Source organism: Bubalus bubalis, chromosome 21, assembly GCF_019923935.1.
Source record: "Bubalus bubalis isolate 160015118507 breed Murrah chromosome 21, NDDB_SH_1, whole genome shotgun sequence".
Taxonomy (NCBI): Eukaryota; Metazoa; Chordata; class Mammalia; order Artiodactyla; family Bovidae; genus Bubalus; species Bubalus bubalis.
Window position 1 is genome coordinate 7,504,999 of NC_059177.1, and position 120,884 is coordinate 7,625,882.

Below are 120,884 nucleotides of genomic sequence, written 5' to 3' on the forward strand. Positions count from 1 at the left end.
ATATGCACTGTCTCTCTCTCTCTCACTGAAATGTAAGGTCGTTCGTGGACCCGCAGCATTAACCTCACTAGGGTGCTGGTTAGAACTGCAAACCCTCAGATCCCCATCTCTGCCAGATTTGGTGAAAGAGAAACTCTGGAGTCACTTGTGAATCTGCGTTTTTCAAAAGTCCTCTAAATGATTCCAAAGTCTAAGCAGCGCTGATCCATCAGGGCCGCGTCTGGCTTCCAGACCGCCTTCTCTAAAGGAGCGATCAGTGGAGCCGGGGATCAAATGTTAGACACGCAGAAACTAGAGGGCAGCGCGCCTCCCTAGGACACCCTCACCGTACGGGCAGCTTCGCCCGGACCCCCAGGCTGGTGGGGAGGGGCGGCCGGACGGGGCGGGCCTGAGGCTGGCGTCTCCGCCTCTTCAGCGTTCGGCTCCCTTTTCTTTTCCTTCTTTCTCCTCTCTTTCCTTCCTTCCGCCTGGAGCTATGGAGCCGGGGCGCCGGGCGGCCGCGGCGCTGCTGGCGCTGCTATGCGCGCTGCACTCCGGGCGCGCCCAGTACGAGCGCTACAGCTTCCGCAGCTTCCCGCGGGACGAGCTGATGCCGCTCGAGTCGGCCTACCGGCACGCGCTGGACCAGTACAGCAGCGAGCACTGGGCGGAGAGCGTGGGCTACTTGGAGATCAGCCTGCGGCTGCACCGCCTGCTACGGGACAGCGAGGCCTTCTGCCACCGCAACTGCAGCGCGGCGCCGCAGCCCGAGCCCACCGCCGGCCTCGCGCGCTACCCGGAGTTGCGCCTCTTCGGGGGCCTGCTGCGCCGAGCGCACTGCCTCAAACGCTGCAAGCAGGGCCTGCCGGCCTTCCGCCAGTCGCAACCCAGCCGCGAAGTACTGGCGGACTTCCAGCGCCGAGAGCCCTACAAGTTCCTGCAGTTCGCCTACTTCAAGGCAAGTCCGGTCGCCCCGCCCTACGCTTAGGCCCCGCCCCGCGCCGCGGTTAGGCCCGCCCCTAGACCCCTGCCTGGTGCCTGCGTCCTGGGCCCGGTCGCACTGCCCTTTCTAGACTTACTTCTTTCGCACTCAGCGTCGCTAAGGGAGACCTTCAAATCCTCTGCCTTGTATTCTATTTCATAGATAAAGATGAAAAATACTTTTCTTGAAGGGTGGTTCTGAGGCAGAGGATGTATATCTAAGGACTAGCACAGTGTTACTTGAAGACAGACTTCTGTTTTTAGCCGATACCATCAAAATCCCTTTTCTCAAGTGAGTAGGGCGGGAGAGGACCTGCGGGGCCGGTCAGTCTCTTTTAAAGAGGAATTTAAAAGGGCAGGGCTCCTTGGAAGGACACTTGCCTGCCTGGAGGAGGAGAACCTGAGCGCTGTGATTCCTCAGGGCGGGCGCTCTCCGCTGGCTTTCATCTACAGTGTAACGCGGTTGTCTTCCTCCTTTTTATGACTGTTTGCATTCCGTCTGTGATTGCTGGCTAAAAATAGCCACAAATTGCAGTTGTCTACGGCCCTTACACGGGGGACCCTGAAGTTTTAAGAACGGGCTGAATTCCCTTTAACTGGATAAAGAGGCTTTAGCTTGGCGGGTCTTCAATGGGTTTTGCCAAGAGAGCCCTCTTAAAGCTGTTTCCACTTTATTGGAAAACGATTTGGTAAACTCTGTCTTTGGGCTGCAAGATCTGCTTTTCATATTTCTCTGAAACGGGTCCACGTGTATGTTGCATTCGTATGGGCCATAAAATAGCACAAAACCCTAAATAGGAGAAAAACTGGGTTATTTCTATGCCTGCTACAGCTTTATATAAAGTAGATTTGTGAATGCTTGTCCTAGCAAAAAAAAAAAAAAAAAAAAAAAAAAACAGTTTTAAAATAGACCAGGGATGAGATTAATACATTTCCGGAACTCAGAAATGATGGCTGACTCATACAAGCACTATATTTTTACGCTGAAAAAGACTCATTTAATCCTCTTTTTTGTAGCGCTTTTGGCACATACAGTATGAGCCAAATTTGAGTCACATAATCAAGGGGGAAACGTTTTATTTTTAAACCTGGAGAATAATGGAAACTCTGATTTCTTTAAAATACGGATGAATGTGAAACGAGGCAAAAGGGGAGAAACAGTTAATTCAGGGTGACCGGAAGGCAGGGGTTTCGTCCATCGTGGCATCCGCAAAGGCTAGGAAATTCATAACTTCTCTTCAAAACCCTTTACAGGTCTTGTGACAATCACTTACTTAAAGTCAGGAAAGGGAATTCCCCGGTGGTCCGGTGGTTAGGGCTGTGGGCTTCCACAGGGGTCTAGGGGGGTTTGGGAGAGGGAGGGGCGGAAGAGGAGGCGAGGGGGCCGGGGGCGGAGGCGGGGTTGGCGGGGGAGGGGAGGGGGGTGCAGGGAGACAGTCCCACTCCAGGCCGCTAGATGGCATTCCTCAGACATCAGCACGGATATCTGGAAGGGCAGGCTCTGCCATTATCTCCAAATGACTAGGCTCGCGTATCTGGGGCAGTTTCTGCCCAGGCTGTTTGCTGCCCTTTGATTCTCAGAAATCCAGACCGTGCCAAATATTCCTTTATTTTCTCTCTCCAAACAGAATTCCCTAATTCCTGTCCCCGAGGCTCCCTCTGGATTGGCTGAAGGAGTCTCCCTCCACATGTATGGGTCCCCCCCACCTCCCTCCCCCAGACTGTGCTGTGATTTCAGGGCATGGAGGGGCCATGACATCCATGGTGGGGGAGGGGCCCTCTGCCACTCGTGTGTCCACACAGGGAGGTGTCCCCATCCCTTTCTGCGAGCTTTTTCACTCACCTCATGGCACCTCCTTCTTCCCTGAAGACTTCTGGGCTCTGCCTGCAGGTACCAAACCTGAGGATCAAGGGCCACAGACCTTGCTGCCCCTGCAGACCCCAAGGAGGGAGTTTTTTCTAGCCTAGAGGATTCCTCTTCTTCCTCCTTTTTTTTTTTTTTTTTTTTGGCCATGTGGCATGGCATGCATCTTAGTTCCCCAACCAGGGATTGAACCCATATCTCCTGCAGTGGAACCTCGGGTCTGGAACCGACAGGGAAATCCTTCCTCTGTCTTCTTCTTCCAGGCCAGTCAGCTTCTTCCTGCAGTTCCCTCTCTCAATTTCCTCTTCTTCACATACTTGCCAAGTTCTCTAAGGAGTACAAGGGCTTTGGTCATACCTCTATGTCCTGACCTCCTCTGAGGCAGTGAGACTCAGAATCAGCTGATCAGCACCGAATGGGGAGAAGAGAGAGAGGGGGAAAGAGAGGGAAACATGAATTAATTTCATGAAAATATTATGCAGTCGTGGTGTCCTGTCCAAGTCACTGGTACTTACCGAGTCCTGCCTTGTCCTAAGAACTCTGCCAGCTGCCAGGAATGCAGAAGACAGGATGACATAAAAGAGGCTCATGGTCCAGTGGTTAAGACTCCTCACTCCCAATATAGAGAGCCTGGGTTTGATCCCTGGTTAGGAAACTAGACCCCACATGCTGCAACTAAGACCCAGCACAGCCAAATTAATTAATTAAATAAATATACATACTTATATCCCCTGATAAATATATACCTTGATAACTCAGCTGATAAAGAATCTGCCTGCAATGCAAGAGACCCCAGTTCGATTCCTGGGTTGGGAAGTTCCCTTGGAGAAGGGATAGGCTACCAACTCCAGTATTCTTCGGCTTCCCTGGTGGTTCAGCTGGTAAAGAATCCGCTTGCAAGGCGGGAGACCTGGGTTCGATCCCTGGGTTGGAAAGATACCAAGGGAGGACTCACTTTCATGTAAAAGCAGGGATCTTCCTCCCAGCCCCCAGGATTCACTTCCTAGAACAGCACCTGTCCTGTAGAGGCTCTCAACAAATATTTGCTGAGTGAATGGAAGAGTGAATGAGGAGGTGGTGGGGGTCCTCGGGAAGATGAAACAGAGGTTCTGTGAGAGACCCGGGAAAATACTGATCTATCTGTCAAGGTTCTGGCAGAAAAGATGTGATATAGTTATACAGGGTAACTGGAGGAATACTTACGAATAAGGCGGTTACTTACAAAAGCTGGGGTGAGACCCACCTCCCAGGCCAGAAGGTGTAACGTGGATGGAGAGAGACTAGATGGAGAGACCTTCAATTAAGGGAAGGAGCCAGGACGAAAACAGCCCAGCCTTATTCTCTTCCCTTCCTTCAGTCTCCTGTTGGGCACCTGTTGGGGCTGAACCCACTGAAAGCTAGAGGGCAAGGGAGTCCACAGGGACAGTCCGTACGCCAGCCTCCTGGGCAGGGCAGGGTGGAGACGGCAGAGTAGATCGGGGCAGGCACAGAGGGTACATCGGCTCACCCACAGGAATGAACGCTCATGCCTTGTGGCTGGACCAGGTATGCTGGGCCTTGGAAATCACTGAGCCCTTAGCTGGAAACACTGTGTAGAAACACAAAATTGCCTAAGGACTGAACAGACGTTCTTGTTTTACAGAAATCACGCTCGCCACCCACTGAGTAGTGCTTGTCTCTCCTCTCTGGACTTTAGGCAAATAATCTTCCGAAAGCTATTGCAGCTGCTCACACCTTTCTACTGAAGCACCCTGATGACGAGATGATGAAGAGAAACATGGCTTATTACAAGAGCCTGCCCGATGCTGAGGACTACATTAAAGACTTGGAAACCAAGTTGTACGAGGTACATTTGGGTTTTTACACAGTGGTTAGTTGCAGTGTGAATTTTTGAATAAGTCTATCTTAGTGAACAGCTACTGACACTGAAGGACTGATAAGTGATTTTTGATGACATTTAATGAGTATTATGACAATAGAAATGACTGCCTTGGGATTCCCCTGGTGATCTAGTGGTTAAGACCTCGTACTGCTAATGCAGGGGGTGCAGGTTTGATCCCTGGTCAGGGAACTGGATTCCACATGCTGTGGAGTATGGCCAAAAAATTAAAAAAAGAAGAAAAAATGATTGACTTTTTAACACCAAGTTGATCCATTTAAGAATGCAATTTTACATTGCATGGTGATTTTAAAGTCACTTTTTTTCCCTTTAAATGCTGCATTTTAGAAATATGGTCATTTGATCATTCAGTTTTAAGATGGTATAAAAATGGGTCTTGGAAATCATCTGAAAATGACTAAGAACAGAAGAACCTAGAAGTAGGTCTTCATCTCTAATGCAACTAGGAAACATGTATTTTTATACACACACACAGCACATATCTCAAGATGGAAGGGGAATAAGGTTCTAGGAGGACAGACTCAACAGGTTACAGGATATTTGAGTCTGTGCATCTGCAGAGGGGATTCTGAGGGGAATGAGTGAGGACAGTAAGAAAAGGATGAGTCCAGAGCACTTACTGCTGTCGGGGCCTGTCGAGTCTGGTCTCCAGGTGTGTGGGTACCAGTGGGGCAGGAGCAGGGGTTGAAAACAGAGGGATGGGTTGGAAGTGCCCACCGGAGCTCCTAGAGCCTCAGGTCTGACTCTAGGGTTTCCCATCATGGGACCAGACTGCAAGCTCACTTTTTCGCCAGCGGTGACCCTCAAACATTGTGGGCAAAGTCTCTTTTCTGGAGCCCATCTGGTCTCCAGGGAGGAATTCCCCAGCCTTCCACAGGGCTGGCGGAGTGTCTGAGAGCCAGTCTGGGGAGAGGGATGGCGATCTCACAGCTGAGTTGGAGGCCTCACCTGTTTCTGGGTGTCAGCCGACACCTCAGCTTGATTGCTGTGCCTGCTCCCTGGGCCTTCAGCCTTTATGGGTAGAATCTCTAGAACAGACTTGGAAGGTGTGGTCCCTTAGGGGAGCAGATGGCTGCTGGCAGGGGAAGCCAGGCTCCAACAGCTAGGTTCAGACTTTCAGCCCAGCGTTCCATCCCGCACCTTGTGCCAGCCTCTGTGGTCCCTGGTGCCTGCAGGTGTCTATGGGTTGTGTAGCTCACCTCCCGTGAGGACCCTCCTCTCTGATCATTAGGCTTTCTGTCTTTCCAAAAGTTGTTGAAATCTCTCGTCTGCTGCTTGCTCCTTTTCTGATCTCCTGTAAGAAGAATTGATCCCTTTTTACTTTCTTCCCTGTTATTGTTCACTGGGTTTGGGGAAAAGAGTTGTGTGCACATGGCCATCGCACTGTGCTTAGGGGCATCCTCTCTCTGTAGAGCTTTGTTTGTTTTCTTTTCTATTTCATTTATTTGGCTGCCTCGGGATCGTAGCTCGCAGGCTCTGGGGCATGCAGGCTCCATAGTTGTGGCACGCGGACTTAGTTGCTCTGAGGCATGTGGGATCTTAGTTCCCTGACCAGGAGTGGAACGCATGTCCCCTGCATTGGAAGGCAGATTCTTAACCACTGGACCACCAGGGAAGTCCCTCTGCAGGGCTTTCTTTCTGCTGCCACCCTGCCATTTCTGCAGAGCCAGTGGTCTGGTATTTCTGCTTCCCCTGCCCCATACTCCCCTTCCCCCCACCCCCCATCCATCTCCAGGCAAAGCTTCAGTTCTTTGCCTGTCTTGCTTCCAGGGGATGCTGCCTGCCCAGGAGATATAAGGAGATCCATCTTCCTAACCTTAGGCTTTAAGTTGGGTGAAAATTCTAGGTCCCAGGGGTGACCTCAAATACCCTCTGTCCAGAGCAGCTGAAAACAAAACTCCCAAAGGAGAACCACATGTGTATTTCAAGACCTGTCCTTGCCCCTCCAAGTTAGCAGGTTTCTGCCTGTGTCCAAAATCTCTACTTACTTCTGGTGAAGATGAAGCTGCTTCCTCAGCCCTAGTTATTCCTGGTACCTGGTGGAGGCAACAGGTAGCAGGAATTCCTTGATGTTTCCTCTGGCTGGCATGTGGCTGCCCTACCCAGGAACTCGTGCAGACATGTGAAACTCCTAGTTTATACTTTGCTGTTAGGGCAAGGGCCATCTGACCCTTGCTTTAGCTTATCTTTTCCTTGAATTGATTTTTAAAATCAGTTTCATGGAGGTATAATTTATTTAAAACTAATCTCCTAATTTTAAGTGTATAATTCGATGAGTTTTGACAAATGTGTGCAGTCATACAGCTACCACCACAATCATACAGACATTTTCTTCTCCCCTAAAAAGTTCCTGCATTAAAAAAAAAAAAAAATTGTTTTAAATTTCCCTCATACCCCTTTGCAGTCATGCCTTTGCCCCTGACCCCTGGCAGCCACTGCTCTGGTTTCTGTCCCTGGTATTTTCCTTGATTCAAACTTGATTTTATTATCAAGTATCTGCTAGTTTTTGAGTTAAATAAAATAACTGTACCACTGTGAACAGGGTAGAAAAATCTAGATGTAGGTAAGTCACTGATTGCCTTCCTAGCTGGGGAGAAGTTGCTGTGTAGCACAGGGAACCCAGTCTGGTGCTCTGTGATGACCTGGGTGGGTGGAGTGGGGGAGGGAGGGAGGCTAGACAGGGAGAGGGTGTATGCATAATTAGGGCTGATTTGCCTTGTGGTATGGCAGAAACCAGCGCCACATTGTAAAACAATTTTTTTTAATTAAAAAAAAAAAAGAGTGAGCATAGTTTGTCCGGAGTTAAAGAGAGTCAAGCTTCATGATAATCTGATTCCTTTTGGGAGGACAAGTCTGTCTCTCTTCATGTCTGGACGTTCCTTGACTTCTCTCGGCTTTCCAGAGCCTGTTTTTTTGTTTTGTTTTTGATTGATTTACACTGTGTCAGGTGTACAGAAGAGTGATTCAGTTATACATACATGTACATATATATATAAATATATACAGGTATATATATATTCAGATTCTTTTCTATTACACTTTATTACAAAATATTGAGTGTAGTTCCCTGTGCTATACAGTAGATCCTTGTTTATCCACTTTATATTTTATAAGATATTATGGAAAAACCCAAATGAATTTTTTGCCCAACCCTATATATAGTAATATGTAACTGTTAACCCCAAATTCCCTATATATTCCTCCTGGTCCCTTTCCCCCTTGGTAACCATAAGTTTGTTTCTCTGTCTGTGATTCTATTTCTGTTTTGTATATAAGCTCGTTTGTATCATTTTTTTAGATTCCACGTATAAGTGGTATCATAGGATATTTGTCTTTCTCTGTCTGACTTCATTCAGCATGATAATCTCTAGGTCCATCGACGTGGCATTATTTCATTCTTTTTTATATATGTATATATGTACCACATCTTTATCCATTCATCTGCTGATGGACATTTAGGTTGCTTCCACGTCTTGATTATTGTAAATAGTGCTGCTATGAATATAGTGGTGTATGTATCTTTTGGAATTAGAGTCTTCATTTTTTCTGAACATATGTCCAGGAGTGGGATGGCAGGATCATATGGTAGCTCTATTTTTAGTTTTTTTAAGGAACCTCCATACATCGTATATTCTCCATAGTGGCTGCCCCAGTCGACATCCCTCCCTTTTCTCCACACCCTCGCCAGCATTTTTTACGTGTAGACTTTTCGCTGATTCCAGAGCCTGTTCATCCGAGCCGTGCGGGCCTACAATGGCGAGAACTGGAGGACGTGCATCACCGACATGGAGCTGGCCCTTCCTGACTTTTTTAAGGCCTTCTATGAGTGTCTCGCTGCCTGCGAGGGCTCCCGGGAGATCAGGGACTTCAAGGATTTCTATCTTTCCATCGCAGGTTGGTAGTGGGTTTTATCCTTGATGTAAAGGACACAGCTGCCCCTGCGAGTTCTACATGCTTTCTAGGAAACTCGGGTGGCTTCTGAGAAACTTTTGAGCGTAAATGAGAGTGGGTTAACTGGGGTGGCTGATACAGACATGGATTAGCCTCTGACTTGGCTGGAGCTTCTAGAGGAACAGTGAGTATGATGTCCAGACACAGGCCTGTGGAGAAGGTTTGTTTCATCAGTCCTACTTGACTGCAGATTCTCACAGGCTTGTAGCAAAATAAAATTGAGCCCCAAAGCATCTCACACCTCAGCTTAGGGAGATAACTTTGATTATGGCAGTTTTTCAGCATGCAGAGTCTGCATGCTCGATTACTAAGTCATGTCTGACTCTGCGACTCCATGCACTGTAGCCCGCCAGGCTCCTCTGTCTGTGGAAATTCCCAGGCAAGAATACTGGAGTGGGTAGCCATTTCCTTCTCCAAGAATGAAGAGTATAATTAGTCATCACTAAGGCAACTTTGGTGGCTCAGACGGTAAAGGATCTGCCTGCAATGCAGGAGACCCAGATTCGATCCCCGGGTCAGACAGATCCCCTGGAGAATGAAATGGTAACCCACTCCAGTACTCTTGCCTGGAGAATTCCATGGGCAAAGAAGCCTGGCGGTCTACAGTCCATGGGGTCACAAAGATGTCAGACCTGACTGAGTGACTAACACATATACACAAGGTAACTTTTGGGAAAAAAGAAAACATCTTCTGATGATAAAATAATGCATGCTTATTTTAAGAAGTTTGGAAAGCACAAGAAAGAGTAAAGAAAGAAAATTGAGGACTTCCCTGGTGGTCCAATGGTTAAGATGCTGAGCTTCCCAGGGAGCAGGGGGCACCGGTTCAATTCTGATCCTGATCAAGGAACTAAGATCCTGCATTCCTTCAGGCTTTGGCCAAAACAAGAGAAAGAACATTGAAAACACATAAATAGCCCTAGGGGTTTTCTTTAACCATTAGTGGGCAGCAATGCTCCAGAGGATAGGAAATGGCCAAGAGATGTCTCTAAGTGGTTTGGGAACACAGACCCTCAAACTGCCCCTTGCAGGAAGGGGCCCCAGGTCAGATAAGTCTGGAATTGGTCTGAGGGTTGTCCGCTTCTTGGAGTCTCTGTGCCCCGTGATGATTAATGACTCTCAGAAACCCTGAGGCGGGCAGCTGTTTTACAGTTATTGAGTCCAGGATGGTTGTTTGTTGTTGTTTTAGTAAATTTTTGCTTGTGAAACTCTTTTTCTACAGAGTACCTTTATTTTTCTTAACAAAATGTTTTTATTGTGGAATATTTCAAACATATACAACATATAGAAGAGTGTGAAGAAAGCCCACTTACCCATGACTCAGCTTCGCTACTGTCAACTCATGGCAGAGTATCATTTGAAAACCCCCCCCTTCCCTCTCAGGTTCAGATCAGATCAGATCAGTCGCTCAGTCGTGCCCGACTCTTTGCGACCCCATGAATCGCAGCACGCCAGGCCTCCCTGTCCATCACTAACTCCCGGAGTTCACTGAGACTCACGTCCATTGATTCAGTGATGCCATCCAGCCATCTCATCCTCTGTCATCCCCTTCTCCTCCTGCCCCCAATCCCTCCCAGCATCAGAGTCTTTGCCAATGAGAAAACTCTTCGCATGAGGTGGCCAAAGTACTGGAGTTTCAGCTTTAGCATCATTCCTTCCAAGGAAATCCCAGGGCTGATCTCCTTCAGAATGGACTGGTTGGATCTCCTTGCAGTCCAAGGGACTTTCAAGAGTCTTCTCCAGCACCACAGTTCAAAAGCATCAATTCTTCGGCGCTCAGCCTTCTTCACAGTCCAACTCTCACTTCCATACATGACCACAGGAAAAACCATAGCCTTGACTAGACGGACTTTTGTTGGCAAAGTAATGTCTCTGCTTTTGAATATGCTATCTAGTTTGGTCATAACTTTCCTTCCAAGGAGTAAACGTCTTTTAATTTCATGGCTGCAAGCAAATTCCAGGTGTTCCCTCATTTTGTATGTTTTGTTTCAATAGATACCTCTAAAAGATAAGAACTCTTTTTTTTTTAAACATAACCACCAAACTATTATACCTAAAAGAATTATAACAGCAGTTCCTTGATCTCATCATCAAATATCCAGTGTCCCAGTCGTCTTAGAAATGGCATAAATATGTGTGTGTGTCCCTTACATTTATAATTTGTTGGTTTGAATCAGGTTCAAAATAAAGTCCACACGTTGCGCTTGGTTAGTTTCTTAATCTTTCACGTTGCTGTGAGGCCACCATCACCATCCATCTGCAGAACTTTTTCATCTTCTCAGACTGAAACTCTGTACCCATTAAGCACTAGTTCCCAGGACCTCCCCAGTGGTCCAATGGTTAGCACTCAGCATTTTTCACTGCTGAGGGCACAGGTTCAATCCCTGGTCAGGAAACAAGACTCCCGGCTTGGCAAAAAAAAAAAAAAAATTGAAGTATAGTTAATTTGCAATATTGTGTTAGTTTCAAGTGTACAGCAAAGTGATTCAGTTATACATATACACATATGTATATATACACACACATTTTTTTCAGATATAATTTCCATTATAGGTTATCACAAAATACTGGGCAGAGTTCCTTGTGCTCTGTATACAGTGCGTGGCATGTCTGCTCAGTCATGTCTGACTGTTTGCGACCCCATGGACTGTAGCCCCCCAGGCTCCTCTGTCCATGGGATTCTCCAGGCAAGAATACTGGAGTGGTTGCCATTTCCTTCTCCAGGGGATCTTCCCGACCCAGGGATCAAACCCTTGTTTCTTGCCTCTCCTGCATTGACAGGCAGGTTCTTTACCAGCTGAGCCGCCGGGGAAGCCCCACTATGTATACAGTCAGTCTTTGTTGTTTACCTGTTTTATACATGGCAGTGTGTATCTCTTAATCCTAAACTCCTGATTTTTTCCCCCACCTCCCAAGCCCAGTGCTTCTTGTCCTCAGGGGAAGGGCTAGGATTTAGACCCAGGCCTTCTGACTGTGGTCTCAGCTGTTAACCTGTGAATTAGTGTCTCACCTGAGGGGGTTACCCTGGATTAACACTTAGTGTCAAACTTTATTTTTGATAGTTAATATAGGCACATACTATCGTATGTGAAAGACAAAGGGATATAATGTGAAAAACGTCTCCTGCTTTCTCAGTTAGGTCCTGACTAGAAAGAGAAGTGCTTTCCAGTTCCCCAGTATAATTACTATTGAAATGAATAATTCATGGACAGATGCTTCCAGACTAGGACAACTTGCTGTCCATTAGATTCTCTATTCTCCACCCCCTCACCCCGACCATGCATTGATTTAGCACAGTATTGAGAATTCTTGCCTGAATCTTTTTTTTCCTGTAAAGGTTATGTGAATATAAAACCACTTTCCCCTTAATTTTTGTGCTTGCTTCTTCCATACAGAATACATAGCCTACATTACACACTATTCTATTTTATGCTTTTCCCACTTAACAGTATATCCTAACTAGTACGTAGAGACTGTGTCATTATTCTTCTCATTTCTGCCGAGTACTCCGTTGAGGGTCGGGATAAGAGTGTGCTACTGTTTATTCAACCATATGGTAGACATTGGGGCTGCCCCAATCTGTTGCTTGGGCTTCCCTGGTGGCTCAGCTGGTAAAGAATCCACCTACAATGTAGGAGACCTGGGTTCGATCCCTGGGTTGGGAGGATCCCCTGGAGAAGGGAAAGGCTACCCACTCCAGTATTCTGGCCTGGAGAATTCCATGGACTGTATAGCCCATGGGGTCGCAAAGAGTCGAACACGACTGAGCGACTTTCAGTTTCTTTCAGTCTTTTGCTATAACATCTACTACTGTACTGGGGAATTTTAGTGGGTTTCTTTTTTGTTGTTCTTGTTTGCTAAGTATGGAAATGTGTTTGCAAAGTCAGCATCAGTGGGATTGATGGTTCAGGGTGAATGTTTCAGTAAATTATTTGGTATTTTAAGGTACTGTTTTGTATTCCTACCAACCAGGGAGAGTGCCTACTCCTCCACAGTCTTGCTGGCAAAATGTGTACCATCATGCTGGACTCTGAAAGGGGGAAAGGGAAGGGCTGAGGACCACGCTGGATTTAAGGACCAGCTCCAGAAGTAGTATCCATCACTTGTTAACTGTCCACATTTCATTGGCTCAGTTAGTCACATGGCCCCAGCTGAACTGCAAAGGTGGCTGGGAAATGTAGTTTTCCACATCTTTCTATGTGCCTGTATTTAGGTCTGCCTGCTCTCTTTTAAAACCTGTGTGGATTCTGCTGTTTGTATGCACCATAACGTCTTAATCACCATCCTACTGATTGACATTTGGGTTACTTTCAAGTTTGTTTGCTCAAGTGTGCCCAAGTCTAAAGAACATTCTCCCAGAAGGAGACTACTGGGTTAGAGAATATGTGTATTTTAACCTTGGATAAATTTTGTCAAATCGTTCTCCAAAAAACTTGTTCCTTTTTTGCTCCTACCAACAAAATATGAGACTGTGAATCTCGATATTCTCTCCTTAACACTGGGTTTTCTTAATTACAAATAAGGTTAAGATCTTTTCACAATGTTTATTAGCCCCTTTTATAATTTCTGTTAGCATCTTTTTGGCTATTTTTATAGCCAGCATTTGTCCTTCTCCTTTTGATTTAGCATGCTTCATGTATTACAGATTTTGGCCCTTTATCATAAGTAGTGCAAATATTTTACTTTTATCATTTTATCATGATCATTTTGGCCTTAATTGTTTTGGGGGGTGGGGCAGAAGTGGCATAAAGAAAATAATGAATGCACTGCCTGAAAATCTGTGTGTTCTTTCAGATCATTATGTGGAGGTCCTGGAATGCAAAATTCAGTGTGAGGAGAACCTCACCCCTGTCATAGGAGGATATCCGGTGGAGAAATTTGTGGCTACCATGTATCATTATTTGCAGTTCGCTTATTATAAATGTAAGTACTCATCTTCTAGGCAATCTGGGCAAGGTACTAAGACTCAGCTTCCGCCTCAGTGGAGAGTACTAACCTTGTAAGATTGTCTTGAGGATTAAATGAGTTGGTAGATATGGAATGCTGATGGAATTCACACACTGGCCCAGGGCAAACTCTATATAACTGGTGTTTTTGTTTATTAATCTTTTTTTTTTTTTTGACTGCTCCATACAGCTTTCAGGATCCTAGTTCCCTGACCAGGAATGGAACACCCTGTAGTGGAAATGTGAAGTCCTAGCCACTGGGCTGCAAGGGAATTCCTTTTAGAAATTCCCAATGGCTTCCCTGATGGCTCAGTGGTGAAAAATTTGTCTGCAGTGCAGGAGATGCAAGAGATGCAGTTTCTATCCCTGAGTGGGAAAGATTCCCTGGAGGAGGAAATGGCAACCCACTCCAGTATTCTTGCCTGGAAAGTCCCATGGACTTAGAGGAGCCTAGCGGGCTATGGTCCATGGGGTTGCAGAAGAGTCAGACACAACTGAGCGATTAACCCCCCACCACTATATATATCATTATTTCCCTTCCTCCACACCATTGACCTTTACAGACTCTTAACCCTAAGATCATTGCAGTGGATCCTGCCTTGAACTTGGAGTTTCTCGATTAGAACCTTCCAGACGGACAAAAGGCTCACATGGGAGAGAGAGAAAGGAATTCAGACTTCAAAGCCCCAATTTCCTGCCTTCCCTTCTTTCCCTGTAACCAAGATTGCCGGGGGCCACTTGCTTGAGCAGCGTGTGCCCTGGCGGTTCAGTGATGAGCACAGGACTAGGGTCATTTGCTATGGGGAAGACTCTGCTCTCCCGATGACATATCTGGTCTGTGGGCAGGAGTCTGACTAGCTTCCCCGAGGCTGTCTTTCAGACTCAGGGGTGGCTGGTCATGGGGCCTCGGGGATGTCTTGGAGGACTGACAGGTGACTTTGGCTTCCACGGCCTCCTCCCCCGCTGTGAGCATCTTGTTCTTTGTGGAGTTCCCTCTGCCCACAGCAGACATCTGCCCACCTACCTGGTAATCCCACCTCGTCTCCTCTCCAGGACACACCAGAGGCCTTGCCTGCTGAAGGTCAGAAAAGGGGAAAAAAGGAAAGAGAAAAATTTGCTTCATTCCCTCTCTCTTTCTCTAATTTTTTAACTAAAAAATTTAAACTTTTGCTGCTAATCAAGATGATTCCTTTGTTCCTAAAAAGTCTCTGATACTGACATTTACACCATGTTTTTCTGAGGAAGGTAACTGGCCTCTCTCAGCAGTGAACCTGATCTTCACCAGCCTGAACCCCATCTAAATGTGCAATGAAATGGCCCGAAATGCCCCTTGGTTGGGACATTTCTGAGAGCAGCAGGAGGCCGAGGGCTGTTTTAAAGAGGTGTCTTTCTCGTGTCCCCTTTCGTGGAGGGAAGGGTGAGTTTATTTGCCACTGTCACCCTGGCATAAACTGTCTGGTAAAGGATTCTTTAGCAGAGAGGACGAGAGTCTACTTCTATATAATGTGTGGACACGCTTCCCTACCGGGCAGCACCGAGCTCACAGCATGTTCCAGCAAATAGCTGTTGACTGCATTCTAGTGTGGAGGGCCGGTCTTCTACCGGACAATGTCTTTGCTAATGAAGAGCCTTCTTTTTAAAAATAAGTACCTGGTTTAAGGTAACTGTTTTTTTTTTTTCCCTAAAAAGGCTTGTAGTATAGGTTTAGTGCAATAAACTAGACATCACAGAGATATACAGAAAAACATCAAGCATATCGCCCATTCTAATCTCCCTGCTCCCTCTCACCCGACCCCAGATTTAACTACTGGCTTATATTTATCTACACTTGGAAAGATCTTATTTTAATGAGAATTACAGAGAATAATGTACTTTTTTTTTTAATTTCTGAAAATTGAAAAACATATTAGAAAGGATGGTATAATAAACTAGGGGGTGCGTCCTCAGTTGCTTCAGTCGCGTCTGACTCTCTGTGACCCTATGGACTGTAGCCCGCCAGGCTCCTCTGTCCATGGGATTCTCAAGCAAAATTCTGGAGCTGGTTGCCATGCTCTCCTCCAGGGGATCTTCCTGACCCAGGGATCAAACCTGGTCTATTATCTCTCCTGCATTGGCAGGTAGGTTCTTTACCAGGGAAGCCCAATGGACTAGGGGTGACTGTCACCCAATTCAAACATTTATCAACACATTGCCGATCTTGGGTTTAGCTTCTACATGCTCTGTTGGATGAAAATACAGCTGGTATTTTTGTTTCATTTTCATGAGAGGCTGTGCCAGCACTTCACTGAGCTAATTGTGGCGGACATTGAAATGTGAATCTTCCAACCACTGAGCAGGCTGGGTTCAGTGGCAACACGCCAGAACACTGGAGTTCAGCACTGCACTGGACACGTCCAGGCTCTGGCAACTCACTGGTCACGCCTCTGAAACCTTTACTTGCTCTAAAAACCACCGGGCATATCAGAAACTGACAAGGACAAAATAGCTAAAACAACAAGATTTTCAGCATTTATTGCTGCTCTGCAAGAAATCTTTGTTTTCGGGAATATAAATAAGCACTGTGAGTGAAATTGTAACTCTTAAAATTGGCTTCTTGAAAGTCAGCCCTGTTTTGAATTCTTTTTCCGAGACCTACACCGGGACATTTCTTGAGGGCAGATGTCATTTCCAGCCCCACAGATTTGTGAATAGCAAATGTCCATGTGTGTGTTAGTTGCTCAGTCATGTCTGACTCTTTGCAACCACATGGACTGTAGCCCGTCGGATTCCTCTGTCCATAGAATTCTTCAGGCAAGAATACTGGAGTGGGTTGCCATTCCCGTCCCCAGCGGATCTTCCCAACCCAGGAATCGAACCCCAGTCTCCTGCCTTGCGGGCAGATTTTTTTATCCTCTGAGCCCCCAGGGAAGCCCAGGAAGTGTCCACAAGCAAGGGTTTTAAAGTTGTAGTTATGGGAAGTGGCCACAAGGTGGCAGCACTTCTTCACACCCAGGTCTGGTTACCTGGGCATCCAGAGCCTTAAACCAGTTTTCCTGGGTTGTCAAGGAAAGCTGAATATAGGAGAAGAAATGGCCTGAGGCTTGTATCTCATTCCTTCTTCCCACTGACCTTTCACACCAGGAAGAAATCCCAGCCCCTGCAAAAGGGATAGGCTGAGGGTGCTGTTGTCCAGAGGTGGGACAACTAATTGAAGGAGGCTGGAGTCAGGAACCAGCCACCAGGGCATGTGGAGACTTTTTCAAGCTCTTCCAGCCCAGCGGGTCCACCAATCTTTGGGTGCACTGGACCTGGAATAGCTTTTCAAGGGGCTGGCTGAATCTGGATTGTGGTCCCATCTTGGGCAGACTTGGCACCACAGGTCCAAAGGGCTCTTTGGCTCATCCTCCCCAGCTCCTCCAACCCCATGAGAATTCTACCTTGAGACCAAAGCCTGCTCAGGCCCCAGGGATGTGGCACCAGCCCAGGGCCCCAAGGCCCGAGGGGATGTGGTAAGCACTGCTTTTTTTTAGATTTATAGTGTTGTGTTTTAGCCGTATAGCAACTTGATTCAGTTATGCTGTTTTTCAGATCCTTTTCCTGTATAAGATGTTACAGAAAGTTGGGCAGGCTTCTGTGTAGTACGCAGTAGGTCCTTTTTGTGTATCTGTTAATCCCAGCATCCTAATTCATCACTGCTGCTGCTAAGTTGCTTCAGTCGTGTCCGACTCGGTGCGACCCCATAGACGGCAGCTCACCAGGCTCCCCCATCCCTGGGATTCTCCAGGCAAGAACACTGGAGTGGGTACCACCCTAATTTCTTCTTTGGGAATCATATGTTTGTTTTTTTAACTCTGTGAGTCTCTTTGTGTTGCACAAATTAATTCATTTGTTTGAATTTTTAGATTCTAACTGTAAGCAATTTCATATGATGTTTGTCTTTCTCAGTCAGACTTCCTTCACTAGTTTGATCGTGTCTAGGTCCATCCATGTGGCTACCAATGGCACCATCTCACCCTTTTTTATGGCTGAGTAACATTCCATTGCATCCATGTGCCACATCTTCTTTTTCTGTTCGTCTGTCAGTGGACACTGTGGTGGCTTCCATGTCTTGGCTGTTGTAAACAGGGCTGCACTAACCATAGGGGTGCATGAGTCTTTCATAATTCTGGTTTTCTTCGGTTATTCACGCAGGAGTGGGGTGGTGGGATCATATGCCAGCTCTGTTTTTAGGTTTTTGAAGAAACTCCATACTGTTCTCCAGAGTGCCTCTTACCAATTTACATTCCAGACAGCAGCGTAGGAGGGTTTTCTGTGTCTCAAGCTATCTCCACATTTATTGTTTCTAGACGTTTTGCTGATGGCCATTCTGACTGGTGTGAAGTGATATCTCCTTGCAGGTCATATTTGCATTTCTCTACTAATAGCCTTGTGGAGCATCTTTTCCACTTTTTTTTTTTAATCTTTTCAAATCATCTGAGTGAAAGGTACCTCTTGAAATTGGCTTTTTGAAAGTTGGCCATGTTTTGATTTTTTTTTTGCCCTACCCCAGGTCATTTCTTGAGAAAGAAAGAAAGAAAGTGAAGTCGCTCAGTCGTGTTCGCCTCTTTGCAACACCATGAACTGTAGCCTGCCAGGCTCCTCTGTCCATGGGATTCTCCAGGCAAGAATACTGGAGTGGGTTGCCATTTCCTTCTCCAAGAGATCTTCCCAACCCAGGGATTGAACGCGGGTCTCCTGCATTGCAGGCAGACGCTTTCTCCTCTGAGCCACCAGGGAAGCCCCTAGTGAATAGAAAGGGTCTATAAACAGGGGTTTTTTTAAATTAAATAAGTTGTAGTTGTAGGACGAGGCCACAAGGTGGCAGCACTACTTCACACCCCCGTCCGGTCACCTGGGCAGACACAGCCTCAGGAAAGTCTGTTCCTGGGTTGTCAAGGAGAGTGTGGTGTGGGAGAAGAAACGCCCAGGGGCTGTGTCTCATTCATTCTACCCCTTCTTTCCCTTCACCCCACGGAGAAATCCCAGCCCTCTGTAAAACCACTCTGCCAAGGGTGCTGTCATCTGAGACTGGTACCGAGTTCCCTCACCAGGACACATCCAGGAGGCCCGCTGGCTTTTGCAAGCTCTTCCAGCCCAGAAGTCCCACCAGTCGTTGGGTGCCCTGGGCTTCAGGTATCTTCTGAAGAGCCTGCCTGCATCTGGAGATCATGGTCCCATCTGGAGGGGACCAGGCCCTACAGGTCCAAGGGGCGCTGCTTTGATGGCACATAGATCCCAGCTCCCTCAGCCCCATGGGAGTCCAGTCTTGAGACCCAAGCCTCTCAGGCTGCAGGGATGTGACACCAGCCCGGGTCCCCACGGCCTGAGGGCAATATGGTGGGCACTGCTTTTCCTTTTTTATGTAATTTTTAGTTTATGTGGACTTACAGTGTTGTGTTTGAGGTGTACAGCAACTTGACTCAGTGATACACATACATAGATGTATTGTTTTTTGGATGCTTTTCCCTTGAGGGTTGTTAGAGTGTTGCACAATTTCCTTGGCTATACAAGAAGTCCTTTTTGACCCTCTGTATTATGTATATGAGAGTGTATCTATTAATCCCAACCTCCTAATTCATCCTTCCCACCCTAATTTGCCCTCTGGAAATCCTATCTGTTTTGAAACTCTGTGAGTCTCCTTGTGTTACATAAATGAATTCATTTCTGTCAGTTTTTGGGTTCCAACTGTAAGTGATCTCATACGATACTTAGCTTTCTCAGTCCAGGTTACTTCACTCAGTGTGATCATGTCTAGGTCCATCCAGATGCCAATGGTATCATTTCATCCTTTCTTATTGTCGTTCAGTTGCTCGGTCGTGTCCGACCCTTTGTGCCTCTATGGACTTCAGCACACCAGGCTTCGCTGTCCTTCACCATCTCCCCTTTCTTATGGCTGAATAATAGTCCATTGTATACCCGGGCCACGTCATTTCCTGGTCATCTAGCGATGGACGCTGGTGGCTTCCATTCCTGGGGTGTTGTAAGCAGTGCTGCACTGAATGTTGGGGTGCATGTGTCTCTTGAAATTCAGTTTTCTCCACTTGTACGCCCAGGCGTGGGGTGGCCGAATCATATGCCTGGTCTATTTTTATTCAATAGTTTTGAAAGAACCTCACGGTGTTCTCCAGAGTTGCTGTTACCAATTCACATTCACAAGACCTTGTAGGAAGGTTCTCTTTGCTCCACCCTGTCTCCGAATTTACTGTTTGTAGATGTTTTGCTGATAGCTATCCTGACTGGTGTGTGTTGCTACCTCCTCATGGTTGTCATTCACATTTGTCCAGTTTGCTGCTAAGTCGCTTCAGTCGTGTCCGACTCTGTGTGACCCCATAGACGGCAGCCCACCAGGCTCCCGTCCCTGGGATTCTCCAGGCAAGAATACTGGAGTGGGTTGCCATTTCCTTCTTCAGTGCATGAACGTGAAAAGTGAAAGTGAGGTCGCTCAGTCGTGTCCCTTCGCCTCCCCATGGACTGTAGCCTACCAGGCTCCTCCGTCCATGGGATTTCCCAGGCAAGAGTACTGGAGTGGGGTGCCATTGCCTTCTCCGAAGTCTAGTTTAGAGCATTGCATCTTTTTCATACGTTATTGTTTCAAACAGTAAGAGTTAATTTTACATTTTGAAGCAGGCTTCTTGAAAGTCGACCTTGTTTTGACTTTTTTTCCCCGTGATCTACCCCAGGGCATTTCTTGAGGGCAGGTGTCATTTGCAGCCCCGCAGGGTTATTGAAGTCAAGTGTCCATTAGCCTGTTTCAAAGCTGTAGTAAGGAGAACCGGCCACGAGGAGGCAGCACTTCTTCACACCCAGGTCTGGTTACCTGGGCAGCCAGAGCCTCAGAAAAATCGCGTTCCCTAGTCGTCAAGGAGAGCGGAATGTGCCAGAAGAAACTCCCAGCGCTTGTGTTTCATTCCTTCTTCCCTAACCCTTTTACCCGCGGGGAAATCCCAGCCCCTGAAAAACCGCAGCGCTAAGGGTGCTGTCCTCGGAGGCTGGTGGTAGGAACCCCAGGACATGGGGAGGGACCAGGTGACTTTTCCAAGCTCTTGCAGCTTGAAGAGTTCACCAGTCTTTAGGTGCACTGGGCTTCCTGTGGCTTTTAATGAGCCCGCCTGGATCTGGAGATTATGGTCTAATAGGTAGGATTCCAGGGACTACAGATCCAAGGGGTGTTGCTTTGCTGGCACACAGCTCCCAGCTCCCTCAGCCCCATGAGAGTCCAGTCTTCAGACCCTAGCCTGCTCAGGGCCCCGAGGCCCTAGGGGAATATGGCAGGCACTGGGTTTTTTATATCTTATCTTAGATGAAGTAGAATTTTACTATTGAATATGTTTTAGGTATACAGCATCTTGATTCAGTTGTGGATGTGTTTTTTTGATCCTCTTCCCTTATATTACAGTGTTGAGCACAGTTCCCTGTGCTATATAATAGGTCCTTCTAGATTATCTGTTTTATGTATATGAGAGCATATATGTTAATCCCAACCTCCTAATTCATCCCTCCTGCCCTAATTTCCTTTTTGGGCATCATATGTTTGTTTTGTAACTCTGTGAGCGTCTTTGTTTTACATATATGAATTTGTTTGTATCAGTTTTCAGATTCTACCTGTAGATGAGCTCATATGATATGTGTATTTCTCAGTCTGATGGACTTCACTGCAGATGATCACGTCTGGGTCCATCCATATGGCTCCCAGTGGTATCGCTGTTGCTCTCTGAGTAACATTCCGCTGGATACATGTGCCACATCTTTTTCTGTTCACCTGTCACACTGGCTTCCATGTCTTGAGTGTTGTAAGCATTGCTGCACTGAACGCTGGGATGCATGTGTCTTTTGAAATTTAGTTTTCTCAGATTATACTCCCAGGAGTGGCATGGATCCTTTTCCCTGCTTTATTTTCAGTTTTAAAAGAACCTCTACACTGTTCTCCAGAGCTTAGGAGGGTTCCCTTTGCTCCACCCTGTCTCCACATTTACTGTTTATAGATGTTTTGCTGATGGCCATTCTGACTGGTATGAGCTGTTACTTTCTTGCAGTTCTGATTTGCATTTTTCTAATGATAGCTTTGTGGAGCACTTTTACCACTTTTTTTTGTTTTTTCTTTTCAAACAGTGTGATTGAAATTTACATCTTTAAATTGGCTTCTTAAAAGTTGGCCCTATTTGAATTTTTTTTTCCCTGACCTTCCCTGGGGCATTTCTTGAAGGCAGGTGTTATTTCCAGCCCTGTAGGATTTTTGAAGGCAAGTTCAGTTCAGTTGCTCAGTCATATCCAATTCTTTGCAATTCCATGGACTGCAGCACGCCAGGCTTCCCTGCCTATCACCAACTTCTGGAGCTTGCTCAAACTCATGTCCATCAAGTCGGTGATGCCATCCAATCATCTCATCCTCTGTCGTCCCCTTCTCCTCCTGCCTTCAGTCTTTCCCAGCATCAGGGTCTTTTCCAATGAGTCAGTTCTTTGCATCAGGTGGCCAAAGGACTGGAGCTTCAGCTTCAGCATCATTCCTTCCAATGAATATTCAGAGTGGATTTCCTTTAGGATTGACTGGTTTGATCTCCTTGCAGGCCAAGGGACTCTCAAGAGTCTTCTCGAACACCACAGTTCAAAAGCATTAATTCTTCAGCACTCAGCTTTCTTTATAGTCCAACTCTCACATCCATACATGACTACTGGAAAAACCATAGCTTTGACTAGATGGACCTTTGTCAGCAAAGTAATGTCTCTGCTTTTTAATATGCTGTCTATGTTGGTCATAGGTTTTCTTCCAGGGAGCAAACGTCTTTTAATTTCATGGCTGCAGTCACCATCTGCAGTGATTTTGGAGCCCAGAAAAATAAAGTCTCTCACCATTTCCATTGTTTCCCTATTTGTTTGCCATGAAGTGATGGGACCAGATGCCATGATCTTAGTTTTTTGAATATTGAGATTTAAGCCAGCTTTTTCACTCTCCTCTTTCACTTTCATCAAGAGGCTCTTTAGTTCCTCTTTGCTTTCTGCCATAAGGGTGGTGTCATCTGTATATCTGAGATTATTGATATTTCTCCTGGCAATCTTGATTCTAGCTTGTGCTTCATCTAGCCCAGCATTTCGCATGATGTACTCTGCATAGAAGTTAAATAAGCAGGCTGACAATATACAGCCTTGATGTACTCTTTTCCCAATTTGGAACCAGTCTGTGTTCCATGTCTGGTTCTAACTGTTGCTTCTCAACCTGCATACAGATTTCTCAGGAGGCAGGTGAGGTGGTTTGGTATTCCCATCTCTTGAAGAATTTCCCACAGTTTGTTGTGATCCATACAGTCAAAGGCTTTGGCGTAGTCCATGAAGCAGAAGTAGATGTTTTTCTGGAACTCTCTCATTTTTTCTATGATCCAACGGATGTTGGCAATTTGATCTCTGGTTCCTCTGCCTTTTCTAAATCCAGCGTGAATATCTGGAAATTCTAGGTTCATGTACTGTTGAAGCCTGGCCAGGAGAATTTTGACTATTACTTTGCTAGCATGTGAAATGAGTGCAATTGAGTGGTAGTTTGAACATTCTTTGGCGTTCTTTCTTTGGGACTGGAATGAAAACTGACCTTTTCCAGTCCTATGGCCACTGCTGAGATTTCCAGATTTGCTGGCGTATTGAGTGCAGCACTTTCACAGCATCATCTTTTAGGATTTGAAATAGCTTAACTGGAATTCCATCACCTCCAGTAGCTTTTTTCGTAGCGATGTTTCCTAAAGCCCACTTGACTTAACTGTGTGCATAAAAGCCTGTTTTAAAGTTGTAGTAATGAGAAATGACCACAAGGAGGCAGCACCACTTCATGTGCAGGTCTGGTCACCTGGGCAGCCAGAGCATCAGGAAAGTCAGTTCTTGGGTTGTCAAGGAGAACGTTGTTTAGGGTGTCCAGCAAATTGGTTCAGTGATGCACACACATAGATGTATTGTGCTTTGGATCCTTTTCCCTTATGGGTTGTTAGAGTGTTTCACAGTTCCCTGTGCTGTACAGTAGGTCCTTTTTTATTTTCTATATTATGTATATGAGTGTATCTATTAATCCTAACCTCCTACTTCATCCCTCCCACTCCAATTTCCCCTTATAGAATCATACATTGGTTCTGAACCTGTGAGTCTCCTTGTGTTACATAAATTATTTGTATCAGTTTTTGGGTTCCAACTGTAAGTGATCTCATACAATATTTGTCTTTCTCAGTCTGAGTTGCTTCACTTAGTATGATCGTGTCTAGGTCCATCCAGGTGGCTGCCAATGGCATCATTTCATCCTTCCTTATGGCTGAGTACTCCTCCATTGTTTACATGGGCCACATCATTTTCTGTTCATCTAACGATGGGCACTGCGGCTTCCATTCCTGGGTGTTGTAAGCAGTGCTGCAATGAATGTTGGGATGCACGTGTTTTTTAAAATTCCATTTTCTCCACTTGTACAGGAGTGGAGTGGCCAAATCATATGCCCACTCTATATTTATTCAGTAGTTTTGAAAGAACTCACGATGTTCTCTGGAGTTCCTGGAGATTTAAATTCACAAGAACTTTGTAGGAGGGTTTCCTTTGCTCCACCCTGTCTCTGCATTTACTGTTTATAGACATTTTCCTGATGACCATTCTGGCTGGTGCAAGTTAATACCTCCTTGTAGTTCTGATTGACATTTGTCTAGTGATAGCCATTTAGAGCATCTTTTTCATACTTTGTTTCAAACAGTATGGGTGAAATTTACATTTTGTAGCAGGCTTCCTGAAAGTCGACCTTGTTTGACATTTTTTCCTGCGACCTACCCCAGGGCATTTCCTGAGGGCAGGTGTCATTTGCAGCCCTGCAGGGTTATTGAAGGCGAAGTGTCCATAAACCTTGGTTTTAAAGTGGTGGTAATGAGGAACCGCCATAGGCAGCAGCGCTTCCTCATGTAGGTCTGATCACCTGGGCAGCCAAAACCTCAGGAAAGTCAGTCAATTCCTGGGTTGTCAAGGGAGCAGAAGGTGCCAGGAGAAATGCCCAGGGGCCTGTGTCTCGTTCCTTTACCCCTTCTCCCCACAGACAAATCCCAGCCCCTGCAAAACCACTCTGCTGAGGGTGATGTCATCCGAGGTTGGTGCTGAGTTCCTTCACCAGGACACGTCCAGGAGACCTGCTGGCTTTTGGAAGCTCTTCCAGCCTGAGGGCCCACCAGTCTTTGGATGCTCTGGGCTTCATGTAGTTTCTGAAGGGCCCACCTGCATCTGGAAATTGTGGTCCCATCCAGAGGGGACCAGTCCTTACAGGTCCAAGGGGCTCTGCTTTGATGGCATGTAGTCCCCAGCTCCCTTAGCCCCGTGAGAGTCCAGTCTTGAGACCCAAGCCTCTCAGGGTGCCAGGATGTGACACCAGCCCGGGTCCCCATGCCCTGAGGGCAATATGGTGGGCACTGCTTTTTTTTTATGTAATTTTTAAAAATTTAAAATAGAACTGATTTATACTATATTGTTGGAGTTGTACAGCAAATTGGTTCAGTTACGCACACATATGTATGTATTGTTTTTCAGATCCTATCCCTGTAGTTTTACAGTGTGTTTCATGGAGTTCCCTGTGGTGTATAGTAGGTCCCTCTTGATTATCTGTTTTATATATAAAAGAGTGCAACTGTTAATCCTAAGCTCCTAATTCATCCCTTCCGCCTTAATTTCCCCTTTGTGATCATAAGTTTGTTTTCCAACTCTGTGAGTCTCTTTGTGTTGCATAAATGAGTTAATTCTTATTATTTTCTAGATTCCAAATCTAAGTGATCTCGTATACCATTTGTCTTGATATGATCACTTCGTATGATCATGTCTGGGTCTGTCAGTGTGGCCGCCAGCGGCACCATTTCATCCTTTGTATAGCTGAGTAATATTCTGTTGTAAACATGTGGCATCTCTTCTTTTTCCATCAATCTGTCGATGGACATTGTGGTGACTTCCCTGTCTTGCCTGTTGTAATCAGGGGTGCACTTGTCTCTTGGAATTCTGGTTTTCTCCAGTTACATGCCCAGGACTGGGGTGGCCCAATCATATGCTAGCTCTATTGTTAGTTTAATGAACTTACACACTGTTCTCCAAAGTGCCTGATACCCAATTTACTTTCACAACAACCTGGTTGGAGGATTGTCTTTGCTGCACTCTGCCTCCGCATTTGTTGTCTGTATACAGACCATTTGCTGATGGCCATGCTGACGGCTGTGGGGCGATTCCTCCTTGCATTTTTGATTTGCCTTTCTCTAAAAGTAGTCATATGGATATATGTCACATACATATAGGAGTAGTCATGAATCTGAGCAAGCTCCGGGAGTTGATGATGGATAGGGAAGCCTGACGTGCTGCAGTCCATGGGGTCGCAAAGACTCAGACATGACAGTGACTGAACTGAACTGAGTCATGTGGAGCAGCTTTTCCATTACTTTTTTTAAAACAGTATGAATGAGATTTACCTTTTGAAGTTGGCTGTTTGAAAGTCGGCCCCATGTTGAATATTTTTTCATAGCCTACTGCAGTACATTTCTTGAAGGTAGGTGTCATTTCCAGTCCTTGCAGGGTTGATGAACAGGAAATGGCCTTAAGTGGGGGTTTTAGAGTTGTAGTTATGGGAAAAGGCCACGACGTGACACCCAGATCTGGTTACCTGGGCAGACAGAGCCTTAGGGAGGTCCTGTTCCTGGGTTGTCAAGGAGAGGGGAATGTGCCAGAAGAAACGCCCAGGGTCCAATGTCTCATTCCTTCTTCCCTTTCCCTTTGTCCCCATGGAGAAATCTCAGCATCTGGAAAACCGCTCTGCTGAGGGAGCACCTCCTCCATAGGTGGGGGCGACTCTCAGGAAGGAGGGTGGAGGTGGGAGCCCAGCACCAGGACATGAGGAGGAGAGACCAGGTGACTTTACGAAGCTCTTCCAGCCCAGGAGGATCCACAGGTCTTTGGGTGCCCTGGGCTTCTTGTGGCTTTTTGTGGGCCTGCCTGGCTCTGGAGATTGTGGTCCCATCAAGAGGGGAGTGGGCAGTACAGGTCCAAGGGGTCTCATTTGCTTGCCCATCCTCCGTCAGACCCATGAGAGTCCAGCCACCAGATGCAGGCCTGCTCAGGCCCCAGGGACGTGACACCAGCCCAGCTCACGGTGGCCTGACGGGGATTGACTAATTACTTCTGCCTTGGCCTCTGTGTACCGGGGAACTTACGTCATTTTCACAAATGGATTCCTCTTTTCCCTGGAGATCCTGTCTACGGCCTGTTCATCCCTGAGGTTGTTGTGTCTCTTTTCGTCATTGCAGGAGTTCCGTCGGAGGGGCTTGCAGAGGGGGCTTGTTGGTGATCTTTTTCTCCTGGAAGCTGTTCTTCACCGGAGAACTGTTCTTCTCCTGAGAGGCTGGCTGACTTCCTGTTCCTGTTTTCTCTCTTCCGCCCACAGTGAACGACCTGAAGAATGCGGCGCCCTGCGCGGTCAGCTACCTGCTCTTTGACCAGAGCGACAAGGTCATGCAGCAGAACCTGGTGTACTATCAGTACCACAGGGACAAGTGGGCGCTGGCGGACGAGCATTTCCAGCCCAGGCCGGTGAGCGCCGGCGCCCCGGCCATCGCGTTTCCGCTCTCGTCTTTATCCCACTTCCGGGAGGCCGCTTGGCATCTGAAGAGAAGGGCTATTTCAGAAACGAGGCAATCTCAGCTTGCTTCTGGCGCTTTTTTGTCTTTTAACACTTTACCCCTTTGTTCTCTTTTCTAAATCCGCAAACTCTCCTGAAATGTCAAGCATTACAGAAACATTTCAGTTAGGAATTGACACTGCCTCTTGATTTTATGTTTTCTCTGTCTCATGCTGTGGTAAAGCTGTATGTTTGCCGTATATGCAGCATCTAATTCTTTATTTTTACAAAAATGGGATCCTACATACTGTTTTACAACTTGCTTTGTGTTTTCTAAGAATTTCATCATGAATGCCTCTCTTGTTACTCTCATACCATATATATATTTTTTTTTTTCGTTATTAACAACTCCATGGCAAGATTGTTTATGGATGGATCATCATTACATTCTTTTGATGCACACACACAGTTTTGCACGTGTTCAGGGAAACTTGTGGATTATTTATCACTTTCAGAGGATCTTGTCTCATGTGCCTTAAGTTGTATTTTCACTGCGATTTGTGCCGGCTGTCCTGGTTTGCTGTACATACATCTTCCTTCAGCCTCACTGTTCAGACACACACACACACATTTCTCTTTCATTCACTCGGAATTGGCCCCTGTTTTTCAAATTGAGATATAATTCATATAGTTGAAAGTTCATGCATTCGAAATGCACAATTCAGAGGTTTTCACATATTCACAGCACTGCATGGCTCTTACCACTATTTCATTTTGCATATTTTCATCATCCCCTCACCAGAGAAACCCCAACCCCTCGTTCCCTCTGCACCCCAGTTTTCCTGTTAAATGGTTGGTTGTATACGCTGTTCTCTGTTTGTGTCTGAACAGGAAGCAGTCCAGTTCTTTAATGTGACCATGCTCCAGAAAGAGCTGTATGACTTTGCTAAGGAAAATCTTATGGACGACGATGAGGTGAGCTTTCATGTTTAGCGCACAACTGACGGAGAGAAAAATATTCCTCATGTCTTTGTTAAAAATCACCGTCATTCCTGAAATGAGATCCAGAAGAGGGCTTGGGAAACGGTTTCTGTGAGTGTTTTAACGCGTCAGTGGACTGACCTGGACAAGAAGGGCTTCTAGGAAACCCAGGCTGAAGCACCACGCTCCCTGGCAGAGTTCGGAGCCACGCTGTAGTCGCCCGTCACAGGAGCCGTCCAGGCATCGTTTCTGTTTTATTTGTTTGTTTATTTGAGGCTGTGCTGGACCTTCATTGCTGTGTCGGCTTTTCTCTAGTTGTGGTGAGCGGGCTTCTCGCTGTGGCGGCCTCTCTTGTATTGGAGCAGGTTCTAGGACAAGTGGGCTCAGTAGTTGAGGCTCTGGGGCTCTGGAGCACAGGCTTCATAGGTGTGGCACACGGGCTTAGTTGTTCATGACATGTGGGATCTTCCTGGATCAGGGATCAAACCAATGTTTCTTGCATTGGAAGGTGGATTCGTTACCACTGAGCCACCAGGGAAGCTCCCAGCCATCGTTTTTTAAAAAAAATTTATATTGGAATATAGTTGCTTTACAGTGTTGTGTTCATTTCTGCTGTACAGCAAAGTGAATCAGCCATATATATACATTTATCCTCTCTTTTTTGGATTTCCTGCCCGTTTAGGTCACCAGAGAGCATTGAGTTCCCTGTGCTATACAGCTGGTTCTCATTAGTTATCTATTTTATTCATAGTCTCAATAATGTATATATGTCAGTCTCAACCTCTCGATTCTTCCCACCTGGCCTTTTCCCCCTTGGTGTCTGTACCTTTGTTCTCTATGTCTGTGTCTCTATTTCTGCTTTGCACATAGGTTCATCTGTACCATTTTTTAGATTCCACATACATGAGTTAATATATGATATTTGTTTTTTTCTTTCTGACTTACTTCAGTTAGTATGAAAATCTCTACGTCCATTCATGTCTCTGCAAATGGCATAACTGCATTTCTTTTTATGTCTGAGCAACAAGCTTCATTTTTTAACTTTATAAAAACAGTGAATATTCAATTACTCAGCACTCTGAAGACTCTGGGAAACCCACATCCCAATTTTTCTGTCCATTTTTGTGTGTATGTGTCTTTTTATGAGTTAAGCATTTTATCTTTCTCTGGAATTTTCTTGAAATTCCTGATTAAGTCTTACTCAGCTGATTCCTTTACTGATGGAGACTCTGCTGGTTATGGGGCAGTCATTCTGTGTTGGGGCAGTCTAGTCACAGAAAAGCCATCATCGGGGTTAGCGTTTGGGCTTCCCAGGTAGCTCAGTGGGTAAAGAACCTGCCTGCCAGTGCAGGAGATGTAAGAGATGCAGGTTCAATCCCTGGGTTGGGAAGATTCCCTAGAGGAGGACATGGCAACCCATTCCAGTATTCTTGCCTGGGGAATCCCATGGACAGAGGAGCTGGAGAGCTACAGTTCACAAAAAGTCAAACACGACTGACTGAGCATGCATGCAGGAGTAACATTTAGAGAGACGTGTTTGGAACAGACCATGGAATGCTTTCTGAGACAGCTGAGGACTCACCATCCCTCAGAGTTAGAAGACAGCTGAGGGCTTGTTCTCAGCTGACCCTTCACTTCATCGAAGAGGAACCCCGGGGAGCAGGAAAGTCTGGAAGCTGCTCGGCCAGACCCAGAGCCCCAAGCCTCCATGTCTGCTCTTCTCTGCCCCAGTTTTCAGTGAAGCACCTGTAAGTAAAATGTCATCATGAAATTTGTTTTTTGTGGACAAATTCACATGAGTTGGATGGACCACTGCCATGCGTTTAGCTGCCCTGAGCCTCAATTCTTCTGTGCAAAATGCAGCTGATAACATTGACTTCACAGGGTTGGAAGAAGAAAATACCACTTTGGACGTGGAAGTGCTTTACAGGGTAGGAAGTGATGCACATGCCTTGTGTCTTGGGTTGGGTTCTCTGGAGGCAGATCCTGGGATAAGATCACAAGGATGCTGAAAAGGAAGGAACACAGGCCAGACACAAACTAGCTTGGCTGCTGTGGTTTAAGAAGTAGAGAAAATTATATTCAGGAAAATGGGGATGGATTGGGTTCCTGATTATTTAAAGGCAAACTACTATTGAGATTTTGGTGCTTATGCTTCCCGTTTTTTCCATGTATTTCTGATATATTAATATATTTACCATAAACCTGATGGTAATTATACATCAGAGCTTTTCCATTTAACACTGATATAAGCAGTTTCCCTAGTTACATTTTTCTAGAACAGAAAACTGGTATGTGAGATACTACTCACATACCATACAATTTTCCTTTCTAAAGTGTACAACTCAGTGGCTTTTAGTGTATTCATAAAGTTGCACATTCATGCAACTATCAGATTTGAGAACATTTTCCCCACCCAAATGAAAGCCAAAACCTATTAGTTGTTACTTTACATTCTTTCCCCTCTGTCCACACAGCTTGTGCCCCCAGCCTCTGGCAACTACTAACCTTCTTTCTGTCTCTGAATCTGCCTGTTTTGGATGTTTCCTATGAGTGGAATCAAATGGATTTTAGTTTTTGCGATTAGCTCCTTTCACCGAGTATAATGTTTTCCAAGTTTAGCTACGTTGTAACATGGATCATGTTACATGAAAAAAATTCCTTTTCACTGCTGAATAATATTCTACTGTGTGGACATGCCACATGGTGTCTATTCCTTGACTGATGGATGTTTGGGTCCTTTCCATTCTTTGGCTACTTTGAATAATGATACTGTGTACATTTGTGTACAGATTTTTGTTTGGGTAAAAATTTTCCATTCTCTTATACTTAAGAGTGAAATGGCTGGGTCCCATGGTAACTCTGTGTTTATCTTGTTAAGGAACTGCCAGACTGTTTTCCAAAGTGGCTGAACCATTTTGCATTTCCCACCACCAATGTAGGAAAGTTCTAATCTGTTTCATCTTCATCAACATTTGTAGCGTCTGCCTTTCTTTGAGTGTGTGTGTCTGTCTGTTTTCCTATAGGTGTGAAGTAGGTGCGACGTGGTACCTCATTGCGGTCGTCATTTGCATTTCCCTATTGACTAATGATGTTGAGCATCTTTTCTCCTGCTTACTAACCATTTGTTTATTTCTTTGGAGAAGTGTTGATTCTATTCAAACCCTTTGCCCACTTTTTTTTAAGAGGGGAGTATTTTTGTTTTCCTTTGCCCATTTTCAAATTGGGCTATTTGTCTTTTCATTGTTGAGTTGTGAGAGTTCTTTATATATTCTGGTTATAAAGTCCCCTGTCAGATACATTAATTGCAAACATTTTCTCTCAATCTTTTGGTTATCTTTTCACTTTGCTCTTGAAGCTCAAACGTTTTAGATTTTTATGAAATCCAACTTATCAATTTTTTTCTTGTTACTTTTGGTGTCACATCTAAGAAACTCATCCAAGATCACTAAAATATACTGTTTTTTTTCCTAAAGTTTTTATAGTTTTAACTTTCATTTTTATCTATAATCTACTTTTTGTTAATTTTCCATATGCTATGAGGCAGTGGTCCAATTTCATTCTTTTGCATGTGGAAATGCTGTTGTTCCAGCACTGTTTATTGAAAAGTTTCTCCCTATTCAGTTGTCTGGGTACCTTCAATGGAATTATTTTCCTTTTTTTTTTTTTTTTTATTTTCTAGTTGTGTGTCTTGCTGGTATATAGACATACTGTTGGTTTTTGTATATTGATAGTGTAATCTTGCAAACTTATTGAACTTGTTTATCAGTTCTAACCTTTTTTTGGTGTGTGTGTATTCCTCAGGAGTTTCTGTGTGTAAGATTATGTTTATCTGTGAGCAGACCTAGAACAATCACAAGTATTAGAAGAAGAGCCCCTTTATGAGACAGTAAAGCTCTTTCATGTCACAGATGAGGAAGCAAACTCAGAAAGGTAGCGTGACTTACTGAAAGTCACACAGCTGCCTAGTAACCATCTGGTGAACTGACCAGGCTTCTTCCAGGCTTTACAGTTCCTAGGATTCTTGAACTTGGTGCTCTCAAGATAACAGGGCTCCACTGAAGATTCCAGAGTAATTAGGTTATTAATCAAGTCTTTAGAATTGTGAAATAACTTCTGAAGAATGACTTGTTTTTTTTAAATTATAGATCAAATGATGGCAAGTCATAATTTGAAATAAACTGTAACTAACAGAATAAAATTCTTAGTTAAGCCTTAAAAGTTTCAAAGGACCAAATGCTACCTTGAAACAAAGCATCAATACAGTCTACTGATATCTGTGGTATTGTTCTTCATAGCTTTCTGGGCTTGAAATATGTGTAAGAATACCTGGAAAATTTTGCAGAGGCCCTGTTACCATTTCAGAAAGTTTATAAACTGCAACAAGATGTTTCAGGTTTCAGGTTCGGATAACTGTTTGCTCTGGGAAAGTCTAAAAGATGTTAACTTTTAAAAACTGCACAGCATTAGAGTTGAGAGTTAAGTTTTGTTGGGGGCAAAATGAGGACTATAACCCGGGCGACAGCATTTCAGATCGCTCTGAGAAACTGCTCTAATGAAGCAAGGGGGACGGTCAGTATGAATGTGGTGGTGGTGAAGTGGGAGTTCATGCAGTCAAGCACGTATTTTTCACAGAAGCTTTCTGCTAGTCTTTAGTCACCATGAAGGATTTTAGTGCTTTTCTAGAAATGAAGAGATATAAGAATCGGGCTCATAAAATTGGCTCATAAAATCTTAAGTATCTGAAGCCCTGGTCTGCCGGTCTTTCCCAGGGCACAAAGTGCTTCATTTCTGCTCTCTGCCCTGAACTCCTTTCAGCGAGTGTTGAAGGTCAGTAGCTGTGGCAGCACCTGACTTAATCCTTGTGGTGGTAGATGGCGAGTGCCCACAGCAAGTGCCCATCTGTAGTTGACAAAGAAATAGATTACAATTTGCTGGAGTGACTGACTGAGGGAGCGCTCTTGGGAAAGGAGCTGAGGGGCAAAGGAGGAACTATGCAGGTCAGCCTGGGCTGACCCCAGGGCAGGGGAGCTGGGCCTTTTTGGTGATTCACTCTTTCTCTGCAGTAAAGGGCTTCGGTGGGGGGTGGTCAAGTGCATTGTGGGGGAGAAACCAATGCAAAGAAGATCAGAAAGTGTGTGGCGGCTTCAGCTGCAGCAGCAGTAACACGTGTCCATGCAGTCGGCCATCCTTCCTGTAGCACGTTTATGGAGACCTGTGTGTGCCAGGCTCTGGGAAAGAACCTGAGCCCAGGTGCTGGTCCCTGGAAAAGCTCATGGTCTGGTAATCAAGGCAGAAGGGGCACAGACAGAAGGTCTCCCTGTGGGGTAACTGCTGATGGGAGGCGGGTAGGGGTGAGGGAGGGATGCACAGAGAAGGGGGTGCTAAGCAGGATCTTTCAGAGGGTGCTGGGCCCCCCACTTCACACACCATCTGTGGGGGTCTCGGAGCACTTGGTGCCAAGTTCACATGACGTGGAAGCCATGTCTCCCCCAGAAGAAGTAAGGTCCTCTGGGCCCGAGGGCAGCAGGGAAAAGGCTGCTCCAGCCCCGGGGGCGGGTGGCAGCGGCCTCTTGGAAACAGTCTCTGTTCACCAACACTTTGAAGGTCAGGTAGCCGCCTAACGGAGGTGTCCTGTTTATCTTGCAGGGAGAGGTCCTGGAATACGTGGATGACTTGCTGGAGTTGGAGGAGACCAGCTAGCCCCGGAAGCCAGAGAGCCGTTCCTTCCATGTTCAGAAAACATGATTCTTTGTCTTCCTTTTCCTAATAGTCCAGGCTGTTGATACCTCAGAGCCTTCTCTTCTCTCTGTGAAGTGAAAGGGAAGCCCCCGTCTCTTGCTACAGCTAACAAGGGGTGAGGCTGCATTCCCGTGCCCACAGCTGCCTCCCCCACCCTTCACACCTGCCCGTCTATCTTCATACCCGCCTCTCCATCTTCACTTCCGCCTCCCCATGACCACACTTGCCTCTCCATCTTCACACCTGCCTCCTCCATTTTTATACCTGCCTTTCTCACCATTTTGGTTAGAAGGAAGGTTTTCCATGGAATTTTTTCCCCCCAGAAAATCAGTATTATTTTTTAAATAAGAAAAATACTCCTGAAAGATGGTAATTATAAAAACCTACTCTGGCCTTTCTGCTTTCCCCCATTTTGGTTTCCTTTCTCCCCATCCCCTGATCCAGCAAAGATGGTGGGGACAAAGGCTAAGCTTCTCTTCAGAACGGTCTTCGCACCATCTGACCTGCATCTTTGCTGGCGCCCGTTGAGAACAGAGTTGGGGCAACTGCGTGAAGAACAGACCTGTGACTTTTGCCTAATGCTTTCGCGTGTCCAAAGTCTTCCAGTGGCCGGTCGATCCCCTTTGAGGACAGTGCTCAGCCGTTAGTCTCAGAGTTGGAAATGGAAGGAAGGAGAGGGAGTCTAGTTTCATTGACTCTTCGACAAATATTTACTGAGCACCCACTACATGCTAGGCTTCAATCTGGGCGCTGGAGACACTGCACAGCAAAACAGAAAGAAAAAAAACAACCCTGTCCTCACAGAGCCTGCATTCTACAGGGAAAGACAGACAACAGGTGAACAAGAATAAATCCATACCAAGCCTCGGAGGGTGATCATTGCTATGGAGAAAAATAAAGCAGTGAGGGGTAAGGAAGCTTGCAGATGAGGCTGTAGGGTTGTTTGTTTCATTAATTTTTTGGTGGTGCCGTATGTGGGATCTTAGTCCCCCCACCAGGGATCACACCCCTGGCATTAGAAGTGTGGTGTCTTAACCAGTGAACCCCCAGGGAAGTCCCAAGGCTGCAGTGTTTTGTTTTGAATTAATTTATTTATTTTAATTGGAGGATCATTTCTTTACAATATTGTGGTGGTGTTTGCCATCCGTCGACGTGAATCACCCATGGGTGCACATGTGTCTTCCCATCCTGAACCCCCCTCCTGCCTCCCTCCCCACCCCATCCCTCTGGGTCAACCCAGGCTTTTCGTGCCCTGCTGGGGTTTTAAATAGGGTGGTCAGGGAAGCTGACACGGAGAGCATGACAGCAGAGCAGAGACCTGGGGAGGTGGGTCTCAGAACAGAACCTTCCAGGCAGAGCGAGCAGCGTGTGCGGCGCCCAGCGGCAGGGACGTGCTTGTGCCATCAGGGGACAGCGCAGAGCCCTGGGGATGCGTGGGCCCGGGGCAGAGTGGAAGGTGGTGTAGGTGTGTGGCTGGGAAGGGGCATGGCTCAGCCTTGACAGACAATGTAAGTAAGGCCCTCGGCGTCTGCCCTGAGTGGGGCGGGAACCGTGCAGCAGAGCAGAGCCTGGGCTCCCTGGCATTTTACAGGGAGCTTGCCTGCTGCTGTATCGTGAGAAGCCTGGAAGCACTCAAGCGGAGAATGTCAATCCGGGGATGGCTACAGAGATCCAGGCAGGGGAATGAAGGCGCGATGCCGCTCATAGCAGCGGGGGATGGTGAGAAGTGGTCCCGTCATGGATTTGAAAGCAGGGCCAATCACAGTTGCTGACAGGTTGACTGTAGAGCATTAGAGAAAAGAGAGGGGCTGGTGGCGACCTGAAGGTTTGGGGCCTGATGCGCAGAAAGGATTGAGTTGCCATTGACTGAGATGGGGAGCTGGGTGGTTGGTGAGTTGGGCGTTCGGTGCCTGCAGCCATCTGAGGCTGGGATGCCAAGTTCAGGCTGCAAATATGATTTTGAGAGTTTTCTCAGGTCAGGTGGTTGACAGAGCCTGAGTCAGGGATCCAGTGGGGAGGGGTCCCAGGGTGGGGCTCTAAAGCAGAGTGGGGGTCCTCGAGCACAGACACCCTTCCCCAGGATCCCATCAGGGGAGGCTCTGGGCCCACAGATGCTTGACCGTCCTCGAAGCTCCAGGCTTCAGCTCTCTCCAGCTGCATGAGGACCGGCAAGGAGGCTTGACTCTCTCCACTTCTGTGTTCCCCCAGGGCCTCCCTCTGGTCCTCCTCAGATTCCGGAGGGCTTTCTGGGGGTGAGCATGTCTCCACAGGGTTGCCTGGTATGGGCAGAGGTTTGGGTTCACTATCTGAAAGTCACTCAGTCATGTCCAACTCTTTTGCGACCCCATGGATTACAGCCCTCCAGCTTCCTCTGTCCATGGAATTCTGCAGGCCAGAGTACTGGAGTGGGTAGCCATTCTCTTCTCCATGGGATCTTCCCGACCCAGGGATTGAACCCAGGTCTCCCGAATTGCAGGCGGTATCTGAGGTTGGCTTCTTTCCACCAGGCTGAAAGCCCCTCCCACCCCCATCCTGGGACTGTCCCCTGGGGACAGTGGGATCAATACTATCAGCCCTTTGCTTTGATTGAAGGCTGTGGAACCAAGTTACTAAGTTTTTATTTTAAAAGAAACCAAACCAATTTTTTGAAAAAAAGGAAAAGGTGGGCCAATTCTTCCAAATGTAACATGAAAGCCCAGCTGCACTCAGCAACCTCAGCCCAGTACCTCCCTGAGTGGGTTTTCTTGGAAGAGCCTAGAAGAATCCTGGATTGAGACCTCGTGGGCTCAGCATTCGTCTGGCCAGCCATTTGGGGGGAAAAAAAGAAGCACATTTGTAAGCTGTGTGGGAGTTTCCAGACCAAGGCTAAGATGTCTGGCTTGCTCTCTGACCCACCTGCACTCAGCCCAGTGGGTACCAGTTAGGTCTCTGCCCACGGAGGCTGCCCACCATGGGGCAATGGAGTCTGTCCATCCCCAAGGCCTTTCAGGCAGCCCAGGCAAAGACCCCCCTGGGGAGGGTCTAAAGGCACCCCCTGCACCCATGTTAATGTTCAGATTTTTGGTAAGCAGGGAAGGATGGGGGGTGGGGGGAGGTTTGGGTGTACACAAAAAATTAAAAGCAACTAATGGAAATGTCGCACATACCAGCGTATTCAGCGCAGTAACATCTTTTTGAGTTTGAGGCTTTCTAATTACTGCCACCGACCTGTCAGGCTCACCTCTGGGGTCCAGAACCACTGAGGCCGTCACCCACAGAGGCCGCCTTAGGAAATGTTGCTTTTAGGAGTCCTTACTAAGGGAATTTTAAGAGTACAAAAATTTTATTGAACCAAACTCAGCAGCAAACAGAAAATGATTTGTTCAATTGTCAGTGGGAAAGGGTTTATTATGACTGCCGGTGGAATCAACAGTGGCCTGTTTCTGCCAACATGGATGGAAATAACGTTTTTAAGTTTTAAATGTGAGCTGTAAACCTAAGCTACTTCGGTTTAAAAAAAAAAAATTCAATACTTAAACTGTGGGGAGAAGGTGGACTGGAGCCAGAAAAAACATTCTCATTTAATAGTGTTTGCACATGGAACGGCAACACAGTTTGTAGCGAGGCTCCGAGAAAAACCCACAACTAATCCTTCATCGCAGCTGTCCCAACTCTTGACCATCTGCCATCCCCCAAACAGCGACTTCTTTTTTTCTGGGGACTCCAGGCTTGAATGACCTAGTGTGGAGAGTTTAAACTGTATACAAGGGGAGGGAGGGGGGTGGGAAGGGAAGGGACCTTAAGCAGGCCTCGGCCAAAGGTTTTGTGCAAGGACTTCCTGTGCCCGCTGCCCTGTCCCCGGGGCCTCTCCTCGAGGGGGATGCCCCCAGGACAGCCCAGCTTCGTCCTCACTGACCCTCTCCTCCCCAGAAACCCAAGTCGGGAGCGGCCGTGGCCTGCGCTGTTGCAGCATCTTCCCCGAGGCAGGCCTCAGACTCAAGAATCCCCCCACTCTACCTCCCAGATCTGGCTTGGTGTCTTGTTGAGTGAGTGAGCTGGCTGGCTATCTTCTTGGAGCTGATAGAGTAAGATCATGGTGCCTCCTTTTGCAAGAAAAAGAGTGGGAGGAAATGAAGCAATTTCTTTTTTTTTTTTGTCTTTATTTTTCATTGATTAAAAAAAAAATTAATTTTGTACAGGGATACAGCCGATTAACAATGTCGTGACAGTTTCAGTTGAACAGTGAAGGGACCCAGCCGTACATGCACGTGTACCCATTCTCCCCAAAACTCCCCTCGCACCCAGGCTGCCACACTGAAGGTTTCTCAGTTGTACCCACAGATCCAAGAGGACCCACTGTAGAGTTGTGGTCCACAGGCCACACTGAAACGTTGTTACCGATGTCTTTTCCACTTCCCTCCTGGGATCAGGGCAGTGGGTATGGTCTCACTCTTTGGAAAATGGTTGGAAACCAAACTTTTTTAAAGAAATCACATTAAATGTTTTACTTTGCTTATTCTTGACTATTTTCTTTCTCTGTCCAGTGATGGGACTGCCCTAACCACACCCAGTCCTTCTAGGACACGTGGTAAGTGGTGTTTTGTTTTTGTTTGTGTTTATTTTTTGCCACACTGAGCTGCTCGTGGGATCTTAGGGTCTTAGTTCCCCCACCAGGGATCGAAACTCTGCCCTAGGCAACAAAAGTGCAGAGTCCTAACCACTGGACCACCGGGGAATTCCTAGGACGTGTCTCATGAGCTACTTTCTCAGGTCTGTGAGGTTTCTGACGTGCATCTACGGAAGCAGAGTCCTCACCCCAAAGACTGTTGGCTGGCAGAGAGGGGGGTGGTCCTTACCCGCCCGGATCCTTCAGGAGATGCAGGCTCATTCCTCCCCACAAGTAAGGCTGTCTTTCAGATACCTGGGATCCCACGAAGGGATAACATCGGGAATCTAGGGCTTGCTTTGGATCCAGTAAGCTGGGCCCTTGGTGCCATGGTCTGAGAAGTAACAAAGTATTTACTGTTTCAAACAAGGACCAATCGAAGCATGACAGCCAACAGCTACCGTGCTCCATGCCTGTCACCCAGGGACAAGCGAGGAGGAAGAGAAGTGTAGAAGGAGGCAGGTGGGAAGAGTAAGGAGCCAGTTAGGGCAAAAGCAGACTCTCTGCACAGAGAACTCACACATCAGCTACTGGAAGAGGAGGGGGAGGACAGGGGGATTCTGTTGATGTCAGCCCAAGAATTCCAGAGGATACAGTGGAAAAGTTTGGGTCGAGCAGGAATGGGGGGAGTAGGAAGTAAGAGCTTACCCATCAGTGGACATCTTAGGTCCAGATCACTTTTTTAAAAGTTATTATTAGCAAATATTTTTAAATTTTTGGTTGTGCTGGGTCTTCATTGCTGCACACGGCCTTTCTCTAGTTGCAGCAAGCGGAGGCTAGTCTTCATTGCGGTGTGTGGGCTTCTCTTATTCCTGAGCGTGGACTCTAGAGCATGCGGGCTTCAGTAATTGTGGTGCAGGGGCTTAAGTTGTTCTGGGGCATGTGGGATCTTCCTGGACCAGGAATTGAACCCGTGTGTCTCCCACCATTGGCAGGCAGATTCTTATCCACTGGACCACCAGGTAAGTCCAGGTCCAGATCTCTTGAAGCAAAGCCTTGTGTGAGTGATGGAGTGCTCTCAGGAGAAGGGGAGCAGTAAGGAGCTGGCAAGGGTGTGGTCACTGGAGACCAGCCTCCGCCTGATCTCACAGGAGCTCTCCCACCTGTAGGCAAAGAGGCTGACCTTCCGTGTGACCATGCCCATTAGTCACTGGCTCCACACAGGCTGCCCAGCCAGTGGGAGTGGGGCCTGACTCCTGGGTGAGGGAACTCCCATTAGGCTGAGGACAATTCTCTGGATGAGAAGGGTATGAGTATGCTCTAGAGCACAGGCTTAATTGCCTCATGGCATGTGGGATCTTCCCAAACCAGGGATCAAACCCATGTCCCCTGCATTGGCAGGCAGATTCTTAACCACTGGGCCACCAGGGAAGTCCTGGATTCTGCATTTCTAACAAGCTCCTAAGTGGTGTCTCTACTGCTGGCCTGGGAACCACACTTAGAGTAGCAAGATCCTGGGATTTTTGTTGTACTGAGAAGCATGATCTCTGGTTGGTGTTAGGAAGATGGAAGAGGGGGTAGGAGCTCAGCGGATGCCCTAAAATCCTGCTGCAGGAAGTCAGGTGGCTGAGAATTAGGCTTAGAAAAGCTGGTCTTAGATCCAGCAAGTATTAAGACATTACTTTCAAGATTACTAGAGAGTCCTTTTTTAAAAAAAAAAAAAATTGTGAGAGCCGAAGAATTGATGCTCTTGAACTGTGGTGTTGGAGAAGACTCTTGAGAGTCCCTTGGACTGCAAGGAGATCAAACCAGTCAATCCTGAAGGAAGTCAGTCCTGGATATTTATTGGAAGGACTGATGCTGAAGCTGAAGCTCCAATCCTTTGGCTACCTGATGCAAAGAGCTGACTCACTGGAAAAGACTCTGATGCTGGGAAAGATTGAGGGCAGGAGGAGAGGGAGACAGATGATGAGATGGTTGCATGGCATCAATGACTCAATGGACATGAATTTGAGCAAAGTCTGGGAGATAGTGAAGGACAGTGAAGTCTAACACACTGCAGTTCATGGGGTCGCAAAGAGTCAGACTCGACTTAGCGACTGAACAACCACCAAAAACTGTGATGTAACCCAGATATAAAATACACTAGGTAACTATTGGGGGAAATAATTATTTATTTTAAATATCTCAGAAGCTTTGTGTTAATGGATCCTTGCCCATCCCCCACCCCCAAGTTTTCGTGAACATTCAACATTTAGCAACCTCAAAACATGCATCATGATATACAATTGAAGTTTACGCTGTTTTAATCATTCCCTTTCTACGTGCGTTTTTACATTAATTTAGATGACACCAAATCAATAAATGGGCTTCCCAGGTGGCTCAGCAGTCAACAATCTGCCTACCAACACATGAGCCCCAGGAAATGCAGGTTTGATCCCTGGGTTGGGAAGATCCCCAGGAGGAGGAAATGGCAACCCACTCCAAGATTCTCACCAGGAGAATCCCATGGACAGAGGAGCCTAGTGGGCTACGGCCTGTGTGGTCGCAGAGTTGGACATGACTGAGCACGCACACAGGCCGCCTTCGTCCAGGGTGGAATCAGAGGACTTGCATCTCCAGCAAGTTCCCAGGTGATATCTATGCTGCTGGTCTGAGGACTGCTGTCATGAGTGAGACGAGCTGAGTCACCATAAGATGCCTGGGACGCCATGAACTGGATGCTCACCAGCCGGGGGAGCTCGCGATGCACTCAGGCTGTTTCCAGACAGCTCACAGTCGTCACGACAGGGTAAAGACTAGGTCGGCACGGATCACTTCATATTCCTTTGTAATTCCTCTGCTTCTCCATCAAGTAGGTACCCATGCTTGATATCCTAGTCCTTGGCCCTCTTTAAACATTTTTTCCCTCCTGGGTCATTCTTTCTTCCTGGCGTTCAGAGAAATGGTTAATCCTGAGAGAGGAAGCCGAGGACTGAGTTTTGTTAGTCCTGGCAAAAACTCTAAGACATTCCTAGGCACAGACTGGTCAAGGACAACCAGGCCACTGCTTCTGAGAGGAAACGGTGCTTACTGGTACAAAGCTAACCTTGTTTAAAAAAAAAAAAGATGGACTCACAGGACAGAGGGGACAGGGGGGTGTGTGTCCCCACCCCCCACCCCGCAACAAATGTCAGTTGTAAATTCTTTCCAATTGCAACAAACAATTTTGAAAAAATCTCAGAGTTTCTAGACTGTGTCCTGGATCTTGGCTCATTTGCCCTCAGCAACATCGCACCATTGAAAGGAAATAACTCATTGTTTTTCTTCCCTCTCCCACTCCCAACAATTAAATACCTGATCCAAAATAACGCTGCTCTCAAATACTCTGTCACGCCTATTTCGAAAATTTTAGGTTGCAGACTCATTTCTTTCTTTTAAAAAAAAAGAAGACAACAGTATGATGAAGAGGTGAATTTTGACCTCCAGCTGGAATTAGGGCCAAAGCATAGGTCTGGGATTAGGGCAACAGGGCCCAGGACAGGTGGTCCAGGGGCTGCTGACGTGTCCTGACCCCGCCCAAGCCTCCCTGCCCTGCCAGCTGCTTCCAGACCCACTGCTCAGCCTAGAAAACAAAGACCTGAGAGAAGGAAGAGCAGCCCTACTCCCCCGTTTCATGCGCTCGTGAAATGTCAGCGGTTCTCACTGTCATGGGTCACCGTTTATTTTCCTGTCCAGGGGCTTTGGGGGAACCCCCCACCCCAAGGCGGCTAGACCTTCTCCATCTCGATCTGCTGATGGTAGTGCCGAGCCTGCCGCTGGCCAACATTCAGCTTGTACACGGAGCTCTTGTGCTGGCAACTTCGGTAGCCCCACACGCCCCCGACGCCTGCCAGGAACAGCAGCAGGCACAGGACTGTGACGATCGTGGCGATGATGGGGCCTCTGCCAAGGCTGGGACACTTGCCCCCAGCGCAGGGCTCCAAGGTCGGGAGAAGCTGCTCGCTTGCACCCGGGCCGGGGACTTCCTGTCCCAGAAAGTCCTCCGACAGCAGGTACGGGAAGGTATCCTGGACAGCAGGGGCAGTGGTCTCCAGTGGGGTCTGGGTGGCCGCCGCGACAGTTGAGGGAGTAAGGTTGGGCATCTTCTGGACGGCGGTTGTCTCAGTCTCCAGGGTAGAGCTGGTGAGTTCATAGGGCAGGGTGGACGAGGGAGGCTTCTCTGTGGCATATCTCCAGGGAACGGTTGACTGATTTCCCGTCAAGTCACCAGCCCCTTTGCCGGGACCCTCAGTTTCAGACACATTCGTGGGTCTGAGAGCCAAAGCTTCTCCGTCTAGCGTTTGAGATGGAAGAAGTGAAGTCACGTCCTCACTGGGTGTGAGGGTGGAGCCCTTGGACTGCTTCCTTTCCGCAAGGGCAGGCTGGCTGGGTGTGATCAGCATGCTTTCCTCCATCCCTACTGATCCATCCCCTTTGTCCTCCTCTTCTTCCGCTCCTGCCTCTGTCTGCCTCCAGGCCCCGTCAGTCACAGGGTAGCCATCTAACCAGGACTCATCGCTGCTGCTCACCGTGGCGTCACCGGCCCTGCTGTCATTCCTGCCCACAGAGGGCCCCGAGGGGCCATGAGTGCTGGGGTAGATGACCTTGGTTTCCGGCTCCCCTGGGGCCAACGTGCTGCCCCTGTGGTGGTCACCAGCAGGAAGGTGCTTTCTGGCGTCATCATCCATCGCCTTTTCCCACTCAGGCTTGTGGAAGGTCCCAGCAGGAGACCAGAGCATGTCCTTCCCACTGCCTTGGGATCCTGGAAGCTCTGTGGGGACAGGGCTCCCAGCGCCCAGCAGGCCTGTGGTTGGCACAAAGGCTGTATCCTGGGCTCTGTCTTCCCTTGCCACAGGCATAGAGACCAGACGGTCCTGTTTTGGAGCCTCCTCAGAGGGTTCTCCCTGACTCCTGTCCTCCTCTGCCTCTGTGTGGGAGTCCTCCATGAGCTCTCTGAATGACACCGATCTATCATCAGGAAAATTATCTTCATAGTCAATATGTACCTCTGCCTCATCTGGAAGGAAAGAGGGAAAAGCCTCATGAGGTCCAAGGCACAGAGCCAGCATGGAACACAGGGAATAAAAAGCACAGGGGCTGGAACAAATGGAATGAAACTGTCATTCTTAGATGCTATGACTGTATCACACAGATAAACCCAAAGAACCTACATACAAACTGTTACAATTAACAGATGAGTTTATCAAGGACACTGGTTCTACAGGCAACATAAAACACCAACTGTGTCTCCATATACCAGCAATAAACAGAAAAAAATGTAAAAGATACTGTTTGCCATAGTATGTGTGTGCTCAATCTTTTAGTCGTGTCCGACCCTTTGCGACCCCATGGACTGTAGTCCACCATGCTCCTCTGTCCATGGAATTTTCCAGGCAAGAATAGTGGAGTGGGTAGCCCACCAGGCTCCTCTGTCCATGGAATTTTCCAGGCAAGAATAGTGGAGTGGGTTGCCATTTTCTGCTCCAGGGGATCACCTCCGGCATTAGCAGGCAGACTCTTTCTCACTGTGCCACCCGGGAAGCCTGACTGTCATTGCATAACCAGCCCCCCCAAATTCCAAGGAATAAATCTAACAAAAGATGTGTAAGATTTGTACATGGAATGGTACAAAGTATTTCTGAGAAAAATTAAAAGATGACTTAAGTAGTGAATGGCTATAATGGAAGTTTAATTGTTAAGCTGTCAATCTGTCCAAATTAATCATTTGAAAAGACCCTGATGCTGGGAAAGATTGAGAGCAGGAGGAGAAGAGGACGACAGAGGATGAGATGGTTAGATGGCATCACCGACTCAATGGACATGGGTTTGGGTAGACTCCGGCAGTTGGTGATGGACAGGGAGGCCTGACGTGCTGCAGTTCATGGGGTCGCAAAGAGTCGGACACGACTGAGCGACTGAACTGAACTGAAACTGAATAAAAATCTCAGATATTGACAAGCTGATGCTAAAATTTATGGAAATGCAAAGGGCCAAGAAGAGACAAGGGAAAAAGAAGAGAAATGCTGTAGCAGGTATGCTACAAGATTTTAAGATTTACTACAAAACTGGAGTACTTTCAAAGACTGTGTTTGGTATTGGCACAAAGATAGACAATCAAGTTACACTAACTTTAAGAACTTCTGTTCATCAAAAGCCACCATGAAGAGCATTCAAATGCATGCCACAAATTTGAAAATAACTGCAGCACATATAACCTCTGGAGGGTTCCAGAATTTATAAAGAACTCCTACAAATCAATAATAAATAGGCAGACAAACGGTAGATACGTTGGCAAGATACTTGAATCAGCATATCACAGAAAAGGTATTGGGTCTTCCCTGGTGGTCCAGTGGTTAAGCCTCCAAATTTCCACTACAGGGGGCACAGGTTTGTTCCCTGGCTGGAGAACTAAGATCCCGCATGCCATGGATTAAAAAAAAAAAATCTAAATAATCATTATACACGTGTGAAGATGCTTAACCTCATTAGTAACAGAGAAATGCTGATCACAGCCAGAGTGAGATTCCATTATCTAGCACAAGAATGGCTAAAATTAAACAGACCGACAGTCTCTAGTGTTAACAAGGATATGAAAGTGGAAACTGAAAGTCACTGAGTCGTGTCCGACTCTTTGGGACCCCATGGACTAAACATCCATGGAATTCTCCAGGCCTGAATACTGGAGTGGGTAGCCTTTTCCTTTTCCAGGGGATCTTCCCAACCCAGGGATCAAACCCAGGTCTCCTGCATTGCAGGCAGATTCTTGACCAGCTGAGCCACAAGGAAAACTCAAGAATGCTGGAGTGGGTAGCCTATCCCTTTTCCAGCGGATATGACATACAGCAGTTCTCCTCCTAAGTGTGTGTGCACATAGGCAGCAAAAGACATGCACAAGCATGTTCATAATAACCAGAAGCTGGACATACTGCAAGTGGCCACTAACTGCAGAAATGACACACACATTTTGGCACACACAACATGCACTCCCACCGCCATGAAATCCTGCACAGGAGCACAAGCCTCTGGGGGCACTGGCAGCATTCAACTTCTTGACCTGTGTGGTGGCTAAATTGCTGTATTTTTTGACCATTTATTAACCTGTTCTCTTATGATTTGGACACTTTTTAATTGAATGAAAGATTCTTTAAATTCTATAGTGCTCTACAATTTTCAACAGTTTCACACACGAGTCCATAAAATTCCATAGTGAAGATTTTATTTTTTATCCCCTCCCCCAATGTTGCTCACCCCACTCCCCTCTCCCCACTGGTAACCATTCATTTCCCTTATCTATCAGTTGGCTTTTTTTTTTTTTTTTTTTGCCATACTGCACGGCATGTGAGATCTTAGTTCTCCAACCAGGGATTGAACCTGCATCCGTTGCAGTGGAAGTGCACAGTCTTAACCACTGGACTGCCAAGGAAGTTCCAGTCAGCTTCTATTTTGTTTTATTCACTAGTTCATTTTATTTTTTAGATTTCACATAAGTGATATAATTGTATGTTTAACTAAATATCCGGAGAAGGCAATGGCACCCCACTCCAGTACCCTTGCCTGGAAAATCCCATGGATGGAGGAGCCTGGTAGGCTGCAGTCCATGGGGTCGCTAGTCGGACACAACTGAGGACTTCACTTTAACTTTTCACTTTCACGCATTGGAGAAGGAATTGGCAACACACTCCAGTGTTCTTGCCTGGAGAATCCCAGGGACGGGGGAGCCTGGTGGGCTGCCCTCTATGGGGTCGCACAGAGTCGGACACGACTGAAGCGACTTAGCAGCAGCAGTAAAACACTCATTTGCTCATGCATTTTATTTTTCCTTATTATATTTGTTATGGTGATCCACGATTTTTTCTAAGATTTATTTTTTGGTTATGGTGGGTCTTCGTCGCTGCACGAGGGCTTTCTCTAGTTGCAGAGAGCAGGGCCTACTCTGAGGTTGTGGTGCACAGGCTTTTCATTGTGGCGGCTTCTCTTGTTGCAGAACACAGGCTCTAGGCATGCAGGCTTCGGTAGTTGCAGTTACCAGGCTCTAAGTGGTTGTGGTGCACGGGCTTAGTTGCTCCACAGCACGTGGGATCCTCCCAGGTCAGGGACTGACCCAGTGTCCCAGGCATTGCAAGGTGGACTCTTAACCACTGGACCACCCAGAAGCACAATCCGTGACCTTTGATGTTACTACTACAACTCGATGAAGGCTATTTTGTAGACACTGAACCCCCCAGCAGGTGGAAGAAGTTAACTTCATGAAGACCAGACTGTAGCCTGACATGAGCTGCCACAATTCTGAGAACTGGCCTCAAAGAAATGGGAAGCAGCCAACCCTGGAAATGAAGATTAACGGTACTTAAAACAATCAAGAAGACTCAGAGCTGACTGTGTTGTTTCTGCATGTAGCTCCTTCCTTCTGCCCACATGCCTCCCAAACTCCCCTTTAAAAGCTCCTGCCCACTGGTTGTCGGGGGTGGGGGTGGGGGGAGGAGTCAGCCTTTGGACAACACCCTACCCCTAGTTGCCGGCCTCCAAAATAAAGCAAACTTACCTTCCCACCAACCTTTTCTTTACTGGCTTTGGAGCTGCCAGCACCTGGACCCACTTTAGAGAACAGATTTCGGTGCCCACGTGAGGCTGCACTCTCGCGATATCTGGCTCCCCGGGTTTTCCTTGCGCAGAGCTGCCGCCGTGATGACGACGCTACGAGGTGTATTCAAGGAGCCTCTGCTCATGGTTCGCTGGCCCCGGGAAGGGTTTGGGGGACGTACCTAGCAGCTGCCGAAAACCATTTGTTTTGGGGGTCCTCCATGTTTCTCCCCTGCTCGGCACTGGCTGTCATCAGCCAAGGTATTATTTGGTTCATGACAGTAGCAAAGAATGGTAAACAACCTCTGAGTCCTAGTACTGGACATAATCAATCTCAGCTAAATTCCTTTTCCCATGTAACCCACCCTATGAGCTCAAGAAGTCAAAAGGCACCTGGAATATGGGCAGGAAAGGAGCCATGTTCTCCTCCACCCTTGCTTCTTATATAGGGAACACTGGCCTAGTGTATGATGTTAGAGCTGGGGATTTGAGATGAGATGGTTGGATGGCATCATCAATTCAATGGACGTGAATTGGAGCAAACTCCAGGAGATTGTGAAGGACGGGGAAGCCTGACATGCTGCTGTCCATGGGGTTGCAAGGAGTGGGACACGACTTAGTGACTGAACTACAACAATAAGCCCACTCCTGCCTGGTGGGACTGCCTTGACCTGGACCCTTACGGTCACTCTGAGCTCTGTGTGTATCTGTCCATCTGGAGATTCTGCCCTCAGAGCTCTCTGGGTGTAGAGCATCCCTGGACAGCAGCCTGGGGCTCAGAGCCAAGCCCTTCCTGTCTGCCGGGGCTCTCAGGTCAAGGTCTGGCTCAGAAACAGGCTCTCATTATGTCAAGCCTCAGCCACACCAAAACCTCAAATGAAGACACAGACACCAACTGTTTACAAAGAGTCTACTCATGACAAAGTATCCCAAGGCTGTTTTTCCCCTCCTGAGTAAAGGTAAAGTTTGTTATTCACTGAATGTCAACCCCAAAGTCCATTCTGCCATTACGATGGGGAACACCAGCTCTTTGCCTGTCGAGGTGCTATTTCTCTCGCCTCTCTCTGCTTTGCAGTCTGAGCTCTCCGGAGCCATCCAGCAACTGTGCCCCCTCCCCTTCCCGCCCCCCCCCCCCCCCACCAGGTTCTCCTGAAACCTGGCCTCCACAATGTCCGGCCTTCTGGTTTAGACCAACGGGTCCAGGAAATGTAAACTTCTTGGGCTCTCTTGGGAAAAATCAAATCCCTCCCTATGTGTTTATAATTAACTGTTACTTTAGGAAAACAAGACAACAGATCAATAGGAATCAGCGGTAAAAAGGGGCACCCAGGCCGTGCCTTTATCGAGGGCAGGAGTATACAAGCCGGAGCCCAGGATGCTGCCACTTTTCATGTTGTTGCATTTCTGGAAGCCCACACATGCCTTCTTTTTTCCCCACTGGTCTTGGCTACACAGCTTTTAAAAATAGTAATTTTGAAAAAGGCAACCAGACAAGCCAGAAATAACCACTGGTTCAATGAACTTCTGAACAAATATGGCAACATTGACAAGGCAATTCTAAATTCAGTTCAGTCTCTGGCTTTTATTCCATGAAGGAAGTCTAGAAGATGGAGAAAAACAGAAACTGAAGTTAATTTAAGAAAACAAAAGAAGGGCTTCAGAAATGAGAGAAAATAGCAAAGAAACTTGGTGAGAGAACAGCTCGTTTGTAAAGCAAGCCCTGCTCTGCCCTCATGCTTTGAGAGGCCCCAGAGAAGCACACGCAGATGCCGGAATGAGACATGCCTGGTTTTACATCTTGGCTCTGCTGCTTTCTGGCTGGCTGACATAGGAAGTCAGCGAGCCTCTCTGTCCCTCTGTCGTCCCATCTGTCAGTGGGAGGTGGCTGTTTCTACTCAGACTTGTGAAGATGAGCTAGGATAAAGCAAATAAAACTCCTCTATCAGAAAGGAGCATGAGGAGGCTTGGGGAAGATGGAAATATTCTGTAATTTGGTTCTGCGGGTGGGTTCCCTTATTTAGCTAGGCCGGGTCTTAGTTGCAGCATGTGGGGTTTTTTTTTTGGTTTTGACTGCACCAGATCTTAGTTGAAGCATGTGGGATCTACTTCCCTGACCACGGGTCAAACCCAGACGCCCTGCCTTGGGAGCGTGGTACCTTAGCCACTGAACCACCAGGACTTTTATATTTTAAATGGGTACCACTTCTTGTATGCAAATTAAGCCTCAAGAGAGTTGTCAAAAAACAGAACAAAAACAAAAGACAACTCCCAAGACAGAACTAACACGGGACAGGTTGGGCATTGTTTATGACAGCTCTTCCCTCGGTGCCCGGCGGGGGAGCAAGTCTCGTGGCCACAGCCGCAGCAGACCCAGGAAGGGAGCGAGACCCTCAGGCTGTCTGTTGTGGGACTCAGAGGTGGTGGGGCTGGCAGCTAAGCTTGGGGCCGCTCACTTTCTGATACCACAGAACAGAATGAACAAACAGAACCATGGAGCTTGGGGTGGAAGATCTCAAAGGCTTTTCAGAGCCTAGCCGATACCCTTTGTCAGGGCAAGTTTTAGAGGAGAAGTGAAGTGTTAGTCACTCAGTCATGTTGGACGCTTTGTGACCCCATGGACTGTATGTAGCCCGCCAGGCTCCTCCGTCCATAGGATTCTCCAGGCAAGAATACTGGAGGGGTTGCCATTCCCTTCTCCAGGGGATCTGCCCAATCCAGAGATTGAACCTGGGTCTTCTGCATTGCAGGCAGATTCTTTACTGTCTGAGTCACCAGGGAAGCCACCTTTAAAGGAGAAACATGGGGTAAATCAGAGAGCAAGGGTCTATGAGTCTCTCCCATCCTGGGGTGTCTATCTGGTGCTACTCTGCAGAGGCCATGGGACCACAGGGTGCTGAGTCAGGAGACGGCAGGAGCCACCAGGGAAACCATAGGGCAGCAGTGTCAGAGGCAACGAGTGGCCAGGGCAGCGAGTAGGGAACAGTCAGCGTGCCCTGGAAACTGCACATGGCCCTGTGATCGTGTGGCCAGGGGCAGCCACTTGGCGTGGTGGGAGGTCAGAGGCTGTCCCTAGGGTACCAGTGGCCAGAGATGGATATGGCCTTGAAGACTGTATGGGACTTGGTATAATAAAAAGCCCAAGGAAAACCCAACATAACATGGAAATCTGCACACACAGGTAAAGCACAAAGCACTGGGACTTTTGTATGATGAGGGCAATAACCAATTATAGTCAGATACTGAGCATGTAGCTCTGAGAACACTGGGCTTCCCTGGTGGCTCGGTGGTAAAGCATCCGCCTGCAGTGCAGGAGACCCGGATTTGATCCCTGGGTTGGGAAGATCCCCTGGAGAAGGGAAAGGCAACCCACCCCAGTATTCTTGCCTGCAGAGTTCCATGGACAGAGGAGCCTGGTGGGCTACTGTCCCTGGGGTCACAAAGAGTCAGACACGACTAAGCGACTAACACTGAGAACATTAGAGAGGTATGACGGATGTTCTGTGCTACCCAACTGGGAACGTAAACTAAGAAGATGTGTGGATTCAGATAGAAGGGGAAACAAAATGGCCAGACCCAACCCTGGACTCTAGGACCCCAAACTAGAGAAATACCAACACAGAGAAGGGAAAAAATGGCAGTTAAGCCCCCACGCTTCAGGTTGACGGTCAAGGCTGAAGTCCCTGTGCTTCAGTGAGAGACCTCACCATCACCACTCGAGGCTGGACCTTAATGTCACAGTGAACGGACAACCTGGGTGGCTGGTGTGTGGCTGAGGCACCCTCCTGCACCAGCTACTGTCTGACCCCTCTGGGTGGATGTGCCCCTGTGCATTCACGCCTGCTCACCATTTAGTTCAGTTCAGTGCTCAGTCATGTCCAGCTCTTTGTGACTACATGGACCGCAGCACGCCAGGCTTCCCTGACCATCACCAACTCCCAGAGCCTGCTCAGAATCATGCCCATCAAGTCGGTGACCACCATTACAAAGTTTAAATTTCATCACGCCCATTCATGCAGTCCCCACGTTACTAATGGATTAAAAAAAATTTTTTTTAAACATCTGCTCTACTGAACTGATGCCTTAATAAGCTACAGCTGCCCTTCCTCTAGAGCACTGCCCTTGAAGGAATGGGAGCCTTAATTACAAGCCACCTGATGCCTGCAGTTCAGGAGACACAGGTTCGATTCCCTGGTCAGGAAGATCCCCTGGAGAAAGGAATGGCAACTCACTCTAGTATTCTTGCCTGGAGAATTCCATGGGCAGAGGAGCTTGGCGGGCTACAGTCCATGGGGTAGCACAGAGTTGGACATGACTGAGTAACACTTTCATTTTGCCCTCCATGGACAGCAGCCTGCAGCCAATGACAGACTAGAACAGAGGAACTCCGGCCGGTCCCCTTGCTTCCAAGTGGGACCAACCCAAGGTGCAATTCATGCTCCCTAGCTCCCCAAGGGATCAGGCAAGGCAAGAATCCACCTGAGACCGCATCCTTAACTCCTCCCCTCTCACCTACCCTGCCTGCCTTACTCCCCCCTCTACAAGCCATCTCCGTGTGAATAGGCTCTGCTTTTACAGAATCTAACTCAAGTCTTCAACATGCCCAAACAATAACAAATTTGAGTGAAACAGTCTTCATAGTAGCCCGGAGCCTCCAAGCCCTTAGAATCTCTGAGACCAAAGGCACCTGAGCTCCAGGTTCTTTTAACACTTGACCTCCAAGGTTCCTGAGCCTTGAGGCTGTCTGGATCTAGAGAGGTTGTGAGGGGACTAAAGGGCAGGAACCTCTGGAGCAAGTTCTGCCATAGGGCTTGGAGCGGGCTCCAGCAGCTCACAGGGAACAGAGGAAATGCTTTTTGGTGGGGGCTCTGATGTGTAGGGAGGGGTACTGGCTGAGCTCAGGGCAGAGGTGACACGTGCTCCCTGGGGAGGTGAGACAGCAGGGTGATAGGTCTGCAGGGCCTGGGAGCCACACGTTAAAAAGTCACCAGCTGATTGCCCACGGGGTCTCCCCTGAGTCATAAAGCCACACGGGCCATGCCTTTCTGGAAGGATCAGCGGCTGTCTCCAGAATCTGAGACGCCTGCTGGCAGCGACTAATTTCTCACCCAAGTATTAGACAGCTAGAGTTACTGCCTGCTTTGACTGTCTGTTGTACAGGGGGCTAGAGTCAATAATGCATAGGGAAACAAGGCCAGCATCACACAAATCTTTACATCCTTCAGTGAGGGGGCCTAATACCCTCCTCCATCAGCACAAGAGTGAAAGGGAAAGAAGGACCCTTGATGTTGCTGTTCAGTCGCTCAGTCATGTCTGACTCTTTGCAACCCCATGGACTGCAGCACACCAGACTTCCCTGTCCTTCGCCATCTCCCAGAGCTTGCTCAAACTCACATCCATTGAGTCAGTGATGCCATCCAACCATCTCATTCTCTGTTGCCCAGTTCTCTTCCTGCCCTCAATCTTTCCCAGCTTCAGGGTCTTTTCCAATGAGTCAGCTCTTCAGAACAGGTGGCCAAAAGATTGGAGCTTCACTGGGCTCCACTGGGCTCAGACCATATCACAGGTCCTGTTCTGAGTGATGTGCTTCCCATCTTAGAATAACAGCAGCAAGGAGGCAGACAAAACAAAACCACCTCGCCTCCTTGCTGGGCGCCTGATCCTCCTCCAGCTCCACCCTTTGCGCCCCACCCCACCCACGTCCTCCTGGTGAACAGCAGTAGTTGTCTGCCTTGGCTCTCTTCCTCCCTCCAGCTTGTTCCTGTGTTCACTGCAGCGCTGCCTAGGTATATTCCATGCCTCAGATACACGCTGAAAACACGAGGCTTCCAGAATCTTCTTATACTTGGAAGCCAGTGTACACTTTTTAGCTTCCATGGACTGGATCTGTACATCCTTTGAGCACTTCTTCCACCTGGGAACATACACTTCCTTTAAAATTCCACCTACGAAACCTCGTTTTCCAGCTTTCCCTTTTACCTCATCATCTATGGCTTTTCTGTCTTTTCTAAGGCACTCAGTTTACTAGTTATCTTTAGGGTTGGGACAGTTTTGCTCAATCTTGATTACACAGTAGCTCGGACCCTGCCCGATGAAGGGAGGGGGAGAGAGTGAAGGAATGAATGGCCGGTCGGTCGTACAAAGCATGCTGTTGTTCAAAGTCAGACACATCCAACTCCAAAATCCAGTTTGGTCCACCCTCCCCAAGATGACTCCTTTCCAATTTGAAAAAGTTCCTTAATCAAAACAGTTCATTGGAAAAATGGACAAGTAAAGGTGGAGTCAAATAGCTGGTGACAATGTTCTTGTAACGCACACTTGCAGTGTCAGATACTGAAAACCATAACGGTCTGTATGTTCAGCCAAGTGTAGAAATCAAAATTCCTGACCAGCAACTGAAAGCTCCAACAACTCGGCTTTGCGGTGAGAAAATAAACACCGTTTCAGACACACAAGACCTGCATTTAGTGCTCATTCTGCTGGAGCCAGTAAACAGCCCGTTTGCATGGTGGGTGTGGCTCGTGGGATGATGCAGCGTCAGAAATGCAGCCAGCTCACTCACACCTCGGGGTGAGCTCGGGTCTGCTTTGAGGGGACACCCTCAACAAACAGGAAGTCAGGCCTTCAGCCTGATTTTTCTCGGACAGGTGAATCCATTAGGACTTCTGGAGCTCCTGCCTGCCAGAAGACACCAGCGACCGAGGAAAGTGCTGGGAAATGGCTCAAACTGTGTTTCAAGGACTTGTCCCAGTCTGTCACTTTGTTACGAGTATGTGACAAGCAAGTAGGAAGGTTTTAGAAGTTTTTGTAACAATTTGATGGGGGAATTTTATGTCTATTTTTATTTATATCTGGAATATCTTTGCTTTAGTTTTATGCTAATTCATTTTTATTGCACTTTACCAAAACCTGTCAGTCTATAATAATTAAAAAACAAAAATCTGTTTAAAAATTGCACACAGAAAAAAAAATTTAAAGTTGCACAGAGTTTGAGACAACAACGACAAAATCTCAGTATTCATCAAAAAAATACTCCAAGGGGAAAAACATAAGCCACAGAGTGAGAGAGAAAAGTTTAACACATAAAGGTTTATGTAAAGAAGAAATCCTACATAATATGCGTGTTAGTCCCTCAGCCGTGTCCAACTCTTGGAGTCGGACTATAGTAGCCTGCCAGGTTCCTCCATCCATGGGATTCTCCAGACAAGAATACTGGAGTGGGTTGCCATGCCCTCCTCCAGGGGATCTTCCCTACCCAGGGATTGAACCCGGGGACTCCTGCATTGTAGGCAGATTCTTGACCATCTGAGCCACCAGGAAGATGCCTAATCAAGTCAATCAGAGAAATGGGCAAACACGTTGGACAGAGGTTCTGCTGAGGAAACACTGATCATGCTCCATCAGCATGTGATAAGTGCTTGGGTAGAGAAATGGACCTGACGGAGCAGTCACCAGCTTAGCAGAAAGGTAGGAAGTCTCACGGTCCTGAAGCTTGGTGAGGATGCTTAAGCAGAACTCTTTCACACAGCTGGTGGGAGAAGAAAATGGTCAAAACCCTTTGGAAAACTCTGGCAGTGTCCACAGAAGCTGGACACCCACCTATCCCCTAGGCAGCCACGCCTCTCCCAAAAGCCAACAGAAAGGTGTTCAGGTGTGAAATGAATGATGTAGATGGGAAAGATCATGGCAGCGTAAGCTTGTGACGATCAGAACGTGAGAACAAGGCAAATGACCATCAGCAGAAGCCATGGGCAGCAGGTTCACACTGTGGAGAGTGAACTGCAATGAACACAACAGACCACAGCTCAGGCCGCAACAGGGGTGAAGCTCACAGACAGGACAGCACCCCAGTCTCATCACGGTTCTGCCGCGTGATCTGCTGGGCATCCTGGGGACAAACTACCCTATAAATTCAGTAGCATCGTGGGGGGTGCTGGAGTCCTCCCCCTCTATAGAGCCAACTTCCACCTGGTACTCAGATGTCGTGGGGGCATCAGGAAGGTGGCCCTGAAGGAGTCCTGGGGAGAGAGGAGACCTGTGAGGTCAGGGAGCAATGCAGGGTCAGCATGAGGTCCATGGTGCAGGAGTCACAGGAGAGAGAGAGAAATTTAATTCGCTGGGAGAATTCCCAAGGGGCTGGGCAGGGGTGGGATGCAGAAGACTTACCCCCCTCTCCAGGTAAATGCTGATGAGGGAATGGGGAACGTCTCGGAGAGTCAGATCAGGTTTCAGGAGCTCTGCCCACCAGGAGTCTTTTTAGCCTCAGCTATAATTTCATTCAGGCTTCCCTGCTGGCTCAGGGGTAAAGAATCCCCCTGCCAATGTGGGAGACTTGAGTTCGATCCCTGGGTTGGGAAGATCCCCTGGAGGAGGAAATGGCAACCCCCTCCAGTGTTCTTGCCTGGATTATGGACACCAGAGCCTGGCGGGATACAGTCCATGGGGTTGCAAGAGTTGGACACGACTTCGCTACTAAACCATCACCACCATATAATTTCAGTCAGACACAAGGGGCAGCGTAGGGGGCAGAGCAAGGCCACAGGGGAGCCGTCCACACAGCGGTCATGGAGTTGCCTTCCTGCTTACCTTTCCCGCAGGCCTGGACCAGCCCGTACCACTCCCCGCAGCTGTCGCACAGCAGGGTGAAGGCCGGTTCGCGCTGGCCGGTCACATGGCCCGGGGCGCACACGTACAGCAACTCATCCCCCATCTCCAAGCCGGTGCGGCCCTGCAGGATGGTGTGTGGGAACGAGGGCGGGTCTCCACAGGGCTTCTCTGCAGACAAGGAAGCACAGTAAGTTTCCCCAAACTCTGCAGAACTTTTTCAGCCTGAGAGAAATAAAAAACTGAAAAAGAGACCCCCTCTTCCCTCATGGGTGCCGCCTGTACCCTAAACGGAGATCGCCTTCACCCTGGCATCCCCCACCCTGGTCGAGTGCCTGGCACAGATGAAGCACTCAGTACTCGTTGACTGAATTGTGTGTGATCTGATGTAGCTTTGTATTTTTAAACTGCCAGGCAACAGGACCAGAGGCAATGCCCAGGAGCAAGTTCCTTTTTGCCTTATTTACATAAATCGTAGATGCTCTTTGACAAATACTAAACTGTTACAGACTATACAAGTTGCCTCTCCCTTCCCCCAACCTTCACCCTGATGATAACACTGCTACCCGTTTGGTTTTTACAAATAAACGCAGATACAGATATAAAGGGTTTCCTAGGGAGCGCTAGCAGTAAAGAACACTTCGGCCAATGCAGGAGACTAAGAGAAGCAGATTCAATCCCTGGGTTGGGAAGATCTCCTGGAGTAGAAAATGGCAACCCACTCCAGTATTCTTGCCTGGGAAATCCCATGGACAGAGGAGCCTGGGCAGGCTGCAGTCTATGGGGTCGCAAAGAGTCATACAGGACTTAGTGACTCAACAACATTTATATTACAGCACACACGAAGACAGTTATATATGTGTATGTGTCTGTGCATCTACGTGTGTGTGTGTGTGTGTGTGTGCTTAGTCCTGTCTGACTCTTTGCAACCCCACGGACTGCAGCCTGCCAGGCTCCTCTGCCCGTGGGATTCCCCAGGCAAGAATACTGGACTGGGTTGCCATGCTCTCCTCCAGGGGATCTGCCCAACCCAGAAATCAAACCCACGTCTCCTGCATTGGCAGGTGGATTCTTTACTGCTGAGCCATTGGGGAAGCCCATAAATGGGTTAGATCGATCACTGCAGATGGTGACTGCAGCCATGAAATTACAAGACGCTTGCTCCTTGTAAGAAAAGCTATGACTAAACTAGACAGCATATTAAAAAGCAGAGACACTACTTTACCAACAAAGGTCCATCTAGTCAAAGCTATGGTTTTTCCAATGATCATGTATTGATGTGAGAGTTAGACTATAAAGAAAGCTGAGTGCCGAAGTATTGATGCCTTTGAACTGTGGTATTGCAGAAGACTCTTGAGAGTCCCTTGGACTGCAAGGAGATCCAACCAATCAATCTTACAGGAAATCAGTTCTGAATATTCACTGGAAGGACTGATGCTGAAGCTGAAACTCCAGTACTTTGGCCATCTGATGTGAAGAACTGACTCATTGGAAAAGACCCTGATGCTGGGAAAGATCGAAGGTGGGAGGAGAAGGGGACGATAGAGGATGAGATGGTTGGATGGCATCACCGACGCAACGGACATGAGTTTAAGTAAGTCCCGGGAGTTGGTGATGGACAGGGAAGCCTGGTGTGCTGCAGTTCATGGGGTCGCAGAGTCGGACACGACTGAGTGACTGAACTGAACTAAATATCTATTACTGAGTCCCTGCTTTAAAAAAAAAAAATAAACGAATTTTTGGAGCTGGTTTAGGTTCACAGCAAAATTGAGTGGAAGGTACAGGTACAGAGATTTCTCCACCGGGCACACCATGGACCACAGGGATATGTTCATTGCGATTGATGAGCATCCAGTGACATGTCTTTATCACACACAGTCCACGGTTACCTGTGGGCTCACTTTTGGTGTTCCACATTCTATGGGTTTTGAGAAATGTGTAATTACATATATCCACCACTGTAGTATGACACAAAATAGTTTCACTACCCTAAAAACCCTCTGTGCTTCATCTGTTCGTTGCTCATAACTCCGGGCAACCATCAATCCTTTCACTGTCCCCATAGTTCTGCTCTCTCTAGAATGTCATGTAGTTGGAATCATATAGTAGGTAGCCTCTTGAGACTGGCTTCTTTCCATTTCATAATATGCATTTAAGTTTCTTTCATGTCTTTTCATGGCTTGATAGCTCACTTCTTTTAATAATTGATTCTTATTTATTCACTTATTTGGCTGTGCCAGTCTTAGTTGTGGCATGTGGGATCTAGTTTCCTGACCAGGGATCAAACCCAGGCCCCCTGCCTGGGGAGCACAGAATCTTAACCACTGGACCACTAGGGAAGTCCCCTCATTTCGTCTGAGCACTGAATGATATTCCATTGACTGGCAGTGCCATGGTTTATTTATCCATTCACCTATCAAAGAGACATCATTGTTCCTTCCAAGTTTCAACAATTATTAAAATTACCAAAATTATGAAATTGTCAAATTATGAAAATTGTCAAAAATGCTATAAACATCCATGTACAGGTCTTTTGCAAATAACTTCCGCAGTCTGTGGCTTGTCTTTTCATTCTCTTGATAGTCTTTTGCAAAGCATAAGTTTTTAATTTTAAGGGAGTCCAGCTTATCAATGATTTCTTTCATGGATTGTACCGTTGGTGTTGTACTGAAAAGCCATCACCATACACATGGTCTCTAGGTTTTCACCTGTCTTATCTTCTAAGAGTTTTGTAGTTTTGCATTTTACATTTAGGTCCATGATTCACTTTGAGTTAAACTTTGTGAAGGTGTGAGGTCTGGGTCTAGATTCTTTTCTTTTGTATGTGGATGTTCAGTTGTCCCAGCATCTATATTTAAAAGACTATTTTTGCTCCATTGTATTGCTTTTGCTCCTTTGTCAAAGATCAGTCAACTACATTTATGTGGGTCTATTTCTGGGCTATTGGTTTCCACTGATATTTGTCTTTTCTTTCACCAGTACCACACGGTCCTGGCTTCTGCATCTTAATGCAAGTCTTGAAGTTGTCATGTCAGTTCTTCACCCTTGTTCTTCTTCAATAATGAGTGAACTACTCTGAGTCTTTGTTTCTCCTTACAAATTACAGAATTAGTTTGTTCATATCCACAAAGTAACTTGCTTAGAATTATGACTGAGATTGCACTGAATCTATGGATCAAGTTGGGAACCCTAACTACGACAGGATTATCTGGGCTGCCCTCTGCAGCCTCCTCAGACTTGCCCAGCAGGGATGGGTGCCCTCAGGGATGTTCCAAGCCCAGTGCATTCTCTGAAGCACCAGGACAAGGGCTCACCCAGAGCTCGTCTCCCCGGAACCACTGTTCTCTCTGTCTGCAAGGTCCTCGTCTGCTCCAGCGGTTCTGTGTGTGCAGTGTCCTCTTCTCCTTTGCCTAACCACAATCCCCAGGAAATTCCACCTCAACTGCCACCACCTCAGGAAGTCTCCCTAATTATCCTGCTCCTTTGTGTCATTCGGCTCTTACTTGTTATACACTGTCAACTCCTTGAAGGGTGAAAAAGTTCCTATCTCTATCTGTCTATCCATTCATCTTTCTCTCTAATTATCCATTCATCCATCCATCCAGCCATCACCTGTCATCTATCTATTCATCCATTCATCTATCTCTCCATTCATCTATCCATCCATCCAACAATCCATCTATCTTCAATTTATCCATTCATCTATCTACCTATCATCTATCTATTCATTTATCCATCCATTCATCTATCTCTCTGTCCACTCAACCATCCACCCATCTATCCATCCATCCAACAGTCCGTGTGTCTGTGTATCTATCTATCCATTGAAAGCACCTATAAGTCTGAGCGCTGCTTTGCATTACCCTAGACAAATAAATTAACAATTTGCCAGTGCCAACTGGTAATGAGTATAGAATTCTCCACACTCCCTGGGGAGACCCTAAACTGGATAAGTTCTATCAGCTGCTCAAAGTATTGTGATTTTTTGATCTCAGTCTCCCATCACCACTGGAGAATTTCCCCAAAGCCCACCTGGAGGCACAGCCCTTCCTGCAGGCAGACCTGGGAATTAGCTGTTCTCAAAAATTCTTGCTTGGCCTGAGAGGTGAGCATTCAGTTCTCTGTCTGAAGACATAAAAGAAGAGATCATTCCATTTCTGTTTTTATGGGAAATACAGGCAGGAGTAGCGTGCGCAGGGGAAGGTGGAATACAGTGCTAAGAGAATGAGGTGGGCTGGTGGAGAGAGCAGCCAGGCCAGCCCTAGTTTGGAGGGGGAGAAAGAGAAGCACACCCCAAGGAAGCCTTGGGGTGCAACAGGGAGAAGGCGAGAGGGGACTTGAATCCTCCAGACCCCACACCGTTGACCGCACAAACAAGCTGCCAAGAGAAGCAAAGCCGGAGAACCCAAGTGGAGGCAGCTCATTTAATCAGCATCCAGTTAGTTAAAAATAACTTCCCTTATTAGTTTAAGTGAGATCACCACAGGGCTGGAAATTCACTGTCAGTGAAACACAAATACTAGAAGGAAACAGAAATGTCTACATTCATGGTGAGCTTTGGTTCAGAAAAAGACACACAGGAGGAAGCTGCCTGCACGTGTCACAGGCTCTGTTTGCCTTCCGGGCTTGTGAGGCACATGTCTGCCGTTTTTGGAGCGAGCACCCTTCATTCTCCCTGTCTTGCTGAGAAGAAGTGGCAGCCTAGGGCCAAGTGTCGTGAAGCATCTTTAGGAAAAAGGCAAACTTTAGAGGTGATGCTGCACCCGGGCTCTGCTGAACCAGACCTCACGTGCACTCCCAGGAGCCTCTTCTCGCTTCCCACCACCTTCCTTCGGCACACAGCTTTCCCTTGTTTTTGATTTTTTGTTTTTAACTGCAGTACAGTTGGCTTACAATGCTGTGTTAGTTTCTGGCGTCCAGCCAAGTGATTCCGTGATGTATACACACATATATATACAAACGCACACATAATAGTCTGTATGTGCTAATAACCCCTAATTTACCCCTCTCCCATCCCTCTTCCCCTTTGGTAACCATGGGTTTGTTTTCTATGTCTGAGAATCTGTTTCTGTTTTGTAAATAAGCTCATTTGTATCACAGTTTAGATTCCACATATAAGTGATATCATATGGTATTCGTCTTTCTCTGTGTGACTTACCTCGCTTAGTATGATAATCTCTTGTTGACTGTCTACAAGGTTCCAACCAGGAAAAAGTGGGGGGCCATATGGGAGTGGTTTACATGCTCTTTCTAAAGGGCCAAAGGCAGAGGATCAGGGACAGAGCTCTCTGAGGAAAACTTGGGGAACCCATCCTGCTTTCCTGGAAAGGCCAAGAGACAGCAGCCCTGTGACCCCAATCCCGCCTCAGCATGCATTCCTGAGCCCCCTTCATCACCCATCTGCAGCCTCCTCTGAGGTCAGGCCCTGTTAGAACAAGATCCCAGATTTTCCCACCTAAGTCTCTCCCTGTTGATCTGGAGGTGATGGGGGTGGGCAGGCTAGGCTCCAGAAAATTGCCCTGGGGTGTGGGGCTCAGGCGCTGTGATTCAAAGATCCCCAGACGGGGCTCACTCTGCTAAAGCGGCAGCAGTCCTCACATAAGCTGACAGGCGTCATGAATTTGCTTCAGTTTTGTTTTTTTGGTTTTGCTTTCTTTTGTGCTTCCCTATTGTTTTTGTTGTTTTGGGAGGAGTATGTAGACCTTTTGAGGGGAAATTTTCATTTACATATAACCGCAAAGTTACAGAAAAATTCTAAGAATAAGGAACTCCCATAAATGCTTTATCCAGATTTACTAATGTGTTTTCATTCTGTGCCATTTGCTTTATTATTCTCTAGATAGATATAGATATGTATATAGATATCTATATATAGAGAAAATATATATCATACATACCTACACACATACATATATGTGTAGGCTTTGTTGTTCAATTGCTAAGTCATGTCCAACTCTTTGTGACCCCATGGATTGCAGCATATCAGGCTCCTCTATCCTCCACTATTTCCTGGAGTTGCTCAAATTCATGTACATTGAGTTGGTGATGCTATCTAACTGTCTCATCCTCTGCTGCCCCCATCTCCTTCTGCCTTCAATCTTTCCAGTATCAGGGTCTTTTCCATTGGGTCACCTCTTTGCATCAGGTGGCCAAAGTTTTGGGGCTTCAGCTATATTATCAGTTCTTCCAATGAGTATTCAGGGTTGATTTCCTTTAGGGTTGACTGGTTTGATCTTCCTGCTGTCCAAGGGACTCTCAAGAGTCTTCTCCAGCACCGCAATTCGAAAGCATCCATTCTTCGGTGTTGAGACTTCTTTATGGCCCAACTCTCACATCCATACATGACTACTGGAAAAACCACAGCTTTGACTAGATGGACCTTGATCGGCAAAGTGATGTCTCTGCTTTTTAAGACACTGTCGAGGTTTCTCATAGCTTTCCTTCCAAGGAGCAAGCATCTTTTAATTTCAAGGCTGCATGATTGTGTATGTATACATGTATAAATATGTATATATGTGTATCTGTAATTCCTTTCTCAACCACCTGAGAATTATTTGTAGATGTGATGTCCCTTTGTCCCCAAAAACCTTAGTACACGTTTCCAAGAACAAGGATATTCTCTTGCGTAACTGCAGTATAGTTACCAAATTAGAGAACTTAAGCCCCGACACAACACTACTATCTAATTCATAATCCATACTCAGACTTCATCAATTCTAGCTGTTTCCGCTGATCCAGGATCACAGACTGCATTTTGTTGTCAAGTCTTTTTAGTCTATTTTAATTCAAAACAGTTGCCTAGCCCTTCTTTATCTTTCTCACCCTTGACGTTTTTGGAAAGCGTGTAGACCAGTCGTCTTGTATAATGGTTCTCCGTTTGAGGCTGGTTACTGTTCCTTCATGATCAGATTCAAGGCATGCATTTTTAGCTACTGAAATCAAGTTGTGCTCCTCAGAGTGCAAGATATCAGGAGACACATCTCATCGGTTTGACAGGAACCCGGTTTTAGAGTCACGCTCATGGGTTTTAACTTGGTGCCCTATAGGATGTGAACAGGTATCTCCAACCTCTGGCTTCTTCCTGCACCACAGCTGTGGACAGCGAGGCACACATTCACAGACACACAACCTGTTGGAAGGCCTGTGAGGTGGAAGGCCCAGGATTTCCTTTTGGATGGTGCGGAACATGTGGTTGGATGATAGTGGCCCCCATCACCCCAGTCAACAGCCAACCAATGTCCAGAAGCAAGGCCCCCACCCAGCAGTTGATGGTGGACTCATGAATAAGCCCGGCTGAGCCCAGCAGAGAAACACAGACTGCTGTCTCCCCACCCCCCAAGCAGTGGACTAAACAAAGGGTTTTTGCTTTAAGCCACTATATTTATGGATGGTATGCTGCTGCTGCTGCCAGGTCGCTTCAGTTGTGTCCGACTCTGTGCGACCCCATAGACAGCAGCCCACCAGGCTCCTTTGTCCCTGGGATTCTCCAAGCAAGAATCCTGGAGTGGGTTGCCATTTCCTTCTCTCATGGATGGTATGTTCCACAGCAAAGGATAGCAGATACCCTTTGTTCATCGGGGGAAAAAGCTCAGACTCAGAAGCCCTGCATGTCCATTGAGATCACGAAAGAAAGAAGGTCACACTGCCTTTCTTTCAGCTCTGTCCTGTCTCCCTCAGAGATCTGAACCTCTGCCTCGGTTTGAGATTCAAAGGATCATTTTCATTTACTTATGCGGTTTAAAAACAAACCACGGGTATTGTTCTCCCCAGACCTTTCCAGGGCATGTCGTTCAGTCATTGGACTGCAGTCAACAGATGTAGAGTCTTTTCTGGAGGGAGATGCCGTAGCAGCAGAGAAATCTACCACCAAGACACATCTAACAGGCACCAGCCGGGGCTGTAGGGTTCACTGTGGCTCTTTTTTTAAAAATACATATATGTATTTATTTATTTGGCTGTTCCAGGCCTTAGTTGAGGCACACAGGATCTTTAGTTTTGGCTTGTGAACTCTTAGTTGTAGCATGTGGGGTCTAGTTACCTGACCAGGGATCCAACTGGAGCCCCCCGCATTGAGAGTGCTGAGTCTCAGCCACTTGACCACTAGGGAAATCCCCACTGTGGCTCTTTGCTTTGTCAACTCCTCTGACCCCCTTCCCTGAAGACTGGGATTTGGTGCCTCTGGGATGCAGCCTGAGGGTTTGTATTTCTAATATGTTTCATCTGGTATTGCTCACCATCAAAGAGCTTTGGGAAACTGCATTAGTGAAGTATTTCTCCAACTTGGGTTACGTCTTATAACCACTGAGTGCGTGCGTGCATGCTAAGTCGCTTCAGTTGTGTCCGACTCTATGCGACCTGCCAAGCTCTTCTCTCCACGGGATTCTCTGGGCAAGAATATTGGAGTGAGTTGCCATGTCCTTCTCCAGGGGATCTTCCTGACCCAGGGATTGAACCCGCATCTCTTAACATCTCCTGCACTGCCAGGCAGGTTCTTTACCACTAGAGCCAGCTGGGAAGCCCTGGGGAAGCTTTGAAAGGCCCCAACGTCCACAGCCTTTGTATCTGAATCTCTAGGGCTGGCCCTCAGGCCTCAGTATTTAAAACTTCCCAGGTGAGAACACCGTGCAGCCAGGCAGTAGCCGTGGTGATGTCTATGACTGATGAGTAAGCAGCTTGCTTTCTCCCGCTGTGCACGGACATTCCCTTTCAGTGGTGTGAATTTCTGACCGTGAAGGTGTACTTTTCCCAGGGCTCGTGATACGCTGCCCTGGAGACTCCTTTATGGTTTTCTCCTCATCGTTCAGCTGATTTCCCATAAGAAAGTTGAATTTTCCTTTCTAGGAGAAGTTTCCTAAATCCTATAAATTTCCTTTCAGGGAAAAAGTGTTTTTTTTTTTTTCCTTTGTAGAAAAATTTTCACCATGAAGGCAGATTGAAGGGCAAGCAGTATCAGCAGCTGTAGCAGATGCTGTCAGGGGTCCATGGACAGGGGCTCTAGGTAGGCATCTGTGCATCTCTGTTGGAGGTTGGCTTGCCTATTGGAACGCTTTGTGTGAGTACACTGAAATCCAGAAAAGTCTGGGAATTTACAGCTCCCTGAAGTAGCCCTTACCCAGTGACTGACAGAAGCAGTGGTATAAATAGCCCTGCTCTCTCACTCCTGATCTGGAATCCCATGATGACCTGTGGTCACTGTCTCCAGAGAGCCCCTGCAGGACCGCACCAGAGTTACTCCTCACCTACACCCACCTCCCAACCCCTGTGGACACTGATTAGCGCCCCCACTTCTGGCCCCCTTCCTTTCCCTGTCCGCTTCCCCACTGCCCTGCTGGCTTTTCTTCAGAAGACTTCCTAATTCATGATGTTCAGTGAATCCTCATCGTAAAGTTGGCTTCTAATAGAACACAACCTAAAGGTCAACCCCCACAAGCACACCCTCCAAAACCTTTACAGAGGCTCTGGCACTGACCTTCATCCTTAATACACAGCGCATTGTACGTGCCCCCAGGAACGGGGCTGCTTTCCACCCTCACATCCACAGCTCGCATGGTTTGCTGCTCACCCCTCCGCTCGCTGCACACAGTTGTCCTGAAACAGACAAAGAAGACAGTGGGTTAGAAGAGCTAACCAAAACTGGGAAAGAATTCTCCTCTGCCATCAGCTCTGAATCAGCAGATATTTTTCTGATTCAGGAGTTTGGGCTGAAAGTATCAATACTCTTCCCAGAGATCGGTCTAAAAGCAGGAAGTTGTAGGTGATGCTTGAGTTCAGGTCACATAAATTGATTCAAGTTTCAGATAAAATACATTGCTGATCTCTTCCAGTATATGCTTGGTTTTTATTTCATAAAATTCTGCTCCTTATTAGTTCCCTTCTTTTGGGAAGATAGGTTTGTTTTGCTGTTCTTTCCAGATTTCTTAAGATAGATCGTTATTAGTTCCTGAACCTTCAGACTCTTTCCTTTTCTAACATAAGCATTTAATGTTTTTGTTAAAGCATTTAATGCATTTTCCTCCAGGTATAGCTCTAGTCGCATCCCATGACTTTGGGTATGCTATATATGTGTGTGTATGTATGTGTGTGCACATATGTGTGTGTATATATATACATATACATATATACATATATATATATAATTTTTGGCCACACTGTGTGGCATGTAGCACCTTAGTTCCAAGAGGGATGGAACCCATGCCTCCTGGATTAGAAGCACAGAGTCTTAACAACTGGACTGCTAGAGAAGTCCCTGTTATATTAATATCATTCATTTCTACATATATGTAAATTTCCATTATAATTTATTTTTGTCCCATGATTTGTTTAGGGGTATCACTTAAATCAACAAATAGGGTTTTTTTAAATCCACCTCATGGTTCTTCTTTTTTCTTTTTTTCATTTGTGCCATATGATGTAGACACAGCACAACTATGTACTTCCCAACATAAATGAAAACACACGTTCATAGAAAAACTTGTACATAAATGTTCACAACAGGTTTATTTGTTACAGAGCAAAAATGGAAACAACCCAAATGCCTATCAGGAAGTGTATGGATAAATAAATTGCAGCATACTTGATGCAATCAATTATTATTTAGCAGTAAAACATAATGAATCATTAATAACATAAAATATAGATGAATATCAAAATAATTTTTGAGTGAAAGGGGTCAGAAAAAGAGCATACGCTGTATGACTTCATTTATATGAAATACAAATTAGCCTCAGGTGTCAGAAACCTGATCAGTAACTATCTGAGCACAGAGGTGGATGATGGGTGATGGAGGTAGAAAGGGAGGAAAGAGCTGCAGCTGAGTCTGTCTATGTTTTGTAAATAAGTTCATTTGTATCTTTTAAAAGTGTTTATTTATTTTGGGCGGCACTGGGTCTCTGTTGCTGCATGCAGGCTCTCTCTGGTTGTGGAGAGTGGGGGCCACTCTGTTTGTAGTATATGGGCTTCTAATCGCAGTGGCTCCTCTTGTGGAGCACAGGCTCCTGAGCGCATGGACTCAGTGGTTGTGGCACGTGGGCTCAGTAGTTGTGGCACGTGGGCTCAGTAGTTGTGGCACGTGGGCTCAGCAGTTGTGGCCCGCAGGCTCAGCTGCCCTGCAGCACGTGGAATCTTCCTGGACCAGGAATTGAACCCATGTCTCCTGCGTTGGCAGGCAGATTCTTTACCACTGGACCACCAGGGAAGTCCTGTATCTTTTTAAAAATTAGACTCCACATATGAGTGATAGCATATGATATTTGTCTTCCTCTGTTGGACTTTTTTCACTTCATATGATCATGTCTAGGTCCACCCATATTGCTGCCGAAAGTACTGTTTCTTTTTTATGACTGAGGAGTATTTCATTGCCTGTATGTACCACTTCTTTACCCATTCCTCTGTTGACAGACATTTAGATTGCACTCATGTGCTGGCTACTGTGAAGAGTGTTGCACTGAACACTGGGGTGTATCGTGATTTTCAAATTATGGTTTTCTCGGGATACATGCCCAGGAGTGGGATTGCTAGATCATATGGAGCTCTGTTTTTACTTTTTCTAAGGAACCTCCACACTGTTCTCCAGAGTGGCTGTACTAATTTACATTCCCACTAACAGGTTAAGAGGCGATGGTCCTTGTTTTCTAATCAGAGCATCACATTTGCTTAATTTAATCACATATTTCTTTGAATTTAAATCTGCCATATTTCTATTAGTCCTGCCCATTCTTTCTTCTTCTCTTTTCTTTTCCAGATTTTGATTGTTTGAATTCCTTTTCAGCAATCTCTTCTTCTGTATTGATTTGGAAGTTACATGTTCTTTTACAATTCTTTTAGTGGTTACTCCAGAGGTTATACGGAGAAGGCAATGGCACCCCACTCCAGTACTCTTGCCTGGAAACTCCCATGGACGGAGGAGCCTGGTAGGCTGCGGTCCATGGGGTTGCTAAAAGTCGGACATGACTGAGTGACTTCACTTTCACTTTTCACTTTCATGCATTGGAGAAGGAAATGGCAACCCACTCCAGTGTTCTTGCCTGGAGAATCCCAGGGACGGTGGAGCCTGGTGGGCTGCCGTCTCTGGGGTCGCACAGAGTCGGACATGACTGAAGTGACTTAGCAGCAGCAGCAGCAGCCAGAGGTTATAACATGCTTCTTTGATTTATTAAAATTTAATGTTTCTTTTACCCTCTTTCCCAACAACACAACTTAAAATACTATGTGTTAACATACTTCAAACACTTCCTGATTTGTATGCCATTTTTTAGTGTTTAGTATTACTATTATTGCTTTAAATAATTATAGATCTTCCTCAACTTACAATGGGGGTTACATCCCCCCAAACTTGTAATAAGTTGACAATATGGTAAGTAAAAAATGCACATAATACACACAGCCTACTGAACATCAGAGCTTAGCCTAGGCTACCTTAAACATGCTCTAAACATTTACATCAGCCTACAGTTGGGTAAGATCATCTAACAGTCTATTTTACAATAAAGCATTGAATGTCTCATGTAATTTATTGAATGCTATGCTGAAAGTGAAAGAGCTGAATGGTCATCTCACCACGGAATGGCTATAGTGCGTCCGGTTTTTATTCTCATGATCACACAGCTGACTGGGAGCTGCAGCTTACTGCCACTGCCCTGCATCACAAAAAAGTATCAGACAGTATCTCACTAGCCTAAAAGAGATCAAAATTCACAACTTGAAGAACCATTTCTGTTGAAAGCATAATGCTTTCCTACCATCATGAAGTTAAAAAGTTGTACGGTGAACCACCATAAGTCAGGGACCATCTGTATGTAATTTCAACTCACCCCTATATTTACTTTTACCTCTCAATTCTTTCTGGCTATGGCAATTCTTTCTTGCGTCTCCAGTTGTCCACCTCCAATTATTTTCCTCCTGCCAGAAGAACGTGCTTCAGGGTTTCATTTAGTGCAGATCATATATAACGAATTCTCTCACCTTTATCTGTCTGAAAATTCTTTATTTTACCTTTATCCTCTGAAGATATTTTCACTGGGTATAGAATTCCAGTTTGGCAGTATTTTCTTTCAGCACTTGGAAGGCATCACTCAGTGGTCTTTGGGCTTTCACTTTATTGCTGCTCCTTTGAAGGTACTCTTTCTTTTCCTTATTACTTTTAACAGTTTTTCTTCATATTTGATCCTTAACCAGTTTTACTATTTTGTTCCAGGTTGTGAAACTCTTATTTATCCTGATTGGGCTTCGCAGGGCTTCTCAAATCTGTGTGTGAGTATTTTTCCACAGTTGTGGCTAAATATACTAATTTTGCTTCATCTTATTTCTCTTCTCCTTTGGGATTTCTAATTACATGCATCTTCTTTGCTTTGTACTCTTTCTTCTATATTTTCATCCTGTTTCTTCTTTATTCTGGACATTTTCCTCTAAAATATCTTCCAGTTCATTAATTATTTCTTTGACTCTTAAAATCAGCTGTCAGATTTGGCCATTAAGTTCTTAATTTCAGCTATTGTATTTTTCACTTCTAGAGTTTTTTACTTGGTTATTTTCATAGTTTTCAGTCTTCTGCCAAAATTCTCCTTTTTGTCCTTTGTATTTTGAGCATTTTAAAGAGTCATTTTAAAGTCTGCATCTACCAATGTTAACATCTAGAATTTCTATTGGCTATTTTTATTATTATTGCCTTGTCTGCCCAGCTCAGTTCAGTCACTCAGTCATGTCCAACTCTTTGTTACCCCATGGACTGCAGCATGCCAGGCTTCCCTGTCCATCACCACCTCCTGGAGTTTACTCAAACTCAAGTCCATTGACTTGGTGATGCCATCCAACCATCTTATCCTCTGTCGTCCCCTTCTCCTCTCACCTTCAATCTTTCCCAGCATCAGGATCTTGAAATGAGTCAGTTCTTCACATCAGGTGGCCAAAGTACTGGAGTTTCAGCTTCAGCATCAGTCCTTCCAATGAATACTCAGGACTGATTTCCTTTAGGATGGACTGGTTGGATCTCCTTGCAGTCCAAGGGACTCTCAAGAGTCTTCTCCAACACCACAGTTCAAAAGCATCAATTCTTCAGCACTCAGCTTTCTTCACAGTCCAACTCTCACACCCATACATGACCACAGGAAAAACCACAGCTTTGACTAGACGGACCTTTGTTGGTGAAGTAATGTCTCTGCTTTTGAATATGCTGTCTAAGTTGGTCATAACTTTCCTTCCAAGGAGTAAGTGTCTTTTACTTTCATGGCTGAAGTCACCATCCTCAGTGATTTTGAAGCCCAAAAAAATGAAGTTTGTCACTGTTTCCACTGTTTGCTCATCTATTTGCCATAATGGGTCCAGATGCCATGATCTTAGTTTTCTGAATGTTGAACTTTAAGCCAACTCTTCACTCTCCTCTTTTACTTTCATCAAGAGGCTCGTTAGTTCTTCGCTTTCTGCCATAAGGGTGGTGTCATCTGCATATCTCAGGTTATTGATATTTCTCCTGGCAGTCTTGATTCCAGCTTGTGCTTCATTCAGTCCAGCATTTCTCATGATGTACTCTGCATATAAGTGAAATAAGCAGGGTGACAATGTACAGCCTTGATGTACTCCATTTCCTATGTGGAACCAGTCTGTTGTTCCATGTCCAGTTCTAACTGTTGCTTCTTGATCTACACACAGATTTCTCAGGAGGTAGGTAAGGCAGTCTGGTATTCCCATCTCTTGAAGAATTTTCCACAGTTTGTTGTGATCCACACAGTCAAAGGATTTGGCATAGTCAATAAAGCAGAAATAGATATTTTTCTGGAACTCTCTTGCTTTTTCAATGATCCAACGTATGTTGGCAATTTCATCTCCAGTTCCTCTGCCTTTTCTAAATCCAGCTTGAACATCTGGAAGTTCACGGTTCACGTACTATTGAAGCCTGGGTTGGAGGATTTTGAGCATTACTTTACTAGCGTGTGAGATGAGTGCAACTGTGCTGGAGTTTGAGCATTCTTTGGCCTTGCCTTTCTTTGGGATCGGAATAGAAACTGACCTCATGTGACTGGTGCCTCCCCATGTGACTGGTTATTTTATACTATGTGACAAGTCTTTTATTTGCTAACATAGTTTGTAGAAATAAATTGTCTAGGATAATATTATTTTCCGCTACAGAAGTTTTTAAAAAATATTTATTATTTTGTTTGGCTGCACCGAGTCTGAATTGTAACATGTGAGATCTTTGATCTTCATTGTGGCATGCAAGATTTTTTATTTTAGTAGTTGCGGCATCTGGGATCTATTTCTTTGACCAGGGATCGAACCCGAGGGCCCCACATTAGGAGCGTGGAATCCTAGCCATTGGGCCTCCAGGGAAGTCCTTGCACTGTGCATTTGATAGTCTTTGGTGGGGAGGGGAGATGGACCCACAGTGAAATGTACTACTAACAGTCAGATACTTCATGGTTCCAGAAATATTAACATGGAAAACTATTTTAATATGTCATTTAGTAACTATTTCAAATAAGCATGTTTACTGTATAAAGAAATATCATCTAAGCAAGGTAGAGATCCACTATGTAATATGTTTTAACACATTATAGCAAACCCAGAGAAGATAAACCTTTCCAATGACTTCGTTTCTATTTGTAATGCCTAGGAGACCTAAGCCTGGTTCCAAGCTGGCTCTTTAGAATCTCTGAATACCTTGATTGTCTGATTCAATGATAGTAACAGAATTATTAAAAGTATCCATACTTAACTACACTAGGGAAACATGTATTATCATTGGTCATATTTTGTTGATTTAGGACCTTGGAAGTAAAATACAAGGCAGAGAGAGTCACAATTCCAGACTCACTGAAAAGTTCTGGAGGTTGTTTCATTTTTTCTCTTTATTCAATTGCTGCTTCACCTTTGGGGATGTGAATCAGCATGGTTGTGTATGTTTTCTATGGCTATTTCCCAGCCAGACATCTTCAGGGTCAAGCAGTTCTTGGAGCCCATTTCTTCTCTCACATTCCTGTGGCATGAAGGAAAAAGTGGAATGGCTCCTGCCCTCTCTGTTTATGACTAATAAACAGAGCAGTTAGCAGCACTAATGGGATGTTTTCTCCTAGCCAGCCACAGAATTATTTCTCCACAAGGATTCCAAGGGTCAGGAATTCAGATAGGGCACGATGGGAAAGGCTTGTCTCTGCTATACAATGTCTAAGGCTGAGCTGGGGAGACTCTTCTAAGGCTGGGCTGGCTCACTCAATAGCTGGGGGTTGGAATCACCCAGAGGCAGTTAATGCTCGCTAGTGGCTGGGAAATCAGTTGGGGCTATTGGTGAGAGTACATACGCAGGGCATTTCCATGTGGCCTGGGCTTCCTAGGACTTCTCAGTGGTAGCATCTCAAAAGTAAGTGTCCCCAGAAATCAGAGAGTGGCTTTTTCCAACCTAGCCTCAGAGTATCACTCCTGCTGTGTTCTACCCATCATGGCAATGCTATGCTATCCCTCATTCAAAGGTAGAGGACACTGGGACTTCCCTGGCAGCCTAGTGGTTAAGACCCTGTGCCTCTCCTGCAGGAGGCAAGGGCTTGATCCCTGGGTGGGGAATGAAGATCCCGCAGGTCACATGGTGAGGCCAAAAAAATAAGGAGTGATATAAAAACAAACAAAATACAAAGGGAAAGGACACTGACCCCACTTCTCAATGGGAGTAATGTGAAAGAATTTGTAATTATATTTTAAAACCTCCATGCCATGTTCCTCTTTTCTCATGGATGCAGATGAACGTCCCCAGAGAAAAAGAGATAAAGAACATATGTCAAATAGTTAAGGGTCATCAACTCTGAGGTAGGAAAGAAGAGAGAAACTCACTTTGTGCTTTATATATATATATATATTACCTGAAATTTTTATGAGCATGTATTATTTTTGTAACCTAAAAGGCAATTCAAAATAACAAAGCAAGGGGGAAAAGACTGCAACAGAACTCCAGAGATATGTTTTTATATGAGAACTCAAAACAAAAACCATACTGCAAGCCATAGCCCACTGCACTGTCTATCCTGGTGCCTCAACAGAACAGTTATTGAGCCACCCAATCAGCCCTGATGGGGTAGTGGAGGAGTTGGAAGGAGAGTGCCCCCAGCTGGCCTGACTTACCCTAGGGTGCCGTCCGCCAGCCAGCCCGTGGTGCACACCGCCAACGCGCAGTCCTGGACCACCCTCCGCAGCTCATCTGCAGACACCAGGTGAGCACCTCTGCTTCTGCAGGAAAGCCGCGCAGCCTCCAGTGCCAGGCCCTGAGAGCCGTTCTGAGACTCTAGCACGAAGAGCTTCCCTGTGTGAGGACAAGCACGGACACAGGCTGATTCCAGGATCCAAGGGAATTTAACCTCAGCAGACACCCCCCGGGCAAACACCTGTCAGGACTGCAGTCTCTCCCACTTGCTTAAAGACTGAAGCACAGCAACTACCTCAATGCGCTCATCCCTGGGGCCAAGCGATGACAATTACAATTTTTTACTCTTAAAAAAAAAAAGTAACTAACTGCTCTGGCATGTTTATCTGGGTAAGTCCTTCAAATCTTCCATTTAAAAAGATGCTTAGAGGCATTATTTACAATGCTTGGCAATTTCCTTGCCAAGACAAGGAAACATCCTGACTGTATATCAGTAAATGAATGGATAGAGAGATATACACAACGGAATAATATTCATCTATAAAAAAGAACGAAATTTTGCCATTTGGAGCAACATGGGTGGACTTCAAATGCGTTATAGTAAGGGAAATATGTCAGACAAAGACAATATCACTTAAATGTGGAATCTAAAAAATACAACAAACTGGTGAATATAACAAAAAAGAAGCAGACTCACAGATACAGAGAACAAAGCAGTGGGGAGAATGAAGGGCGAGGGGAGATGCGGGGGTGGGGGAGGCACAAACCACCGAGTGTCAGACAGGCTCAAGCACGTGTTGCACAACGCAGGGAGTATAGCCAGTATTTTGTAATCTTTGTAACTGCAAGACAAGGGACTGCAGCACTCCAGGCTTCTTGTCCATCACCAACTCCCGGAGTTTGCTCAAACTCACGTCCATCCAGCCAGTGATGCCACTCAACCATCTCATCCTCTGTCATCCCCTTCTCCTCCCACCTTCAATCTTTCCCAGCATCAGGGTCTTTTGCAATGAGTCAGCTCTTCAAATCAGGTGGCCAAAGTATTGAAGTTTCAGCTTCAGCATCAGTCCTTAACACCCAGGACTGATCGCCTTTAGGATGGACTGGTTGGATCTCCTTGCAGTCCAAGGGACTCTCAAGAGTCTTCTCAAATACCACAGTTCACAAGCATCAATTCTTCAGTGCTCATTTTTCTTTATAGTCCAACTCTCACATCCATATGTGACTACTGGAAAAACCATAGCTTTGACTAGGAGGATCTTTGTCAGCATAGTAACATCCCTGCTTTTTAATATGCTGTCTAGGTTGGTCATAGTTTTTCTTCCAAGGAGCAAGTGTCTTTTAATTTCATGGCTGCAGTCACCATCTGCAGTGATTTTGGAGCCCAGAAAAATAAAGTCTCTCACCGTTTCCATTGTTTCCCTATTTGTTTGCTATGAAGTGATGGAATCAAATGCCATGATCTTAATTTTTTGAATGTTGAGTTTTAAGCCAACTTTTTCACTTTCCTCTTTCACTTTCATCAAGAGGCTCTTTAGTTCATCTTCACTTTCTGCCATAATGGTAGTGTCTTCTGCGTATCTGAGGTTATTGATATTTCTCCCTGCAATCTTGATTCCAGCTTGTGCCTCATCTAGACTGGCACTTCACATGATGTACTCTGCATATAAGTGAAATAAGCAAGGTGACAATGTACAGCCTTGACGTTCTCCTTTCCCAATGTGGAACCAGTCTGTTGTTCCATGTCTGGTTCTAACTGTTGCTTCTTGACCTGCATACAGATTTCTCAGGAGGCAGGTCAGGTGGTCTGGTATTCATCTCTTGAAGAATTTTCCACAGTTTGTTGTGATCCACACAGTCAAAGGCTTTGGTGTAGTCAATAAAGCAGAAGTAGATGTTTTTCTGCAACTCTCTTGTTTTTTCTATGATCCAATGGATGTTGGCAATTTGATCTCTGCTTCCTCTGCATTTTCTAAATCCAGCTTGAAGACTTGGAAGTTCTCGGTTCACATACTGTTGAAGCCTCACTTGAAGGATTTTGAGGATTACTTTGCTAGTGTGTGAGATGAGTGCAATTGTGCAGTAGTTTGAACATTCTTTGGCATTGCTGTTCTTTGGGATTGGAATGAAAACTGACCTTTTCCAGTCCTGTGGCTACTGCAGAGTTACCTTTGCTGGTATACTGGGTGCAGCACTTTAACAGCATCATATTTTAGGATTTGAAATGGCTCAGCTGAAATTCCATCACCTTCAATAGCTATGTTCGTAGTAGTGCTTCCTAAGGCCAACTTGACTTCACATTCCAGGATGTCTGGACAGAACGTTTCTGACAAAACGTGGTCCACTGGAAAAGGGAGTGCAAACCACTTCAGTATTCTTGCCTTCAGAACCCCATGAACAGTATGAACAGGCAAAAAGATATGATACTGAAAGATGAACTCCCCAGGTCAGTAGGTGCCCAATATGCTACTGGAGATCAGTGGAGAAATAACTCCAGAAAGATTGAAGAGACAGAACCAAAGCAAAAACAATGCCCAGTTGTGGCTGTGACTGGTGACAGAAGTAAAGTCCGATGCTGTAAAGAATAACACTGCATAGGAACCGGGAAAGTTAAGTCCACGAATCAGGGTAAATTGGAAGTGGTCAAGCAGGAGATGGCAAGAGTGAACATTGACATTTTAGGAATCAGTGAACTAAAATGGACTGGAATGGGTGAATTTAACTCAGATGACCATTATATCTACTACTGTGGACAAGAATCCCTTAGAAGAAATGGAGTAGCCCTCACAGTCAACAAAAGAGTCTGAAACGCAGTACTTGGGTGCAGTCTCAAAAATGACAGAATGATCTCTCTTTGTTTCCAAGGCAAACCATTCTATATCATGGTAATCCAAGTCTATGCCCTGATCAATAATGCTGAAAAAGCTGAAGTTGAACAGTACTATGAAGACCTACAAGACCTTCTAGAACTAACACCCAAAAAGAGATGTCCTTTTCATTATAGGGTGCTGCTAAGTCGCTTCAGTCGTATCCAACTCTGTGTGACCCCATAGACGGCAGCCCACTAGGCTCCCCAGTCCCTGGGATTCTCCAGGCAAGAACACTGGAGTGGGTTGCCATTTCCTTCTCCAATGCATGAAAAGTGAAAAGTGAAAGTGAAGTCGCTCAGTCGTGTCCAACTCTTCGCAACCCCATGGACTGCAGCCCACCAGGCTCCTCCATCCATGGGGTTTTCCAGGCAAGAGTACTGGAGTGGGGTGCCATCGCCTTCTCCATCATTATAGGGTACTGCTTCATTCTATACTCCAAGGCCAAATTTGCCTGTTACTCCAGGTACCTCTAAACTTCCTACTTTTGCATTCATTATAGGGTACTGGAATGCAAAAGTAGGAAGTTTAGAGATACCTGGAGTAAGAGGCAAGTTTGGCCTTGGAGTATGGAATGAAGCAGGACAAAGTCTAATAGAGTTTTGCCAAGAGAATGCACTGGTCATAATAGCAAACACCCTCTTCCAACAACACAAGAGATGACTATACACATGGACATCACCAGATGGTCAATACTGAAATCAGGTTGATTATATTCTTTCTAGCCAAAGATGAAGAAGCTCTATACAGTCAGCAAAAACAAGACCAGGAGCTGACTGACTCAGATCATGAACTCCTTATTGCAAAATTCAGACTTAAATTGAAGAAAGTAGGGGAAATCACTGGATCATTCAGGTATGACCTTAATTAAATCCCTTATGATTATACAGTGGAAGTGACAGATTCAAGGGATTAGATCTGATAGAGTGCTTGAAGAACTATGGACGGAGGTTCATGACATTGTACAGGAAGCAGTGATCAAGACCATCCCCAAGAAAAAGAAAAAGAAATGCAAAAAGGCAAAATGGTTGTCTGAGGAGGCCTTACAAATAGCTGAGAAAAGAAGAGAAGCTAAAGGCAAAGAAGAAAAGGAAAGATATACCCATCTGAATGCAGAGTTCCAAAGAATAGCAAGGAAAGGTAAGAAAGCCTTCCTCAGTAATCAGTGCAGAGAAATACAGGAAAACCATAGAATGGGAAAGACTAGAGATCTCTCAAGGAAATCAGAGATACCAAGGGAACATTTCATGCAAAGATGGGCTCAATAAAGGACAGAAATGGTATGGACCTAACAAAGCAGAAGATATTAAGAACGGGTGGCAAGAATACACAGAAGAACTGTACAAAAAGATCTTCACGACCCAGAAAACCATGATGGTGTGATCCCTCACCTGTAAATGGAAAGTAACCTTCAAAATTGTATAAAAATCAAAATACTGAATAAAAATAAATAAAAAGGCCCTTTACAAACCACGTATGCTAAAGCTCAGCGTCCTAGGCTCCCCTGGGTGGGGTCACTTGGTGTCCAAGGCCCTGATTCAGCCTCAGCTCTGCCTTCCTCTGCTGCCCTGGCCTGGAGTGTGACCTCACACCAGCAGGTTGCTTCCCTCCTGTCTCAGGACAACATCACTTCCCATGATGAGTGCGCTTGTGTTTGCTGCATTTCTCCCCACCGGCCAAGAGAGCAGTAGCCTCGTCTCTTGCACCCTGGCTGCTGGCACTACATCAATCTACGTGCAAGAAGCCTCAAGAAATATAGGGAGATGGGTAGAATAGGATGTGAACTCAGGGAGAGGTGAAAGCTGAGTCTGAAAGCAAACGACAGCTTTAGGCAAGAAAACCATTGTGCAGGAGGGCGTGCTGGGGCCCCCAGCAACCTCTTGAAGGGACCAAGTCGGGACCCTGTCAAATCTAAGGTAAAGGCAGGGAGAAAAAGCCCACCTAAAATGTCACGTTTCACTTCCGTCAGCAAAATTACCATAAAATATTCAGTTCAGTTCAGTTCAGTAGAGTCGCTCAGTCGTGTCCGACTCTTTGTGACCCCATGAATTGCAACACACTAGGCCTCAGCAACTCCCGGAGTTCACTCAGACTCACGTCCATCGAGTCGGTGATGCCATCCAGCCATCTCATCCTCTGTCGTCCCCTTCTCCTCCTGCCCCCAATCCCTCCCAGCATCAGAGTCTTTTCCAATGAGTCAACTCTTCACATGAGGTGGCCAAAGTACTGGAGTTTCAGCTTTAGCATCATTCCTTCCAAAGAAATCCCAGGGCTGATCTCCTTCAGAATGGACTGGTTGGATCTCCTTGCAGTCCAAGGGACTCTCAAGAGTCTTCTCCAACACCACAGTTCAAAAGCATCAATTCTTTGGTGCTCAGCTTTCTTCACAGTCCAACTCTCACATCCATACATGACCACTGGAAAAACCATAGCCTTGACTAGACAGACCTTTGTTGGCAAAGTAATATGTCTGCTTTTCAATATTGATCTTAATCAAATAAGAAACTTAGCTGTCGTCTACTGTAAAATTATTACCACAAACACAGTAATCTTCCCAGCTTTGGAAGCAAAAGCTATAATAAAAGAAATGCAAAAACTTCTCACAGTAAACATTACCTGTAGGTGACTGGAGTTCCCTCAGACATGGTACCAGTGTGCAGAAAACGACCTGAATAACTATATTAATCTTGGTAATCCTACCTGAAGAAGCAAGCATGCACCCTCAAGACACTTTTGTATAAGTAGCATTTGTATATCTGGAAAAAAAGGGCTATGAAATTAGACACAGGTTTTGATGGTCAAACCCCGAGATAAAAGTGAAAGCCAAGGGTTCACATGATGCAAGGAATCTGACAGACCTCTCTTCCCTGCTCCAGCACTGCCACTGCGCACACGAACCTGAGAGTCTGAAACGTTAAACTCTCAAGATGAGAGTGGGCAAGGGTAAACTATATCCCCTTCCCCCCATTCTGAAGACTGCTGGAGGCGTCATCTTGGTGCTAGGAACCCAAATGCTAACCTTCGTTGAGAACGGTAGTCCTAACAAAAAATGGATGTTTAGAATACTTCAAGCCATGGACGTAGCCTAAAGTGGCCCAAGACTAACATTTATCCAGACACCTCATAGGAACAATTTTAACTCCTCTCTGAAGGGGGAAAACAAAAACAAAAACACCTTTATCTTATGCTTCAGGAAATCCCATGCAAACACTTTTTCAAAGGCAATGACCACCAAAGTAAAACACAGCAAAGAGTTCAAGGAAACCAGGCACTGTGAGTCAGAAGCAACAGATGTGACACGTAACAGACACTGACCTAAAAATAAGTCCAATACTGGTATTAACAGGCACAGACTACAAAACAGTGGTGATGACTATATTTAGAGAAATAACTAATTTGAAAATATCTGCAAAGAATAGGAAGCTATAAAAAGTTGCTAAGCTGACTTGAAAAAGAACAAAATAGGAAATCTAGAAATGTTTATAAAAAATGATAAATTTAAAATGTAATACATGTTTTTGACTGCGTATCAGACACATTTGAACAAAGAACTTATCCTTGAAAAAGAAATCAGAAGGCATCATCCAAAATGTAGTAGAATGACCAAAAAGATGGAAAATATTAATATTACTCAGCTGTGAAAAGGATAATACCATTTGCAGCAACACGGATGGACCTAGAGCTGATCATACTAAGTGAGGTGAGTCAGACAGAGACAAATATCATATGATGTCACTTACGTGTGGAATCTAAAAATATGATATAAATGAACTTATGTACAAAACAAAAATCGACTCACAGACACAAACTTATATGGTTACCAAAAAGGATGAGGGGGGAGACAAATTAGGAGTTTGGGATTAATACATGTGCACCACTATATATAAAAGAGATTAACAACAAAGACCTACTATGTAACACAAGGAGCTATATTCAGTATATTGTAATAACCTATAATGGAAAAGACTATTGAAAAGTGAATCACTTTGCTCTATACCTGAAACTAATACAACACTGTAAATTAACTATACTTCAATTTAAAAAATGGTTAGGATATAAAAACTAAAAAATAGAATAGCAGAGAGCAACACCTCCCAACTTGATCTATGAGACCACCATTGCCCTAATGCCAAACCCAGACAAAAGACACAAGAAAAGAAAATTATAGGCCATTATCTCTCATAAATATAGACACAAAAATCCTCAACAAAAATACTAGCAAAGTAAGTCCAGCAGAATTAAAAAAAAATAATTATACACTATGACTAAGTGGGATCTATCCCAGGAATACAAGGTTGACTTATACCCCCAAATCAATTAAGGTAATACAATTTATCAATAGAATAAAGGCCAAAAACTACATGATCATCTCAATAGATGCAGGAAGGCACTTGACAAAAATTCAATACCTTTTCATGATAAAAGCATTCAACAAACTAGGAATGAAGAGGAATTTCTTCAACCTGATAAAAGCATCTACAAAAATCCCATAGCTGACATTACACTTGATGGTGAAATGCTGAATGCCTTCTGCTACCATCCTTGTCAACAAGGATTATCCACTCTTGCCACGTCTATTCAACATTGTACTGGCAGTTCTCTCCAAGGCAATTAGGCAAGAAAATGAAATAAAAAGCATCCAGATTGGAAAAAAGAAAAATACATCTGCAAACGACATAATCTTGGAATGTAGAAAATCCTAAGGGATCCACTAAAAAAGTACTAGAACTAGTTCAGTATTTATACTTCAGTGGATATGTGGAGAAACTAAAGTAGGTCATCTTGCTATAAAATCTTTCCTTAGGATTCCATTTACACATGTCGCTTCACAGACCATCTTGACATGGATGACTCACATTCTTCTCTTCAGTCCAGACCCTTTCTGTTCACCCCAGCCTTCTTTCCAACCCCAGCCTCTCTCACCTGGACAAGTGAAATACCACCTGTATGGTCTCTCCACATCCAGTCTTGCCCTGGTCCTATCCGTTCTTCCTACTCTCAGGACGAGCTTCTAAAAATGTAAACCTGATCAGTCACTCTACTACTGGAAGCCATTCAATGTTTTCCTTTCCGTTTGGGGATTGAAACAAAACTTGGCCCCATGTCAATTCTCCTAGCATCATCACAAACTACTTCCACCTTGGACTCTGGACTCCAGAACTCTGTTTCTTATCACATGTCCCATTTTCTCTGTGACTCACAGTTTCTTTGTACATCATTTTCTGTTCAGATCCCTTTTCTTCCCCCCTTTGCCTGGTCAGTTCTTGCTCATCTTTCAGATCCTCCTACACCAAATGAAAAAATCTCCTGATACACGCTGTCATAGTACTTCTGTCCTTTAATTTTATCAGAACTGCAATTTCACATTTTGTTCACATAATTATTTGCCTAATGAGTCTCTTCCCCCCACTGGATTTTTTTTCTTTTGTCGGGCCACGGCTTAGTTGAAGCATGTGGAATCTTTTAGCTGCCACATGAGGGATCTTTCGTTGCACTACATGGGATCTAGTTCCCCGACGAGGGATTGAACCTGGGACCCTGCAATGGGAGCATGGAGTCTTAGCCACCAGGGAAGTCCCTCCCCTATTGGATTTTAAGCTCCCTGATAACAAGGAACTTTTTCTCCTTGCCATTCTATCCTCAACAGCAAGGGTAGTAACCTAGCATAAGGTAGACACTCAAATTACCTGTTGAATTAATGATCTTTTCCTTCAAGCATTACCCAAACACAGTTAATTTGCATCCAGTTAATGAGAAGATATTTTTCAGTTTCAAAAATATTTTAAAATTACAGTAGCAGGTCTCTTTTATGTATAAGATACATATCTAATTAGTCCAATGGAAAACTAAATGTCATTTGAGTTTGACTTATTTTTTAATAGGTCTATGGAATTTTTAATAACACCAAATTCTCTCTTCAAATGTCCTAACACATCAGGTTAGCTGCACATTTCATCTTCCTCCTTCCATCACCGTAGAACACAAATCCCTAAGTGTGAAAAGTGGTGGTAGTTAAGCATAGATTTAGTAAAGAAAAGATTCCTTTCATAAATAGATTCTAATTTCTTCAATGGCTCTGTTATAGAAGTTGGAGCTCAGCAACTGGAGTTTCTTGAAAGCAAAGGTACCTATAGTTCGCCATTGGGGAAGAAGGGAGAAGGAAAGGAGAAAAGGGAGAAATGGAGGCATTTCTGGCAAGTGTTAACAAGAAAAGGGGGATAGGGAAGGACAGAGGAGCCTGGTGTGCTTTGGTCCATGGGGTGGCAGCGAGTCGGACACAACTTAGCAACTAAACAACAGCCAGGCTTGGTGCTTTCTCCTTGTCTGATGATATTTCTGTCTTAAAGTTTCTATGATCCAAATCAAGCCATATTGCTCCATATCCATCTGGCATTCCACTTAAGCAGTTATAATGGGGTGAAATGAAAGTCTCATGGATTGCAGGATATTTCTTTAAAAGGAAATAAAATGGGTACAATAGTATACATTGTTCAAAAGTTAGTACTAGCTCCAATTTATTCTAGTTGCATTCTTTAAAATCAGCTTAATTTTTCATGACTCAATGTCCGGCCAAAAACTACTACACCAAAGAACTAAGAGTGGATTGGCTGCTTATAGGGATGGAATTTCTTTTGGGGTGATGAAAATACTCAGAAATTAGAGAGTAGTGATGGTTGTAAAACATAAGGACTATATTAAAAAACACTTGAATTGTGCATTTTAAAATGGTAAATTGTACATGAATTTTATCTTAATTAAAAATTAACAGGGTTCACTAGAAGCTTTCAAAGTTAACAGTGTTGTTTTTTTTCTCACACACTCTCTCTGAGGATATGGAGAAATAAGACACTGACCTTAATTATGAGCAAAGAGTCCTACAATCTGGCACTTAAGACATAACTTCTCAGATAATACCTGGAGGTTTTCCTCAGGCTTTCTCCTTTCCCTAACCACTGTGCTTCTTTTTTGTCAAATCTTCTCCTTTCACCCAATATTGTTGGCTAAATAGTGATGACATTTTAAGATAGGCAAAGCATCCTGAATCAGCCAAGAGTTTTTTTTACTTCATCAACCTAACTTGTCCCAAGCTTGATTTACTAGAAACTCCTCACGGATGTGAGAACTCATGACTTCTTTTTCATCATATCCTTCTGCACAAATCAATAGGGATTTTGATTGAACAGCTAAATTAGCTTTTTGAAACTGAGCTGATCTAAGGTTGTGATTCTGCTAATTTAAGAGAAGTATTGAAACCTGAATTCAGGCTCAACAAAAGAGCAAAAAGATGGGTCAATTCTCGAAAATCTGCAACAATCTGGTTCTTACCTATTTCTCCAGCTTCTTGTGGAAGGACAGCCTCACCTTGAACTTTGCACTCTAGCCACTCTATCATTTATCCCATTTTCCCTGCCACTCACAGGGCCTTTGCACGTGCCATCGTCTCTCCCCAGTATATTCTCCTCTCTCTTTCGCCTGATTTCCTCTCATCTTTCAGCTCTTCCTAGACCAAGCCAAAACTCCGAGGGAGTCTTGTAATCACCGGCGGTGCAATTAGGAGCACATTTAATAGACGTGGGAAATCATATCTCTGCAACGGAGGTTCCAGGCACCCTAGACGTGATGTCATTTTGCAGACTTTTCAAGATCTTGGAAAGCTAGCGGCAGAGCTGTGAGATCAAAGCACAGGCTTTCTCCGGTGCGCGCCCCGCAGGAAGGGGTGGTTGAGGGACTCCAGGGCGCGTTTCGGCTCGAGGCTACTCGAAGAGCCGGGAGGGGGGACGCAGGGTGGCAGGACGGCCACTCGCCTCGTTCTCGCCCCAGCTGGCCGTGCTCTGGGCTCGTCCCAGGGGGCAGCCCAAGCGAGCTTCGCTTTCCCTACCGAGACCCTATGAGCCACCCGGGGCCCGCCGCCTCGTGGACGCTCCACGGACACTCACCATTCGCCGGCGTGGAGAGGCGCGGCAGGCCAAGAAGGAGCAGCGCCGCAGCCCAGAGCCGGGCGCCGGAGCCGGGTCCCTCGGCAGCCATGGTGCGGGCGTCCGTGGGCCCGCAGCTGGAGCGCGGGCTCCGACCGCGCCGAGATTCCGCTGCCCGCGCAGCTGCCCGGCGCGCGCCCCTCGGCTCCGCGCGCTGCGCTGTGTTCGCGCGTCGCAGGCTTAGCTCCGCTCACGCAGAGAGGGGGGAGCGTGGCGGGCCTGGGAGGCTGGGGACGCCGGAGCCGCAGCGCGGGGGCCCAAACTCCCGGGGGTCTCGTCCGCGGCGCCGGGGAGGCGGCGGCAGCCCGGCTCCGCCTTCGCGCTGGGCACCTGGAGGTCTCGGTGCCAAAGGAGGCTGCGCCGGACGGACGGCAGGCTCCCAGGGCGCCTCCCGGACGAAGGGGAAGGGCTTGAGGAGGCGGGAGACCGGAGCACCGGCTTCAGGGAATCCCTGCCTGCCTGGGGACCCTCTGAGAATGGGGGACGCGGTCTTGAGAGGCCTAGCCCCTCCAGGAGGACCGGGAAAAATCGGATGCCTAACTCTGTCCTCTGCTTCTTGATTTTGCAGCTGGAGTCCTCCTAGAGTGGAAGAATTTTTTTTTTTTTTTTAAAGAAAACTAACTGGCCAGCCTCATTCCGAGGAGTGACACCACGGACTAGCGAGACTCCTTTTCCCCTAAAAGGCCTGACAGTCATTCACGTGTAAGTGTAAATGAATTTACTTAACTGTTCATCTTCTAACAGCTAGCTGGTAAGCTGAGGAGTGAGAATTCACACGTCTGGGCTGGAGGGGACCTTCTGACGCCTGGTGATCGCTGAGAACGGTGGGGAGGGGACAGGAGGCACCTGTAGGAGGAGCTGCGCTTTGCTTGCTTCAGGAACTGTGCCTACCACCGTTTTTTTAGAATAGTCCATTGGATATTACTAGCGAATCCGAATGACATTTTCAAGTTTGTCTTTATTCAGGCCTGTGTTGGCCTAGCCTGATTTGGAGAGAGAGCACGCTCTAAAGATTTAATTGGTACAATTGTTTTAGAGAACTATTTGGTTATTTCATATAAAGTTAAAATACACCTCCCCAAAGAGAATTCCACTCCTGGGTGTATATCCAAAAAAAAAAAAAAAAAGTGAATGTCCACAAAAAGATTTATACCCAAATCTCATAGCAGCTTTAGTCACAATAACTAAAAACTGGGAGCAACCCACATGTCATCCATTGACGGAATAGAAAAACAAATTGCATCATGTTTATGCGATAGAATACCCTTCATCAGTTAGAGGAAGTAAATATTGATGCACTCAATCACATGGATGAATCTCAAAAATATGATAAGTGAAATTTAGCAAAAGAGTTCATACTGTACGGGGGACCACCAGGCAAGTCCCTGCATGATTCCATTTTTATATGAAGTTCACAAAGGGGCGGGACTAATCTGTGGTGAAAACAATGGTGTGGTCGCTTTGAGGAGGTGGGAACACACAGAGCTTCTGAAGAAATGAGAGCATCTTGTATGATGCGGATGATGGTCACCCGAGTGTATGTACTCTGTCACTACACTGTACACTTAAACTCTGTGCATTGTGTTGCATGTTATTTAAACCTTAATAACAACTATTTCAAAAATAATGAGTTCAGTTCTTGCCCTGAAAAAACAAGTAGGTTTAACAGAAGAGAGTTTAATGAAAGGACCACAGACAGAGATGTAGGCAGGGTTGGGAGAACCAGTAAGGGATGTTAAAGCTCTTGGGATTGTCAACAGCAGGAAGCGGTGCCACCTTGAGGTCTGAAGGTGTGAGGGGAGGTGGAGGTGTTATCAAAACCCAGCAGGAACGTGGTCATGAAAAGAGAGGTTAACCACAGGTGGGGGAACATAATCGTCGCCAGTGGTCTGGTAGTGGGGAAGAAATACTCCAATCTCTCTCTCCTTCTACCCTTCAAATCCCCCCTGATGCCCCCTGGTGGCTGAACCATTTGATAGCTGAAAGGCAAGGGAGCACTGGTGCCGCGGTCCTCAGGAGTCATCCTCCCAGGTAATCCTGCCTGCAGAGTCGGGCAGAGTGGGTGCAGAGTGGATCCGGAGAGGCAGTTGGACATCAACCAGCATGGTCCATCTATTTTTCCTTTCATTTGCATGAACATAATTGGGAACAAAACGGGAAACACAAAGTTCTATCAGTTTCTATATGATCTGGGAATACGTCCATTCAATCAGACTTTCACTCGGAGCTAAACAATAATATTAACCACCATCATTGCTTATTTACACATTAGTGCTGTCTCACATGCAGAGAAAAAAGTAAATGCTTATCATTAAATGTAGATAGTACAGTCCTCGATCCCACAACTGGCCAAGAGGTGTCAGTTGATAATCATTGCAATATTGCCCTTCTGCCCTCTGAGCCTCTTGGCCAACATGATTTTTTTTAACTGGTAGAAGAGATCCAAACCTTCATTCCTGCTGAGGACCCACCTTTATTAGTTTGCCATGGTTTCTCACTGACTGTTGCTATTGGACAGATTGCTGGGATCTAGACATAGTCATCCATTCCTCCATCAGGTAGCAGCAACCCCCTTGGTAATCAGGACCAGTCACTAGCCGGTAGAGGGACCTCCTCTGTCTGTTGGAGAGCAATTTGAGTTTCCAATTTACTGGCACACGCCTGTGTGTTCCTGGTGGAAATATATCTCCCTTGCCTATCCAACCCTTCTAATTCACCAGTCTAAAGGTTGTGGGGCTGATTTGCAGAATTTTGATAGGTGATTTATCATATGCAATAGAAGGGAGGTCATTCCTACTTCCACTCCTTGGTTCTTAGTGTACTCTGTCTATAAAAGAAATGACACCATGCATTGGCAACTGGTTTAAGGCATATACTGTATCCTGGGCAGGTGCCCTAATCATTCTACAGAGTGTTAGCTCAGCTAGTACCCTGTGACCTTACCTTTTGATCAAGCCATCTCTTTCTGGGTGAGGCGTGTAGAGTAGGACTCGAGAACATGACTCCATTCCCTACTGCCTTTGTGGCAGAATCAGCTTCTTGGTTATAGACGATGTACTGTGTGATTCCACGGCCATCAATGAGGCATTCTGAGTTGACTATATCGTGCTAGAAGAAGCAAGGCAGGCAAAGAAGACAAAATCATATCGAGATTAAGGATTTATTCCAATGAGGACGAATATTAATAACTATAACCGCTGTGAGAAAAGGGATCCAGTATAAGCTTTTCTCCCACATAACCAATAAGAGGGGCCAGCGAGGGAATCGATGCTATGTGGGGACTCACTGTAGCCTCTGCCTGTTGGCATTTTGGACACTGAGCAGCGATGGAAACCAGGTCAAATCTAAGGAAGAAGAGAAGCTTGTGTTATTGCACTCTTGCCTGGGTTCCGTCTCTGCCACCGTGGCCCCGACGTGCATGGTTGCGTTACACGAGCACAGGTGTGGCTGGAGACAGAGGTAACTGAGAAGCAGAGAACAAGTTCCGTGCTCCAAGGTGCCCACTGGACTGCCAGGGGCACCCTCTCCACTGACTGTCTCCGGGGGCCATAGGCTATGTACACATTTCCAGGCTGTTCATTTCAAGAGGTCTGTACTGACATCTTATCACCAGTTTTTCAGCGTTGACCTTTTCAGTTTTCTGACTAGCTGTTTTAGGCATTATGCATAAACCAGTGCAGATCCATGGATAAGGTCATCTCTCCTTTCATGTAAACTAAAGTCCCGCACGTTGGGAGAATTTTCTTTTGCTACTGTGTTTTTCATTGTGGTGAAATAGATATAACATGAAATGTACCACTTTAATCATTTTTAGCATACAATTCTGGGGCATTAAATACGTTCTCATTGTTGTGTGGCCATCACTCCTGTTCATCTCCAGGACTCCTTCATTGCCCCCAGCTGAAGCTTTGTACCCATTAAACAATAAATCCTGTTCCTGCGCCCCCTCGTGGCCACTGCTATCCTACCTTCTGTCTCTGTGAATTTGACTGTTCTAGGAGCCTTCATGTAACTGGAATCATACAATATTTGTCCTTTTGTGTTACTACTGTTTTATTTCTGTACCAGAGTAGAGAAGACTAGTGCCACACCATGGACACTCAAGGGTAGAGCAAGCCCAAAGTTTCCCCTTCTGAGTCCGTGGATGTGGGTTGAGGTAGAGATAGCAAAGCAGCAGAAGCAAGTGCCCTGGGAGCCTGAGCCACCTGCTCAAGTAAGTTATTTGTTCCTTCCAGGCCTGTTCTTGTACACACCATTTCCACTGAACAGCGGAACTCTGCGTCTAATTCAAAATGCCTCATTCATGAGACCAGCTGAAGTCTCATACTCCAGTAGTCAACCAGTCCAGGCCAAAAAGGGGAAAAAAAAGAAAAAATGTCTGGGTAATTTACAATGTTGTGTTACTTTCAAGTGTACAGTAAAGAGATTCAGTTATATTGTTGTTCAGTGCTAAGTTGTGTCTGACTTTTTGTGACCCTGTGGACTGCAGCATGGCAGGCTCCCTGGTCCTTCACTATCCTTCTGGAGTTTGCTTAAAACCACTGAGTTGGTGATGCTGTCTAACTATCTCATCTTCTGCAGCTCTCTTCTTTTGCCTTCAATCTTTCCTAGCATCAGGGTCTTTTCTAATGAGTTGGCTCTTTGCATCAGGTGACCAAAGTATTGGAGCTTCAGCTTTAGCATCAACCCTTCCAATGAATACTTAGGGTTAATTTCCTTTAGGATTGACTGGTGTGATCTCCTTGGTGTCTAAGGGACTCTCAAGAGTCTTCTGCAGCATCACTATTTGAAACCATCAATTCTTTGGCGCTCAGCCTTCTTTAAGGTCCAGCTCTCACATCCGTACATGACTATTGGAAAAAATCATAGCTTTGACTATATGGACCTTTGTCAGCAAAGTGATGTCTCTGCTTTTTAAGACACTGTCTAGGTTCATCATAGCTTTCCTTCCAAGGAAATTCATGGCTGCAGTCACCTAAGTGATTTTGGAGCCCAAGAAAATAAAATCTGTCACTGCTTCCACTTTTTGCCCTTCTATTGGCCATAAAGTGATGAGACCAGATGCCACGATCTTAGTTTTTTGAATGTTGAGTTTTAAGCCAGTTCTTTCACTCTCCTCTTTCACTTTCATCAAAAGGCTCTTTAGTTCCTCTTAGCTTTCTGCCATTAGGGTGGTATCATTTGCATATCTGAGGTTGTTATTTCTCCCAGCAATCTTGATTCCAGCTTGTGATTCATCCAGCCTGACATTTTGCATGATGTACTCTGCATATAAGTTAAATAAGCAAAGTGACAATATACAGCCTTGCCGTACTCCTTTCCCAATTTGGAATCAGTCCGTTGTTCCATGTTCAGTTCTAGCTGTTGCTTCTTGACCCACATACAGGTTTCTCAGGAAACAGGTAAGAATACCAGGCTGATATTCTCATCTCATTAAGAATTTTCCACAGTTTGTTGTCATCCACACAGTCAAAGGCTTTTGCATAGTCAATGAAGCAGAAATAGATGTTTTTCTGGAATGCCTTTGCTTTATGATGCAATGAATGTTGGCAATTTGATCTCTGGTTCCTCTGCTTTTTCTAAACCCAGCTTGAACATCTGGAAGTTCTCTGTTCATGTACTGCTGAAGCCTAGCTTGAAGGATTTTGAGCACAGCCTTGCTAGCAAGTGAAACGAGTGCAATTGTACAGTAGTTTAAACATTCTTTGGCATTGCCCTTCTTCACAATTGGAATGAAAACTGAGGTTTTCCAGTCCTGTGGCCATTGCTGAGTTCTCCAAATATGCTGACATGTTGAGTGCAGCGCTTTCACAGCATCATCTTTTAGGATTTGAAATAGCTCAGCTGAAATTCCATCATCTCCAATAGCTATATTCATAGTAGTGCTTCCTAAGGCCCACTTGACTTCATACTCCAGAGTATCTGGATTTAGGTGAGTGACTGGATTTAGGTGAGTGATAAATTGTGATTATCTGGGTCATTAAGATCTTTTATGTATAGTTCATCTGTGTATTCTTGCCACCTTGTCTTAATTTCTTCTGCTTCTGTTAGGTTCTTACAGTTTCTGTCCTATATCATACACATCTTTGCATGAAATGTTCCCTTGATATCTCCAGTTTTATTGACGAGATCTCTAGTCTTTCCCATTCTACTGGTTTTCTCTATTTTTGTGTGTTGTTCATTTAAGAATTCTTTCTTATCTTTCCTTGCTATTCTCTGGAACTCTGCATTCAGTTGGGCATATCTTTCCTTTGTCCCTTGCCTTTTGCTTCTTTTCTTTTCTCAGCTATTTGTAAAGCCTCCTCAGACAACCACTTTGCCTTCTTCCACTTCTTTTTCTTTGGTATGCTTTTGGTCACTGCCTCCTGTACAGTGTTATGAACCTCCATCCATAGTTTTTCAGACACTCTGTCCACCAGATCTAATCCCTTGAATCTATCTGTCACCTCCACTGTATAGTCATAAGGGATTTGATTTAGGTCATACCTGAACAGCCTAGTGGTTTTCCCTACTCTCTTCAGTTTAAGCCTAAATTTGGCAATGAGGAGCTGATGATCTGAGCCATGCTCAGTTCCAGGTCTTGTTTTTGCAGACAGCATAGAGCTTCTCCATCTTCTGCTACAAAGAATGTAATCAGTCTGATTTCAGTATTGACCATTTGGTGGTATTCATGTGTAGAGTCATCTCTTGTGTTGTTGGAAAAGGGTGTTTGCTGTGACCAGTGTGTTCTCTTGACAACACTTTTAGCCTTTCCCTGCTTCATTTTGTGCTCCAAGGCCAAACTTGCCTGTTACTCCAGGTATCTCTTGACTTCCTACTTTTTGCATTCCAATCTTCTATGATGAAAAGGACATCTTTTTCTTGGTGTTAGTTCTAGAAGGTCTTGTAGGTTTTTATGGAACCGGTCAACTTCAGTTACTTCGGCATTGGTGGTTGGGGCATAGACTTGGATTACTGTGATGGTTTCTCCTGGAAACGAACTGAGATCATCCGTGGTCTCTCAGGTTGTACCTAAGTACTGCATTTCAGATTCTTCTGTTGACTATGAGGGCTTCTCCATTTCTTCCATGAGATTCTTGCCCACAGTAGTAGTATAATGGTCATCTGAATTAAATTCGCCCATTCCCATCCATTTTAGTTTACCGATTCCTAAGATGTTAATGATGTTTACTCTTGCCATCTACTGCTTGACCACGTCCAGTTTATCTTGATTCATGGACCTGACATTCCAGGTGTCTATGCAATACTATTCTTTACAGCATTGGGCATTACTTTCACCACCAGTCACACCCACAGCTGAGCACCGCTTCTGCTTTGGCCCATCTGTGCCATTCTTTATGGAGCTATTAGTAATTACCTTCTGCTCTTCCCCAGTAGCATACTGGACACCTTCTGACCTGGGTGGTTCATCTTCTGCTGTAATATCTCTTTGCCTTTTCTTACTGTTCATGGGGTTCTCGAGGCAAGAATATTGGCTTGCCATTCTCTTCTCCAGTTATACATGTATATATACATGTGATTATATCTTCAGTTATATGAGTGTGTATTTATATATTTTTTCAGATTCTTCTCTGTTACAGGTTATTACAAGATATTGAATATAGTTCTCTGTGCTCTACAGTCGGACTTTGTTGTTTAACCATTCTGTATGTAACAGTTCGTATATGCTAATCCCAAACTCCCAATCCATCACTCCTCCCACACACAGCCTTTCTCTAGGTCTGTGTGTCTGTTTCTGTTTTGTAGGTAAGTTCACTTGTGTCATATTTTAGGTTCTACCTATAACTGATATTATATGATATTTGTCTTTCTCTTTCTGACTTGCTTACCTCAGTATGGTCATCTCTAGGTCCACCCATGTTGCTGCAAGTGGGATTATTTCATTCTTTTTATGGCTGAGCAGTATTCCATTGTGTATGTATACCACATCTTTTAAAAATTGTTTTGGCCACATTTTACGGCATGGGAGACTTCCCCCACCAGGAATCAAACCCATGCCCTTAGCAGTGGAAGTGCAGAGTCTTAACCACTGGACCACCAGGGGAGTGCATACCACATCTTCTTTATCCATTCCTCTGTTGATGGACTTTCAGGTGGTTTCCATGTCTTGGCCATTGTAAATAGTGCTGTTCTTAACACAGGGGTGCAGGTACCTTTTAAAAAGTAATTTATTTGATTTTTGGCTTCTCTGGGTTTTTGTTGCTGCACGCAGGCTTTCTCTGGTTGCAGCAAGCAGGGGCTACTCTTTGTTGCAGAGTGCAGGCTTCTCATCACTGTGCGTGGCTTCTCTTGCAGAGCACAGGTTCTAGGGCCAATAGGCTTCAGTATTTGTGCTGCATGGGCTTAATTGCTCTGCAGCATGTGGGATCTTCCCAGACAAGAAATTGAACCCTTGTCCTCTACACTGGCAGTTGCATTTTTAATCAGTAGACACCAGGAAAATCCTGAGTATATATATTTTTAAATGTTTATTTTTATTTACTTATTTAGCTGCAAAGAATCTTAGTTGTGGCATGTGGGATCCAGTTCCCCAACCAGGGATCAAACCCAGGGCCCCAGCACTGAGAGATCAGAGTCTAAGCCACTGGACCACCACGTATCTTTTTGAAGTAGAGTTTTGTCCAGGTATATGCCCAGGAGTGGGATTGCTGCATCATGTGCCAACTCTAATTTTAGTTTTATGAGGAACCTCCAAGCTCTTTTCCATAGTGGCTGCACCAACTTATGTTCCCACGACCAGTGCAGAAGGCTTCCCTTTTCTCTACACCCTCTCCAGCATTTGTTGTTTGTAGATTTTTTTATGATGGTCATTCTGACTGGGGTGAGGGCGTACCTCATTGTAGTTTTGATCTGCATTTCTCTAATAACTAGCAATGGGGAGCATCTTTTCATGTGCCTGTTGGACATCTGTATGTCTCCTTCAGAGAAATGTCTCTTCAGGTCTTCTGCCCATTTTTCGATTGAGTTGTTGATTTTTTTGTCGTTGAGTTATGTGAGCTGTTGTTTATTTTGGAAATCAAGCCATGTTGCATCATTTGCAAATGTTTTCTCCCAGGCGGTAGGTTGTCTTTTTGTATTGTTTATGGTTTCCTTTGCTGCATAACCATTGTATCTTCTTATTCATGATGTAGTACAGGGCTGTCAATTTCTCTCAAGATACAGCCCTGAGATAAACAGTGAAAATGTGCTGCTATTCTTGCGGCTGAAGGAATGAAAAATGAACCATTTAGTGTGTTAATAACATAACGGAGGCTAAAGCCCATATTTATTCTAGTAATGACAATATACCTGCAAGAGCAGATGCAATTGGCATCAGCCCCTGATTAGTTTGAAGATAAGCTGGTAATATTTTCCAATAATTCCATAGTATTTTCCTAAGACCCTGTGCAGCCAAATAAGCCACGCACAAATAAGCTTTTGCTCTGGCAAACAGGAAAGAAAGATTGAATGACAAAAAGTCCTGGTTTGTTATCTCCTTTTTACACCTGTTGTCACAGAGTGCCATCCAGTTTCATATGTGACCCAGAGTTTTCATTTTCTAGAGAAATATTATTAACACTAGAATTAACATAAGTCACAATGGCAGTCCTCAATTTTGCACTCCTGGCTTCTGTATGTTTTCATCTAGTAGTGGTCGAGATGCATGTGTATTTCTCACTTGAAAACATGATTAAACAGGAATGATAAGCAGTGACCCATCCCGTTTTCCCTGATCGTTCTCTGAGGCCTTGTAAGCAACCACTCCCTTTCAAGCACAGTATACAGAATGATCAGTGATATAAATCAAGTGTGCTCAGACACATGGAGTGAGGGGCAGCTCACTCTTTATGGTCTCTACCCACCAGCCACTCAGTTTACTAGGCATGAGCCCACCATGCCACCAGCAGGTCAGGAGTGTGGGGCCTTATAAGTTAGGTTAATATGAAAACTGTGCAGAAAATAGAGACTGAGGACTCCTGTTTTGGAGCACTGAGTATGTAGTTTAAGCGCTTTTGCTGCATTCTATGTGCAGGTGTGAACAAGAAACCATAAGTAACTTCTCCAGCTCCTTGTGTCGTACCGTGTAGGTCACTGTGTTGTGATGCTAGTTCAGTTCAGTTCAGTTCAGTCGCTCAGTCGTGTCCAACTCTTTGCAACCCCATAAATCACAGCCCGCCAGGCCTCCCTGTCTGTCACCAACTCCCGGAGTTCACTCAGACTCACGTCCATCGAGTCAGTGATGCCATCCAGCCATCTCATCCTCTGTCGTCCCCTTCTCCTGCCCCCAATCCCTCCCAGCATCAGAGTCTTTTCCAATGAGTCAGCTCTTTGCATGAGGTGGCCAAAGTACTGGAGTTTCAGCTTTAGCATCATTCCTTCCAAAGAAATCCCAGGGCTGATCTCCTTCAGAATGGACTGGTTGGGTCTCCTTGCAGTCCAAGGGACTCTCAAGAGTCTTCTCCAACACCACAGTTCAAAAGCATCAATTCTTTGGTGCTCAGCTTTCTTCACAGTCCAACTCTCACATCCATACATGACCACAGGAAAAACCATAGCCTTGACTAGACGGACCTTTGTTGGCAAAGTAATGTCTCTGCTTTTGAACATGCTATCTAGGTTGGTCATAACTTTTCTTCTAAGGAGTAAGCGTCTTTTAATTTCATGGCTGCAGTCACCATCTGCAGTGATTTTGGAGCCCAAAAAAATTAAGTCTGACACTGTTTCCACTGTTTCCCCATCTATTTCCCATGAAGTGATGGGACCGGATGCCATGATCTTCGTTTTCTGAATGTTGAGCTTTAAGCCAACTTTTTCACTCTCCACTTTCACTTTCATCAAGAGGCTTTTTAGTTCCTCTTCACTTTCTGCCATAAGGGTGGTGTCGTCTGCAAATCTGAGGTTATTTATGGGTTATTCCCTTTCTCTGGAGAATAAGTTTCCAGAGAGTAGGGGCTGTGGCTCACTATCTCTGTATCTCAGTGTCTCCACAGCCCTTATCCCAGTGCCTGGCACATAATAAATATTCAACAAATGTCTGATAAATGAACGAGTACGTACTTCCCATGGTATTGTGGGCACTCTGCTTCCCTCAGCCCACCTGCTCGAATGCATGTTCATCTTTTTTGATTCAATACTAGCATTATCTCCTCTGAGAAGTCTTCTTTTGGACTAGTCCAGTCTCCCCACTCACAGTGCTCTCTTTTGTGCTCCCAGTGTACCCCGAACATTGTCTCAGTAATCACGGATTTTTTTATTCTTTGGCTCTGCTGGGTCTTCATTGCTGCGTGCAGGCTTTTCCTCGTTGCAGCAAGTGGGGCTGCTCTTGGCTGCGGTGCCGGGCTTCTCACTGCGGTGACTTCTCTTGTTGTGGAGCGCAGGCTCTAGGTGTGCAGGCTCAGTAGCTGTGGCTCATGAGCTTGAGAGCACAGGCTCAGTAGTTGGGGTGCACGGGCTTAGTCGCTCCATGGCCTGTGGGATCATCCTGGACCAGGGATCGAAGCTGTGACCCTGCAGTAGCAGGCACATTCCTTACCACCGAACCACCAGGGAAGCCCATGGCTTTTATTTTTTAATTGGAGTATAGTTGCTTGACCGTGTTGTGTTCGTTTCTGCCGTATGGCAGTCAATAAGTCACATATATACATATATCGCCTGTTTCTTGGATTTCCTTCCCATGTAGGTTACCACAGAGCATTGCTTAGAGTTACCTGCGCTGTACAATCGGTTAACTTTTTTTATTTGATTAATTTATTTATGTGACCATCCCCTGCGGCGTGTGGGATCTTGGTTCTCTAATCAGGGATTGAACCTTTGCCCCCTGCAGTGGAAGCACAGTGTCTTGACCACTGGACCACCAGGGAAGTCGATGCATCTTTAATGGAGTGATTGTCCCATAGGCCTGTCTCTCCCACTCGTCTGCATGTCCCTGATGACAGACACCGTGTCTTTTCTGTGGTTTTATCTCTGATGCCTTGGGCAGTACCTGGGTCATGGTAGGTTCTCAACCTCTGCTTGATGAATTCATCATACACGCAGCTCCATGGGGTTAACTCATCCAAGAAGACAGCAGATCAAGGGTCATGGTAATGCTCTCAATAAAACAATGCATTTGCCAACGGACTGCGCAAATCTCTTCTTAGTTTCTTCTTTTTTAGGGCTGTGACCAAGTCCACTTATATTCTTCTGTCTCTGATAGCTAGTAGGCATTTAATTAAGCTTCAATGAGCAGAAAGATAAATAAATGAGGCTCAAAAGCAATATACATCAGCCAATGTAGATTTCAGACTTGATGGATCCAAAGCTATCTTGTAAATCATCTGCCTCCAGTCTGAAGCCACATAACGAAAAATCACTGCACAATGTAGCATTTACATGCAGGCTGCCTTCAGGGCTACAGAGTTTGTGGGCTGGGTCCTGAGTAAACACAGGCTACACTGAAGAGCCATTGTGGGCGCTGGGAGTTCTTTCAAGTTCTTCTGGGGTCTGAACTTGATATGCAGCTGGAGCTAAGTCCCGACCAAGCCCCCAACCCCCATTTTCAGCAATTGAATTATTAACTAAAAGGAAATCGTCCAGGATATAACAGTTAGCAGCAGGCTGCCAGTGGTCAGGAAATTTTATTTTGTTTACTGAGAGTGTTTGCACTTAATCTAAGGAAGAGTAGGAACGAGAACTCAGAAAGCAATTCTGAAGATCTGGTTCTGAAGGAAGACAGGCTTTGGACCGGGCAGGAAGGCAGTTCAGGGCAGCCAAGGAATGGCACTGCAGTGCGGTCCCTCAGGACAAGGCTGATTTCCTGGTAGTATTACCTACACCTTCCTTCTGTCCAGGCATTTTGGGGAGGGCTCCAGGCTCCCCGATATCTCCTGCAATCCCCAATTTGAATTCTGTGTCCTTCGCTGAAGTCTTTAATCCTTATTGAGATGCAAATGCCACTGAGAGGGACACCTATGAAAAGGCATCTGAGTTTCAGTCTGACTTTTGCAACTAAATGAATATATCTCTTTACATCTCTGGGCCTCAGATTCTTTACCTATAAAATAGAGATGAAAGTGCCACCTAACATACAGGGTTTTTGAGACTGGAATTTGTAAATAAAAAACCTTTCTACAGAAAGAATGATTATCCATAATAGTTTGTTTCTACATGCATAGTGCCTTAGCCACTTGCATCGCTCTGTGTCGTATTAGGTATCTGCTTCTAACTCAGTGGGTTTCCCAGGTGGCTCAGATGGTAAAGTGTCTGCCTGCATTGCGGGAGACCCGGGTTCGATCCCTGGCTCAGGAAAATCCCCTGGAGAAGGAAATGGTAACCCACTCTAGTACTCTTGCCTGGAAAATTCCGTGGACGGAGGAGCCTGGTAGGTTATGGTCCATGGGATCACAAAGAGTCAGACACGAATGAGCAACTTCACTTTCACTTTCTAACTCAGTACATGGGACAGAGTAGGTGCTCAATAAAGGGTAGATGAATTCAGTTCAGTGGCTCAGTCGTGTCCGACTCTTTGCGACCCTATGAACCACAGCACGCAAGGCTTCCCTATCCATCACCAACTCCCGGAGCTTACTCAAACTCATGTCCATCAAGTCGGTGATGCCATCCAACCATCTCATCCTCTTTGGTCCCCTTCTCCTCCTGCCTTCAATCTTTCCCAGCATCAGGGTCTTTTCAAATGAGTCAGTTCTTTGCATCAGGTGGCCAAAGGAGCTTCAGCATCAGTCCTTCCGATGAATATTCAAAAACGGATTTCTATTACGATTGACTGGTTTGATCTCCTTATAGTACAAAGGACTCTCAAGAGTCTTTTCCAACACCACAGTTCAAAAACATCAGTTCTTCAGTGCTCAGCTTTTATAGTCCAACTCTCACACCCATCCATGACTACTGGAAAAACCAGTTTTGACTAGATAGACCTTTGTCAGCAAAATAATGTCTCTGCATTTTAATATGCTGTCTAGGTTGGTTATAGTTTTTCTTCCAAGGAGCAACATCTTTTAATTTCATGGCTGCAGTCACCATCTACAGTGATTTTGGAGCCCAAGAAAATAAAGTCTGTCACTGTTTCCACTGTTTCCCAATCTATTTGCCATGAAGTGATGGGACCAGATGCCATGATCTTGTTTTTTGAATGTTGAGTTTTAAGCCAACTTTTTCACTCTTCTCTTTCACTTGCATCACGAGGCTCTTTAGTTCCTCTTCGCTTTCTGCCATAAGGGTGGTCATCTACGTATCTGAGGTTATTGATATTTCTCCTGGCAATCTTGATTCCAGCTTGTGCTTCATCCAGCTCGGCATTGAATTGAGTAAGTGAACTGAGCAAGACTAATTTATAGCAGCAGGAAGATAAGTGTTCTCAGGCTTCTATCATGTCTAACAGTAAGATTCTCACTTCTTTAAAGGTCACAGAGTAACCACTGAGCTCTGTCCTTTTGCTCTGGGAAAGCAGGGCAAACTGACCATGTCTGCTAAATTCCCTGTGGAACTCTCAGTCTGCTATTAGGGACTGTTCTTCCTAGATCTCCCTCAGATAGTTCAGGTATTAACAGTAGACTGTCCTGTTGTGCCCACTGGTGTATCTGTACTTGTCAAGCCATGCGTCCAGACCTTCATTTCCAGAAGAATGGTCATCATGCACATGGGACATGGTGAGAAGACAGGGAAACCCAACCCAACAATGTGACATGTTAAATATCTCTTATGTTAGCCCATATGTTGATTTTTGCTTTTTGCTGAAGTACAGCAAAGATAGAGACATTGGAAAGTTTTCTTTGAGAAGTAGTGTGATAGAAGAGCCCAAGATGCTTGACTTCTTCTCTTAGTCTGTCATCAGCCTATTGGGTTAATCATTCCTTTGCACTCCATTTCCGGTTCAGCAGAGCCAAGGAATGAAGAGGTGGCTTCTAAGGAGACTTCCATTATTCTCTGATCCAGTGGCCCCTTTCCTCATGCATGGTGGTTTTCTGTGTTTAGAATGCCTCCTGCTGGCCAGACCAGAATCCTTACCCCTACACTCCCCAAATTTGTCAGCACATGGGACTAAACTGTGTATTCTGCTGGAAAGAGAGTTGGGTGGGGGTGTCTTGGTCCTGCCACACAAGATTATCTGGAAACAGAAGGAGACCCCCGCAGGAAGAGGACAGAGGTTTATGTAAGCTGCCCAAGGGCTGTAGGGGTCCCCCAAAAGGGCTGTAGGGGCCCCCAAAAGGGCTGTAAGGGGTCCCCAAAAAGAGCTGTAAGGGGTCCGCAAATAGTGATGCGCCACAAAGGACCCCGGAGCCCACACAGGGGGAGGAATAAGACCTAATGCCAAACAAAGTCGTGCATTTCTATTGCTGAGTGTCTAGTGCCAATTTCTGAAACGAAACTGTATATTCAAATTTAAGTGGTAGTGGGACTGTTAACCTTGAAGTGAGAAAAAAAAATCCATGGACTCACTGGGAATTCGGGGGCAAGGACGATTATCCTCGTGAAATAATGTTCAAAGGAACAGTGGAAGGTGAAAACAAACTTGTGTTTTGATGACAATCCATGTATCACCTTTGTTCAGTATGCCAATTCATATACTTTAAAGATATATATTTTATTCATTTTGAGCCTCCGTTTACTGTCTGAAGATATATATCAGGCTGTGGGCAAATATTTTCTCTTTTTAGTATTATGTACTGGAAGCTAAAACCACTCACTGAGGAGTTAGCAAATCATCAATAATTAGGTTAAGTCGTGTACAAATAACAGTAGGAATGTACACATGACAATTTTCCAGGCACTTAACTAGAATTGACTTGGACTCAGGTAGGTAGTGGGGAAAGTTACATTTGGTGTTTCTCCTCTATTCCCTACTAAGTGGGTAGCAGGGTGCTGAAGAGAGAAACAAGTGCATTCTGCTACTTGGTAGTACTGTGAACAAGGGCCAATAGCTTTGCTCTCATTTATTCATTCAACAAACAAGTGATGGGGAAACAAGAAGTTGAGAGGAACATACAAGTTGGAGGAGGTTGACAGCTGAAATCTAGGGATGCTGCTGGGTGTGATCAAGAGAGGGAAGCTGGCGCACATGGGAGGTGCTGCAGAGGCCACGAGCCGGGGGGACCCACCAGACATTGAATGAAGAGCAGAAGAGCATCCCTGTTCAGGGAAGACTTGCATACATGCCTCTTGGGTTGCTAGGCATGCCATCGGCTGTCTTAGTGCCAATTAACTTTGCGTTCCAGCCTTTAAAAGGTGGTCAAGCTTGCTTTAATTTATTTTTAAAAGGTAGGAATAGCCTTGGGAGAATAATTAAAAGCCCACTGTTTTTTGTTACATTATATTTTAAGACAGCATATTTTCCTGTCTACTGACTTTTAAGAGGGCCCTGCCAAGTAGTCTGTGTAAGAGTAAATGAGCATATAAAAGGTTTGCTCTGTAGCTATTTGAACATGGTTTTTACGGAATTTTATCTTCATTCACATGAAAAAATAAACAATTCTTCACTTCAGCTTTTCCAGGCTCACCAAAAATGCACAATGTGTGCCTACAGAAGCAAAAGGGGAAAAGATGAAAAAAATAACTCAGTGTGCAGGGGAAAAGATTCTGTTACATGAACAGAGGGCAACATATGAATTGGTTAGATGGTGATGTTGACCAAAGTATTGGGGGAAAAAATGGAGGAATAGGATCTTTTGAAATACTGCAGAGGAAAAGCTGCTACAAACACACTGTGTAGAAAATAATCTGTAAATGCCAGAGAAGTTGTCTGGCAGAATGACACTCTCTTACCCAAAGGTCTTCTGCTTTTATTCCAAAATGTGCTTTTCACCAGTATAACTCTAATACTTTATCAAATTTTAAATTTCACAAGTCAAAATGAATTCACTGACTTATCTAAAGAATGTTATATAAAAGCCAGAGTACCCTTTGACTGCTGATTCTATCAAAGACAAACCCTCGACCTTCTAGCGATGTCCACTGCTAAGAGTTCAGTGGCTACTATTGAAAGAGAATGAGGAAGATCTGTATGTTCTAAAATAGAAGTCTGTGGAGAAAACAAAGAAATTTACTGAATATACATTATGATGCTACTCTTGTGAAAGATGAAAACACACTCAACAATTCTATCAATATATTATATCTATATCTGTATATCTATATTATAGCTATCTAGTTCTCTCTATTTATGTCTATACTGTCTACGTGCTGTGCTGTGCTTAGTCGCTCTGTTGTGTCTGACTCTTTGAGACCCCATGGACTGTAGCCCACCAGGCTTCTCTGTCCATGGGGATTTTCCAGGCAAGAATACTGGAATGGGTTGCCATGCCCTTCTCCAGGGGATCCCTTGGAGAAGAAGGATCCATGCCCTTCTTCCCAACCCAGGGATCGAACCCAGGTCTCTTGCATTGCAGGCAGATTCTTTACCTTCTGAACTACCAGGGAATATCTAAATTTATATCTACTGAGTAGAAAAGGTTTAAAGAAATTTTCACTTCTGGTAATGGTGAAATAGATAAATTTCTTTCTGAGGGTAAGGGACATTTAGAAACCTATGCAAATTTTGATAAAAGCATTGCTCATCTAATAAGATAGTGAATAATTGTTAGACCAGGGTCTATGGAAGAGCAGGTGCTCAAAGTTATCTTAGGGATTAAAACTTCTTTCCTTCTGGGGGATTATTTACTCATTCTAGAGGGGACTGCTGAAAGGATGAGAAACTGAATGGTTGTTTTGATAGCCCTGTCAGGCTAAGGAAATGGAAAATAATACAGTGTAACCAAGAAGGGGTGTTTCTTTGCTTTGTTCTGGGACCTCAATGCTCCACATTAGTGATAAAGTTATACAAAAAAAGGATGGGGCAGAGATTGCAGCTCAGCTTTGAATAATCTCACTCATGAATTTTTCTCTTAAACTTTTATTTTGTATCGGGGTATAAGGCAATGGCACCCCACTCCAGTACTCTTGCCTGGAAAATCCCATGGACGGAGGAGCCTGGTAGGCTGCAGTCCATGGGGTTGCTGAGGGTCGGACACGACTGAGCGACTTCACGTTCACTTTTCACTTTCATGCATTGGAGAAGGAAATGGCAACCCACTCCAGTGTTCTTGCCTGGAGAATCCCGGGGACGGCGGAGCCTGGTGGGCTGCCGTCTATGGGGTCGCACAGAGTCGGACACAACTGAAGCGACTTGGCAGCAGCATAGCCGATTAACAATGTGACAGTTTCAGGTGAACAGTGAAGGGACTCAGCCATACAGACACATGTATCCATCTCCCCCAACTATCCTCCCATCTCCGCTGCCACATAACATTGAGCAGAGCTCCATGTGCTGTATAGTAGGTCCTTGTTGGTGATCCCTTTTGACTACAGGAGTGTGCCCATGTCCCAAACTCCCTATCTCTTCCCCTCGTAAGCCATAAAAGTTCATTCTCTAAGTCTCAGTCTCTTTCTGTTTTGTTAAGTAAATTCATTTGTATAATTTTTTAGATTCCATATAAAAAGGATATCAGACTATATTTCTCCTTCTCTAGCTTATTTCACACAGTATGACAATCTCTAGGTCCATCCATGTTGCTGCAAATGGAAGTATTTCATTCTTTTTAATGACTAAGTAATATTACTTTGTATATATTTACCACATCTTCTTTATCCATTCCTCTCTTGGTGGACATTAGGTTGCCTCCATGTCTTGCTTACTGTAAACAGTGCTGCCGTGAACATTGGGGTGTATGTATCCTTTCAGATCATGTTTTTCTCTGGATATATGCCCAGGGATGCGATTGCAGGGTCATATGGTAGCTTTGTTTTTAGTTTTTTGAGGGACCTCCATACTTACTGTTCTCTATACTCAGCGTACCAAGTTACATTCCTACCAACAGTGTAGGAGGGTTACCTTCTCTTCACACCCTCTCCAGCATTTATTGTTTGTGGATTTTTTTTTATGATAGTCATTCTGATTGGTGTGAGGTGATCCCTCATTGAAGTTTTGATTTATGTTTCTCTGATAATTAGCACTGTTGAGCAAATTTTCATGTGCCTTATGGCCATCTGTAGGTCTTCTTTGGAGAAATGTCCATTTAGGTCTTCTTCCCATTTGTTGATTGGGTTAAACACAGCAATCATTGGTTGAACATAGGCAGAACACTGTCTGACATAAATCACAGTAATATCTTTTCCAGTCCACCTCCCAGAATAATTGAAATAAAAACAAAAATAAACAAATGGGACCTACTTAGACTCAAAAGCTTTTGCACAACAAAGGAAACAATAAATAAAACAAAAAGACAACCTACAAATTAGGAGAAAATATTTGCAAATGATATGACTGACAAGGGATTAGTTTCCAAAATTTATAAATAGCTCATGATGCTTAACAGCATCAAAACAAACATCCAATCAAAAAATGAGCAGAAGACCTAAATAGTCATTTCTCCAGTGAATTTTTAAAATTAATTTTTAGAGGTGGCAAGAATACACAGAAAAACTATACAAAAAAGATGTTAGTGCCCCAGACAACCACAACGGTGTGATCACTCACTTAGAGCCAGACATCCTGGAATGCGAAGTCGAGTGGGCCTTAGGCAGCATCACTATGAACAAAGCTAGTGGAGGTGATGGAATTCCAGTTGAGCTATTTCAAATCCTAAAAGATGATGCTGTGGAAGTGCTGCACTCAGTATGTCAGCAAATTTGGAAAACTCAGCAGTGGCCACAGGACTGGAAAAGGTCAGTTTTCATTCTAATCCTAAAGAAAGGCAATGCCAAAGCTGTTCAAACTACAGCACAATTGCATTTGTCTCACACGCTAGCAAGGTAATGGTCAAAATTCTCGAAGCCAGGTTCCAACAATACATGAACCAAGAACTTCCAGATGGCCAAGCTGGTTTTAGAAAAGGCAGAGGAACCAGAGCTCAAATTGCCGACAGCTATTGGATTATCAAAAAAGCAAGAGAGTTTCAGAAAAACATCTACTTCTGTTTTATTGACTATGCCAAAGCCTTTGACTGTATGGATCACAACAAACTGTAGAAAATTCTTAAAGAGGGAGCTCCGGGTCGAGAGGACGGGGTCCCGCTGCCGGGAGAATCCTCCACTGCCGCCGGTGCCCGGAGCCCAGCCCTTTCCTATCCTAACCCAACCTTCTCCAGTCCCAGACGCCAGCGCCTGTCCCTGCCGCGGACTACGGCGTTACCATGATTCCTGGCATCTTCCTATCCTTACCCGACCTCAGATGCTCCCTGCTTCTCCTGTAGAATTTAGAGATTAGAAGATTATTGCAGAAGATGAAGTTGAAGATGGCGGAGGAGTAGGACGGGGAGAACACTTTCTCCCCCACAAATTCATCAAAAGAGCATTTAAACGTCGAGTAAATTCCACAAAACAACTTCTGAATGCCGGCAGAGGACATCAGGCACCCAGAAAAGCAGCCCAACTCTTCGAAAGGAGATTTTTAATTTTAGCCTTTTGATATATGCTATCAATTTTGTACCTATAGTTTTTTTCATAATTTCTGTGACTTTTTTTTTCCTCTGTTTCTTTCTCTTCTTCTTTTATATAACATCATATATCTGCAATTCCAAACTCTACTCAAGATTTTTAATTTATGCTTTTTGGTATTTGATATCAATTTTGTACCTGTATTTTCTTTATAATTTTTGCGACATTGTTTTTGTTGGTTTGTTTGTTTTCTCTCTTTATTTTTCTTCTTCTTCTTTTTTTTTTTTTTTTTTTTAACGTTGTATTTTTGAAATTCCAAACTCTACTCTAGATTTTTAATTTTTGCTTTTTGGTATTAGTTATCAATTTTGTACCTGTAGTTTCTTTATTACTTTCACGACCTTGTTTGTTTTTCTTTGTTCGTTTTTTCTCTCTTTCTTTTCCTTCTTCTTTTCATTAACATTGCATTTTTGAAATTCCAAACTCTACTCTAGATTTCTAATTTTTGTTTTTATGTATTTGTTACCAATTTTGTACCTTTAAGAACCCAATCTTCAGGACCCATTTTTCACTAGTGTACGAGATTACTGGCTTGACTGCTCTCTCTCCCTTTGGACTCTCCATTTTCTCCACCAGGTCACCTGTATCTCCTCCCTAACCCCTCTCTACTCTACCCAACTCTGAATTTCTGTGTGTTCCAGACGGTGGAGAACACTTAAGGAACTGATTACTGGCTGGATCTGTCTCCCTCCTTTTCATTTCCCCCTTTTATCCTTCTGGCCACCTCTGTCTCCTGCCTCCTTCTTCTCTTCCCTGTATAACTCCGTGAACATCTCTGAGTGGTCCAGTTGTGGAGTGCACATAAGGAAGTGACTACTGGATAGCCCACTCTCTCCACTATTGATTCCACCTCATCTCATTTGGGTCACCTCTAACTCCCTCCTCCCACTTCTCTTCTCCATGTAACGCTGTGAACCTCTCTGAGTGACCCTCACAGTAGAGAAACTTTTCATCTTTAACGTAGATGTTTTATCAGTGGTGCTGTATAGAAGGAGAAGTTTTGAAACTACTGTAAAATTAAGACCGATAACTGGAAGTAGGAGGCTTAAGTCCAAACCCTGACTCCAGGGAACTCCTGACTCCAAGGATCATTAATTGACAGGAGCTCATCAAACGCCTCCATACCGACACTGAAACCAAGCACCACACAAGGGCCAACAAGTTCCAGGGAAAGACATAACAAGCAAATTCTCCAGCAACAAAGGAACACAGCCCTGAGCTTCAAGATACAGGCTGCCCAAAGTCACCCCAAAACCATAGACATCTCATAACTCATTACTGGACATTTCATTACACTCCAGAGAGAAGAAATACAGTTCCATCCACCAGAACATCGACACAAGCTTCCCTAACCAGGAAACCTTGACAAGCCACCTGTACAAACCCACACACAGTGAGGAAACGCCACAATAAAGAGAACTCCACAAACTGCCAGAATACAGAAAGGACACCCCAAACTCAGCAATTTAAACAAGATGAAGAGACAGAGGAATAGCCAGCAGATAAAGGAACAGGATAAATGCCCACCAAACCAAACAAAAGAGGAAGAGATAGGGAATCTACCTGATAAAGAATTCCGAATAATGATAGTGAAATTGATCCAAAATCTTGAAATTAAAATGGAATCACAGATAAATAGCCTGGAGGCAAGGATTGAGAAGATGCAAGAAAGGTTTAACAAGGACTTAGAAGAAATAAAAAAGAGTCAATATATAATGAATAATGCAATAAGTGAAATTAAAAACACTCTGGAGGCAACAAATAGTAGAATAACAGAGGCAGAAGATAGGATTAGTGAATTAGAAGATAGAATGGTAGAAATAAATGAATCAGAGAGGATAAAAGAAAAACGAATTAAAAGAAATGAGGACAATCTCAGAGACCTCCAGGACAATATTAAACGCTACAACATTCGAATCATAGGGATCCCAGAAGAAGAAGACAAAAAGAAAGACCATGAGAAAATACTTGAGGAGATAATAGTTGAAAACTTCCCTAAAATGGGGAAGGAAATAATCACCCAAGTCCAAGAAACCCAGAGAGTCCCAAACAGGATAAACCCAAGGCGAAACACCCCAAGACACATAGTAATCAAATTAACAAAGATCAAACACAAAGAACAAATATTAAAAGCAGCAAGGGAAAAACAACAAATAACACACAAGGGAATTCCCATAAGGATAACAGCTGATCTTTCAATAGAAACTCTTCAAGCCAGGAGGGAATGGCAAGACATACTTAAAATGATGAAAGAAAATAACCTACAGCCCAGATTATTGTACCCAGCAAGGATCTCATTCAAGTATGAAGGAGAAATCAAAAGCTTTTCAGACAAGCAAAAGCTGAGAGAATTCTGCACCACCAAATCAGCTCTCCAACAAATACTAAAGGATATTCTCTAGACAGGAAACACAAAAATTGTGTATAAATTCGAACCCAAAACAATAAAGTAAATGGCAACGGGGTCATACTTATCAGTAATTACCTTAAACGTAAATGGGTTGAATGCCCCAACCAAAAGACAAAGACTGGCTGAATGGATACAAAAACAAGACCCCTGCATATGTTGTCTACAAGAGACCCACCTCAAAACAGGGGACACATACAGACTGAAAGTGAAGGGCTGGAAAAAGATTTTCCATGCAAATAGGGACCAAAAGAAAGCAGGAGTAGCAATACTCATATCAGATAAAATAGACTTTAAAACAAAGACTGTGAAAAGAGACAAAGATGGTCACTACATAATGATCAAAGGATCAATCCAAGAAGAAGATATAACAATTATAAATATATATGCTCCCAACACGGGAGCACCGCAGTATGTAAGACAAATGCTAACAAGTATGAAAGAAGAAATTAACAATAACACAATAATAGTGGGAGACTTTAATACCCCACTCACACCTATGGATAGATCAACTAAACAGAAAATTAACAAGGAAACACAAACTTTAAATGATACAATAGACCAGTTAGACCTAATTGATATCTATAGGACATTTCATCCCAAAACAATGAATTTCACCTTCTTCTCAAGTGCACATGGAACCTTCTCCAGGATAGATCACATCCTGGGCCATAAAGCTAGCCTTGGTAAATTCAAAAAAATAGAAATCATTCCAAGCATCTTTTCTGACCACAATGCAGTAAGATTAGATCTCAATTACAGGAGAAAAACTATTAAAAAATCCAACATATGGAGGCTGAACAACACACTGCTGAATAACCAACAAATCACAGAAGAAATCAAAAAAGAAATCAAAATTTGCATAGAAACGAATGAAAATGAAAACACAACAACCCAAAACCTGTGGGACACGGTAAAAGCAGTCCTAAGGGGAAAGTTCATAGCAATACAGGCACACCTCAAGAAACAAGAAAAAAGTCAAATAAATAACCTAACTCTACACCTAAAGCAACTAGAAAAGGAAGAAATGAAGAACCCCAGGGTTAGTAGAAGGAAAGAAATCTTAAAAATTAGAGCAGAAATAAATGCAAAAGAAACAAAAGAGACCATAGCAAAAATCAACAAAACCAAAAGCTGGTTCTTTGAAAGGATAAATAAAATTGACAAACCATTAGCCAGACTCATCAAGAAACAAAGGGAGAAAAATCAAATCAATAAAATTAGAAATGAAAATGGAGAGATCACAACAGACAACACAGAAATACAAAGGATCATAAGAGACTACTATCAACAATTATATGCCAATAAAATGGACAACGAGGAAGAAATGGACAAATTCTTAGAAAAGTACAACTTTCCAAAACTCGATCAGGAAGAAATAGAAAATCTTAACAGACCCATCACAAGCACGGAAATTGAAACTGTAATCAAAAATCTTCCAGCAAACAAAAGCCCAGGTCCAGACGGCTTCACAGCTGAATTCTACCAAAAATTTAGAGAAGAGCTAACACCTATCCTGCTCAAACTCTTCCAGAAAATTGCAGAGGATGGTAAACTTCCAAACTCATTCTATGAGGCCACCATCACCCTAATACCAAAACCTGACAAAGATCCCACAAAAAAAGAAAACTACAGGCCAATATCACTGATGAACATAGATGCAAAAATCCTTAACAAAATTCTAGCAATCAGAATCCAACAACACATTAAAAAGATCATACACCATGACCAAGTGGGCTTTATCCCAGGGATGCAAGGATTCTTCAATATCCGCAAATCAATCAATGTAATACACCACATTAACAAATTGAAAATAAAAACCATATGATTATCTCAATAGATGCAGAGAAAGCCTTTGACAAAATTCAACATCCATTTATGAGCAAAACTCTCCAGAAAGCAGGAATAGAAGGATCATACCTCAACATAATCAAAGCTATATATGACAAACCCACAGCAAACATTATCCTCAATGGTGAAAAATTGAAAGCATTTCCTCTAAAGTCAGGAACAAGACAAGGGTGCCCACTTTCACCATTACTATTCAACATAGTTTTGGAAGTTTTGGCCACAGCAATCAGAGCAGAAAAAGAAATAAAAGGAATCCAAATTGGAAAAGAAGAAGTAAAGCTCTCACTGTTTGCAGATGACATGATCCTCTACATAGAAAACCCTAAAGACTCCACCAGAAAATTACTAGAACTAATCAATGACTATAGTAAAGTTGCAGGATATAAAATCAACACACAGAAATCCCTTGCATTCCTATACACTAATAATGAGAAAACAGAAAGAGAAATTAAGGAAACAATTCCATTCACCATTGCAATGGAAAGAATAAAATACTTAGGAATATATCTACCTAAAGAATCTAAAGACCTATATATAGAAAACTATAAAACACTGGTGAAAGAAATCAAAGAGGACACTAACAGATGGAGAAATATACCATGTTCATGGATTGGAAGAATCAATATAGTGAAAATGAGTATACTACCCAAAGCAATCTATAGATTCAATGCAATCCCTATCAAGCTACCAACAGCATTCTTCACAGAGCTAGAACAAATAATTTCGCAATTTGTATGGAAAAACAAAAAACCTCGAATAGCCAAAGCGATCTTGAGAAAGAAGAATGGAACTGGAGGAATCAACCTACCTGACTTCAGGCTCTACTACAAAGCCACAGTTATCAAGACAGTATGGTACTGGCACAAAGACAGAAATATAGATCAATGGAACAAAATAGAAAGCCCAGAGATAAATCCACGCACATATGGACACCTTATCTTTGACAAAGGAGGCAAGAATATACAATGGATTAAAGACAATCTCTTTAACAAGTGGTGCTGGGAAATCTGGTCAACCACTTGTAAAAGAATGAAACTAGAACACTTTCTAACACCATACACAAAAATAAACTCAAAATGGATTAAAGATCTCAACGTAAGACCAGAAACTATAAAACTCCTAGAGGAGAACATAGGCAAAACACTCTCTGACATACATCACAGCAGGATCCTCTATGACCCACCTCCCAGAATATTGGAAATAAAAGCAAAAATAAACAAATGGGACCTAATTAACCTTAAAAGCTTCTGCACATCAAAGGAAACTATTAGCAAGGTGAAAAGACAGCCTTCAGAATGGGAGAAGATAATAGCAAATGAAGCAACTGACATACAACTAATCTCGAGAATATACAAGCAACTCCTACAGCTCAACTCCAGAAAAATAAATGACCCAATCAAAAAATGGGCCAAAGAACTAAATAGACATTTCTCCAAAGAAGACATCCAGATGGCTAACAAACACATGAAAAGATGCTCAACATCACTCATTATCAGAGAAATGCAAATCAAAACCACTATGAGGTACCATTTCACACCAGTCAGAATGGCTGCGATCCAAAAGTCTACAAGTAATAAATGCTGGAGAGGGTGTGGAGAAAAGGGAACCCTCTTACACTGTTGGTGGGAATGCAAACTAGTACAGCCACTATGGAGAACAGTGTGGAGATTCCTTAAAAAACTGGAAATAGACATGCCTTATGATCCAGCAATCCCACTGCTGGGCATACACACTGAGAAAACCAGAAGGGAAAGAGACACGAGTACCCCAATGTTCATCGCAGCACTGTTTATAATAGCCAGGACATGGAAGCAACCTAGATGTCCATCAGCAGATGAATGGATAAGAAAGCTTTGGTACATATACACAATGGAGTATTATTCAGCCATTAAAAAGAATACATTTGAATCAGTTCTAATGAGGTGGATGAAACTGGAGCCTATTATACAGAGTGAAGTAAGCCAGAAGGAAAAACATCAATACAGTATACTAACGCATATATATGGAATTTAGAAAGATGGTAACAATAACCCTGTGTACGAGACAGCAAAAGAGACACTGATGTATAGAACAGTCTTATGGACTCTGTGGGAGAGGGAGAGGGTGGGAAGATTTGGGAGAATGGCATTGAAACATGTAAAATATCATGTATGAAATGAGATGCCAGTCCAGGTTCGATGCACGATACTGGATGCTTGGGGCTGGTGCACTGGGACGACCCAGAGGGATGGAATGGGGAGGGAGGAGGGAGGAGGGTTCAGGATGGGGAACACATGTATACCTGTGGCGGATTCATTTTGATATTTGGCAAATCTAATACAGTTATGTAAAGTTTAAAAATAAAATAAAATTAAAAAAAAAAATAAAAAAAAATAAAAATAAAAAAAAAAAATAAAAAAAAGAAAATTCTTAAAGAAATGGGAATACCAGACCATTTTACCTGCTTCCTGAGAAATCTGTATGCAAGTCAAGAAGCAACAGTTAGAACTGGACATGGAACAACAGACTGGTTCCAAATTGGGAAAAAAGTACATCAAGGCTGTATATTGTCACCCTACTTATTTAACTTATATGCGAGCACATCATGAGAAATGCTGGGCTGGATGAAGCTCAAGCTGGAATCAAGGTTGCAGGGAGAAATATCAATAACCTCAGATATGGAGATGACACCACCCTTATGGCAGAAAGTGAAGAGGAACTAAAGAGTCTGGTGATGAAAGTGAAAGAGGAGAGTGAAAAAGTTGGCTTAAAACTCAACATTCAAAAAACAAGATCATGGCATCTGGTCCCATCAGATCAGATCAGATCAGATCAGTCGCTCAGTCGTGTCCGACTCTTTGCAACCCCATGAATCGCAGCACGCCAGGCCTCCCTGTCCATCACCAACTCCCAGAGTTCACTCAGACTCACGTCCATCGAGTCAGTGATGCCATCCAGCCATCTCATCCTCTGTCGTCCCCTTCTCCTCCTGCCCCCAATCCCTCCCAGCATCAGAGTCTTTTCCAATGAGTCAACTCTTCGCATGAGGTGGCCAAAGTACTGGAGTTCCAGCTTTAGCATCATTCCTTCTAAAGAACACCCAGGGCTGATCTCCTTCAGAATGGACTGGTTGGATCTCCTTGCAGTCCAAGGGACTCTCAAGAGTCTTCTCCAACACCACAGTTCAAAAGCATCAATTCTTCAGTGCTCAGCCTTCTTCACAGTCCAACTCTCACACATGGCAAATAGATGGGAAAACAATGGAAACAGTGAGAAACTTTATTTTCTTGGGCTCCAAAATCACTGCAGATCGTGACCGTAGCCATGAAATTAAAAGATGCTTGCTCCTTGGAAGGAAAGCTATGACCAACCTAGACAGCATATTAAAATGCAGAGACATTACTTTGCCAACAAAGGTCGGTCTAGTCAAAGCTATGGTTTTTCCAGTAATCATGGATGGATGTGAGAGTTGGAGTATAAGGAAAGCTGAGCACTGAAGAACTGATACTTTTGAACTGTGGTATTGGAGAAGATTCTTGAGAGTCCTTTGGACTGTAAGGAGATCAAACCAGTCAATCGTAAAGGAAATCAGTTCTGAATATTCATCAGAAGGACTGATGCTGAAGCTGAAGTTCCAATCCTTTGGCCACCTGATGCAAAGAACTGACTCATTTGAAAAGACCCTGATGCTGGGAAAGATTGAAGGCAGGAGGAGAAGGGGACCACAGAGGATGACATGGTTGGGTGGCATCACCGACTTGATGGACATAAATTTGAGCAAGCTTGGCAAGTTGGTGATGGACAGGGAGGCCTGGCGTGCTGCAGTCCATGGGGTTGCACATAGTCAGACACAACTGAGTGACAACTAAACTGATATGCATCAATATATGATATTTGTTTTACTCTTTCTGACTTACTTCACTCTCTACGGCAGTCTATAGGTCAGTTCACATCTCTGCAGATGGCACAGTTTTGTTCCTTTTAATGGTTGAGTAATATTCAATTGTATATCTACACATGAGATCTTCTCTATCCATTCCTTGGTTAATGGGCATTTAGGTCGTTTCCATGTCTTGGTTAGTGTAGTCGTGCGGCAGTGAACATTGGGGTGCATTTATCTCTGAATTATGGTTTTCTCTGGGTACGTGCCCAGAAATGGGTTTGCTGGTTCATATAGTAGTTCTATTTTTAGTTTTTTAAGGACTCTCCATACTGTTGTCCTGTATCATACTGTTGACTGTATCAATTTACATTCTCACCAACAGTGTAATTGGGTTCCCTGTTCTCCATACCCTCTCCAGCATTTATTGTTTGTAAATTTTTTGATGATGGCCATTCTGAGTGGTGTGATGTGATACCTCGTTGTAGCTTTGATTTACATTTCACTAATAATTAGCGTGTTGAGCATCTTTTCCTGTGTCTATTGGCCATCTGTATGTCTTTGGAGAAATGTCTATTTAAGGCTTCCCATTTTTTGATTGGGTTGTTTGTTATTTTGATATCAAGCTGCAGGAGCTGTTTGTATATTTTGGATAGTAATCCCTTCCCAGTTGCTTCATTTGCAAATGTTTTCTCCATTCTGAGTGTTGTCTTTTCATCTTGTTTATGGTTTCCTTTGCTGTGCAAAAGCTTTTAATTAGGTACCAGTTGTTTATTTTTGTTTTTATTTTCATTGCTGTAGGAGGTGGGTCAAAGAACATCTTGCTGCGATTTATGTCAAAGAGTGTTCTATGTTTTCCTCTAAGAGTTTTACAGTGTCTGGCCTTCAGTCATGAATTTGGTTTAAAGTTAACTCATGTTACTTGGGTGTTTATGTGCCTACCAGAAATAAAAATATGTTCTCTAGAGGAAGAGTATATCATTCTTGGGAACAAATTAGTCTACAAACAATTTTGCGAGTAGATATCTGATCTATAATTAAAACAAAACAGGCGCATGAGGGACGAGAAGGAAATAATAATGAAAACCAGCAGAAACAACAGATGGTAAGAAGAGAAGCATAGAGAAACCAGATATTGGAGCTATCAGATTCATAGTTTAAAATATCTATTCATTATATTCAGAGAGATAAAATGTGAGAAATATGTCAGAGTACTAGAAACTATAAAAATTAAAAAATGTGAAGTCTGCAACTAAAAATTAAAATTGAAATTAAAAGCTCAATGAGGGTCTTCCCTGGTGGTGCAGTAAATGGGAGTCTACCTGCCAATGCAGGGGACATAGGTTCGATCCCTGGTCCAAGAGGGTTCCACATACCACGGAACAGCTTCTGAGTTGCATGCTCAACTTCTGAGCCCATGCTCTAGCAACTACGGAGCCTGTGTGCTGCAACTGCTGAGGCCCACACGCCTGGAGCCTGTGCTCTGCAACAGGAGAATACACCCCAGTGAGAAGCCTGTGCTCTGCAACAGGACAATACAGCCCAGTGAGAAGCCTGTGCTCTGCAACAGGAGAATACAGCCCAGTGAGAAGCCTGTGCTCTGCAACAGGACAATACACCCCAATGAGAAGCCTGTGCTCTGCAGTGTAGAATGGCTCCACTTATCACTAGAGAAAGCCTGCATGCAGCAACAAAGAACTAGTGCAACCAAAAATAAAAAAAAGCTCAATGAATATTTTTAACAGCAAACTAAACACTGATAGATTTAGTGGACTGAAAGATATTTTGGAAGAAAATATTTAGAAGGAAGCATAAAGAGACAAAAGGAAAAATATAAAATAAAGAAGTAATAGGTTTAGAAAATTCTGTGTGAAGATCACTCATATGATAACTTAAGTGCAAGAAGGAAAGGAGAGGAAGGATGGGGCAGAAGAATATCCTAAGAGATTATGGCTGAAAGTCTTTCTGAACTGATAAAAGATACCAAGCCACAGATACTTGAAGACATACAAAGCCACGTGGGGTAAATACAAAGAAAGTTACACCTAGGCACATTGTATATTTTTGACTCCTTTGTTTTATGGCAAGTTATTAATTGCCCATATAAGTGTGGGTTCATCTCTGGGCCCTCTATTCAGTTCAGTTCAGTTCAGTTGCTCAGTCATGTCCGACTCTTTGTGACCCCATGAACTGCAGCATGCCAGGCCTCCCCGTCCATCACCAACTGCTGGAGTCTACCCAAACCCATGTCCATCAAGCCGGTGATGCCATCCAACCATCTCATCCTCTGTTGTCCCCTTCTCCTCCTGCCCTCAATCTTTCCCAGCATCAGGGTCTTTTCAAGTGAGTCAGCTCTTCGCATCAGGTGGCCAAAGTGCTGGCGTTTCAGCTTCAGCATCAGTCCTTCCAATGAACACCCAGGACTGATCTCCTTCAGAATGGACTGGTTGTATCTCCTTGCTGTCCAAGGGACTCTCAAGAGTCTTCTCCAATACCACAGTTCAAAAGCATCAATTCTTTGGCACTCAGCTTTCTTTATAGTCCAACTCTCACATCCATACATGACCACTGGAAAAACCATAGCCTTGACTAGATGGACCTTTGTTGACAAAGGTCCCATGAATCACAGCATGCCAGGCCTCCCTGTCCATCACCAACTGCTGGAGTCTACCCAAACCCATGCCCATCAAGTTGGTGATGCCATCCAACCATCTCATCCTCTGTCATCCCCTTCTCCTCCTGCCTTCAATCTTTCCCAGCATCAGGGTCTTTTCCAATGAGTCAGCTCTTTGCATCAGGTGGCCAAAGTGTTGGAGGTTCAGCTTCAGCATCAGTTCTTCCAATGAATATTCAGGACTGATTTCCTGAAATTGTCTTCATTTTCAGGATCTGACCCAGGCTCCTTTCAAATTACTGCCTCTTGGTTGAGATTTGGAATGTGTGAGATTTTATTTGTGCCCTTTAGTAACAGAGTCTTTATTCCTTACAGTCCTCCGGCTCTCTTCTGCATGCTCCGTTGGCCTTCAAAGCCAGATGTTCTGGGAGCTTGTCTTCTTGGTGGAGGACCCCAGGCTAGTGAGCCCAGTCTGAGGCTAGGGCCCCTGGCTCCTTGGGGAGAACCTCTGCAGTTGTAATTACCCTCCCATTTGTGGGTCACTTACCCAAGGATATAGGTCTTGACTATGCTGCATCTCTGCCCCTCTTATCCATCTCATCGTGGGTCCTTCTGTTGTGAAAATGTTTCTTGCTAGTCTTTAGTTTGTTCTTATAGTTACTGTGTGAATGGTTGTGATCGTGGTTTGCCCATGGGAGGAGGTAAGCTTAGGGTCTTCCTACTCTGCCATCTTGGCCACCTTGGCCTTAATTATCTTTTCATATGCTATTTGCCATCTCTATATCATTTTTGTTGAAGTGTCTGTTCCGATCTTTTGATCATTTTAAAATTGAGTTGTTTGTTTTCTTATTGTTGAGCTTTAAAAGTTCTCTGTATTTTTAATACAAGTTCTTTATCAAATATATGTTTTGCAAATACATTATCCCAATCTGTGGCTTATTTCTTTAATTGTCTTAAACTACCTTAAGTATTGCTACTTTTTTCTTCAACACGTGACAGACCGGTGAAGTTAATTGGTATCCTTACACACTATTAGTGGGAATATAGACTGGTGCAGCCTTTTTGGAAAATAGTCTGGCAGTTTGTCAAATGCTGAAACACAGTTACAATTTGACCCAGAAATTTTACTCCTAGATAGACACCCAATAGACATAAAAACATGTGTCAGTATAAAAACATGTTCATAGATATTCATAGCAGCATTATTCACAATAGCCAAAAGATGGAAAGAACTGAAGTGTCTATCAGCGGACAAATGGATAAGCAAAACTGTGTGATATATATCGTTTCAAGGACTATTATTTGACTATAAAAAGGAATGAAATACTGCTAGATGCTACAACGTGCATGAATCTTGAAAATGTTGTGCTAAAAGAACCCAGCTATTAAAACAAAAGCTCAATTATTGTGTGAATACATTCATATAAACTTTTAGAAAGGGAAATCTATATACTATACAATGGACTATTATTCAGTGTTCAAAAAGAAGGAAATCTTACCATTTGTGACAACATGGATGCGCCTAAAGGATATTATGCTAACTGAAAGAAACCAGGCACAGAAAGACAACTACCACATGATCTCACTTGTAAGTGTATTCTAAGATAGTCATACACACAGAGTGAGAGAGTGGAATGGTGGTTATCAGGGATTGCAGTTAGAGGGAAATGGGGATATGCTGGACAAAGGGTGCAAAATTTCAGTTACAAAAGATGAATAAGTTCTGGATATCTAATGTATGACAATGTGAATATAGCTAACAATGTTGTATTGTGTATTGACATTTTCTTAGAAGGTAGATCTTAAGAGTTCTCACCACAAGAAAGAAAGAGAGGAAGAAAGAAAGTAATGAAGAAAGGGAAAAAAATTATATGAGATAATGGATATGTTAATCAACTGAATTGTGGTTGTTATTTCACAGTATATACACATATCAAATCATAACACTGTACACCTTAAATATGTCCAATTTTAAGTTGTCAATTGTTGTTCAGTAGCTAATCACATCCAACTCTTTGAGACTCCATGAACTGTAGCGCACCAGGCTTCCCTGTCCTTCACTGTCTCCCTGAGTTTGCGCAAACTCATGGCCACTGAGTCAGTGATGCCATCCCACCATCTCATCCTCTGTCATCCCTTTCTCCTCTTGTCCTCAGTCTTTCCCAGCATCAGGGTCTTTTCATGAACATGAAAAGCATCTCTCTTGGACCTCCAAGAGCATCAGTTCTTTGGCACTCAGCTTTCTTGATAGTCCAACTCTCACATCCATACATGACTACTGGAAAAACCATAGCTTTGACTAGATGGACCTTTGTTGGCAAAGTAATGTCTCTGCATTTTAATATGCTGTCTGCTACGTCGCTTCAGTCGTATCCGACTCTGTGTGACCCCATAGACGGCAGCCCACCAAGCTCCCCCGTCCCTGGGATTCTCCAGGCAAGAACACTGGAGTGGGTTGCCATTTCCTTCTCCAATGCATGAAAGTGAAAAGTGAAAATGAAGTTGTTCAGTCGTGTCTGACTCTTAGCGACCCCATGGACTGCAGCCCACCAGACTCCTCCACCCATGGGATTTTCCAGGCAAGAGTACTTGAGTGGGGTGCCGTTGCCTTCTCCGAATATGCTGTCTAGGTTGGTTATAACTTTTCTTCCAAGGAGCAAGTGTCTTTTAATTTCATGGCTGCAGTCACCATCTGCAGTGATTTTGGAGCCCCCAAAAATAAAGTCTGTCACTGTTTCCACTGTTTCCCCATCTATTTCCCATGAAGTGATGGGACCAGATGCCATGATCTTCGGTTTCTGAATGCTGAGTTTTAAGTCAATTTTTTCACTCTCCTCTTCCACTTTCATCAAGAGGCTCTTTAGTTCCTCTTCACTGTCTGCGATAAGGGTGGTGTCCTCTGCGTATCTGAGGTTATTGATATTTCCTCTAGCAGTCTTGATTCCAGCTTGTGCTTCATCCAGTCCAGCATTTCTCATGATGTACTCTGCATATAAGTGAAATAAGCAGGGTGACAGTATACATCCTTGACTTACTCCTTTTCCTATTTGGAACCAGTCTGTTGTTCCATGTCCAGTTCTAACTGTTGCTTCTTGACCTGCATACAGATTTCTTAAGAGGCAGGTCAGGTGGTCTGGTATTCCCATCTCTTGAAGAATTTTCCACAGTTTGTTGTGATCCACACAGTCAAAGGCTTTGGCATAGTCAATAAAGCAGAAGTAGATGTATTTCTGGAGCTCTCTTACTTTTTCAATGATCCAACGGATGTTGGCAACTTGATCTCTGGTTCTTCTGCCTTTTCTAAATCCAGCTTGAACATCTGGAAGTTCACGGTTCACACACTGATGAAACCTGGCTTGGAGAATTTTGAGCGTTACTTTACTAGCATGTGAGATGAGTGCAATTGTGTGGTAGTTTGAGCATTCTTTTACACTGCCTTTCTTTGGGATTGGAGTGACAACTGACCTTTTCCCGTCCTGTGGCCACTGCTGAGTTTTCCAAATTTGCTGGCATATTGAGTGCAGCACTTTCACAGCATCATCTTTTCAGATTTGAAATAGCCCAACTGGAATTCCATCACCTTCACTAGCTTTGTTCATAGTGATGCTTCCTAAGGCCCACTTGACTTCACATTCCAGGATGTCTGGCTCTAGGTGAATGATCACACCATCGTGATTATCTGGGTCATGAAGATCTGTTTTGTATAGTTCGTCTGTGTATTCTTGCCACCTCTTCTTAATGTCTTCTGCTTCTGTTAGGTCCATACCATTTCTGTCCTTTACTGTGCCCATCTTTGCATGAAATGTTCCCTTGGTATCTCTAATTTTCTTGAAGAGATCTCTAGTCTTTCCCATTCTATTGTTTTCCTTTATTTCTTTGCATCAATCACCGAGGAAGGCTTTCTTATCTCTCCTTACTATTCTTAGGAACTCTGCATTCAAATGGATATATCTTTCCTTTTCTCCTTTGCCTTTCACCTTTCTTCTTTTCATAGCTATTTGTAAGGCCTCCTTAGACAACCATTTTGCCTTTTTGTATTTATTTTTCTTGGGGATGGTCTTGATCCCTTCCTCCTGTACAATGTCACGAACCTCCGTCCATAGTTCTTCAGGCACTCTGTTTATCAGATCTAATCCAGTTGGCTTAAAGCTCAACATTCAGAAACCGAAGATTATGGCATCTGGTCCCATCACTTCATGGGAAATAGATGGGGAAACAGTGGAAACAGTGTCAGACTTTATTTTTCTGGGCTCCAAAATCACTGCAGACAGTGACTGCAGCCATGAAATTAAAAGACGCTTACTCCTTGGAAGGGAAGTTATGACCAACCTAGATAGCATATTCAAAAGCAGAGATATTACTTTGCCAACAAAGGTTCATCTAGTCAAGGCTATGGTTTTTCCTGTGGTTATGTATGGATGTGAGAGCTGGACTGTGAAGAAGGCTGAGCGCCGAAGAATTGATGCCTTTGAACTGTGGTGTTGGAGAAGACTCTTGAGAGTCCCTTGGACTGCAAGGAGACCCAACCAGTCCATTCTGAAGGAGATGAGCCCTGGGATTTCTTTGGAAGGAATGATGCTAAAGCTGAAACTCCAGTACTTTGGCCACCTCATGCGAAGAGTTGACTCATTGGAAAAGACTCTGATGCTGGGAGGGATTGGGGGCAGGAGAAGGGGACGACAGAGGATGAGATGGCTGGATGGCATCACTGACTCGATGGACGTGAGTCTGAGTGAACTCTGGGAGTTGGTGATGGACAGGGAGGCCTGGCGTGCTGCGATTCATGGGGTCGCAAAGAGTCGGACACAACTGAGCGACTGAACTGAACTGAACTGAATCCCTTGAATCTATTTCTCACTTCCACTGTATAATCATAAGGGATTTGATTTAGGTCATACCTGAATGGTCTAATGGTTTTCCCTACTTTCTTCAGTTTCAGTCTGAATTTGACAATAAGAAGTTCATGATCTGAGCCACAGTCAGCTCCTAGTCTTGTTTTTGCTGACTGTATAGAACTTCTCCATCTTTGGCTGCAAAGAATGTCATCAATATGATTTCTGTATTGACCGTCTGGTGATGTACATGTGTGAGACTTCTCTTGTGTTATTGGAAAAGGGTGTTTCCTATGACCAGTGCGTTCTCTTGGCAAAACTCTATTAGCCTTTGCCCTACTTCATTCTGTACTTGAAGGCCAAATTGCCTGTTACCCCAGGTATTTCTTGATTTCCTGCTTTTGCATTCCAATCCCCTATAATAAAAAGGACATCTTTTTTGGGTGTTAGTTCTAGAAGGGCTTGTAGGTCTGCATAGAACCGTTCAGCTTCTTCAGCATTACTGGTTGGGGCAAAGACTTGGATTACTGTGATATTAAATGGTTTACCTTATAAACAAACAAATCATTCTATTGTTTTTGAGAATGCATCCAAGTACTGTGTTTTGGATTCTTTCTCTGACTATGATGGCTACTCCATTTATTCTAAATGATTCTTGCCCACAATAGTAGATATAATGGTACAAAAATAAATCTGGTACCCTTCAGTTACTGTCTCTTACCTCCAGAACTCCTCCCCTGGCTGTAAACAACTAGTTATCTACTTTCCATCTCTACAGATTCTCTTCTCCTTCATAGGGCTTTTTGGTTTTGATTGTTGATGACTGTAGTTGTCCATTTGTTTAGGGAAAGTGAGAAACTTGGATCAAAAGTCTTACTGGGACTGTATTAAGTGTGGGATGTCTATTAGACATTCAAGGGGAGATGTCAAATCAGCTGTAGAGTATGTCTCCTCATAGACTTAATGGCCTAGTAAAGTTCCCTTCAACCATATTAAAAGCATCCAACAAGTTGCAGAATGATTTAGTAAATTAATGTACCATAAATGTTATGACATGAAATAGCATGCAAGGATAATTTTTTATTGAAAAAAGAGGATTATAAAAAGTGTATGGGTCTTGCTTCCATTTCCAAGAATACAGTGTATATTAATATATATAATAATATATATTTTATTG

The 120,884-nt window shown here is 44.7% G+C and overlaps 2 protein-coding genes across 2 annotated transcripts; one reads left to right on the top strand and one right to left on the bottom strand.

The window, feature by feature from the left end:
- Positions 1-314: 314 nt before the first annotated feature.
- Positions 315-34,874, top strand: LOC102415659 (cartilage associated protein). The gene is made up of 7 exons (XM_006076084.4): positions 315-937; positions 4,521-4,670; positions 8,447-8,618; positions 13,470-13,598; positions 27,054-27,199; positions 28,119-28,202; positions 33,858-34,874. The coding sequence occupies exons 1-7, from the start codon at positions 476-478 to the stop codon at positions 33,909-33,911; spliced, it is 1,197 nt and encodes a 398-aa protein (XP_006076146.2). The 5' UTR covers positions 315-475; the 3' UTR covers positions 33,912-34,874.
- A 7,101-nt stretch (positions 34,875-41,975) lies between these two features.
- On the bottom strand, positions 41,976-84,392 carry SUSD5 (sushi domain containing 5). Its single transcript, XM_006076111.4, has 5 exons — positions 83,661-84,392; positions 72,838-73,015; positions 65,207-65,325; positions 55,720-55,908; positions 41,976-43,573 (listed from the first exon to the last, which is right to left on the bottom strand). The coding sequence occupies exons 1-5, from the start codon at positions 83,749-83,751 to the stop codon at positions 42,285-42,287; spliced, it is 1,866 nt and encodes a 621-aa protein (XP_006076173.4). The 5' UTR covers positions 83,752-84,392; the 3' UTR covers positions 41,976-42,284.
- Positions 84,393-120,884: the final 36,492 nt, after the last annotated feature.

Coding starts and splice junctions, on each gene's coding strand:
- SUSD5 (XM_006076111.4), bottom strand. CDS start 83,751: ATGGCTGCCGAGGGACCCGGCTCCGGCGCCCGGCTCTGGGCTGCGGCG. Junction 73,016..83,660: donor CCTCTCCACGCCGGCGAATG/GTGAGTGTCCGT, acceptor GTCCTCACACAG/GGAAGCTCTTCGTGCTAGAG. Junction 43,574..55,719: donor GGTCCAGGCCTGCGGGAAAG/GTAAGCAGGAAG, acceptor CTTTCCTTCCAG/ATGAGGCAGAGGTACATATT.
- LOC102415659 (XM_006076084.4), top strand. CDS start 476: ATGGAGCCGGGGCGCCGGGCGGCCGCGGCGCTGCTGGCGCTGCTATGC. Junction 938..4,520: donor TGCAGTTCGCCTACTTCAAG/GCAAGTCCGGTC, acceptor TCTGGACTTTAG/GCAAATAATCTTCCGAAAGC. Junction 4,671..8,446: donor TGGAAACCAAGTTGTACGAG/GTACATTTGGGT, acceptor CGCTGATTCCAG/AGCCTGTTCATCCGAGCCGT.